A 144,179-nucleotide genomic window follows, 5' to 3' on the forward strand; every position below is an offset into this window, starting at 1 on the left:
ACGTCATACATGATACAACCCACATTAAAAACTTTGATCCCTTATGGTTTGAATGTAGATTTTCGTTTGAGTTGTTTCTTATAAATGAGAATCTAATTATCTAATTTATATCTTAATAAAAAATTTCTTAAAATAGCTTAATGATCTGGACTAAAATGTATGTGCACTTAGTGTGGGTTCCCTTTCAAGAGTGGTAACTCTACATTGCGTAGCTAATGCTGCGGGAACTCCTCCACTTTTGTTGAAATCTTATAGGCTAACGCCAGTTTGGAACAGCTGGCCAATTGACGCGAAGTATGCAAATACTGACAGGCTCGTGGGCAGTATAGAATGCTTGAGCGCGACAATTGCGTCAGAATCTTTCTTCACGCTGCCATCGTGGAAGCTGCACCAGGAGGACTAGCAACCTTTTTCTCAGAGCATCCGATGGCTTCAACTTGCCAGATTTGTGCGGGCCCCATCGACCCGCCTGACGAACATGAGTTCGCCCACACCGAGGCGGCCTTCACATGTGCCCACTGCGCCGACCTGCCAGTGCGCGCCCTAAGAACCAGGAGGGATATGGTTCACGCTATAACGGGGACGAGACCAACTGCTGCCAGCAAGCCACTTTTCTTTCTTCGAGTGTTCCGGTCCATGTTGTTTACAAAATCTGGGGAGCAGAGCAGATTGTCAGATGTGAGTTGCTAACCGATCAAGTGGACATCGACTTTGCATTTGTAGTGGCTTAGTCCACTCCTCCTGGCTATCACCTCAGGTCACTAGACTATTGTGGGTCCTTTGCTGATGATCCTTCTCTTTCAGAAAGTACCTGACAGAAATGGTCAGGTTCAAATGGTTTGGCAGCGAAAGAAAGACAGATTGCCTACAAACACAAAGCTTGGCCACCCAAGACAACAACTCCTTGTCTGTAGCAACAAAGGCTACAATGCCATTTTTAAAGAGGTGCATTTCAGTCTATGAGCCACATGCATCATATTATGAATAGTACAGCAGATATTTCATAGAGGATCCATATGATTACACGGTATGTCTTATGGGCTAAATATGGTTAATATCTAAATGTAACTTTATATAAATTCACAACAACATATATCACTCAGTCTCCTGTATATAAAAACCTACGGTGAATAACTATTCTACACTAATTAATTACTTTCATTACTTTGTCCATTTGATCCAACTATGTGTATTATCAATTTTTCAATTCACAAAAACAAATAGTCTTCTGTAGGCTGAGTGCAGAGAGTGAAGCCCAACTGAATATCTACAGATATTTTAAACCGTAGTGCAGATAATTCTGTCTATCGTTACACTGTAACGTTTATATTTAAATGAATAAAAACCACTAAATTAGTCAAAGTCTATGGACGGAACGGTTATTAATGTACAACTTTCGAGTGTCGATTTAATTATGTTATTTCGCCATATATCCTTACCCCCCTACTGGACCCATCAGGAACAACTGGGGAGTAAAATGATAGATTTGCCAATATATTTGTCAGTGAATTCATGAACCGTGACAGTACCCCCCCTCCTAGGAACGCCTCCTGGCGTCCCCAGACTCCCTTACCTGTCGATTGTAATCATCAATAAGGGAGTGATCCAGGATGTCTCTAGCAGGCACCCAACTTCTCTCCTCCGGACCGTAACCTTCCCAGTCCACCAAGTACTGGACTCCGCGTCCCCTCCGCCTTGAGTCCAGAATACGATCAACCGAATAAGTATGTTCCCCTTCTACGAGTCGCGGCGGTGGGGGAACCGGAGCTGGCGGATTAATGTGGGAATAAAACACGGGTTTGATTTTGGATGCATGAAAAACGGGATGAATTCTCCTGTACACTGGAGGAAGATTGAGGCAGACTGCCACCGGACTAATGATCTTGGTGACAGTGAACGGCCCAATGAATTTGGGAGCAAGCTTATTAGAAACGGAGCGGAGAGGAATGTTCTTGGTAGAAAGCCACACTTTGGAACCGACGACGTATACGGGAGGTCTAGACCGGTGGTGATCGGCCTTGGCCTTGGTGCGCTCCCACTTGGAGTAGAGTCTCGCGGGCTCTAGTCCAAGTGCGATGACACCTCTGGACGAAAGCGTGAGCGGAGGAGACCGCGACTTCGGATTCCAGACTAGGAAAAATTGGTGGCTGGTAACCTAGACTACACTCAAACGGAGATAGGCCCGTAGATGACACTAGTAACGAATTGTGGGCGTACTCCACCATTGACAGTTGTTGGCTCCATGAGGAAGGATTCTTGGAGACCAGACATCGCAACATTCTCTCCAAATCCTGGTTGGCTCTCTCAGTTTGACCATTGCTCTGGGGATGAAACCCTGAGGACAGACTAACAGTCGCACCAAGTAATCTACAAAACTCTTGCCAAAATTTGGACACGAATTGGGGTCCTCTGTCGGAAACCACGTCCGTCGGGAGGCCATGTAACCGAAAGACGTGGTTAACGACTGTTAACGCTGTCTCCTTGGCTGAGGGTAATTTGGGCAAGGGAATGAAGTGGACCGCCTCCAAGAACCGGTCCACCACGGTCAAAACTACCGTGTTACCCCGAGAGGGTGGGAGGGCGGTGACAAAATCTAGTGCGATATGGGACCAGGGTCTCGAAGGGATCAGCAGCGGTTGAAGGAGCCCATCTGGGGGTCGATTGGAAGTCTTACCAGTGTCACAAACTGAGCAAGCCAAAACAAAACAGTGAACGTCGCGAGCCATACGTGGCCACCAAAATCGTTGCTTGACTAAAGATGTAGTGCGACTGACTCCTGGATGACAAGCCACATTGGAACAATGCCCCCACTGAATAACGTCGGACCGTAATCCCTCTGGCACAAATAAACGGTTCGGTGGACAACCGACCGGAGGCGTTACCCCTTGTAAGGCCGTCTTGACCTTCGATTCGACCTCCCATGTGAGTGTGGAGATAATTAGGGTCTCCGGAAAAATGCACTCGGGAGTAGACGGGCGATCGGAACAGTCAAAAATGCGCGATAAAGAATCGGGCTTGATGTTTTTGGAACCCGGGCGGTACGAGAGAGTAAAGTCAAAACGTCCGAAAAAAAGTGCCCACCGAGCCTGCCTGGAGTTCAATCTTTTAGCAGTTCTAATGTATTCCAGATTCTTATGATCGGTCCAGACGATAAAAGGTACCCCCGACCCTTCTAACCAGTGACGCCATTCCTCCAATGCTAACTTGACTGCCAACAACTCTCTGTTACCAATATCATAACTGCGTTCGGCAGGGGACAAACGGTGAGACAAAAACGCGCACGGATGCATTCTGTCGTCTGTAGGAGAACGTTGGGATAACACTGCACCTACCCCTACCTCTGACGCATCGACCTCCACCACGAACTGACGTGATGGATCAGGGGTAACTAAGATGGGGGCTGAAACAAAGCGGCCTTTCAGTTTGGCAAATGCAGCCTCAGCTGCGTCTGACCACCTGAACGTAGTTCTGGGGGAGGTCAAGGCGGTCAAAGGTGAGGCTAGTTGGCTGAAATTGCGAATGAACCGCCGGTAGAAATTGGCGAACCCCAGAAACCTCTGTAGGGCCTTACGGGAATCTGGACTTGGCCAATCCACCACAGCCTTAACCTTCTAAGGATCCATACGCATTCCTTCAGACGACACAATGTACCCTAAGAAAGGAACAGACTGTGGATGAAAAGCGCATTTCTCCGCCTTGACAAAAAGCCCATTCTCTAGCAGCCTCTGAAGCACTCGTCGAACGTGCTGCACGTGCTCCTGGAGAGAAGAAGAAAAAATCAATATGTCATCCAGGTAGACATATATGAACTGATCGACCATATCTCGCAGCACGTCGTTGACGAGTGCCTGGAAGACTGCTGGGGAGTTGGACAAGCCGAAGGGCATGACCAAGTATTCAAAGTGCCCCCTGGGGATGTTAAAAGCAGTCTTCCATTCATCCCCCTTCCTGATGCGGACCAAATGATAAGCATTACGTAAGTCCAATTTAGTGAAGATCGACGCTCCCTGCAACCTCTCGAAGGCTGAAGACATCAGCGGCAAAGGATAAGTATTCTTTACCGTGATGCTGTTCATCCCCTGGTAGTCAATACAAGGTCACAGGGATCCGTCCTTCTTCCCCACAAAAAAGAACCCCGCCCCCGCTGGAGAAGAGGAGGGACGGATGAACCCTGCTGCTAGAGAATCAGAAATATATTTCTCCATAGCCTATGGATATATATAACTTGCCCTTAGGCGGAGACGTACCTGGCAGTAACTCTATAGCACAGTCATAGGGACGATGCGGAGGGAGAGAAGCAGCACGAGACTTACTGAACACCTCCTTCAGGTCTTGATACTCCGTGGGCACGTTTGACAAATCCACTGATTCTTCCTGAAACGCAGAAACAGAAACAAACGAACAAGCAGACACAAGACAGGACTCAAGACATTTACTGCTCCACTCCGACACTGATCTCTGCTGCCAGTCTATCTTGGGATTGTGTTCAATGAGCCAGGGGTGTCCTAAAACAATGGGTGCGAGGGGGGAGTCCAGAATATAGAAGGAAATGGTTTCAGTGTGGTTGCCAGATACGATGAGTGTGATGGGTGAATGAATGGTGAATGAAATGGTGGGAAGAGCTTGGCCGTTGAGAGCGTGAACTGCGATGGTACGGGAGAGGAGTAGAAGGGGAGCCTGAATCTTGAGTGCAAATGTGTAGTCCATGAAGTTACCTTCTGCCCCGGAGTCCAGTAGTGCTTGACAGTCGTGAGTGTGGGCTGACCATCTTAGTCTTACCGGGAGGAGCGTAGATGTTGATGAGTGGATGTTCTCAGCGGAGATCCCACCCGACAGTAGCCTCAGATTTACTGCCGGGCTTGCCCTTTTACCGGGCAGTTATAAGCAAAATGTCCCGCTGCGCCACAGTAAAGGCAAAGGCCCTGGGATCTCCGCCTTTCCTTCTCCTCCCGGGAAAGCCGAGCTCGCCTGACCTGCATGGGCTCGTGATCGTAGACGGGGCTGACCGCGTCCTCGCCGCTGGCTCGCAAAGTCTCAGCCGCTCTAGAAACACGAGCGGGTAACATCCGACGTTCGACTCGGGAGAGTCGGGAATCCACACGAAGCGCTAGTTCGATCAACTCATTGAGAGTAGTGGGTAAGTCCAGAGCATAAATCTCTCTCTGGACGTGGTCAGCCAGCCCATGCAGGAACATATCCCACTGCACCTCCTCGTTCCACTGACACTCTGCCGCCAAAGTCCGGAACTCGATAGAGTAATCAGATACAGATCTTTCGCCTTGCTTGAGGTCCGCGAGAATCCGTGCTGCTTCTCTTTCCGCGACCGCACGGTCAAGCACTCTCTTCATTTCGGCGGAGAGTGTCTGGAACGAGGCACAGCATGGATCTTGGTTCTCCCACACCGCTGTCCCCATAGCGCTGCCCTCCCAGTCAGTAGCGTGAGCACAAACGCAACCTTGCTCCGTTCACTAGCAAAGGTCCTGGGCTGCAGAGAAAAGTGCATCGAACAGCGTGTTAGGAATGCTCTGCAATGGTTTGGCTCACCGTTGTATGACTCGGGAACAGGTGGGCGGGGCTCTGACTGGGAGACGCTCTCTGGTGGTATGGGGGGAGCGGGCGGTGTGGGTGGCGCAGTGGGAACTCGCAGATGTTGTAATTGCTGGGTGAGCTCGGACACCTGCGCCACAAGAGCTTGAATAGCCCGACCCGACTCATTCATGTTCCTCTCCTGGGTATCCATCCGTGAAATGCTGGACTTGATGAATTCTTCCAGAGGAGAAGAGGGTTCGCTTGCTGCGTCCATCGCTTGGTCAGATCGTTCTGTCATAATACATAAAGCGGAAGCAAGGATGCAAGTAAACTCTTTATTTAGTTGGTCAAAAGACACAAACACAGTTCAGAATCTCAGGTGGGCTGGTGAAGAGTGGTGATGGTGAATCCAGTGCAGGTGAACATCCAGAAGAGATGAAAACCACAAAGACACCGAACAGGAACTCGAACCAGGAACAGGACTGTAGACGGCACATGATGAACACACACTGAGGACACCAAACAACGATCTGACAAAGAGAGGAGAGTGCGATGAGTCTTTATAGGTGAGTGAATTGGCAGCAGCTGGTGCGGGGAATGAGATCAGCTGGCGCGCTGATCAGCTGGAACGAGCGGTAACGCCCACTCACACACACCCACACACACAGAACAACAAATACACGAGACACGAAGAAAACAGTGAATTCATGAACCGTGACATATTCATCCGGAGCAAATGAAACAGGTGAGTAAAGGGTTTGTGTGTAACTCGCTGTTGGAGAGATTAGAGAGCAAGAACACGCAGCTGGTATTGTGTATCCTGTGAAAGAGTTTTTTTAGTATCGATATGTATAAAAAAATCTATATTTTTGACAACACTAGATTGCACTTAGTTTATTATTTCAGATGCCATTTTAAAGGACTCCAATTGAAAAATGTATATTATATAAAATTCAGTCCGCCAAAGTGGCTGGTAGGAGTGACTGCATTACACGCAGTCACCCCTACCAGCAGTAGGTTTATCCCCACTGCTGAAATTCCCATGCATTTGCCGTTTTTACTCTCCCTCAAGTTATTCCAAACCTGTATAAATTCCTTTGTTCTGCTGAACACAAAGGAAGATATTTTGAAGAATGTTAATAAGAGTTAATAAAATTACAAACTGCAGAGGGTTTAGAGCAGAAAATTCACTGCCAAACCTCAAGTGCAATCTTTGTCTCTTCATTTTGAAATTAAAAAGAGAAGCATTGTATTGCTGCATTGTCTTTTCCTATTTTGCACTGCTGTTGAGTTTCTCTAAGGTGCTTTTTGTCTGCCACTCTTCCTGACTTTCACAGGAGCAATATCATCAATTACACTCTGAACTTTTGAGTTAAAGAACCGCTATAAAGCCAAAACAATCTCTGTTACCTTAAATTATACGCTTGTCTCTGTAAAGCTGCTTTGAAACAATCTACATTGTTAAAAGCGCTATATAAATGAAGATGACTTGACTTGACTTAAGAGTATTTTGTGATCTATAGTGTCGAACGCAGCGCTAAGATCGAGTAAAACTAGTATTGAGATACAGCCTTGGTCAGAAGCTAGAAGTAGATCATTTGTCATTTTAACGAGCGCAGTTTCTGTGCTATGATGCGGTCTGAATCCTGACTGAAATTTTTCATAGATATCATTTTCTTGCAAGAAAGAGCCCAGTTGAGCAGACACAACTTTTTCTAGTATTTTAGACATAAGTGGAAGATTTGAAATCGGTCTGAAATTTGCTAGATTATTATGATCTAATTGTGGTTTCTTAATAAGAGGTTTTATAACTGCCAACTTGAATATTCTTGGAACATGACCTAAAGATAAAGACGAGTTAATAATATTGAGGAGAGGCTCTTCCACTACAGGTAACACTTCTTTCAGTAGTTTAGTGGGTATTGGATCTAATAAACATTTTGTTGGTTTAGATGAAGTGATACGTTTATTCAGCTCTTTCTGTCCTATAGTTGTAAAGCGCTGTAGTTGTTCTTGAGGGATAGTTGAGGCTGAATCATAAGACACCATTAAAGATTGTACATTTACAATTGTGTTTCTGATGCTTTCTATTTTCTCAGTGAAGAAATTCATAAAATCATTACTACTAAACCGTAACGGAATATTTTGCTCAGGTAACGTCTGTTTATTTGTTAGTCTAGCCACGGTGTTAAATAAAAACCTTGGATTATTTTGGTTATTTTCTATTAGTTTGCGGAGATGCTCAGCCCTGGCTGCTTTTAGGGCCTTTTTATAACGTGACATACTGTCTTTCCACACAATTCTAAAGACCTCTAAATTAGTTTGTTTCCATTTACGCTCTAAATTACGAGTTTCTCTCTTGATAACATGCGTAGCACTGTTGTACCATGGTGCTTTAGTTTTCTCTCTAACCATTTTTAATCTAAGTGGTGCAACGATGTCTAATGTACTAGAGAAAATGGTGCTCATAGTGCTAGTCATTTCCTCTAGTTCATCTGTTTGTTTGGGTTCACTGAGCAACTGAGATAGATCAGGTAAGCTATTTGAGAATCTATCTATAGTTGTTGTAAGGATTGTTCTGCCTGGTCGATAACGCGGCGCAACATGACAAATTTCAGCAGTACGTAGTATGTAAGTGACCATGTAATGGTCAGTGACTTCATCACTTTGTGGTATAATATCTATATCGGTTGGATTGGTTCCATGTGATATAATTAAATCTAGCGTATGATTAAGACGATGAGTGGGACCAGTGACGTTTTGCTTGACCCCAAAGGAGTTTAATAAATCTGTAAACGCAGCCCCTAACGCATCATTTGTGTTATCTACGTGTATGTTAAAATCTCCAACAATTAATGCTTTATCGACATTGACCAATAGATCTGAGAGAAAGTCTGCAAACTCTTTTAGGAAATCAGCGTAAGGCCCTGGCGGTCTATATTCAGTAGCCAAGGCTAGAGATAATAGGGATTTCTTTCTTACATCTAAGAGAGTAACATTTAGTACAAGTATTTCAAACGAATTAAACCTGTTACCTGTATTCTGGGTAACATTAAGAATATCTCTGTAGATTGTTGCAACACCACCGCCACGACCAATCAGACGGGGCTCATGCTTATAACAGTATCCAGGAGGAGTAGACTCATTAAGACCGAAATAATCATTTGGTTTATGCCAGGTTTCAGTAAGGCAAAGTACATCGAAACTATTATCTGTGACCATTTCATTTACAATAACCGCCTTAGGTGTGAGTGATCTAATGTTTAGAAGACCTAGCTTTATGAATTGTTTTTGTTCACTAATATTGAGATTTTCTGGTTTAATCACAATTAGATTTTTCCTAGATCCTACAGTTGATTTAATGTTTGACCTCACTAAACGAGGAATAGACACAGTTTCAATATAATGTTCTACATTGGTACTTATATAAATTAAGTTTGGACAGCAAAGAGTGTGATTTGGACTTTGACTTACTAGTCATATGGTGTGTAGCGTCTTGGAGATGTTGTCCGACAGAAGAGCCGCTCCGATTCTGCTGGGGTGAAGGCCATCAGCACGGAAGAGCCTAGGTCGCTCCCAGAACAGATTCCAATTATTTACAAAGAGCAGTCTCTGTTCGTTACACCATGTCATTAACCATTCATTTAGAGAAAATAATCTACTGAACCTTTCATGTCCTAGTCGGTACATGGGAAGCGGTCCAGACACGATGATCGTTGTTTCAGGCGAAGTGCTGCGTACCGTCTCGATCAGGCTCCTGTAGTCCTTCTTCAGAACCTCCAACTGCCGCAGCCTGATGTCGTTCGTTCCCGCGTGCAGCACGACAGCTCTGACGCGCTCGTCACCGTTCAGGATCTCAGGGACCTGCGCAGCGACATCAAGAACACGAGCACCAGGAAAGCAGTGAGTGCGCACCTTACCTTTACCTATGGTAGCGTGGACATGCCGGACGATAGTACTGCCGATGATCACAGCGTCGCGTTAGAGGGGAGAAGCGGTTCCAGGTGGAGATCTCGAAGGCCGGGAGGGGCGGAGAGGTCCTTGCTCTGGTCCGGGCTCGCGTCTTCCGCTGTGGAATCACCCAGGGTCCATGGTGTTGTGTCGGTGCCGGAGTGAATGAAACCAGGGATGATCGCGTCCTGGGCAGAGAAACACACGGAGTAGACGAGGTCGGAGTCAAAAGGTTACTAACCACTGACTTGTGAGCATCGGCGCGTGATGTTTCAAGCGCGGATCGCCGATCTCGCAGCTCGGCCTGTCTCTCTAGTAGGTCGTGGATCTGCTTCTCCACCGATTCCAGCTCTAACTGCACAGAATGCAGCTCGAAGGTGTCCTCACCTGCACTCAAAGGTAACGTTAGACACACATCCGATATATTCGCCATTATAGCAGATGTGCTATAATGGCAAATTATAGCTTTCAGTGATACGGGTGTAAATAAGACTTTCCTGTAGCTCAGTGGTAAGAGCATTGCGTTAACAACGCAAGGTTGTGGGTTCGATCCCAGGGGATTGCACATACCTATGTATAAATGAATAGGATAATACAATGTAAGTCGCTTTGGATAAAAGCGTCTGCCAAATGCATAAATGTAAATGTAAATAAGACGATTGATAGGCGCGACCATGCAATGCTAGCGGGCTAAGGCTAGTAGCGGAAGTTTGGAAGGTTGGATATAAGTAGCGATATCAAAGCGATCCGATTGTTTTTTAAAGAGAATAGTATTCCAGATATGTTCACACGCTATAAAATGGAAAAGTTTGTTTGTAAAAGAGTGTAAAGAAGAAAATCAAGGTTTCTGAATTAATTCGACGGAGCTCCAAACACAACAACGCACTCAGTCTTTGAGTTTTATTTTTTTTTATCTACAGTGGCTGATTACTGATTAAAGCAAAAACCACCAAACCTGTTTTCAGTTCAGTTCCACCTGTGCTTTGCTTTCATATGGAAATACTAAACAATACCAAAACAGCGAAGAAATTAAGCAAAAAAACAAAACAAAAATGTATTAAGTTTTGAAAAATGTAAGAGAATTCTAATCTGGACTGAGGAAATTAATTGCATTTCAAAGGTAATGTTCAACAACAAAAAAAGAATATATATATATATATATATATATATATATATATATATATATATATATATATATATATATAATAATTATTAATTAATAAAAATAAAAAAAAGTTTGAATGTTACATCATCAGTGGGCAGTAGATGGGTGGGCCGTCTGATCCAGACACTGTATAAATTATATGACTAGAGCAGAACAAACTCCTAACTTGAGGAGACTCACTCATGGCTAATGAGACAGAGGATCATGAGACTCTTTACTGCTTTCCTGCCATCAACTCATCATGTATCAAGGACTTTGAATTCTCTAGACATGAATACATTATTATGCATGTGATTTTTCCATTGCTGTCAGCATGGACTGTGTTTCTGAACCTGCTGGTGATTATCTCTATCTCTCACTTCAAGAAGCTTCACACTCCAACAAACCTGATTATTCTCTCTCTGGCTGTGGCCGACATGCTTATTGGACTTATTGTGATGCCCGTAGATGCCATGACAGTGATTGAGGCTAATTGTTGGTACTTTGGAGAAACTTTGTGTAGTCTGTATATTATGGCCACTGTATTGCTCACCACAGCAGCTCTCGGTAGTTTAGTTTTAATTGCTGTTGATCGTTATGTGGCTGTGTGTTACCCTTTACACTACCCACAGAAAATAACCACAACTAAAACTTTAATAAGCATCTGTCTGAGCTGGGCTTTTTCATTATCTTATGCTCTTTCAATTGTAATTGTGTTAAAATATTTTAACATTAATTCATCAACAGTCGACGTGTGTTATGGAGATTGTACTATTAGTTTAGGACTTCCCTTGTTTATCGCTGATGCGTTAATTGCTTTTATTTTTCCATGTACCATATCCCTAACTTTATATATGAGGATTTTCTATGTAGTACTGCAGCATGTGAAAGTTATAAACTCTCTAATGAATGGTGGTAAATGTGTAACAGAAGGTTCATTGAAGAGGAAATCTGAGAGTAAAGCTACTCTGACATTAGGAATCATTGTGGTAGTTTATATGATTGGCTATGTTCCATACTATACCTGTTTTATATTTGTAAACTCTGTCACAGCCAGAATTATTGTAGGATGGATATGGAACATAACCACAGGTCTGGATCCTCTGATCTATGCTATATTTTATCCCTGGTTTAAAAAGACAGTTAAACACATCTTAACTCTGAAAATATTTCAGCCAGCATCCTCTCTGATCAATATTTTTACAGAATAGAATAGAATAGAATAGAATGAGGCATTTATATAGCGCTTTCATATGTACTACTGTACACCCAAAGCACTTTACAATCATATCAGGGGATCTTTCCTCAACCACTTGGATGATGTGACAGCAGCCACAGTGCAACAGCGCCAGTGCGCTCACCACACACCAGCTATAGTGGAGAGGAGAGAGAGTGATAGAGCCAATTCAATTACAGAGGATCAATTGTAATAAAACTGGTAAAGCAGTCACTCATAAAGGACATGATTATCTTTGTAGGATTTATATTTGTAATTTACACTACATGTATCTTTGTTTTATTTCAGAGAGTATGTTTTCTGCTTTTGATGTTCAATTTGAACAATTAATTAAACTGAAATTAGTTCATAAATTGTATTAAATTAGCTCATTAAATAAACTAAATGGTAAATGTAGATATTATGTGCTTTATGCTTAATCACTTTCATCAGTCATGTTGCATCTGTGTTATCAAAAACATAATGACAAAAAAGGGTACAGTCATACAGAACTAAACTCAGTAAAAAAAAGTGATGTCTAACTTTCAACTGCTTTTATTTCCAGAAAATGTCTTAATGTATAAATATTGTTATGAACATAAAAAGATTCAACAACATAAACATAAAATAAACAAGTTCCGCAGACATTTGATGAAAAGAAATGGAACAATGAGTCCCTGAACAATATCAAAATAAGCAGTCATATCTGGTGTAGCCAGGAGCTGCTGTAAGTCCCACAGATCATCCTCATGGACTGTAGCAGACTGGCCTTTTCTTGCTGTGAGATGTTAGGGACTGTTCGTTTTTTATTTAAGGGGCCACCGGAGGAGTTTTGAGATCTGTTGTCAAAAAAGACATGACCCTCCCCTCGCCAGCAATACATTTTTCTATGACCCTCCAAAATGTTTGTGAAAAAAGGCATGACCCTCCCCGATAATTTATTGATTAGCCTACTTCTGTACTGCGCTTGGCAAAGATGTTCAGATAGCCATTGTTTTTTTGTTTTTGTTTTTTTAAACCATAAACTCTTGCTTTCTCATCTTACTAGGGCTGTAACGATAGACCAAACCTACGATTCGGTTCGTATCACGATTTTTGATTTTAGATTTGAAAAAAATCATGTTTTCGGTGCTGATGTTTGTGACTCGTTAAACATGTGGGTGGGACTGCCAATAAAGCATCTAAAAGCTGTCACAAAGAACCAGCAAAAGTAATGATTATTAATATGTCAAATATAGCAAGGAAACATTTTAATTGTTTATTAATAAACAAGTGTTTTCTGTGTCGACTGCAAAGATGAAGTTGACGATGCGTCGCGATCTTCTCAGAACGCGCCAGAGAGAAATGCACATTTCATAAGCAGAAAGCAGTCTGTTTTCCTTCGTTTTGAATTGTTCTGTTTAAAAGTAGACATTTCAAGCTTTCTATATATTTCTCAGGTCTGTGAGGCAAGTAGCATACCTTACGCTGAGTTTCGGTTCATTTATGAGACAAGAGTCCAGTTCACTCGCCCGCGTCTCTGTGACTATCTATTTTCTACTATATTTACTTCTTATTTATTAAATCCAGATGAAACATTGATTAAAATTAAGATACAATTAATAAAAAAAACGAAATTCACTTTAAAGAAAGGCTTTGTGCTTTCTGTTTGAGGTCTCTGTGAAATTTTTAAAGTCGCTTTCAGAGCAGTCATGTCCGTAATGGAGAACTGTCACGCCCGTAACATTGTTTTTTTTTTTTTTTTACATAAATGCAAACACGAAAAATAAAATAAAAATAATATTTTATGTTCTGTGGAGGCCGATCTTTATTCATCCGGTGGATATATATATATTGGTTTGCACAGTGTAATTTATATAAGAATTACTAAAACATATTTTGCCACCTAAAAGTTAAAGATTTTTTTGTGTCACGTCACGTCACATGTGTATTTCCCTCATATTAAATATAAAATGTAATGTGTAGACTGATATTTTTCTAATGTCTTGACTCCTTTATTTTTCTAATGTCTTGACTCCAAAATATTGGTATTAAATGCATTTTCTGAGAATTTATATTTCAAGTTTTGACTGCAAATGTTACGTCTATAACACTAGAATCGCCCAATTTTAACGAATTTATCCTCAACTAGTTTTTGTGGTGTAGGTCTACGTATTTTATTATGTCAACTTAAATAATACTAATAGAATTTAAAGATGTGGTAGCCCTACATCTTACACATCGTGGAAACAAAATAAGAATGGAACTAAAATATGGTAGTATCGTGCTACAGCGCACATTCTATCAGCAGCAGTTCTGGCGCCTCAGTCGCAATACTGTAAAACTCGACGTTCACATCACATGTTAATGCAGTGGTAGAGTTACACTCACAGGACACTGTGCACTTATTCACAATCACAAAAGTTCATTATTTGCTCGTGCTTTAAAGCTTTGCCGGGTAAACATTTCATTGGCATTCTGTTCTGACATGATGCATTTTTTCTAAGTGCGAACTGAAGTGCGCGCGCACTGTCAAACAGCGGCAAACTGGATTTTTGTTGGGTCAGACCCATCTGATATCGAAGGGGGGCTGATAACGCGAGATCAACATGGAGCTAAATGGAAAAAAATAGCACCAAACAAGCCACTTTGAAATGTTGCTGTTTTCATGTATATAAAAGTTGGGTGACCCTCCCCCTAGACTAAAAAAAGTTGAATGACCCTCCCCTCAACAAAGAATAAAAAGACATGACCCTCCCCTATTTTCCTCCGGTGGCCCCTTCCATAAATACCGAACGGTCCCTTACCCCACTCTTCCACCAAGGCTCTCAAAGTTCTCAAACATGGTTCCTGGATTAGAAATCACAGTTTGTGTGTGTCAAGTCAAGTCAAGTTTATTTGTATAGCGCTTTTCACAATACAGATTGTATCAAAGCAGCTTCACAGTATTAAATTAAAATAATACAACAAAGTTTGTTTCAAGAGGAATTTATTGATTGATAAAATTAAATTAAATATCCCCAAAATATCCCCAACTGAGCAAGCCAAAGGCAACAGTGGCAAGGAACCGAAAAACTCCATCAAGTGACCTAATGGTGTCCTAAAACTCCATCAGGTGACCTAATGGAGAAAAAAAACCTTGGGGAGAACCCAGGCTCAGTCGGGGGCCAGTTCTCCTCTGGCATTTATGAGCTAGAGGCCGGATTGTAGTTTGAACTGTAGGATTATATGAATGCCTGGCTGAAGAGATGCGACTTTAATCTAGTTTTAAACTGGGAGAGCGAGTCTGAGCAACGAACAGTATCAGGAAGACTATTCCAGAGTTTTGGAGCCAAATGTGAAAATGCTCTCCCTCCTTTGGTGGTTCTGGATATCCTAGGTATGACCAAAAGCCTTGAATTTAGTGATCTTAAAGAGCGCGATGGATTATAGGGCGATAGAAGATCCGTTAAATAGACTGGAGCTAAGCCGTTTAGGGCTTTATAAGTCAGTAGCAATACCTTATAATTAATACGGAGCTTTATAGGTAACCAATGCAGTGATGATAAAATCGGTGTTATATGATCATATTTTCTTGATCTCGTAAGAACTCTAGCGGCGGCATTTTGGACTAACTGTAGCTTGTTTATTGAGGATGCAGGACAACCAGCTAATAAAGTATTACAGTAATCCAGTCTCGAGGTCATGAATGCATGAACTAACTTTTCTGCATCAGAAACTGATAGCATATTACGTAGCTTAGCAATGTTTCTAAGGTGGAAAAAGGCTGTTTTTGTAACATATGAAATATGATTTTCAAAAGACAGGTTGCAATCGAGTATAACACCCAGGTCTTTTACTGTAGAGGATAAAGTAACAGGACATCCTATGATGTTAAAGTTGTATTGTGCGAGGTTTTGTGGGCGGTTTTTTGAACCGATAAGTATTACCTCTGTCTTGTCTGGATTTAATAAAAGAAAATTACGCGTCATCCAATCTTTTATATCTTTAACACACTCTGTCAATTTGGAAAATTTAGCGTTTTCATCCGGCCGTGATGAAATATATATTTGAGTGTCATCAGCATAACAATGGAAACTAATTACAAGTTTCCTTATAATATTTCCAAGTGGCATCATATATATTGAAAATAACAGAGGGCCTAACACAGATCCCTGCGGCACTCCATAGTTTACTGGAGTTATGATCGATTTTTCTCCATTTAAATAGACAAAATGGTAGCGGTCAGATAGGTATGATTTGAACCAGCTTAGTGCTTGTCCTTGAACACCAGTATAATTTTGTAGTCGATCTAAGAGTAATGTGTGATCTATAGTATCGAACGCAGCACTAAGATCAAGTAAAACTAGTATTGAGATACAGCCTTGGTAAGAAGCTAAAAGTAAATCATTTGTGATTTTAACGAGCGCAGTTTCAGTGCTATGATGCGGTCTGAATCCAGACTGAAACTTTTCATAGATATCATTTTGTTGCAAGAAAGAGCCCAGTTGAGGGGACACCACTTTTTCTAATATTTTAGACATAAATGGAAGATTTGAAATGGGTCTATAATTTGCTAGATTATTATGATCTAATTGTGGTTTCTTAATGAGAGGTTTTATAACTGCCAGTTTAAATGTTCTTGGAACATGACCTAAAGATAAAGACGAGTTAATAATATTGAGGAGAGGCTCTTCCACTACAGGTAACACTTCTTTCAGTAGTTTAGTTGGTATAGGATCTAATAAACATGTTGTTGTTTTAGATGAAGTGATAAGTTTATTTAACTCTTTTTGTTCTATAGTTGTAAAGCACTGTAATTGTTCTTGCGGGGTGATAATTGAAGCTGAATTATAAGGCGCGATTGAAGATTGAACGTTTACAATTGTGGTTCTGATGCTTTCTAATTTCTCAGTGAAGAAGTTCATGAAATCATTACTACTGAACTGTAACGGGATATTTTGCTCGGGTGACGTCTGTTTATTTGTTAGTCTAGCCACGGTGTTAAATAAAAACCTTGGATTGTTTTGGTTGTTTTCTATTAGTTTGCGGAGGTGATCAGCCCTGGCCGCTTTTAGGGCCTTTTTATAACGTGACATACTGTCTTTCCACGCGATTCTAAAGACCTCTAAATTAGTTTGTTTCCATTTACGCTCTACATTTACATTTAGTCATTTAGCAGACGCTTTTATCCAAAGCGATTTACAAATTAGGACTAAATTAAGCGAGTCATCATGAAGAGGCAAAAACAACAACAACGCAAGAAGTGCTCAAAATACGAAGTTCAGGTATTATTCAGAGTAGCATAAGCCTGATAAGTGATGTTTCAAGGGAAAGGAAGTGTGTTTTTTTTTATTAATTTTTTTATAAGGTCAAGTGCTCACGGAAGAGATGGGTTTTCAGCTGTCTTTTGAATGTTGTCGGGGATTCTGCATTCCGGATGAGGGTGGGGAGAGCGTTCCACCAGCATGGAACTGTGAATGAGAATGTTCTGGAAAGTGATTTTGTGGCTTTCTGTGATGGAACCACGAGACGTCGCTCGTTGACCGATCGTAGGTGTCTGGTAGGGATGTAGACTCGTAGGAGTGAGTGAATGTAGGAGGGAGCTGAGCCTGTGATAGATCTGTAAGCAAGCGTCAATGCCTTGAACTTGATGCGAGCAGCGAGAGGTAGCCAGTGTCGAGAGATGAACAGAGGAGTGACGTGGGCCCTCTTGGGCTCGTTGAAGACAAGACGAGCTGCAGCATTCTGGATCATCTGTAGGGGTTTGGTTGCACATGCTGGAAGTCCAGCCAGAAGAGCATTGCAGTAGTCAAGCCTAGAGATGACCAGGGCCTGGACGAGAAGTTGTGTTGCATTCTCAGTTAGGAAGGGCCAGATCTTCCTGATATTGTGCAGTGCAAACCTGCATGATCGAGCTGTCTTTGAAATGTGATCTGTGAAGGTCAGCTGGTCATCAAACGTTACTCCAAGATTTCTGACCGACCTTGATGGGGTGATTAATGATGACTGTAGCTGGATGGTGAAGTCGTGCTGTAGAGACGGATTGGCAGGGAGGACGAGAAGCTCAGTCTTTGCCAGGTTGAGCTGCAGGTGATGTTCCTTCATCCATGTGGAGATGTCCGCCAGACAGCTTGAGACCCCGTGCAGCTACTGTGGGATCATCTGGTTGAAATGAGAGGAAGAGCTGCGTGTCATCAGCATAGCAGTGGTAGGAAAAACCGTGTGCCTGTTTGATGTGTCCCAGTGATGTGGTGTAGATGGAGAAGAGGAGGGGACCAAGAACTGAACCCTGGGGAACCCCTGTGGTCAGCTGATGTGCTCTGGATACCTCGCCTCTCCATGTGACCTTGAAGGACCTACCTGTGAGATAGGACTCAAACCAGTGGAGTGAAGTTCCTGTGATGCCCAGCGATGAGAGGGTGGACCGAAGGATCTGATGATTCACAGTGTCGAAGGCAGCAGACAGATCCAGGAGAATGAGGACTGAAGATTTGGAAGCAGCTTTTGCGATCCGTAGGGCTTCTGTGACTGACAGTAGTGCAGTCTCAGTTGAATGCCCTTTCTTGAAGCCAGATTGGTTGACATCCAGCTGGTTGTTTTGAGACAAGAAGGATGTTACTTGGTTGAAAACAGTTCTTTCAAGTGTCTTCGCAATGAATTCTAAAATACGTGTTTCTCTCTTTAAAACATGCGTAGTATTATTGTACCATGGTGCTTTATTTTTCTCTCTGACCTTTTTTACTTTAATAGGTGCAACCACATCCAATGTTCTAGAGAGAATGGTGCTCATAGTGCTAGTTAGTTCTTCTAGTTCATCTGTTTGTTTGGGTTCAGGCAGCAGCTGAGACAGATTAGATAAGCAATTTGAGAAATTATCTATGGTGGATGGGACGATTGTTCTGCCTGGTTGATAACGCGACGCCGCATGACATATTACAGCAGTACGTAATATGCAAGTTACCATGTAGTGATCAGTGACTTCATCACTTTGTGGAATGATATCTATATCGGTTGGATCGGTTCCATGTGATATAATTAAATCGAGTGTATGATTAAGATGATGTGTTGGTCCGGTGACGTTTTGCTTGACCCCAAATGAATTTAATAAATCTGTAAACGCAGCTCCTAACGCATCATTTGGATTATCTACGTGTATGTTAAAATCTCCAACAATTAATGCTTTATCGACATTGACTAATAGGTCTGAGAGAAAATCTGAAAACTCTTTTAGGAAATCAGCGTAAGGCCCTGGCGGTCTATATACGGTAGCCAAGGCTAGAGATAATAGGGATGTTTTTCTAACATCTAAGAGCGTAACATTTAGTACAAGTACTTCAAATGAAATAAACTTATAACCCGTTTTCTGAGTAACATTAAGAATATCTCTATAAATGGTTGCAACACCGCCGCCACGACCAATCAGACGGGGCTCATGCTTATAACAGTATCCAGGAGGAGTAGACTCATTAATACCGAAATAATCATTTGGTTTAAGCCAGGTTTCAGTAAGGCAAAGTACATCAAAGCTATTATCTGTGACTATTTCATTTACAATAACTGCCTTAGGTGTGAGTGATCTAATGTTTAGAAGACCTAGCTTTAGAAATAGTTTTTGTTTACTAATAGCAACATTTTCTGTTTTAATAACAATTAGATTTTTCCTAGATCCTGCAGTAGATTTATTATTTGATCTCACTAAACGAGGAATAGACACGGTTTCTATGCAATGTTCTACACTAGTATTTATATCAGTTAAATTGGTGCAGCAGAGACTATGATTTGGACTTTTGGTTACTAGTCAAAGGGTATTTAACATTTTGGAGATGTTATCCGACAGAAGATTCGCTCCGAATCTGCTTGGGTGTAAGCCATCAGCACGGAAAAGCCTAGGACGCTCCCAAAACAGATTCCAATTATTTACAAAGAGCAGTTTCTGCTCATTGCACCATGACATTAACCATTCATTTAGCGCAAATAATCTGCTGAACTTTTCATGCCCTAATCGGTACGTGGGAAGCGGTCCTGACACAATGATCGTTGTTTCAGGCGATGTGCTGCGTACCGTATCGATTCGATTCCTGAAGTCTTTCTTCAGAATCTCCGTCTGGCGCAGCCTGATGTCGTTCACTCCCGCGTGCAGGACCACAGTTCCGACGCGCTCGTCATCGTTCAGGATCTCGGGAACGCGAGCAGCGATTTCAGAAACACAAGCACCAGGAAAGCAGTGACTGTGCACCTTACTTTTACCTAACGTAGCGTGTACATGCCAAACGACGGAATCGCCGATGATCACAGCATCGCGTTCTGTTTCACGTAGAGGGGAGAAGCGGTTTTGTGTGGATAACTCGAAAACCGGGAGGGTCGGAGAAAGTCTTGGTCTAAACCTGACTCGCGTCTTCCGCTGCGGAACCACCCAGGCTTCGTGGTGGCGTGTTGGAGCCGGAGTGAACGAGACCATGGCTGATCGCGACCGATGCTGAGGAACGCACGGAGTAGACGCGGTCGGAGTCAGCGGGTTAGTAACGTTAAACACTGATTTGTGTGCATCGGCGCGTGATGTTTCAAGAGCCAAACACCGGTCTCTCAGCTCGGCCTGTCTCAATAAAAGGTCGTGGATCTGTTTCTCAACAGCTTCCACCTCAGACTGCAGTGCGTGCAGCTCAAATGTGTCCTCACCTGCACCAAAAGGTAGACTACTTACATCTGATATATTCGCCATTTTAACAGATGGACAGTGAGTTAGCAACGAAGCTACCAGTGATGCTATCAATATTAATACAATATTAATACTTTTTTTTTTGTGGTAGGGGTGTAGAGTAGACGCACGATAGGCGAAAAATTTTTTTTTGTTTGTAAATGAGTGTGGAGAAGACGCGTTCAGCCATGATCCATGGATGTAACCTTTAAGAGTATGCAGCGTTGGATTACTAATAGGCTTGAGACGCGTCTGCTCAACAGTCCGCGTTGTAACTATGAGGTTTGAGCAGTAACGTTAGTGCTTCTCAGTGAGGAAAAGTAGAAAATGTTCGTTGTAAAAGTGAGTTTAAAGAGAAAAATCAAGAATTATAAATCAAATCGAGAGCTCCAAAAACAACTACGCGCTCAGACGGGACGCATGATAATAACAGGACAAGACATTACTCACCGTGTTTGTTGAGTGTTTCTTACTCAAAGGCAAATGAACTCAAAGGCGCGAGCGAAAAATATATAAATAAAAATAGCTGAGCGCACGGGTGGCGCGTTAACAGGCTAGCGAATTACTAGCGTGTTGTGCTAGTAGTAACGGAAGCTAGCGATGTCAGGTTAATCTGAGATGTTGGGTAAGCTGTATTTAGTAGTAGTATAAACAACTAGAAATTGTAGTAAATGATGGTTCAAAACAAGGAAATACGAGGCTAAGACGGAGCTTACAGCACCGAAGCAAACACACTCACAGCAGGCAGCGAGGCAGACAGGTCTTGTCTCGGTCTCGTGTGTGTGTGTGTGTGTGTGTTTGTCCTGGTAAACCTAAACAATAATTTATTTTAAAATAATTTATTTTAATAATTATTTTAACAATAATTTACTGTTATTACTATGGTAAATAAATTTTTCGGATATATAACAAGGACACTGTAAAATAAAGTGTTACCAAATTTTGCAATGTTAATATGTTGAATATGGTGCATATTTCTATAGTAAGCATTCATAGAAAAATCTAAAGATAAAACTATAGAAGATTGGCAACTACCAATGTAGGAGTGAAACATAACATCAGATCTGTCATTTCAATCATTATTACAACAGAGGAAATAAATCTTCTCTCAGTCTATGACTGAAGCTACAATGTGTTTGTGCTTTACCAACCTTAATATAAATTGAACACACAAAGCGAGTGACAAAATGACAACCAGTCAAGATTTTGACCAGAATGGTTGCTTTGCTGAAATATCATATAGTGGGAAATCGGTGTGCGGCCACTAACACGACGCCATTTTAACAGAAGCAGAATCACTGAAGGAAAGAAGAGAACAGAAAAAGAGACAAACGGGACAAACAGGAGTGAGCCGCCAAAGGGCCATCATTCCACGCTGTATGAGGGCCAGATCATCATTCCACATGCCAGATGTGGGCTGGATCTGGGACGTCAAAATGTTGCTATGTGGGTGGTTACCAATGCAATAAAACTTTCAAACTGAGTAAAGTTGTAGAGCTGGATGAAAAAAATACAGCTAGATTCAAATTCAGGTAGTTACAGATGGAAGATGGGTCAGGCAATCAAAGACAAAATCTTGACTGTAATTGTTGGTGTGTTTGATATTTACATTTAGTCATTTAGCAGACGCTTTTGGCCAAAGGAAACAACGCAAGAAGCGCTCAAAATACGAAGTTCAGGCATTGTTCAGAGTAGCATAAGCCAGATAAGCAAGGATTTAAAGGAAGGAACCCCTTTTTTTTTTAGGTTAAGTGCTCACGGAAGAGATGAGATTTCAGCTGTCTTTTGAATGTTGCCAGGGATTCTGCATTCCGGATGAGGGTGGGGAGAGCGTTCCACCAGCAGGGAACTGTGAATGAGAATGTTCTGGAAATTGATTTTGTGGCTCTCTGTGATGGAACCACGAGACGTCGCTCGTTGGCCGATCGTAGGCTTCTGGTAGGGATGTAGATTCGTAGGAGCGAGTGAAAGTAGGAGGGAGCTGAGCCTGTGATAGATCTGTAAGTAAGCGTCATGCCTTGAACTTGATGCGAGCAGCGAGAGGTAGCCAGTGCAGAGAGATGAACAGAGGAGTGACGTGGGCTCTTTTGGGCTTGTTGAAGACTAAATCATTTGTAGAGGTTTAGTTGCACATGATGGAAGTCCAGCCAGAAGAGCATTGCAGTAGTCAAGCCTAGAAATGACCTGGGCCTGGACTAGGCATACAGCGCTGCTATTTAATGTCTTTGAATGAACTACTGACTTGTTGAAACAATTTACTTTGGTAGACAGCAGGAAAAGCAATGTGTGGGAAATCAAAGCAGGCCAACAAGTTGGATGAATAAGGTGTAGAAATTGCTGTGTGCAGGCATTGATGGCTCCTCAAAGGTTGGCATTGGTCTTGATAAATTGCAGTTAAAAATATTTGTAGATGATGATGATCTGAAGCATTCAGTGTGCAATGTGCTCTCTACTTATTTGTTTTTTCCAAAAGGTCTGAATATGTATAGAAGACAAATCTTTGCCTATACAATGTTTCTCCAAAAAGAGTTCCAGAGTGCTATACCTGGAGAAGGTGTCAGAGGCCCTGACTCATCTTCAACCTCTTCAGAAAATGAGACATTGCTTGTACCTGATGGATGCCAAAGCCCACAATACAAAATGTGAGGTGATGCTTTTAACCCTCTGAGGTCGGCAAACGCGCCGGTGCATTTTTCTGGATTTTCTTCACATTGTAGCACAATAGACTTAAATTTCTCTGTCATTTATGGTCATATAGAAAAAAGAAATATGAAAAAAGAATCTGTGAGATGTCTACTATTGCAGTGGTTCCCAACAGGGGGGTCGCGGCCCACAAGGGGGCCTCAGCGAGCTCTGTGGGGGGTCGCGTCATATTTTGAAAAGTTTTGAGCAATTTGCATTAAATAAAAGTCCTTAACTTTTTTCTGCTAAAAATTTAGATAATGAGCGAGTTCATCATGAATCCATTTTCCAAACCGTGTTTTTGTCTTATCCTGAATCACTATGGTACACCTATAACAAGTGATTACATTGGGACTATTTTACCCTGGTTCGGATCGCTGCCGCTGCGGAGTAGCCCAGTACCTGCGTGACTCGTCATAGACGCACACAGAGAGAGAAGTAGTTCCGGCTACAATGTTCTTCCGAAAGACGCATTATTCTGTTAATAAACGCAAGTTTATTATCGCTCGCTATAGCGCCAAAAGCCTAAAAAATAAAGCCTCACATTGATAAAGCCTCACAAATAACATGCAAGTATTGAGGTCCCAGACAGAAGTCATGTAGTAATAGCCTATATTCATTCTTTTTTTACCTACACACAAGTGTGAATACTGATATTTTTGTTATTGCATTTAAAATAGGGCAAATTCATAGGCTACTCCAAGTATAGGCTTACAAAGGGCCTACTAATGTTTTTGTTATTGTATTTTCAATAGTATAGGCTATTATTTGTGCATAAACATATCTGTTTATAGTAAACATACCGTTTGTTTGAAAACAACATATTTTGTCATCCTTGCTGCAAGCTTACAAGAGCGAAAATATCATTAAATGTGAAGGGGGGCCCTAAAATATTTTCTTGGGAAAAAGGGGGTCTCAGACAAAAAAAGGTTGGGAACCACTGTACTATTGTATGTGTCCACTTACAATCAAATCAAAACATTGTGCTTTTGTAAAATAAAGAGAATAAACAGGGTGTGCGTTCTGCCTCTCCGTCACGGTGAACTTTTTTTTCTTGAGCACGTCTATAAACTGAAACAAAACTCAGCGAATACTTGTCACACATTTATGAGCCATATATCTTTATACACATTTAAGTGTGTACTTTTAAATGATCGGATTCAAACTGAAAACAAATATTCTCTGTTTAAGTAATTTGTATAAAACCAACAAGATGTCCAGTTTCTCAAACCCTTGCTCATTATTTTAAATTTAACCACGCCCACACGCACAAAAGAGATTGACATGCAAATCGTCCACACCTCACACGAATGCACTCGTTACCTCAAAAACAAAGCATCAAACTTCACCAAAGTCTCTGCTTTTCGTCGAGTTTGAAAGACACGCCGTGAGCTTACATTGGATTTACCTCAGAATAGGGCTGTACTGTCCCAGTCGATTAGTCGATTAATTGGTCGATACGTTCTGGTTCGACCAAAATTCTGATTGGTCGATTTTTTGCCGCGTTCATTTCATCAGTTTTGTCGCGTTTGTTTCATCAGTTTTGCCGCGCTGAGGCGCGCTCATTTCATCAGGTGGAAAGCACTAACTGCTAATGGGGGTGTTTTCAGAGTACCCTTGTTTCACTGTAACAGTCTGTCTTCAGAACACCCCCCTTGTTTTCACCTTTTTTGGATTAGCCCAACCCAAGAGAGAGCGATAACTATAGAAGGTTTAATGCTGAATATTATTTATTTAATTGTGAGAGCGTTTAATAGTCAGTCCTCTTCTAACATGTCAACAACAAAGAAATCGACAGTGTGGCAGCATTTTGTTAAAATTGATAACGGGAAAAAGGTCGAATGCAAAGTTTGCAAGCAACAGTTTTCCACAGCTCGACGACAAACATGACATATCATCTAAAAGTGGTAAGCTCACTTGTCTGCGTTAGCTTGCCCTGTCTGTTTTGAGTAGGCTATATGAATATATCAGAATTCGCATATTTCAATGTTTTAGTGTGATAACCTAACTTTTTTATTTTTTATTTGGAGCCTAATGCGCAATTGCGCTGTGCTGTTGGTTGTGTTAGTTTTGAGCCTAGGATGCTTTATTTTTCAGTTATGCACTTTATTTCGTTTCTGCTCTTGATCTGGTTTATTTAATAAATATTCTTTTTTTATTAAAGTGGACGTGCCTTTTGTGTTTATTAAGAGTAAAAGCTTTAAGTTAATAGTCTATTCGTGTCTCAGCTGCGAAGCTGAGCTCATGTTCAGCCTCGCTCGGTGCGAGGACATGCACGGTGAAATGATAGTGTCTGACAGTTATAACTTATTATTATAACATATGACAAAAATAATTGTCTAAATTATGTTGCATATTCCTCAACAGTTCTTGTGATGATATCACTAGTTGACAACATAGTACTATTTTCGGAAATCATAAGCTATGATATTGCGCAGGTGCACGTGATGCAACTCTGTCAGAGCCGACAGACTCGAGTGTCAGACTCATTTCAGTGCAAAATAATTAGGTCAAAAACGATTTAATATACTGCAAATAGCCTACTAGTTTTTTATGTTTATAATTCATTTAGGCGGACAACAAGGCTACCAAGTACTGCGCACAGTGCGCATCTAATTAATTTAACGTTTTTTTGTTGTTTTTTTTTACCGTCATTTTTAGTCGATTTTTTGTCGAAAATTTCAGGACTTCAGTCGACCAAGATTTTCTTTGGTTGAGTACAGCCCTACCTCAGAAGAAGAAGAACGCGATTTGAAGACAAGAAAGATAAGTAAGGTAAGAAATGTATTCTGAATTATATTAGTTAATGTTATTGTTGCATAAATTTCACATTGCAGTTGAACTGTTACTAGATATATGCTGAATATTATAATGTTTAGACCCGTGTTTACTGTTACTGTGTTTGTGGATATCTGCTCAAACGTAGATATGTATAATATGGTCACCATGTTTCATATTCAAAAGGCTTTGTGCGTTTGAAAAGCAAAACGCACCAAACAATAGGCTTCATGTTTTTACTCCCATCTCATTTCATAACATCATAACGAATGGAAACATTTAAAGTAAAATCTATTTATTTTTCTCTAGCGTAGTTGTTACTGAAGTGCTCCTTTTTAACGATTTATAGGCTGCTATTGTAACGGTGTGTTTTGTCATGTTTCTGGTTTGTGTTTTCTCTGTCTTTGTTTTTTTACATTCAGTTTCTTGTTCCTGTTCATTGTATTCAGTTAGTCCTAGTCTGCTAGTCATGTTAATTATTAGTTCCCTTGTTTCAGGTGTGTTGTCTTGTTAGTTTGTATGGTCCTGATTATTGTGCTCATTTGCCCCAGCTGTGTCTCGTTCCCTCATCCCGCTGTGTATTTAAACCCTGTGTGCTCTCTTGTTCGGGGTCAGTTATTGAATGTATGAATGTATGTATCTTCCGTGAGTTTTCCCTGTTCTAGTTCTGAGTTTTACCAAGTCTTTGTTAATTAAATTCTATCGCTGCATTTAGATCCGACTACCGTCTCTGCTTCCATGCAGTTCATGACAGCTATAGGTTATTGTTATTATTATTATTATTTTATGCAGCACTGCACGTATGCCTACAAGGCACAACAGACCTGGTGTTCATTATATATTGTTGGAAACATTTGTGTGTGTGAGTATTCTGTGAATTTTAAAAAACAATTTTAACCAGAAAAATATAAAATCTATTCCCAAAACCTTGCAGCCCTCTAGTTTCTCTTGATATCAGCATGTTCACTGGTGTTTATTTTTATTTATTTTTTCAGGGGCCAAGATGCCCCACTGATAAGTCCTGCTGACTTCAACATTCACATGAGTCTCTGTACATGAACATGGTAAAGTGGAAATCAAACACCTTGGAAATGAAAGGTATGTACAATGTTTTTAGGAATGGCACAAAGATCTCTGTCTTTGGATCAGTGTGTTCAATAATGTACTTTTTTTTGTCATTTGTTGTGTATCTTTGGATTATGTTGTGTTGTAAATAAATCCAAACAATCAAAAAGCCATTCTTTTTTAAATCTCCTGATTCTTTGTGCAAGATTGCTCAGAATGATAGGGCCTGATCACTCCTAATAGGGCCATTATGGGGAGGGTCTTTGTCTTTCTCAAGCCTTCAATATTCAGGTTGTGTTTACGCCTCTTCGCATAAAGCTTTCTTACACAAAACACGTCTAAATTTTAAATCAATGTATTGTCTTATCTGAATGAGTTGTCAGGATGATTTTCACATAGTTTTGGAGCAAATATTCTAGGTTACGTGATACAATTTCCAAAAGTCTTGTGAGGAAATAATCAGTATGGGTTTCATGGTAAATGGTAAATGGACTGCATTTATATAGCGCTTTCACAGACCCAATGGCCACCAAAGCGCTTTACAATATTGCCTCACATTCACCCATTCACTCACTCATTCATACACCGACGGCGGTGTCAGCCATGCAAGGCGATCCAGCTCGTCGGGAGCAGCTGGGGTTAGGTGTCTTGCTCAAGGACACCTCGACACTTGGTCAGGTGGAACCGGGGATTGAACCACCAACCTTCCGGTTTGTAGACAATCTACATGAACCACTGAGCCACTGCCGCCCCATGACCTTATTTCAGTGACAATTTTTTTTTGTATTTTCACAAGCCACGCATAAATGTCATTTGTGCTAAACAGTGTAATCAGACTTTAGCCATGAAAATGTCACAAGTAACAGAAATAAGCACAAATGTCAGAGCATGTCAGAACACCTCCAGGGCCCAGAAAACACTTCAGACCCCAGAGGGTTAACTACTTGATTTTTACATTTCTCAGTGTGTGATGTAAGCCAACAATTAACAGAGTGCCACAATGAATGACATTGTGACCCACACAACAACAACAACCCACGAGTGTGTTTTGAGTTGTACATGAGCCCTTACGTGCTGTCCTCTACAGCTGGTGACCTCGGGATATGTATCAATCTTGATCACCCTTCTGTCCACACTGTTTAACAAGTCCACTGCTTCCTGTAGATTCTGTGGAATGCAAGGAACCAGGAAGGTGCTGGAACCACTCTGGGTGAAGAAGTCAACAGTCTTCTCTCCAGATGTGCCCTGACCACAAAGTATTTGGCCAAGTCAGGTTTGTAATCATCTTTGCCCCTTGCCTAGCTTGCCAATGTACACATTAACATTTTACAATTTATTGTGATTTTCTATTGTTCTTTACAGTAAGAACTGATATGCTTACTGTCCAGGCTATTGGGTGGAATCAGCGGAAGGAGAATGGCACGTTGCCTTGTCTTCCAGATTCAAAAAGGTTCATACATTGAAAAAGGATGACCTATTGTAAAAAGTTAAATTTGAACTTAAAGTCCACCCAAAATTCATCACACTGTTACCCCTCATGTAGACATTGTAGGGGTGCAGGACCTCAGCTATGTATTTGTAGTTTGTTAGAGAATTTACAGACCAAGATTCAGAATTATAATAAATTAAAGATTTTTTTACTTAACCTGTTAACCTGCAACCCCACTTTTGAAAAATCCCCAGAAATGACATACCCAAACTGAAACAGATACAGTTCATGATCCCTTTGCACTAAAAGCACAAGTATGATCTCATTTGAAAGCTGACACCTGGCAGTTTATTGTAAATGTAGATTATTGTAATTATTGTCATAATGAAGAAAATTGTTATAAAAAGTTTAGTAAAGTTATTAGAAATTTATTTTTATGAAACATCCTCATGAAAATAAAATTGAAGTTGGCACTGTAGCAATCTAGAAATGCACTGCAGCTAAAGCCACATGTCTAAACATTTTATATTTAACCCTCTGAGGTCTGAGGGGTTTTTGGTGTCCTTGAGATGTTCTGACATGCCCTGACATTTGTGCTTTTTTCAGTTGCTTATAAACATATTAATGGCAAAGGTATAATTACACTCTATTTAGCACAAACAGGGCTACCATAATATGTGAGCAACAAGAATGTACATGTCTGCATTTTTGAGAGAATAATGTTTATGCGTGGTTATTGAAAAAACTAAAAACTAAAGTTTCTGAAATAAGGCCATAAAACACATACTAAATATGTGCCAATAAGACTTTTGTCTAATAGATGTCATTGCCTAGTGTTTTTTCTTCAAAATGATGTGAAAATCATCCTGCCCTTATCATTCACATAACACAATACATTGATTTGAATTTTGCAAAGCACTTTCTGTTTGGAAAGGCAATATGCGGAGTGGGCGTCAACGATCATGCATATTTAGTGGTTCACACCTTAGGAGACAATGGGGCCTGCATACTTAATTAGCCATTCATTCAGGTGAGTCACTGAGCCACAAGAATGCAAGAGCAACAGTTGGAAGCATCTCAATTCTTTTTTATTTTTCCACATATTGTGCTTGCAATTTGGCCTATAATATCCAAGGAAAACATGTCTAGTAATTGTGCAGTTAATTCTCATACTGTATTTTCAGTTTTGGAATATTTATCCTCTCCCCAAATTTGTCACTAATAAAACACAATAAAAATTATTTAAAGAAAAGGCTTATATTTACCTTTTAATAGTTTGTTTACATCTACCTTGTAAATATATTTTTTTTATTAAAAAGGTTACAATTACAACAACAATTCAAGTGTAATCTTTCTTTGTAAAAACTAAAGTATACATTTTATCATACATATTTCAAAGTTAAGGATTTGATTGATTATTTGATTACTTTATTTTTGACAAAACATACTATATTTAACATGAGCAAATATTGGCAAACAAAAGCTTATTTGAGTTGGCAGATATTTTACAGTAAAAATGTATAATCTATCCAAAACTAATCAACGAAATGTTGTCTTTCATATGTCTGTAACATAGGTCTTTCATTTTTATTATAAGAAACATAAATGTTAATTTGCAGTTTAATACGTTGCTTATACAAATAAGTCGATTTTTACTCAGTATAGCAATACAGTTTGCTAAAACCGAAACATTCATTCACAAACAGAAACGCCTGACTGTAACGTTGTTTTTATGAAATATTAGGGCATATAAATGTTAATTTTCAGTTTAATACGTTGCTTATACAAATAGCCTACATTTTATTTCAACATATTTCTGTCGATTTTTACTCCGCTCAGTATAGCAATACAGTTTGCTAAAACATCATCATTCATTCACACAGAGACGCAATTTAAATTTAAACTGTCTTTTTACGAGCTGTGATAAACAGCGGGCATCTCTGCGGCTGCCGTTCATTCATTCACAGAAACGCGATTAACTTGAGAAGGAAAAAAAACTTACTACATATTCGGATCCTCTCTCCTGCAATACCCGCACTCTGAGGTAGATTTTCCGTTATTATTATTCCTCACAGCGCTGCCAGATGGTGTAAACACGTAGGCTACAATGATATGATTAAACTTGTGTTTCCTCGAGCTGATATGGGGGGCGTTCACAGGTTTGCCTCAGTAATTTGCGTTTGAATAGCGCGCGCTCTCCGTGGGCGGAGTCACATTACCTTTGAATGAGCTCTAATGAGCTCGACTGGAATCGCTCTCTTTTAACACAGATTTCACAAGATGAGAATATTTTTTTTTTATATAAATTACCTCATTTTAAAGAAGAGAATTCAAGCTTCATGCCTGTGTGACTGTATGCCTGTTTGACTCAGTATTCGCTGAGTTATTGTTCATTTTCGGACGCGTTTCAGAATGGTCTTCACTGACAGAGAGAAGGCAGAACTCGCATCACGTTTATTTTTCTTTATTTGGCAAAAAGCACAACAGTTTGTTTTTATTGTGAGTATACACAAAAATAATACACATTTAACAGAATCGATTGATGTATGAAACTTGCTTGTAATATCAAAGTCAACAGAGCAAAATTAATTTCTTTTGAACTGAACTGAAAAAAATCCAGCAAAACGCGCGGGCGCGTTTGTCGACCTCAGAGGGTTAAAATCTGAAGAATATAAGTCTAAAACTCTGTATTTAGTTAAATGCTTTTCAAGGTCATGTCATATGACGTTTATTTTGATTAGACTCTAAAATGCTACTGATGTTTAGTCATCATCTATTCAGTCTTTTGTCTCTATTGTTTTGTGGTGCAAACGAGCCCCATTCAGTCTCAGTCTCCCCATGTACACATTCACACCTCTCCAGCCTGGTTATGGCTCTAAATATGCATTTCTTTTGTCTGCATTATAGTTACTAACGACTGGCTATTCACAGGCTATTCATAGGGTTTCAATCCTTAATTTCTTTTATCAAAGTTCTCAAATTGTTTCTCAAATGCCCTTCTTGAATAAAGAAACATTTCAGTAAGCATTCCTATTTAGAAAAAAATCATAAAAGAATAACAGTTAGGTGGCAGGTGCACCCAGGGCTAGCTAGCATGTTAGGGTTAGCACACCATCAATACACGACAATTTATGAGATGAACATTTACATTTAGTCATTTAGCAGACACTTATCCAAAGCGACTTACAAATTAGGACTAAATTAAGCGAGTCATCATGAAGAGGCAAAAACAATGCAAGAAGTGCTCAAAATACGAAGTTCAGGCATTATTCAGAGTAGCATAAGCCTGATAAGTGAGGTTTTAAAGGGAAGGGGAAGTTTTTTTGTTTGTTTTTGTTTTATGCAGTTAAGTGCTCACGGAAGAGATGGGTTTTCAGCTGTCTTTTGAATGTTGTCAGGGATTCTGCATTCCGGATGAGGGTGGGGAGAGCGTTCCACCAGCATGGAACTGTGAATGAGAATGTTCTGGAAAGTGATTTTGTGGCTTTCTGTGATGGAACCACAAGACGTCGCTCTTTGACCGATCGTAGGCTTCTGGTAGGGATGTAGACTCGTAGGAGTGAGTGAAAGTAGGAGGGAGCTGAGCCTGTGATAGATCTGTAAGCAAGCGTCAATGCCTTGAACTTGGTGCGAGCAGCGAGATGAACAGAGGAGTGACGTGGGCCCTCTTGGGCTCGTTGAAGACAAGACGAGCTGCAGCGTTCTGGATCATCTGTAGAGGTTTGGTTGCACATGATGGAAGTCCAGCCAGAAGAGCATTGCAGTAGTCAAGCCTAGAGATGACCACGGCCTGGACGAGAAGTTGTGTTGCATGCTCAGTAAGGAAAGGCCTGATCTTCCTGATGTTGTGCAGTGCAAACCTGCATGATCGAGCTGTCTTTGAAATGTGATCTGTGAAGGTCAGCTGGTCATCAAACGTTACTCCAAGATTTCTGTATCATTTCTGTATTTTCTTTGATATATTGATCTCTCCTGCCATTGAAGCTAGATCTGTGTCTGTCAAGAAGAGATGCTTAACCCTCTGGGGACCAAGCTGTTTTTGGGGCCCTTGAGATGTTCTGACATGCTCTGACATTTGTGCTTTTTTCAGTTATTTATAAACATGTTAATGGCAAAGGTGTAAATTCACTCTATATAGCACAAACAGGGCTACCATAATATGCGAGCAACATGTATGTAGATGTTTGTATTTTTAAGAGAATAATGTTTATGCGTGGTTATTTAAAAAAATAAAAATGAAAGTTGCTGAAATAAGACTACAAAACTCATACAAAATATGTGCCCACAAGACTTTTGACTAATGGATGTTGTCCCTTTCAGTTCTAGCTTCAAAATTATGTGAAAATAGTCTTGCTTTATCGTTCACAAAAAAAAATACATTGATTTAAATGGTGTAAAACAGGTTTTGCTTGGAAAGCCAATATGCGAGGGGGAGGAGTAGTTTACACCTTAGTCCCACCCACTCTGCATAATGACTCTGCATAATTAGCCATTCATTCAGGTGTGACACTGACTGAGCCACAATACAAGGACAAAATATATATTTTGAAGAAGACTTATATTGACCATTTAAGATTTTGCTTACATCTATCTTGTAAATATGTTTTGCTATTTTATTAAAAAGGTTACAATTACAACAATAATTACAATTTCAGCAATATTTCTGCAAAAAAGTACTCTTTCTTTGTAAAAAAAAAAAAAAAAGATTATAGGCCTACATTTTATCATATGTATTCATTAGTTTGAATATAGCCAACATTGGAACATCTTAGTCTATGACTTTATTTTTGACAAAATAGTATTTTATATTTATGAGCAGAAAAGCTTATTTGATGTGACAGTATATTCTACAGTAAAAACTGTACCCAAATCTAGTCAACAAAATGTTGTCTTTCATACTTCGCCTGACTGTAACGCAGTAACTGTAACTGTAAAAGCAGTTTATTCTTTCACACACAGACGCGCGATTCATATTTAGGCTAAACACTCTTTACAAATATGTACCCTTCATTCATCTCACAGAAAACGCGATTCATATTATAGAAACGCGATTCATCTTTTTGTTTACATAAGCCTACAACGTTATTCCATAACGTTATTCCACATTAACACTTGAGAAAGGATAACTTAGCCTACCTCACTCCTCAGCGGGATCTGCTCCTCATATCAGCACGGAAAATTTTCTCCATAAGGTAGGCTATATTATGCCTCTTTGTTTACAGCTGATGTGGGGGCGTTTCACAGACTGAAATGGTTCTCAGAATTTGCGTTTGAATAGCACGCGCTCTCCGAGGCGTGGTCAAATTACTTTTGAATGGCTCGTAATGAGCTCGACTGGAGTCGCTCTCTTTTTATACAGATTACAGAAGCTGATAATATTTGTTTTTTATATAAATTACTTCTTTTAAAAGCTGCGATCTCAAGCTTTATGCCCGTGGGTCTGTTTGCCTGTTTGACTGAATTTTCGCGGAGTTATAGATAATTTTCGAACGCGTTTCAAATGGGAGTTTACTGACAGAGAGAAGGCAGAAATAGCATCATGTTAGTTTTTCTTTATTTGTCAAAAAGCAAAACACTTTATTTGTATTGTGAGTATACAGAAAAAAAATAGAAACTGAACAGGATCGATTGATGTATTACACGAAAATGAAAGATCAAAATTAACAGAGCATTTTGTGTTTATTTTTCATTGCTAAAAAAAAAAACGAGCAAAACGCGTGGGCGCGTTTTTGGTCCCCAGAGGGTTAAATGAGAACACTAGTGTACTATTTATGAAGGCTATATCCTTAACACCAAGCATATCTGCCGACTCTGTTGATTTTCTCCTTGATTCTTTTAACTCAAAAGTTAAAAGTGCAATTGATGATATTGCTCCTGTGAAAGTCAGGAGGAAGAGTGGCAGACAAAAAGCACCTTGGAGAAACTCAACAGCAGTGCAAAATATGAAAAGACAATGCAGAAAAGCAGAGCGCATGTGGCGGAAGACAAAACTTGTAGTCTATTATAACATCTACAAAGACAGCCTTCATGCTTTCAATATGGAACTAGGCAAAGCTAGACAGACTTTCTTCTCAAATATTATAAACAGCAATTTAAACAACACACGCACTCTTTTTGCTACTGTAGAGAGACTAACAAACCCCCCAAGCCAGATTCCCAGTGAAATGCTCTCAAACAGTAAGTGCAGTGAGTTTGCTTCTTTCTTCTCTGACAAAATCAATAATATCAGAAAGGTGATCAGCACATCCTTGAGTTGTGCTGGGGTCAGACAGATCAGACCACCTGAGAAAGTAGTAACTTTATCTGATTTCAAAAAAATTGATGGCAAAATTTTGGTAGAAACCGTACAGCACCTTAAAACATCAACATGCGCCCTTGACACACTTCCCACATCTTTTTTCAAAAGTGTGTTAAACAGTTTAGAAGCAGATCTTCTAGAAGTGGTAAATGCCTCACTTCTCTCTGGGAGTTTTCCAAACTCCCTGAAAACTGCAGTTGTCAAGCCCCTCCTGAAAAAGAGCAATCTGGATAAGACCATATTAAGCAACTATAGACCGATCTCGAATCTTCCTTTCATAGGCAAGATCATTGAAAAAGTTGTCTTCAATCAGCTGAACAAATTCTTATGCTCGAATGGATACTTTGACAATTTTCAATCTGGTTTCCGACCGCACCACAGCACAGAGACAGCGCTCATAAAGATAATAAACGATATTCGCTTAAATACTGATTCAGGCAAATTATCAGTGCTGGTACTACTTGACCTCAGTGCTGCATTTGACACTGTCGATCATAACATACTTCTTGACAGGCTGGAAAACTGGGTGGGGCTTTCTGGGATAGTCCTAAAATGGTTCAGGTCATACTTAGATGGGAGAGGTTATTATGTGAGTATAGGAGACCATAAGTCTGAGTGGACATCCATGACATGCGGAGTCCCTCAAGGCTCAATTCTTGCGCCACTCCTATTCAACCTGTATATGCTCCCAATGAGCCAAATAATGAGAAAGAACCAAATTGCTTACCACAGCTATGCTGACGACACACAGCTGTACTTAGCCCAATCGCCCAATGATTACAGCCCCATTGACTCCTTGTGCCGATGCATTGACGAAGTCAACAGTTGGATGTGTCAAAACTTTCTTCAATTAAACAAAGACAAAACTGAAGTCATTGCATTTGGAAATAAAGATGAAGTTCTCAAGATGAACACATACCTTCACTCTAGGGGTCAAACAACTAAAAATCAAATCAGGAATCTTGGTGTGACACTAGAGTCAGACCTTAGTTTCAGTAGTCATGTCAAAGCAATAACTAAATCAGCATACTATCATCTAAAAAATATTGCAAGAATTAGATGCTTTGTTTCCAGACAAGACTTAGAGAAACTTGTGCATGCTTTCATCACCAGCAGGGTGGATTATTGTAATGGACTCCTCACTGGCCTTCCCAAAAAGACCATAAGACAGTTGCAGCTCATACAGAACGCTGCCGCTAGGATTCTGAGCAGAACCAGAAAATATGAACATATCACACCAGTCCTCAGGTCTTTACACTGGCTCCCAGTTAGATTTAGGATTGATTTCAAAGTTTTATTACTGGTATATAAATCATTCAATGGCCTAGGACCTCAATACATTACAGATATGCTCACTGAATATAAACCCAACAGATCACTCAGATCATTAGGATCATATCAGCTAGAAATACCAAGGGTTCACTCTAAGCATGGTGAGTCTGCTTTTAGCTATTATGCCAGCCGCAGCTGGAACCAGCTTCCAGAAGAGATCAGATGTGCTCCTACAGTGGTCACATTCAAATCCAGACTCAAAACACATCTGTTTAGCTATGCATTTACTGAATGAGCATTGTGCCGCTGTTCGTCCGACTGTACTGTACTGTACTGTATTTCATTATATTTTTCTAAACTGTTTTAATTATTCTTATTTCTTTTTATTATTTAAATTTCTTCTTTCTTTTTATTATTTTAATTTCTTCTATGTAAAGCACTTTGAATTGCCATTGTGTATGAAATGTGCTATATAAATAAACTTGCCTTGCCTTGCCTTGCCTTGCCAATATCCTGACCTTCCGGGATATTTCCCAATGTCTCCTCGAAATTATCCCTAATCTCCTTATTAAGTCTCACTGCCTCCGGAGTATACGGAAAAATGGCCGGAACTAGAACTTTGCCCGCTCCCGAGGGCCTGGGCTCTGGGTTCGCCTGCAACCGACAATGTTCTTTATAAATCCCTCTAAGCCGCGATCTAGAGTAACCTCTTGCCCGAAGCGCACCAAACAACGTGCGGCTAGCTTCCTGAAAGTCATCCTCTCTTGAACAAATCCTCCTAAATCTAAGGAGCTGGGATAACACTATACCTCTAAATGTATGTCTCGGATGAAAACTCTGATGATGCAACAGGGCATGGGTATCTGTTTCTTTAAAGAACATCTTAAAATCCAACTGACCCGTAGAAGGAAAGTCTGGTCCCTTATATACCGTTGTATCCAGGAACTCAATAGCCTGTTCGTTAACCACCGCTTGTACCTTAATCGAGGCATGATGCGCATTTAATACTCCTAAAAAAGTTTCAAAGTCTTGTTGACTATGACTCCACACCCCCCAGACATCATCCAAAAACCGTAAGTATGATAAGGGAGTCTTTTCACACTTGGGAAAGACAGTCTCTTCCCATTGGGCCATGTAAATATTTGCATATGCTGGTGCAAACCTCTTCCCCATAGCTGTCCCCTTAATCTGTCGGTAAAATTCCCCCTCGAACTCAAAATCATTACAGGTCAAACTCAATTCCAGGAGTTCTAGGATCGCTTCATCTGGTCTAGAGGCATCAGGATACCGTGAAAAACAGTCCCGTACTGCCTTCAGCCCAAAAGGGGTCTCAATGTTAGTGTAAAGACTCTCTACATCCAATGAAAACAAAATTGCCCCTGGTGGCACTCTGACTCTTCACTTTATCCAAAAAGTCATAAGTGTCCCTGATATAACTAGAATGTCTAGTACATAAGGGATTCAAGTAAAAATCAATAAATTCCGCAATCCTGTGACTCTCACTTCCACAATCCGACACTATCGGACGACCCGGAGGCATAAAGGGATTGAGCCATTTCTCCTTAGGCTTGTGAACCTTCGGCAATAAATAAAACCGCCTGGGCCTAGGTGCCACTTCTCCCCGTAGGTAATTTGCCTGTCGTTTGCAAATAAAACCTGTCCTCTCTAAGGCCTCCACTACTCCTTCAATGCGAGGCACTGATTCCAAAAAAATGGGAGCCTTTAACTTACGATAAAATGAACTGTCCGTCAACTGTCTCTGTCCTTCCTGCACATAACGTCCTCTATCCATAATGACCACTGCACTCCCCTTGTCTGCCGGTTTAATAACAATATCACGCCTGGAGATCAACTCCTCTAGAGCTCTGACCTCTTCCGGGGGCAGATTCTGTCTCGGAGCTTGTGCTCCCGATAAGACTATCTGGACCCCCTCTACATTCTTGTCAAAAAAGTCCCATATTTCCCCTGGTAACTGCTGGGGCCGGGGCACCCAGCCCGATTTCTCACAAAAAGGCAGAATTTGGACCCCTGTCTCCTCCCTAGGGCCAAAAAACACCGCTCTCTGTACTTTGGCATGAAATTGACCCAAGTCCGCCAGAAGAGACCCCCTATCCACCTTCTTCATTAAATGGGAAGGGATAAAAGACAAACCCCTGTCCAATAGTCTAAACTGTGCCGATGTCAATTGAAAACACTGAGAAAAGTTAATTACCGAATGCCCTCTTTTATTTAGTGAATATTTCAAAATCTTTGAATTTTCCGGGACTTTCAACTTAAACTTTGGGCCCTGGCGGAACGGCCCCCTTACATGTTTAAATTTCGCAGCCAATGACGAAGAACTGCTCTCGCCGTCGATGGCGTCCAATGCAGCCTGTCCTGCCCCACCTTAAACTCCTCTTCTGGGAGCAAAGGAATACTGTATCCCAGCTGGAATATCTTCTTATTGAGAGCCCCCAGATTCGCCTTCTGGTTTGCTGGCAAACACTGATCAAAATTAATCAGAGGGACATACATTTTTGCCCCTGGAAAGGTGACTTTGGCTGCTTCCACCATTTTCTCCAACGTCTTCCCCAGGACTACTAGGTTGCTGTTCCCCCGATCATTTAGGCCAAATGCCAGGACTACATGCTCAGTGCCCCCGACCGTCTTGGTCCTGTGCTTGACAATATTGTAACCGTCCACTAATGTGGCCCCCGGGAAGCTATGGACCTCTACCTCCCATGCCTCCGTCCTTGGCAGGCGACTTAAATTTGAGGCCCCCACGAACAAGATTGGGTTTACTGGGGCCAATGACCAATCCCTGGCCTTTTCCCTGCCCTCGTGATTCACATGAATGCTCCACCGCGGAGCCTCTACTCTCGGGGGTCCAGAGGGCTTCTCTTTATCCCCCACCTCTGCCTCTTCCTGAGGAGCTGCTGGCCCTGCCTGATCCTCCGATCCCTCTCCCGAGAGGAGCCAGTCCAGGGCCCCTTCTTCCACTTCAATCACCTGAGGGCTCCCTTCTTTCTCTGACTCTTGCTCCCGAGGCTTTTGCCACGGCGTCAGGGCCGGCAGGGTCGCCACTGCCTTCCTTGAACTGGGGACCCAGCCCTTCTTGGCTTTCGGGTGCTTCTCCCCCAAAGGGATCTCTGCCTCTACTGTGGGTGCTGCTGGGGATGCCGCCCTCCGAGGTTGGTCCACCTCCATGGGGACCGTTTCAACCCCTTCCTCCTGCTGTCCCTGTTCCCTTTCCTGCGGGGGCTCGGGCCTGGCTTCGGCGCCGGCGTCCGCACTTGTCCCCTCTACTGCCTCTCCCTCAGGCCTCCTTCGGGACATGAGGACTTTCACCACCCTCCAGGCCCGCTGGACTGTCTGCTCCTTCATCCTCCTATACCTCCTTTGTGTCCACTTTACTGCCACCTGCCAAGCCTCTTTCCAGTCTACTCCAGGACTCCCCATTACCCCCCTGCTTGCCCTCCGCAGGGCCCCTTGGTAATGCTCTTCTAGAATAGCCAGGCCGTTCTGCAACCACTTATTGGCGTTATCTTGAAGCCTGCATTCTGTCCTTGCTGACTGGAAGGCCGGCTGGACCTTCTTGGCCTGGTCTGCCAATCTCGCCAGTCTACCGGGTGGGGTGGGCCCTCGCGGCCGTCCCGGCCGTCCTCCACCTCCACAGTGTAGTGGAATAATTTCAAAAAATGAATGGAGGGCTCGGACCAGGCCTCTAAATTCTGGATCCCCCGACGCCCTTCTCTCTTTATCCCCAACTTGTCTTCTTCCTTCATTTCTTCCTCCCCTACCTCTCGCCTCGTTACCAACATTCCTTCTTCTCCTCCACCTCCTTTCCCCCTCTGGTTCATTCCTTCTCCGAGTACTTGTCCATCCTCTCGCCTCACTTCTTCCACTCCTCTCCCTCCTTTCGTCCACCTGCCTCCTTCCCACTTCTCCTCTTCCACTCCTTCTCTCATCCCGATACCTCCTTCTCATCTCTTCTCTTCCGCTCCTCTCATCCCGAAACCTCCTTCCGACCTCCTCTCTTCCACTCCTCTCACCCAAATCTCTTCCTCTGCTCCTTCTGTCATTCCACCTCCTTCCTCTTCCTCTTCCTCTCTCCATGCTTTTTGATTTCCTCTATCCTAAGGAAATAAAATGTGTGTAATTACACATCTGGTTCTTCACTCTACATACATATGTAGCGACAAGCATACTAGAGGCACAGCAAGAACGCGCAAGTGTTTTTGCCAGAATACTCGGTTCACCAGCGACAAGCATACTAGGACCAGCGACAAGCATACTAGAGGCACAGCAAGAACGCGCAAGTGTTTTTGCCAGAATACTCGGTTCACCCTGTTATTTCATTGTTGTATTTTAGTCAAGGTAAGCCTATCTTCGATCCTCTTGTTATTTTGTATTTTTAACTTCACATAATTCTGTATTTTAGAGACGCGTTGGCACAATTAACAACAGCCGCGAGTGAAAATTAAAATTATTGTTACATTTGCACTTAAGCCTTTGCTCCTAGCAGTTTGTAATTGCCACATTTTCGCGTTATTTACACTTAATTGCCCGACCGAAACAGCTGTACTCACTCAAGCGGTGAAAGCATTATCCGTATATCTGTGTAATTTGCGCGCTGTCGCGGAAGCGTCAGCGGAAGCGTTCAGCTCTCGTGTTCAGCCTCCTCGTGTGAAGACCGACTCGGGAAAAGACCAGCGACTCTACCTGCGCGACTCCACCGAGCAAGGACACCAGAAAGGCACTTAAGTATCTCCTCTTCCCTTTCTCTTCCCTCTACTTACCTTATTGTTCACCTTAATCAACATGTGCTTTCAATACATTCCTGTTATCTCTCGGCACCGCCCTTTCATCACGCGCAATAGGCAGCGCAATACTGCCAATCTGCGTCCCATCCTCACATCCTCACATACTCCTCTCTCTCTTTCCGTGGGTCTATGGAATTGTCAGTCAGCAGTCAATAAAGCTGACTTCATTCCAGCCTTTTCATCTCATTCTACTCTTAGTATCTTGGGGCTGACTGAGACCTGGATTCGTCCAGAAGACTCAGCAACCCCTGCTGCTCTCTCTAGCAATTTCTCCTTCTCCCACTCCCCTCGCCAGTCTGGGAGAGGTGGGGGTACAGGGCTTCTCGTTTCTAACAATTGCAAATACTCCACGCTCTCTTCTCTATGCAACAACAACTCATTTGAATATCATGCTATTACACTTACAACTCCCATTAAAATCCATATTGTAGTCATTTATCGCCCCCCAGGTCAGCTGGGTAACTTTGTAGATGAGCTGGATGTGCTGCTGTCCACTTTCCCTGAGGACGGCACCCCACTTCTAGTCTTCGGTGACTTCAACATTCATCTCGAAAAGCCACATGCAACAGACTTCACCTCTCTCCTAGCCTCTTTCGATCTCAAACGACTCATCACCACAGCTACTCACAAATCAGGCAACCAACTGGACCTGGTTTACACACGCAACTGCACCACAGAAAACATCCTGGTGACACCTCTCCACGTTTCAGATCATTTCCTCATTACTTTCAGTCTACAACTCTCTACCCCTGCACCACCACCCCCACCACCAGTCACTTTCAGACGAAACCTGCGCTCACTTTCCCCCTCCCATCTCTCCTCTGCCGTGTCATCCTCTCTTCCCCCACCCTCACAATTCTCATCTCTGGATGTGAATACCGCAACGGACACCTTATGCTCCACTCTAATCTCTTCTCTAGACATTATCTGCCCTCTCTCCTCCAGGCCAGCACGCGCTACTCCCTCTAACCCCTGGTTATCTGAGGTTCTTCGGGAACACCGGACCGAACTCAGGGCAGCGGAGAGGAAATGGCACAAATCAAAAGACGCATCTGACCTGAGTATGTATCAATCTCTCCTCTCCTCCTTTTCTGTTGATGTTCATGCTGCAAAATCTTCATACTTCCACAACAAGATCAACAGCTCCTCCAACACACGATTACTCTTCAAGACATTCAACTCTCTCCTCTGTCCACCTGCACCACCTCCCGCCTCCTCCTTAACTGCTAACGATTTTGCGACCTTCTTCACCAACAAAACAACAGCTATCAGCAGTCAGTTCTCAGCTCCACACACAGGAACCCAGACCGACCCCTTCCACAGCCAATACCCCTCTGTCCTCCTTTTCTTCGCTAACCGAGGAAGTATCTACACTTCTCCTCTCCAGTCACCCTACCACCTGCCCGCTTGACCCCATCCCCTCACACCTTTTACAAGCCATCTCTCCCACACTTCTACCATCACTCACACACATCATCAACTCATCCCTCCACACTGGCACCTTCCCTACAGCATTCAAGCAGGCTCGGGTTACTCCATTGCTCAAAAAACCAACGCTAAACACATCATTTGTAGAGAATTACAGACCTATCTCTCTCCTACCATTCATTGCGAAGACACTTGAAAGAGCTGTCTTCAACCAACTAACATCCTTCTTGTCTCTAAACAACCAGCTGGATGTCAACCAATCTGGCTTCAAGAAAGGACATTCAACTGAGACTGCATTACTGTCAGTCACAGAAGCCCAACGGATCGCAAAAGCTGCTTCCAAATCTTCAGTCCTCATTCTCCTGGATCTGTCTGCTGCCTTCGACACGGTGAATCATCAGATCCTTCTGTCCACCCTCTCATCACTGGGCATCACAGGAACTTCACTCCACTGGTTTGAGTCCTATCTCACAGGTAGGTCCTTCAAGGTCGCATGGAGAGGTGAGGTATCCAGAGCACATCAGCTGACCACAGGGGTTCCCCAGGGTTCAGTTCTTGGTCCCCTCCTCTTCTCCATCTACACCACATCACTGGGACACATCATACAGGCACACGGTTTTTCCTACCACTGCTATGCTGATGACACACAGCTCTTCCTCTCCTTTCAACCAGATGATCCCACAGTAGCTGCACGGGTCTCAAGCTGTCTGGCGGACATCTCCACATGGATGAAGGAACATCACCTGCAGCTCAACCTGGCAAAGACTGAGCTTCTCGTCCTCCCTGCCAATCCATCTCTACAGCACGACTTCACCATCCAGCTAGAGTCATCATTAATCACCCCATCAAGATCGGTCAGAAATCTTGGAGTAACGTTTGATGACCAGCTGACCTTCACAGATCACATTTCAAAGACAGCTCGATCATGCAGGTTTGCACTGCACAACATCAGGAAGATCAGGCCTTTCCTAACTGAGCATGCAACACAACTTATCGTCCAGGCCCTGGTCATCTCTAGGCTTGACTACTGCAATGCCCTTCTGGCTGGACTCCCAGCATGTGTGACCAAACCCCTACAGATGATCCAGAATGCTGCAGCTCGTCTTGTCTTCAACGAGCCCAAGAGGGCCCACGTCACTCCTCTGTTCATCTCTCTGCACTGGCTACCTCTAGCTGCTCGCATCAAGTTCAAGGCACTGACGCTTGCTTACAGAACTATCACAGGCTCAGCTCCCTCCTACTTTCACTCACTCCTACGAGTCTACATCCCTACCAGACACCTACGATCGGTCAACGAGCGACGTCTCGTGGTTCCATCACAGAAAGCCACAAAATCACTTTCCAGAACATTCTCATTCACAGTTCCATGCTGGTGGAACGCTCTCCCCACCCTCATCCGGAATGCAGAATCCCTGACAACATTCAAAAAACAGCTGAAAACCAATCTCTTCCGTGAGCACTTAACCTTATAGAAAAAAAAAAATTAAAAAAAAAATTAAAAAAATAATTCCTTTCCCTTCGAAACACCACTTATCAGGCTTATGCTACTCTGAATAATACCTGAACTTCGTATTTTGAGCACTTCCTGCGTTGTTGTTGCTCTTGCCTCTTTATGATGACTCGCTGAATTTAGTCCTAATTTCTAAGTCGCCTTGGATAAAGGCGTCTGCTAAATGACTAAATGTAAATGTACATATACACTACTGGGTCAAAAACCCGTGTCCCCAATATCCACCAACTGGATACGCCCCGGTATGTCATGTCCGATGGCTCTGGCTAGGTTAGGTTTTTTGAGGATATTACAACAGCCCATCCCCCCCCTGGTTTTTCAAAGGGGTTCCGGGACTGAGGAAAAGCACTGGCCGACGCTTGTCTGACTACCTGTCGGGCTCAACTTCGGGACTATCATGAGAGATCCCTGCCTCCCCTGTGGGTATCCAATCACCATGCTTTTTGTGATTCTACCATTGGACCAAGTATGGACCCCATTACACTTGGACAAGGGTCCCACTCGGTCCCATAGTTTCTATCCGACTCAAATTGGGAAGCCTACTCTGGGTCTTACTATGAGTCACTATGGGTAATAGAGCAAAAATTGATGGACGCTACCTCAGAATAAAAAATAAAAAAAACTCTGTATACTAACCACGGAACTCCTTTGGTTAGGGCACAACCATAGTCATAGGTATAGGCCTCAATCTAGACAAGGCAAAACTGAACTCTATCCACATGAATCCACTTATGGTCAAGTTTAAAGCCTCCCTTGGTACAAATCTCCTAATCCCTCAAATTCGTGTGAGAGACAACGTGCACTTGGCCTCCTGAAAACTCTCTTCCCGTGAACAAATTCTCCTGAACCTCAAAAGCTGAGATAATACTATACCTCTAAACGTGTGTCTTGGGTGGTAGATCCGATAGTGTAAAAGAGCGTGAGTATCTGTCTCTTTGAAGAACATTTTGAAATCCAACTGTCCCGTAGAAAGAAACTCAGGCCCCTTGTATACTATTGTATCAAGGAACTCTATGGCCTGCTCATTTATGACGGCTTTCACCTTAATCGAGGCGTGATGTGTCGACTGCGGTCCCACACTCCCCAGACATCGTCTAGAAACCGAAAATAGGACAAAGGGACCTCCTCGCATTTGGGAAAGACAGTCTCCTCCCACTGGGCCATGTATATATTCGCGTAAGCTGGCGCAAACCTTTTTCCCATAGCCGTCCCTTTAATCTGTAAGTAGAAATCACCTTCGAACTCAAAATCATTACGAGTCAGACTTAACTCCAATAGTTCCAAAATTGCCTCATCCGGTCGAGAGGCATCGGGAAACCTGGCAAAACAATCTCGTACTGCCCTCAATCCCAAAGGAGTCTCAATGTTGGAATACAGACTTTCTACGTCTAGTGAAAACAAAAGCGCGTCCGGCGGCACTCTCAGACTCTTGACCTTCTCCAAAAAGTCATACGTGTCCCTAATATAACTAAAATGCTTCGTGGATAAGGGATTAAGATAGAAGTCAATGAACTCTGCCACCCTATGACTCTCACTCCCACTATCCGAGACAATCGGGCGACCTGGAGGCATGAAGGGGTTAGACCATTTATCCCGAGGCTTGTGGACCTTAGGAAGCAAATAAAACCGCCTGGGCCTAGGCCTCACTTCCCCCAACAAATAATTGGCCTGTTGCTTGCAAATAAAACCTGTCCTCAGTAAAGTGTTCACTATTCTCTCAATGCGGGGGACCGACTCCATAAAAATGGGAGCCTCTATCTTGGAATAAAAGGACTCGTCCGTTAATTGTCTGAGCCCTTCCTGCACATAGCGTGCCCTATCCATAATCACCACCGCACTTCCCTTATCTGCAAGTTTAACCCTCTGAGGTCTGAGGTGTTTTTGGGGCCCTGGAGGTGTTCTGACATGCTCTGACATTTGTTTTTTTTTTCAGTTATTTATAAACATGTTAATGGCAAAAGTGTAAATTCACTCTATATAACACAAACAGGGCTAGCATAATATCTGATCAACATGCTTGTAAATCTTTGTATTTTTAAGAGAATAATGTTTATGCGTGGTTATTTAAAAAAAATTTCAGCAACTTTCTTTTTTTAAGAACACAAAACACATTCTAAATATGTGCCCACAAGACTCTTGACTAATATATGTTGTCGTTTCTAGTTCTGGCTTCAAAATGATGTGAAATTCATCCTGCCTGATCGTTCTCTTAAAACAATACATTGATTTAAACATTGTAAAACAGTTTTTTTTGTCAGAAGAGGTTTATGCGTGGGAGGGGTAATCGCTCATCAATATTAATGAGATTCAGACCAGGGGTGTGACATAGACACTCCCCCAATGACTAATGGGCCATCAAGAGAGGCAGCCTGAACAAAGAGGAGATTCAAAGGTTTTGTTTTTCACTGTTTTATTGTAATTCCTCTATGAGGAGGAACTAAATGTTTTAAACTCAGCTGTGGTCCAGGTTCCCGTGCAGGCAGGAATCTCAGAGTCTGTGGAACCATATCAATGTCAGTCTCTGTTTTCCATGACAGAGTAGACTGCTTGTTGCTTGTCTGAATGTTTGTCTTGGCCCTCTTTGCAACAGGTGTCTGATGATCACCATCACCTTTATAGCTGTAAAACAAACAAACAACTGTGAGCATGTTTATTACACAAAATATAACAACTGCATTTCAATCATTATAAGTAACATTGGCCAGATGCAAAGCCATACAGACACATAATGTTTGTATGGACTATGTAAAACCAGAATATGTAAACAGAATTATACTAATATCTGAAAGAAAGGGAATAAGTGTACTTACTTTTCAGTTGTTCTCAAAACTGAACGACACCTGTCGCGTGCCCTCCCAGTGCGAGTTGCAGGTGAGGGTGAGAGTGATGCTACCACATTCCTATAAAAATAATAATATTAATATTAATAAAGGTTGAACAAAGTACTATGCCAGCACATGCATAACTGATGGACAGTCAGCATTTTGGTAAAACAACAAAAATAAGCTCTTTTATACTAACATTACCAATCACTAATTGTAATATTGTGCATACATAACACCACAATTTTTGCAATTGTGTCTGGTAATTGTGTTTTGCAATTGTGTCTGGCAATCCACACAGGCAGGCACATGTACATGTGTAGCATCACTAAGTATATAAACAAAATTGGTCTAACATCTGTAAAATAGTGGGTAAATGTGTACTTACTCCTTCTGATTTCTGTCTGTGTTGCTGCGTGCCCTCTTAGTGCGAGTTGCAGTGAGAGGTGAGAGTGAGCAACCTACATCATTCCTTTCAAAAAAAGTTGAAAACTATTATTATCATATAGAGTACTATTCCAGCACATGCACAACTGATGGGCATTAGCATGCTGATAAGATAGCACAAAGAAAAAATATGTAACATTATCAACCAACCTCCAAAAATAAATAAACTCATACAGGCTCATATTGTAATAAGTATATAAACAAAATTGCACAAACATTGGTAAATATGTACTTACTCTTTCTGACGTTCGACTGTGTTGCTGCGTGCCCTCCGAGTTGCAGATGAAGGAGATGCAGCATTCCTGTTTTAAAAAAAGTTGAAAACTATAACATAAATATTTCAAAGTATATTACCATTAGTCTATATGAATAACTGATGCAAATAATTGTAGACACGTGCTGTAGGCATATATTGTGTGTCAATAGGCCATTACGGAGATAGCACAACGCAAACATTAACACATTTGCAATTCATCAGCTGGGCATATTTACACATTTCAGCACATACACACATTTGCAATAGATATTTGCAAGCACTATATAAATTACTCTGAATGGAAAGTATGGAAATGGTCCAACCAGTAAAATCTGTAGCCTACGTTTATTTAAAATAGCTTGTCAACTAATTTCTCTGTACTGTAGGCTAATTGGCCTACGTGTTGTAGCCTAGTCATTAAAATTAAATAAAACAATTTAGTTCATATTTAGGTTTAAATAAAATCATTATTTTTTTTTTATTTCATTTATGTTGATTATATGAAAAGTGAAAAGCATGAGTCAGATCATGCGCAATCGCGAGACAAATGGAGTGGGCAGAGAAGATTTTGACCATTTCATTAAGTTTATTTTTTGTATAAAGCCTTTCTTTAAAGTGAATTTCGTTTTGTATTAATTGTATCTTAATTTTAATAGTTGTTTCATCAACCAAATGCCTGTATTTAAAACATAAGAATTAAAAATAGCAGGAACTGGAGGCCTCATAAATGAACCCAAACTCATAAGCTTTGCCTAAAATACCAGAGAAATATATAGAAAGCTCGAAATGTGTTATTTTAAACAAAACTATTAAAAAACGAAAGAAAACAGACGGCATGAAGCCTCTCTCCTACTTTATAAAGCATAGCCTAGACAATTTAAATATAATTACTCTGAATGACAAGTATGGAAATGGTCCAACCAGTAAAATATGTAGCCTACGTTTATACAAAATAGCTTGTCAACTAATGCAAGTAAATTTAAAAAGACTTACTCATCCGAAATATCCACGGCTGGATCAAGTCGCTCTTCAAAAATACAAACGTTCGTTGTCAGAGTCCTGTTCTTCTTCTGAGGAAAAAGTGAACTCTTCATTGCTATCCAGGTCGAGCTGAAGGGCTGTGTGTCATCTTCCAACGGCGCAGGAAAGTGAGTGAATTAAACTTGCTGGTTTTAAAGCATTTCAGGGGGCTTTTTACCTTATTTTGCACAGATCACCTCAGCACATTATCTTATGAATAGCGCGCTCTGCTAGTGGGTGTGAACTCATTTCAGGGGGCGTTTACCTTATTTTGCATATCACCTCAGCACATTATCTCATGAATAGCGCGCTCTGCGAGAGGGGGCGTGAACTAATTACAGATAATTAGATGAGACGGGAGAAACTGTACTTCTCTTTAGTTTCATACAGATTACATTGCAGGAGAATATTTGTTTTGAATGTGAACTGTTTTATTTTAAAGTATAAATTTAAAGCTTTCTTTAGACGCATGTTTCATGGTTGTGTGATAAGTATTCGCTGAGTTTTCCAGACTTGTTTCAGAAAGATTTTTGCGGAGACAGAGTGAGCTGAAAGCGCACCCTGTTTATTTTATTTATTTAAAAATAAAAACAAGGTTTTGATGTTAATGTGAGTGTACACAAAAAAAGAAGACCCTCTATAGTTTATAATCATGTATTTATTTTATTTATATGACCATAAATGATGGATTTTTTTAAGTTTATGTTGCTGCTATGTGAAAAAAATCCAGCAAAACGCGTGGGCGCGTTTCTCGACCTCAGAGGGTTAATCACAATGTCAGTTCTGCGAGTCAAATCTTCCAACGCCTTAATCTCCTCCGGGGGCAGGTTAGGTACCGGAGCCTGTGCTCCTGATAAAGCCACCTGGAACCCTTCCAAGTTCCTATCGAAAAAAACCCATACCTCCCCGGGAAGTCTCTGGGGTGGTGGCACCCACCCCGAACTCTCACAAAACGGAAGACCCTGGGCTTCACTATCGGCGTTAGGACCAAAATAAACCGCCCTTTTTACTTTGTCATGAAACTGACCCAAATCTGCCAGCAACGGACCTCTGTCAACTTTCTTTACCAAATGAGAAGGGATAAATGATAAACCCCTATCCAGCAGACTAACCTGCGGTGTGAAATGAAAACACTGAGACAAGTTAATTACAGAGCCCGTTTTTTTATTGTTTTCCTCAACAACCTTTCCGGGACCCTGATGGAAAGGCCCCTTTAGTAATATAAATGCTCGAGCCAATGTTGTAACATAGCCCGAGCCGTATCTGCCGTCCAGTGGATGTGATCTCGCCCCACTTGAAACCGGCCACCCGGTAGAAGGGGAATACAGCACTCGGATCTGAAAATTACATCATTGAGGGCCCGTAAGTTCCGCACCTGCTGTTCCGGCAGGGTGGGATCGTAATTAATCAGCGGAATATGGAGCACCGCACTCGGGAATGTTGCAGTCGCCGCCTCCTTCAGCCTTTCAATACACTTCCTCAAAGCCTGCATGTTGCCCTGGCCACGGTCGTTTAGGCCAAACGATAACACCACATGCCTGACCCCGTCTGCCACCGGGGTCTTGTACTTTATGAGGCTAAAGGCCTGTGCCAAAGTGGCCCCGGGATAGCTGTGTATCTCCACAGCTCCGTGGTTAATTTCCGGAATCCGACTCAGATTCGAATCCCCAACAATGAGGACCTCTCTTCCAGGGGTCAGACTCCATGATTTATACTTGTCCCCCGCTACCACCTCATGCCTGACGTGGTAACTCTTCCATGATGTATTCACAGGGGCTTTCTTGGCTACTGGATCTACCGGCAACTGCTTCCCAGTCCCTGGGGCCTTCCCAACAACCACCACCGCCGTCTCCTTCTCAGGAACCACCGGCCCCTTCCTGGTGGCTTCTTCAGAGGCCACTGGCCTCAACTCCCGGGGAACCTCCACTTCTGTCTGGCTCACCTCCAGGATCCAGTCCACATCTGAATCAAGACTGTCCCCCACCTCCATTGGCTCCTCCTGGCCCTGAATTGGAGTCAGAGATGGCAAGACTGGCACAGCTGGCACCATCGGCAGAACTCCCACCGCCCTGCTTCTGCTGCTGGGGCCCAGGCCCTTCTTGGCCTTCGTTGACCTCGGGGGCTCCACCAACCTCCAAACGGTATCTAGGGGAGTCTCCCAAGTCCGAAGATTCCTGTGCCGGAACCTCTCCCCTAGGCACAGAACCTGGGGGACCTTGGACCGGCTGGCCTCCCACGACTGGTTCTGGTTCAGGAACCGGGGCTCCCTGGGCCGGTTCGCTCTGCACGACCATTATTGGCGTGGAAATAGAAGTCGCCTGAGTCGATGGCTTCTCCACCACTGCTCGGGGTCCTCTTTCCTGGGCCGGCCGACTCCCCACGGCCACCCTCGGCTTGGGGACGGAAGACCCCTGGGCTGATGGCTCCTTCACCACTGGCTGGGGCCACTTAATCGCCGGCTTACGGGCCGTCTTCTTGCGGATCCTCGCCGCCTCCACCACAACCTGGCTCCCTCGTGCCTCTTCCTCCCCGGCCCTGACCTGTCCCCTCACCGGAGAGGAAGACGGCCCAGCTCTTTCACCTGCTCCCCTGGGGACATATCCCGATGTCTCCCCCCCGTCGTTGCCCTCCTCCCGGGTCAAAAGACAGACAGCTTCGGTAAAGACCCGACGCACCGTGGACTCTTTCAAGGTCTTGAGCCCCCGGCGGGCCCACTTAACTGCAATTTCCCATGCCTCCCTACAACGCACCCTGGAGGCATGGGAGACTGCCTGGCCGGCCTCCCAAAGGGCTTGCTCATGATGGTCCCTTAGGATGTCCAATCCGGTGTCCAACCAATTCTTGGCGTTCCTAAAAATCAACCATTCAGTGTTGACCTTTGGGAACGCCGGCTAAATCCCTGTCGACATCTGGTATGCCATCCGTTGTAACTTGGCCGGTGGCCCCTCTTCCTCCCTGGCCCCCATCATCATCCCAAAGTGATGGTAATACGCCTTGACGAATCTAAACAAGACCCTAATAAGGGCCTTGAAATCTCGCTCCTCCCTTTGCGTCCTCTCCTCCATACTCACGAATAACTCACTTTCAACCTGCCTACGAAAAGAAAAGAAAGGAAAAAAGCCGATTACCCCCTGGGGCCGACCTCCTCATAATTCTTCCAACCCCCCATCCCATCTAAATGAAACAAAGACGAACCGGGAGTCATCCAACCTGTCTGGGCCGAACAACTCCCTAAGGACCTGTATAGGCCCAGGTTCGTACTCCCATCCCGCCCCTCCCCCGACCTCACCGTCCGAGGAAGGAGCCGGAAGGAGCTCTCCTAAACCCTGGAAAAAGCAAACCTACTCTTAGAACATTATCCTGCACCCCAAAGAATTCATGAACCATCAGCTCTAACACCACATAGGGCAATCCTCCTCTAACAACGCCACCTTTGCGCCTTGAATAAACCACACAAGAAACAAGTCCCAGAATTGACTGCAAGAATGAGATCACTTGGAACCAGAAGTGAAAAAAGATCTAGCCCCCAGTATCCAAAACTTGGATCATCCCTGGTATGTCAAGTCCGATGGCTCTGGCTGGGTTAGGTTTTTTGTAAATATTACAACAGCTCCCCCCTCTCTCCGGCACTAGTCCAGAGGAGAAAGGAGACTGAGGAAGGCACGGGCCGACGCATGTTAGACTATACCATGGCTCCCCCTTGGAGCGCGCTCCCCCTCGGAGCTAACCCCTACTAATCTTCCAACTAGGTTTATGACCATAAGGGCTCTCATGGGTAGGGTTAGAGCAGAAATAGGTACAGACCTAGTTGTATAAATCACAGGGCTACTATGGGTTAGGCTTTGAGGAAGTTACAACGACTCCCCCCTTACTCAAACATTTGCTTAAGAAGGTTTGGAATAGGGAGACCGAGGAAGTGCACGGGCCTACGCATGTCTGGTTCTACCCCTTCTCTGTGGTTGACACTTTTCAAGTTTCAAGTTTGTATTTATTTATATAGCACATTTAAAAACAGCAAACAGGGCTGACCAAAGTGCTGAACAATACATAAGATACAAAACAAGGACATAACCACATATTCATGACAAAAGCTCACAATGTATTAAAAGCTAAAGAAAAAAAGTAGGTTTTAAGAGAGGATTTAAAAACAGTTAGAGATTGAGCCGCTCTGATGTAAACCGGAAGGCTGTTCCACAGCCTAGGGCCAGCAATCGCAAAAGCTCTGTCTCCTCTATTCTTTAATCGTGATCTGGGGACTGACAAAAGTTTCTGATCACCAGACCTCAGGTTTCGTGTGGGATTATGTGGACAGAGACGCTCGGACAAATAGCTCGGTGCCAGATTATTTACGGATTTAAAAACAAAGAGAAGAATTTTAAATTCAATGTAAGTAAAATGTATTTATATAGCACCTTTCACAGACAAAAAGTCACAAAGTGCTTTACAAACTGTTAATTAAAAGAAAAGATCAGACATGCAAACAATAGATCTAACAAAACAACACACAAAACACAAAAACACAAGTAACCAATGCTGTCAAATAAAAGCAAGCCCAAAAAGATGCGTCTTCAGATGTTTTTTAAAAGAACTGACAGAATCCTTAGTTCTCAGTGCTAATGGAAGTGAGTTCCAAAGCCTCGGTGCCACAGTACAAAAGGCACAGTCCCCTTTAGTCTTTAGACGAGTTCTAGGGACAATTAGAAGGTCCATAGCAGAAGACCGTAAGAGCCGACCCGGTGAATGTTTGAGTAAAAGATCTTGAATATAGAGAGGTGCCTGGCCGTGCAGGGCTCTATAAGTGATAACAAAAATTTTAAACTGCACTCTGAATTCAACTGGAAGCCAATGAAGGTCCTTGAGAACAGGTCTTATATGAGACCACTTACTGGTACCAGTCAAAAGCCTTGCTGCAGCATTTTGTACAACTTGTAGTCGCTGCATAGAAGACTTATTCAAACAAGTGTACAGAACATTACAGTAGTCCAATCTTGACGAGATGAAGGCATGAACAAGCATCTCCATCTCTTTTCTTGAGACTACCGATCTAATCTGAGCAATGTTCCTAAGATGGTAAAAACATGAGCGAACTACAGACTTTATATGACTGTTAAAACATATGGCTCTATCCAGGCAGACACCCAGATTTCTCATTTCACTACAATCTGAGGTGGCTGAAACCCCCAAAACCTGCTTATTCTTAGGTATAATATTGTCAGGAGCAAAGATCATCAATTCAGTTTTATCCTTATTAAGTTGCAAAAAATTGTTTGCCATCCATTTGTTAATGGAGACTAAACAGTCCTGTAGAACTGACAGTTTATCTAGACTATCAGGTTTGAACGAAAAAAGTAACTGAATGTCATCTGCATATAAATGATAAGATATTGTTTTAAAACTATTAATGATCTGTCCAAGAGGAAGCATATACAAATTAAACAACAAAGGGCCCAGCACAGAACCTTGTGGCACCCCACAGGACAAAAATGCAGAATCAGACATAAAGGATCCAACAGATACCGAAAAAGTCCTGTCGGACAAATAAGATGAAAACCAGTCCAGAGCCGAACCCGAAATACCTACTAAACAGCGTAATCTATTAATCAGAGTGCAGTGATCCACAGTGTCGAACGCTGCGCTGAGATCTAACATAACCAACACGGAACATTCCCCCGCATCTGTGGCCATCAAAATATCATTTGATACCCTAAGTAAGGCAGTTTCAGTAGAATGATTTTTACGAAAACCTGATTGAAATTTGTATTGATTGAAATAATTGAGACCAATGCAGCGATTTTAAAATAGGTGAAACATGATCAAATTTGCGTTTTCTTTTGAGGAACTTTGCAGCAGCATTCTGTACTAATTGGAGACGAGCAATAGAGTGTTTGGGTATGCCATAGTAGAGGGAGTTGCAATAATCCAACCGCGATGTAATGAGTGCATGGACAGCAATCTCTAAGGTTTTCTCAGAAAGAGAGGATCTGATCTTGGAGAGAAGACGTAGCTGGAAAAAACAAGAACTAATCACCGCATTAATTTGTTTTTCAAATTTGAAGTTCTGATCCCAGAAAACACCTAAGTTTTTAATGCAAGATGAAGTTGGAGAGAGGTGATCCAGATCCATGTTACTGCTATTAAAGTTGTCATGGGGGCCAAAGACTATAACCTCGGTTTTGGATTCATTCAGAAATAAGACATTTTGAGAAAACCACATTTTTACTTCTTCTAGGCATGCAAAAAGAGATTTCAGAGCAGTATCTTTGTTGCGTTTCAGAGGCAAATAAATTTGTGTATCATCTGCATAGCAGTGAAATGATACACCATGCTTTCTGAAAATGGAGCCCAGAGGAAGTAAATACAGGGAAAAAAGAATGGGTGCGAGAATAGACCCCTGCGGCACTCCACAGGAGAGTTGAGCAGGCGAGGAAGAGAAATTACCAAGTTTAACAGAGAAACTTCTATTTGTTAGATATGATTTAAACCAACTGAGGACAGTTCCCTGGATGCCCACAAAATATTCTAGTCGGGATAGAAGAGTTTTATGATCAACTGTATCAAACGCCGAGGTTAAGTCTAACAGTATTAGGATCATCGAGTCACCAGCGTCAGTCGCTAATAGTATATCATTAGAGACCCTTAATAAAGCAGACTCGGTGCTGTGCAGAGGCTTAAAACCAGACTGGAAAGTTTCAAGAATTTGATTTGAGCTAAGAAAAGGCTGGAGTTGATTAAAAAACGTTTTCTCCAAAGCTTTTGTAATAAAAGGTAGTGTCGAAATAGGTCGAAAATTATTAAAATCCCTATCATCAAGTGAAGGTTTCTTGAGAAGAGGTGTAACAGTAGCTTGTTTTAGGCTATCAGGGATAGTCCCTGTGCTCAAGCATTTATTCAGAAAAGACACCAAACTTATTCCAACTGAATCAAAAAATTTGTTTCAAAATACGGGGAGAAAGAACATCAAGAGAGCAGAAGGAAGGTTTCAAGTGATCAACAATTTCTCTGAGAGACAGAAGAGAAACTGGGTCAAAGACGCTCCATATGGCTGAAGAACAACCCAGTTCAGGTGAGACAATAGCAGAAGGTTGTAACTGAGATCTTAGAGAGGTGATCTTCTCACAGAAAAACCTTGAGAAACCTTCACATAACGATACTGAGGGATTTGAAATCACATTTACAGGAGGATTTAGAGCAGAATTTAACACAGAAAATAAGGCTTTTGAACTATGATGTTTTTTTTAAATTAAATTAGAAAAATACTTAGACTTAGCAGATATCATGGCTTTCTGAAAAACACTGAGGGAGTTTTTCAGCATTTCATAAGAAACTTGTAGCTTATCACTTTTCCATTTACGTTCTGCTCTTCTACATGCTCGCCTCAGAGAGCGGATGGTATCATTGAGCCATGGTTCAGTCTTAGGTTTTGGCTTCTTCGTTTTTAAAGGAGCAGTGGTATTTAAAATCTCGGAGCATACAGTATTAAACAGACTAAGATGTTCTTCAGCATCCAAGTCGGAACGAAAAGGAACGAGTCCTTTGTGCAATCGGAATAATGTGCGATCTTGAAGGAGGAAAGGACATAGAAAACAGTACAGGCATATGATCAGAGATCAGAGTGTCAAAAACCTGAACATCAGTAATGGAAACACCATGTGAGAGTACCAGGTCCAAAGTATGACCATGAGTATGAGTGGGATCTTTCACCCACTGAACCATGTTAAATGAATTGATGAGATTTAAAAACTCCATTGACAGCACACATGAATATTAAAGTCCCCTAGCAGAAGAATATTGCTGTAATTAGTTACACATTCACCTGTAAAAGCAGTAAATTCACTTATAAAATCTTTCACTAGGTGAGGGGGGCGATACAACAGCGCTAACAAAACAGGATCGTCAAATTCCAGTCGCAACAGCTGTACTTCAAAGCTACTGTAGACTGAGGACGGAACAGAGCGACAGTAACTACTAAAACTGTTTTTTAAAATCACCGCTAGACCACCCCCGCGGCCAGAAGAGCGCGGAGAGTTAAAGAATGTGCAGTCTGCCGGAATCAGCTCAGCAAAAGGACTTAAATCACCAACCTTCGTCCAAGTTTCTGTGATGCACATAAAATCCAACGCGTGGGTAGTAAAAAAGTCATTTAAAATGAACGTCTTATTGACTAGCGACCGAGCATTAATCAGAGCCATCCTGGAAGGTACCGACTCAGAGATCGCGGGAGAGAAGACTCTATTCAAAGATCGAAGATTCTGTAGATTAGCTCCACAGCGGCGAACACGGATCGGAGGGTAGCAGGGGATCGTCGAATGAGAGTCCTGGAAAATGGTCCGAAGCCAGCGAGCAGGTGGATCGAGCAAGCGCCAACCAGCACATCGGCCAACACCTAGATTCCACGTCGTCATGGAGACGAAGCTGGACGCGCGGGCGGCGCGGCCGGTGTGTAGCGCCATTTTCAGTTTGACAGCAACCCCTCCGCGCTTGCCGCGTCTCCTGCGGCGCTTTCTGCGGGGAACACCATGAGGCCAATTGCTCAGATACTCTGGAATATCCCAGGTAGAGTTTGGAGAGCGGGATTGTGAACCAGCCACAGAGCTTTTTAACCTGTTAACCCTCACCAGTGCGTCGGCGCACTGAAGCGTTTTTTTATTTATTTAGTTCAAAGTTACTATCAGATTAAATGTTATACTTTGACAAACTATACATCATTAAAAAGATATAAGACTCAAGTTTCAGTATTTGACCACTATTGTATTCTGAGAAACTTATAGTGACAGTTATGTCTTAATTTGTGTCAGGAGTTATGAAATGAAAAAATGCATCGATCCCTTTAATATGAATTATGAGCGTCAGCTGGTCCATTCAGAAAAAAAACTCCGTGCTGTTGTCATGACAGTGCTTCACAAAACAACGTCCCTCAGGGCTTTTAGCTCAAAAATGTGCAGACTTGGAGAAATATTGATATATTCTCATAGATTCACATCATATTTCTATAGACAGGAATAATATTTATTGAATTTATACCCAAATGCGTCGATGTAATCATTATGAGCGCTTCTTACTGAGATGTGCTGTGTTTTCAATTCATACCAATAGCCTGAGGGCGCTATATGCACAATAATACTCCATATATGGAACATGAAGAAGAGCCATAATCATGTGACCTTCAAGGACGTCACTGATAGCAGCAGCTACACACAAAGCTAACACAGAGATCGCTGTAATATGCAGATACAGACGTTTTGAAAACAATAAACATAATTGCAATGATATGTGATTTGCCTGTGTTCTTCAAGCAATGCCAGGTATTTTTATAATATATTATATTTATAATGTATTGCTAATCGATATAGACTTTATCATTGTACATAATTCTATAAATATATTTTCTGTCTGATTTTTTTTTTTATCTGAAGCCAAATTAGATCACAGAAGATTATTTAAAACACTCCACTTGCGTTATAAAGTACGTTTGTAGCACAAACATGGTTTTAATCTCATAAATGGTCGTGTATTGATGGTGTGCTAAGCTAACATGCTAGCTAGGCCCAAAATAAAGTAATTTGACATGATCTTGAAAAACATTTAACTAAATACAGAGTTTTAGACTTATCATTTTCAGATTTTAAATATAACATGGTCACACATATGGCTTTAGCTGATGTGCATTTCTAGATTGCTCCAGGGCCCACTTCAATTTTATTTTCATGAATATGTTTAATAAAAACAAATTTCTAATAACTTTACAAAACTTTGAAGCTATTTAAAAAATGTTTTTTCATTATGACAATAATTAATTCTACATTTACAATAAACTACCAGGTGTCAGCTTTCAAATGAGATCATACTTGTGCTTTTAGTGCAAAGGGTTCATGAACTGTATCTGTTTCAGTTTGGGTATGTCATTTCTGGGGATTTTTCAAAAGTGGCGTTGCAGCTTAACAGGTTAACTCTGGGTTATATTTGGCCACAAAAGAGTCTCGAATATCCAGAAGTAACTGGCGATCATAAACCAGAAGCGAGTAGCAGTTTGATGTAGATAGAAGCACAAAAATAGCACAAAGTAGCAGAGACATCAGACGGCATGCCACGTACACCGGCGCCATCTCTCGGATGTGTTCTACCGTTCAGACCGTTCTACCGTTCAAAGTTTTCCTATCGTCCGTCTTGGTGTGAGGCCTTTTTGGATTGGTTCTAGCACTGTTACGTTTATTATGGGATTGGGTAGGTTCGGGTTCGCCTTAGTCGCTTAACTTGCGAAGGGATGTTAAGTTTTCTTAAAAGACTGGGTGTATTTATAAGATTAGGTGTATTTAAAACCCCAGTTGGTTTTAGTTATAACATAAAACAGATTATTGAAATTATGCCATCGGTCCTTGGGTATTGAGGGTCTGTGAATTTAAGTAGGGTGTGATCATACCGTGGGATCTTTGGGCTATTTAGATACCGTCTAGTTTTGTTCCTAGTCTCCCAAAACTGGTGGTGTGAGAGAAATATTTGAGACACTTCGTCAGTGGTGGACCTCAGGATCCTCAAGTGTTTCGGCGCCTTAAAGGACTCAATGAGAGAATCAACAGTCCGCAGATATAGCCTTCATAAATAGCACACAAGTGTTCTCATTTAAGTATCTCTTCTTGACAGACACAGATCTAGCTTCAATAGTAGGAGAGATCAATATAGCAAAGAAAATACAGAAATGACCAGACAGTGCTACATCCTTTATAATTGGATGGTTTGATTTGAGTACCAGCAATAATGATTTCAAATTTGAAAATCATTTAGCCATTCTTTTGTTTCATCCACACAAGTGAAGATTTTCTCAATTTGTGTAGATAGAACAAGCTTGCACATAGTATATATTTGGAAGTCATCAGCGTAGATATGATAATTAAAACCATGTCGATGTAAGATCTGGTAATATGTAAATGATTAATTGTATTGGACCAACAACGGAATCCTAGGGGACACCTTGCTTCAGGGCGACAGATAGAGAGATAGGAGGAACACGAAGAAAGAGCAACACCAGAAATAACCACATCTGAGAGGCTTGAAATAAGTAAAATCAAGGCAGACCAAGCTCCAAGCCGGAGCTAAGGTCGAGTAGTAGAAGTATTGAGTGTCAATTATAAAAAATTTTTTTATTATTACTTATAATTTCATTATATAAGAATGTACAACTTAAATATATTGAATATACTTTAGTTCCATTATATTTAGTTGCAAAACCTTCTGTTAAATTAAGTTATTTGTTGCAATTTTGTTATAATTACTTCATCACATTAGGTTACTTGCAATTATGTTTCAATTTACTGTACAAGAATCACAAATAAAAAGATAAGACTTTTCACACATGAAACCTACTGAACCTGCATTGATGTTTGGCATGTATATAAACTACTTGTTTATTGTGAAATGTATTAAATACACTAGATATCCAATCCTAATATTTATTCATTATTTCAGTTGCAGTAGTGTTGGAAACTACCAAAAAATGTACAGCGTTGGTACAGTTGTTTCGTTGTTCATACAGGTTTCTTTGTGTTTCAGGTGTGGTGGCATTTACTTTCACCAACTGGTTATTTGTGTTGTACAATGTTTGACGGGCATGACTAAATATGATGAAAAAGAAACAAGTATAGTAGTTTTCTTCTTCAGAGATTCTTATGTTATTGTCCTGCATGATTTTATAAAATAATACACAGGAGTACTCTGTCTATAAACGGAGGGACTGGTCACTGACTGTTGTTTATCTTCTTTGAACACTGTGTATTGTTCACTTGCTGTGTGGTAACCAAGGAGAAATGGAAATGATCAAATGTAAACGTAAACTAATAATGATGGTAACTATGGAGACAAGTGGCTGGAGTCAAAACAAGGAAACACGTGACAAATGAAAACAGAATGGTGACACACCTACTCCTAACAAATCTTTCAACTGTGCTGCCATTCTGGATTAAAGAACAATAGGATACAGGAGAAGGAAGTTCAACACTCTTATTTCTAAATCTAATCTAAAGTAATTTTTGCTTATTAGTATGGTTGAATTAGATCATTGAAGATCAGCAGCAAAGACATTGTTTAATAAAGTGAGATTAAATGCATAAAGAATATTTGTGTCATTTCATATAGGTAATTATAAAAAATGTGCATGAATTCTGAATTGTATTTTACTGTTTATTCATTTTGAGGAATACTGAATGTTTTCGTGCTAGTGAGATGAGTAAATGCATGTTCACATTTAGTCTAGAACTAAAATAACCATCATGTTTACACAGCACACACAACACCTTGCTTTTGTCACGATTAGCCACGCACTCCCTGGGTGATTATGGACTCCATTTCCCATCATGCATCTCCCTGGACTGATTACACCATACACCTGCACTGCACTGATTACACACACACCTGCACCTCATGTTCAAACACTCATTTAAGCCACACTCACACAACACTCTGAGTGAAGTCTTGTTTTGCTGCTGCGAACATTTCCAAGTGTTTTCCATGTGTTTACCTGCCTGTTGTGACCTTGTCTGCTCCTGATCTTCTGCCTGGTTCCTGTATCATGTTTGTTTGCTGCCTGCCCTGATATTCTGCCTGTTTGTTGACCATGATTTTGCCTGATCTTCTCTGCTGTGTTTGCTGGTGTATGACCCTTGCCTGGTGACTACTTAATAAAGACAAGCTGCACTTGAATCTGAATGACTCCTATGCTTCGTAACAGCTTTATTTCTCTCAACATGGGGACAGGGGGGCTGTAATAAATGTGAAAAAGTAACTAGCGTTACTTATTTGAAAAAGTAACTTAGATATTTTGTTGTAAATTGAAAAAGTAATCTGATTACCCCCAACACTACTTGTTAGGCACTTTATTTCCACTTTTCAAAGAATTTCTTAATTTCTATTGTGATTATACTTTCCGATGTGATGGGAAAAGGGAGAATTTGACAAAAGACGGTTTCGAACCAAGGTCAATCGCGTCAAAAGCCAGGTCTGCGAGCCTTACTCACTACTGTCTATGCCATTGATAGCGTTGAATCACGTGTCTTTTTTTTAATTCGAGTGGCTCAACCATACATTGGTGGGTGGAGCTGTTTGCAAGAGTCAGACACTCCCTGTTTTTTTTTGGCCATATATTCCGACAGGTCTGGAAATGGGATTGGAAAGAGTTGGGATTTGAGCTCGGGTTGCCAGAAGCACACCTGCGGCAGATGACGGTGCGCTGCCCACAAGGCTATCCCCTGATTTCCACCAACTGCGGAACGGCTGCGGATCCGCTCCGGAACGGCGGCGGAGTCAATAGGTTTCCATTAAAGTCAAAGTATGTATTTTCACTGACTGCGGAACGGCTGCGTTCCGACTCCGGCGATCCGCAGCCCTCCGGAGCAGATACGCAGAGCTTCTATTTTTGCCGGATGCCGGAGAGCTCCGCAGCAATTCAGCGCGATCATATGTGAATTCGCAAGATCTCGTGGGTCCTCGTGACTTCAGCTGTTATTCATGGCCGCAGCCGTTCCGCAACAAATCCGGACCTGGTGGGTATTGAAGGACAGCGGAGCACGGATCCACAGCCGTTCCGCAGTTGGTGGAAATCCGGGGTATCGGTGCCGACAGCCTGCTGCAGTTTTAGCAGTGGTAGTAGTGAGGACTAGAAATATGTTGCCATGCATCCCCAGTGTTTTTTTCTCAGCTAGATCTTCTGAAAGATCAGAATCTTCAGATTCGGTGCGTATACAGCAGTGCAGCGATCGTTTCCGCACCGAGTCTATTTCTGCTGTGCTGCACGCACTGAATTAAAGTGACAGCGCATGTTTCGTGTCAAAATGAACACAGATTGACATGAAAATGTAGTAATCTCACCATAAATGCATTTAATTAAATACTACTATTTTTCACAGTCATCTTTTTACTTTAAGACCGGGGTAAAGCAAGGAAAACTACAATTTACCTCAACAAGGCGACATAATGAACAACACTTGTCTCATTCGTGGAGATGGAAAAACAAGTTCTTTGTGACATGCAATATTTATTGTATAAAGATTTAAATGCAAAAGAAAAGACATGAGAGTCGGCTGTTATTTGTCAATTTTAAGTTTTAATTTAAAATGTTAGCAATTTTAATATAAGTACATGGTTAAATATTTTACCACTTGCTTGAGCAACTTAATATATAAATCTATATAGGATAGAAGTAATGCATTGAATAATAGCCACGTTGTTTAAATTGTGTTTAAACGTGAATACGTCTATTATAGTGTATATGTGTACAAAGAGAATTGCAATGCTGACAACTTTGTTTTAATAAAAGTTGCTGATAACTTCTGGATTTGAAATAAAAATAATGAGTAAATGTGTTTGTGGTACAGCCGCGGATCATTTACGCACTGCAATGTGAAAGCACAATAGCGAAAGCACCGCATACGCACGCACACGGAGTATGTGTGAAACAGGCGTTACATTTACAGTTGTAGTTGCTGTGTCCCTGGTCAGAAGCATTAGAGGTGTGGTATTTTCTGTGCCTCTAGGTACTTAGCACAATTGGTTTGTGTTTTGTATTGCCCAAGGTAGCCCCTTCAGATTTAACTATGTACATAATGGTGTTATGTAAATAGCTAGAAACAGGGTGGTGGGCAAGGAGTGGGCCAGTGGCTAGAGCCACTTCAAATAAATAAAAGTCAGGTTTTACTTTTTTAAAGAACATTTATTTGTTTAATTTATTGTTTAATTTTAGATAACTGGTATCAATCTCAGACAGGTTTGTTACATAGTTTGCCTGGTCTTGGGTAAATGGAAACCTGTTTAATTATTAAAGGGTTCACCCAAAAATGAAAATTCTGTCAGTATTTACTCACCCTCATGTTGTTCCAACACTGTAAGACTTTAATTCATCTTCTGAACACAAATGAAGATATATTTGATGAAATCTGAGATCTGGCTCACTGCTTCATAGGCTACTAGGTAATTAAAACTTGCCAGCCCAGAAAGTTAGTTAAGACAATGTTTAAAATAGTCCAAGTGACTACAGTGGCAAGTTTACAAGTGACTACAAGTATATCAAGCGACGAGAATACTTTTGTGCGCAAAATCCCCCCAAAAAGAATGACTTTATTCAACTATTCATTTTCTTCAGTGTGGGCCTCTGACGTGAGTTCACGCTACACTGTCTGTTTACAAGCAGAGGAAGACGGGCGCTATTTAATTGAAGGATAACAAGGATTTAGTAAAAAGATGCATTGTAAAAAGCTAGGCTGCATGTGGAATAACTCTACAATAGAAACAACCTACTTACTCTACAGATAGTGTTTCACCCGGTCCTTCTGGCCTCGGACGTCGCTTCCAGTTCACTTTAGGCAAATAAAAAATAATTTCTAAAACACTGCGACTTAGCAGGGGCGGAAAACCGGGATCCTCTGTTATACAGCGACATACACTTGTCGTCCCATTGTCTGAGTCATCCAAACTTTCAAGCTGTGGCATAACAATGTCCCAATCGATGCAGCACATGCTCTCCTGTTCAGTAGGCATCGCTTGGCACTGATGCCATTTATACCACCAGCTCTCCATTGCTCTCTGTCTTTCAGAAGCTTGGGACTGCGGTTGTGTTGCAGCCTCTTCAATCTCTTGATGTTTCATAAACAAAGTTCGGGAAGAGCACGTTCAAATAATCAATCCAATCAACTTGTCATCAAACAATTACCATGTCTACCCTTATCAGCATGAGATATTCACTCTGTCAACTCACCTAACATTCCATGACAGTTTTCAGCATCCCTCCGCCACCCTGACTCCTCACTCTTGGCTTGTTCTTCCACAGCCAGGAATACGGGGGGAGTACTCTGGGTTCGGGCCGAATACCGAGCCCGGAGCTCTCTCCTCGGACAGCACGCCAAATACACATTTATTCGATCTGATTTATTTGTAAGTGTGAACTCGTTAATTGTAGTTCAATGAATGTGTATTCTGGTTTGAATAGGTAAGGTTGGTTAAAAAAAATCTTCATCTACGTTGAAATCTGTGGACATATTTACGAATACAGTTTTATGTACAGCGTCTTCCTCTGCTTGTAAACAGACGGTGTAGCGCTTACGGCTATGTCAGGACATCATCTTCTCAGGTCTCGCGCATGCGTCGTGGCGCTCTCGTGAACTCACGTCAGAGGCCCACACTGAAGAAAATGAATAGTTGAATAAAGTCGTTATTTTTGGGTTGATTTGCGCACAAAAAGTATTCTCGTCGCCTGAAACTTATGGTTGAGCCGTAGACACTTGGACTATTTTAAACATTGTCTTTACTGACTTTCTGGGCCGGCAAGTTTCAATTACCTAGCAGCCTATGAAAGAGTGAGACAGCTCTCAGATTTCATCAAAAATATCTTAATTTGTTACCCCGTAAGAGAAGTCTTACGGGGTTGGAACAATATGAGGGTGACAGAATTTTAAGAATTTTGTAATTATTGACAGAATTTTCATTTTTGGGTGAACTAAGCCTTTAAGCAGGTCACAGTTCTCATGCAATATGAGGAGTAAGATCTTTCTGATTATGAAAAGCATGTATCTTGCAAAAGGCATGAAAACATGTAATATTTTGTAAAAACTGAATAGAGTTTCTTGAATTTTCAAAAAAAAATGTGAGTGACTTAGAGCACAGAAGAACTCAATCAGATTTATAAAGGCTTATTAAGGAAAGTTTGTCAAATATAGGAATAGTTCACATAAAGCTGCATTTCAGCCACCCCTTCTCCAAAGGTCACAAAGCCCACTGAGCATCAGCCAAATCAGCCAATAACAGTGGAGTTATATACTAGAGTGTGGTAAGAAAAATAGATAGACATCAAATAATTTGAATGGAAGAGTAATTACAACAACATAAGTTGATTTGGACAACAACAGAAATTGAATTAGCACTAAGCCTAACAATTGTATACAATATGATTGAAGTTGTTATTCATTCTCTTATAATATGATACTGCCTCACAGTGAAGGTTTTTCAGGCTTTTTGTTATTTTTTCAAATAAAATAGCACAGAATAACTGTTTATCTATACACTTGTGCTCACTTTCAGGTAATGCTGCACCTATAAAGATTTACAAACTATAAAGTTTTTTTTTTAGTATATAATGCCCACAGGTACAAATGTGAAGTATGTTTGCTGACTTTGTGTTAAGTCATTTAGTCTATTTATAAAAACATTTTAATTGAACATTATGTATGTTCATGGCTGTCTTTAGTTGTTTTTCCAAATGAAGTTTTCTGCTAGGACATTTCTTTCACTTTCAGTTGTGTTGGAAAATAGCACAATTGCAGATGTTTAAGTTTGTGCTTACATGTTTCAAGGCAAGTAAAGCTAAAACTATTGCAATTTTTTTTTAAATACTGGGAAATATATCTTGTTCCATGTAGTTACAGGTAACTACTTGGAACAAGAGGGTAACAAGGACCACTTTAATTTACGGCCCGCAATGTCACACTTACCCTGTAACTACATGAAACAAGAGGGTAACAAGCACCACTACATGAAACAAGAGTATCTTTACCCAATATTCAAGTAAAAGTTGCAATAGTTTTAGTTTTCGGTGCACTTTTGTTATGTACCCTGTAATTTTTAAAAAGCCATTATTACAAAAAGGTACGCAGTGAATGTTCTTGCTAAATTGCTCCCAAATGTAAGATTGTTGTATCATAATAGTAGAGTACACCTTAGTTCTATAATACTTACAGTATAAATATATATTTTTTTATTCTCCTGGTTGTTACCCCTTTATTCCCCAAACTTTACATATTGTTTCCTTATACTTACATGTAAGTACTTTCTAGGTACACTATAATTACCGAAAGTTACACTGTAAAATCGCTTTAATTACGCAGTACTTTCCAGGGCTGTAATCTAAAGTGTGTTACCAAACTTTTATTTAACCAGTGTTAAATTCTTGGAAACCATGCAACAATTTTGTTACTGGTTTTATGCAGTGCAATGCTGTTTCATCATATAGGTCATCTCCATCCATCCATCCATCTTCTTCCGCTTATCCGGGGCCGGGTCGCGGGGGCAGCAGTCTAAGCAGGGATGCCCAGACTTCCCTCTCCCTAGACACTTCCTCCAGCTCTTCCGGGGGGACACCGAGGCGTTCCCAGGCCAGCCGGGAGACATAGTCCCTCCAGCGTGTCCTAGGTCTTCCCCGGGGTCTCCTCCCGGTGGGACATGCCCGGAACACCTTCCCGGGAAGGCGTCCAGGAGGCATCCGGAAAAGATGCCCGAGCCACCTCAGCTGGCCCCTCTCGATGTGGAGGAGCAGCGGCTCTACTCTGAGCTCCTCCCGAGTGACTGAGCTTCTCACCCTAATATAGGTCATCTAAGGTTTATTTGTTTAATTTGACACCCAAATATCAGAATTTGCCATGTACGTATCAAACATGCCCTAAATTGTTCTTACGTGTTGTATTATATATGATATTCAGCATTCAGAAATGGGAAAATCAAGAACAAATGATGAGCAGAAAATAATCTTGATCATCTTAAATGGTTCACACAATAATTAAAATTCTGTTATCCTGTAATCTTCTGTGCACCAAAAAATCATGCAAGTTTGAAATTACATGAGGGAGAGTAAAATATATTTTCATTTGTGGTGGAACAGCCCTTTAATAATATTTCCTCTTTTTCACATATAGATTAAATACATTAACTTACATGTACTTAAAGCATGCATGTTGCAGATGATCAGCCATAAAGGTTATATACATAAATACACAGCAACATTTCTTTCAAAAACATGGTACAGTATGATCTTTATAAATATGTAGGCCTACTGTATATTTTGGCAACCATCTTTCATCATTTGTAATTCTAATTTTCAGAAGGACATTTCAATTATTAAACAAGTGTCAGCATGAAGAATTAATGAACATGTTAAGTCATTAGAATAGCGGTTATTGGCACATAATTAAATTAAAATCAAAGTGCATCACATCCGTAATGTGTATAAATGTAATGTAAATTTGACCCCAAAGAGCAGTCAGTAGTTGAGAGAAGTGACACATTTCAAAACCGTTTTAACACCTTTGACAAAAGGCCGCTGAGAGAAAACATAGTGTCCAAAGAGAAAACGGTGTCAAGACCCAGTGACTTGATGTGCATTAATTCCATTAGCAGCTCTCTCAGAACTAATGGAGAACTGAAAATAAAGTCTTCTACAAGCAAGATTGTAAGTTTTTCTGTCAAGCTCACATTTCCTCCTCTTCTTTCAGCACTCTTCAACTTCATTACAGCATTTTGAATGTTCATCTTCAGTAGGTCTACTGTCATACACTTTATTTGAAACTGTTTTCTGAGCAAAGAATCACTTTCTGTTATCAGCTCTTGCCTTGATAGTTTCACATATGTAAAAATCCTTGTCAGATGTAACTTGTATGAATCTATTGCATTGTCAGCCTTTTCTAGATCAGCCAGTGCTTGTGTAATATAGCCAGTGTCTTTCTTCATAATAGTGGCCAGTGCTCGATTATAGAGAGGAACAATCTCCCCGCATGCACCGTCCTCCAAAGCTTTGGTGTACATCTCAATGCTTTCTGCAAGGCGTCCCTTCTCACGGAGATTGTTTCCAGACCTGATGTAATAGTAGACCATGGTGGATGGGGACCGTTTACTCAAAATTTCCATCTTTGCCATCATCAAGTCCTCCTTCAGCTGTTCCTTCAGTGTCTCAATGGATGTGTCCTTACTGGAGTGAATCAGGAGCCACAAACCCCAACACTCATGAAGACAGGGCACAATTACATCACGCTGGTCAGAGAAAACATCATCTTCATAAATGTTGTCCAACACATCAAGGTAAACAGAAAAAAGCTCTTCCTCTTTTGTGATTTTTGGAATGTCTTTTTCAAGAAACCCAGAGAGTCTGATGTTCACCAGAATGTTCCTGGCTTCTTTTGCCTTTTTCAAATTACTGTCTTGTGGTGGAAATGATTTCATGGTTAAAAGGTCTTTCAAAGCAGAGACCATTGCCTCATAATTACGAAAGCTGTGATTTGTCAGGTAGTGATTAACAGTTTCCTCAAATGCACTCTCTGTAAAATCACATGACATCAGTATAGATGTAAGATGTTTCAGATGGCTGAGTAAGCTGGTGACAGATGCGTTTAGGCTCATCACTAGTTTAACAGAGTCAGAGAAATGACTGGCGCACATGATGAGTTGAGCGGATCCTGGACTCCCTTGGCGAGCCGTTCGTCCGAAGGCTTGCTGTTCAACACGGATGTTCAGAGGTAAGAAGGTTTGGACCACAAACAGACCTCCTGCCTCATTTACACTTTTACAGACCTTTAGATCTGTACCTCGACCCGCTAGATTAGTTGCAATGATGACATCTCCGGCTTGGACTGTTGAGTCTATTATTGTAGAGTTGTTCATGTTGTTATTCACATAGAGTTTTAGTTTGTGTTTTGAGATGATGTCTGTAAGGGTCTTGTGTAACGTTTCTGCATGTTTGATTGTTTCACAGATGATGAGAGCTGCTCGTGGACCTCGATAGACTGTGGAAGTCACTTGATTCCAAACAACATCACGGACGGTATTGATCCACTTGTCCTCTTCACGTATCACCATGCCTTCCAGCTCATAAAGTTTCCTTTGTCGAAATGAGGGAATCTTACAGGTGTCAATGCCATCGTAGAGCTTCTTCAGCATGTCAAGCTCTGTTTGGTCCCCCAAAGTTCCTGTGATCCCATAAATCTGGTTTGTGTATTTTTTGAACAATCCTACATTCGACATGAAGTTTGTGATTAGACTCATGTTGGACAGTTTAGTTTGGTGTTTCATCTCCAGAAACTGCTGAAGTCCTTCTCCCCATCTCATGTTGTTCTGCACAACACCAGTGAATTTATAATCTACTGGAACGACTCCATCTCCATGAAGGATGTATTCGTGGCCCAAAGTCATTTTGGTGGCTTGCAGAGCATTTTCAATCCATGTTTGTACCTTGGCATTGATGAGCTCTTCAAGACCCGGAATATGACATTCATTTTGTTCCTTTGTTGATTCAGACACTTTAATTTTACATAATGACTGAACTAGTGAGTCCTCGTCATAGTACACTAAACGACATTTTCCATTTCCTAGGAGAAGAATGGATATTTCTTGTCTTTTATTTGTACCTGTGGGACTAATTTCATTCAGTTTCTGTAGATTCCCATCAGGCTCTTCCTGGTAAAGTATGAAGAAATACTCTGGGAAGTTTCCCATAAACGTGGTTAAAAATGCTTCTGTTTGGTTAACACTTGCGTTATCTAGTTGTTTTGCAGCATCTAAAGTATTCTGAACAATACTGAGTTGATCAGTGTTTTTATTTTCATTCATGATTTCAGACAGAACCTGAGAGATGAGCTGAAGGGGCCCTAAAATCTCACCAGTCTCTAAACGTTTCAGCTGGTTGATAATCAACCAAATTTCGGCTAGTATTGCATTCAACGGTTCCATGAGAGGAATATTACTATTCAAGTAGACCACTTCAAGACTTTTGTCCAACATTAGTGAGTCCACCTCATCCACTATAACACAATGAAACTCTCTATTTGGTCTCACATCTTTTCTATGGAAGCGATGTCTCAGAAAATCACCTGCAAAACTGTCAGCTGTTCCATAGACCACCTGGCATTCATAGCACTTCTCCAGCTCTTTGTCTTTTGATTTATTAGTGTTGACATCAACAGTGATACCTAGTTCCTTATAAAACGCAGACCATTCTTCAGCATCTCTTTCAGCAAGTACAGGAGAACTGGAGATGATATCAGGGTTTTTTTTTCTCTTCACGACCTGATATGCAGCAAACATTGCTACGATGCACGACTTTCCTTCTCCTGTTAAAACCTGAACGAGCCGACTTGATTCAGAAAGAACGAGAATGCACCAGCTCACCATCTGAGTGCATCGAGGTGTTATATTCTTCTTGCTCTTCTTCTGCACTGCTTTGCAGAGCTTGAACAAATCTTGCTTTATTCCTTGTAGATGTGGTGCTGTAGAAACTGATAGACAATCTGACACAGAGGACACAATATCGGTCACTTGTGCCATAATTTCTTCATCAATACTTCCTTGTTTACGTATTTCCTCCACAACATCTTTCAGTGTTTTCTCACCAGTACTTTTGACTATGTCATTAATTTTGGTCTCAACATGATCTACAATCTTATCATTTAGTGTCAAATCTAACACACTTATTTTGTGAATCTGTACTTGATGAAGGATTTTCATTATCCATGTGTTAAAATCTTCATTCCTGGCTTTAAATTGCTCCACAAGGGCTTTAAACAATTTAACAACATCATATTTTCCCCATTGTCCGTCCTTCAGCAGGGAAATCAGTTGTGCTGATAACAGTTTTCCTGATGCCTCCATTTTCAAAACTCTGTAAATTCAGTCTTGATATTTTTCACGGTGCAGCATTACTGTCTATTTAAAAAATGCACAAAGAAGTAAAATAAACTTTTGCTAAACTAAATGACATAAGCAAAACTATATATACATTTATATACACACACACTGTATATTAAGGGTGTGATGGGATTTCATGCCACGAGATTTAAATGTGATTTGATTTCTCATCGAGGTGAAAAGCTGTCTCATGATATTGCCATGACGGAGTGTGAGGGTGAAGTTGGGATAGAATATCCCACCGCTACATTTACGTCACGCTTCCACTGTGGTTTGGCTTTTTATAGAAATAAAACCATTTAATTCAGTTGGATAACGGTCACTACAATTCCATCTAGCTTAACCAACACATGCTGCTGAGTCGTACCTAGTGCGGCAAGAATCAGAAATCACTGATCACGTGATGAGATGACTGACAAGACCATGGCAGAGGATTCATTGCACAACAGCCGAAAGTAAAGCGCACACGTATTCAAACGCTATTTCAATATCCTGCATTTTAAAAGCGGCTCCATGTTGCATGCAAAGCAACTAGTTGTAACCATCTGTGAGCTGTTGTATCATGCTTGAAGAAAAAGTGGTCTCTAGTTGCAATTGAGGATTTCTTTAAAAATACTGTGTAAAAATCTTGTCTCGTTTTCGTGAACTCGATCTCGTGTCTCGTCAAGAGCTATCTCGTCACACCCATACTGTGTGTGTGTGTGTGTGTGTGTGTGTATATGTATATAAATATATATGTATGCACAAAGACTATTCTACATGAAGTGTAATGTTGTTTAGAAGTGTATTCTCAAAGTATTTTATTCAGAATGTCTCCTTTAAGAGAGCATGTATTTATAATACTTACATTCATTGAGATCATTTTGTTGAGATGTTGTCACAGCAGACCTCTTCTCGAGTCATTTGTGAAAAGTCAAGGGAGGTGCATTATACCTGGATAAGAAGGCGGCGTCTTTTATGCTCTGGAATTGCCAAGATTATTATTTGGTTTTGGTGTGTCACATGATTGGAAGGAACATGAGCTTTTGGTAAGAACCGAAACTACAATTGTTTCCTTGTTCACACAGGTGCTCCTTTACCGACTTGTTATTTTTGGTTTGGAATGTTTGACTGGCATGACTATGCTGGTTTCTTTTGTTTTTCAGACATTCTTCTCTTATCATCCTGCATGCTTTTGTAAAACAATAAGGTTGGTCTATACCAAGAGAAACAGGTCACTGACAGTGTGTTATGTACACTTGTTGTGTGGTAAGTTATGATACATTAAAGGGGTCATATAATGCCATTTTTGTACAAGCTAATATGATTCTTTAGGGTCTAAATTAAAAGTTTGTAATATACTTTAAATTAAAAATTCTCATTAGTATTGTAAGAAAACACTCATTTGACCTGGTCAAAAACAGCTCTGTTTTCAGCACGCCGTTTAAGTGCATGTGTCTTTAAATGATAATGAGCTTTGCTCACCCCGCCCCTCTGTTCTGTGCGTACACCGTTTGTACACAATAACCATAACGCGTTGTTCATTATAAACGTGGGATTATGAATTATATTGAGAACGTCGTACATAGAAAACATGTCGTAATGTACCCTGAGTGTAAACCTTAGCTGCATTCATCGTGAAGTGTGCTAGCAATTTGCAAAGATTAATATAAATATTAATATAAAGGTTAATAAAATGTTACACTCACTTCAGTTCTTCTGGAGGTGCAGCAGGAACACGAATAGTTGGTACCGATCCTTTTTTCAGGAGCAGCTTCTTAGCAAAACCAGCTTTATACTGACCCTCTTGTAAAGCAGTCTGGTGTGTGAAATGATTTGCGCAAACATGAAAGCATTGACGTTGATCGTGGGGAATATTCCTATCAAAAAACAAAACTCTGCCACTGCGTCTTCAGCGGTTCGGATTTGGGAACATCAAAATGATGCTGTGTTCCTTATTGCACCCAAGAACAGAACACCACAATCGCTTAGACGCCATTCTGCTCATAGACAGTGCTCCAGCGTATCAACAATGACCGCGCCGGTCCGCGCGGACTATGATTGACAGCTCGCTCACGAGCGAGGGCGGGTCTGTGTTGAAACGCTGCTGTCAATCAACAATAGTGGGAGGGGCGTCCGACCGTGTGACGTCACACGGTAAACGGCTTGATTTGAGATGGGGGAAACCATATAAGAAGATTTTTTTTTAAAAACACTGGATGGATTTTTATCATTTTATGATGGTTGTGTACAGGCACTGCCAACACATATTTCAATACAATCAACTTGTAAAAGTGTACCATGTGCAAATTCATAAGTCAACACCATTGCTGAGTATTTTCTCCTTAAAACTGCAGTGAAAAAAAGACCAGTGGTTTGAAATCGCTGGTGTTTCTGATGTCACAAACTACCTTGAGACCAATCAGGGCATCGTGCTGGCGAGCTTTAGCATATCATTAACAGTGAACTAGCAGGGGAGTCTCGAGAGGACCCTTATGCAAAGAAAATATTTGTCCCTATATTACTTACAATTACTTAACAATGATCTTATTGAGAATTAATAGTACAGGATAATGCATTCGCTGCTTATGTTAATAAAGCATCTTCTGTACGTTTTGTATGTTTGTGTTTATCAATTTATCACATCAGTTTGCACTTTGTGCTCACGTATCGGTTTAGTTTTCCAATTCAAATTAAATGAGTAAACAAGTCAATTTAAGGACAACATTGTTCAGTTGCTCATTTTATTGCCACAAGAACACAACATGGTATACAACAACATAAATATAATAGACATGCTGTATGTAAAAGTATAATATTGCCTAAAATACAGCACAAATGACAGTACTGTAGCATATATAGAAGTTAAAATAGTTTAAACCGATCACTTACTGTTAAGTCTTTTGTGTTTTTTATAAACATTTCAAAATTGAAATCTATATTTATATTTTTATATATTTCATATTTTAATGCAGAGGAGCCATGAATGCATTTACATTACATTTTGCATTACAATTGCATAAATAATATTACGAGAATTTTTTTTTTAAATATAACATTTTGAATATAGAAATGTGAAAAGATGGAAACAATGAAATTATACTTTTAAATATGAAACTAAAACAGCCAGTAGGTGGTAGCAAGTCACTGTATTAAGTAATGAGTTTAAGCTGGAAGCCAGTGTGATTTTAAAGACTCCTGAAGGACTTTGTCTGGATAAATCCTTGTTCTTGTTAGATATGTTTAACTGTTTTAATGAGGAGTTTTCTGTACAAACTTTTATTTTGGGGTTTAAATATGTTTAAAAAAATGAAAATACAAGTGTCAATTGTTAGTTTATTTTAGGTAAAGCCAAAACGTCCATTTACATTAGTAGAAAAGATCAAATTGAGCAAAACAGAGAACAATGTTGAAAAGGTATTTGTAGCTTTGATTAAATCAAGACTTTCAATTGACTTTCTTTTTTACAAAGTTATGGACTCTCTAACAGTTTTTGAAAGAATATGGTGTCATAAAGAAGCTTTGTGTTCCGTTATTGAAAATTAACTTCACTTTAGACTATTTATAAAATGGATTAAGAATATATATATTTTAAATCTTTTGGTATTGATTTTATTCAAGTATTTTTTGATAAAGATTTTTGAAATCTCTCCCTCTCTCTCTCTCTCTCATATATATATATATATATATATATATATATATATATATATATATATATATATATATATATATATATATATATATATATATAAAAAATATACAGGGCTTGACATTCACTTTTTTGCTCAACAGCCTCTTTGGCTAAAGGTTTTCCAAAGTTACTAGCATTTTAACTGGGCACAATTTTGACATTTATACCATAGGGGGAAACTGCCATATAGATATTTTTTATATTATCTCATAATTTGGCAGCCAGTATATTAGGCTGCTGTCCCTTTAAGACCTGACGTGGCAGATATACTGCCGCCCAGGCAGTTTTACGCCCCATTCTTCCTGATGTTGTACAGTGGTATATGAGCCATCAGAACAGACTTTATAGCAAGTCTAGACTTGAGGTATGTTAAATAATCTGCTAAAGTTATTGTTGTTTAGCAATGGTACAACATTTATTATTTATAAACGATTAGCTAAGGGTCGATATCAGTTAATTTCTATGTCAATAGATAGGTCTATCATTTATTTCGAGAGACAATAAAAGTACTTAACGGTCAGGTTGATGTTCTGTCTGGCTCAATCTTAGCTAACCAGGTGTAGGTATAGAGGTATAGTCCCACTCACTTTCAAATTTAATAAAATTTTCTTGTCTGTTTTTAGCTTGCATGAGATGGCCTCTTCTGGTAAGACCCTGTTTACTGCTTGCATTAAAACATACTCCACATGGTTTTTGGAGCATACATATATATATATATATATATATATATATATATATATATATATATATGTCTGTCTGTGTGTGTGTGTGTATATATATATATATATGTATGTAAATCTCTCTCTATATAAAGAGTTGAACTGCACACTGCAAACTATTATTTCCGACGTCATACATGATAAAACCCACATTAAAAACTTTGGTCCCATATGGTTTGAATGTAGATTTTGGTTTGAGTTGTTTCTTATAAATGAGATAATCGAATTATTTAATTTATATCTTAATATAAAATTTTCTTAAAATAGCTTAATGATCTGAACTAATATGTATGTGCACTTATTGTGGGTTCCCTTTCGAGAGAGGTAACTTTTGTTAAAATCTTATAGGCTAACGCCAGCTTGGAACAGCTGGCCAATTGTTGCGAAGTATGCAAATACTGACAGGCTCGCGGGCAGTATAAAATGCATGGGCACGACAATTGCATCAGAATCTCTTTCTTCGCGCTGCCATCGTGGAAGCTGCACCAGGAGGACTAGCAACCTTTTTCTCCCAGCATCCGATGGCTTCAACTTGCCAGATTTGTGTGGGCCCCATCGACCCGCCCGAAGAATGAATGAGTTCGCCCACACCGATGCGGCCTTCACGGACTCCACATGCGCCCACTGCGCCGACCTGCCAGTGCGCGCCCTAAGAACCAGGAGGGATATGGTTCACGCTATAATGGGGACGAGGCCAACTGCTGCCAGCGAGCGGCCGGTGGACCCTCCCCCGCCTGGAAGCAAAGATGATAACGGGGCCAGGAGCCGTCACCGCGCTAACCTGTCCTTTTAATGGGCCCAAGCTGCCAGTAGGTCCTCCATGAAATGACAGCTACGGAACAGCTTAGTTGTTAAGACAAAATGCCCTCATTGCCATATTACCCTTCAAAAAATATTTTAAGAAAACATCTGGAGAGGAAACACACAAAATTTAGGGACGACATTACAGCAAGCCATCATCTTTATTCTGACTGCATAGACTGCATGCATAGCTAATGGTGTCTATGCAGTCCAGATGCATTTTCTTTCTTCAAGTGTTCCGATCCATGTTGTTTACAAAATCTGGGGAGCAGAGCAGATTGTCAGATGTGAGTTGCTAACCGATCAAGTGGACATCGACTTAGCCAGGAGGAGTGGACTAAGCCACTACAAATGCTATCACCTCAGGTCACTAGACTATTGTGGATCCTTTGCTGATGATCCTTCTCGTTCAGAAAGTACCCTAACAGAAATGGTCAGGTTAAAATGGTTTGGCAGCGAAAGAAAGACAGATTGCCTACAAACACAAAGCTTGGCCACCCCAAGACAACAACTCCTTGTCTGTAGCAACAAAGGCTACAATGCCATTTTTAAAGAGGTGCATTTCAGTCTATGAACAACATGCATCATATTATGAATAGTACAGCAGATATTTCATAGAGGATCCATATAATTACAGGGTATATCTGGTAGGCTAAATATGGTTAATATCTAAATGTAACTTTAAATAAATTCACAACAACATATATCATTCAGTCTCCTGTATATAAAAACCTACGGTGAATAACTATTCTACACTAGGTCATTTATCATTAATTTGTCCATCTGATCAAACTTGTGTATTATTAATTTTTCAATTCACAAAAACAAATAGTCTCCTGTAGGCTGAGTGAAGAGTGAAGCCCAACTGAATATCTACATATATTTTAATTTGTAGTGCAGATAATTCTGTCTATCGTTACACTGTAACTTTTATATTTAAATGAACAAAAAACACTAAATTAGTCAAAGTCTATGGACGGGACAGTTATTTATGTGTAAATTTCAAGCATCGATTTAATGATGTTATTTCGCCTTATATCCTTCTCCCCTTACTGGACCCATCAGGAACAACTGGGGAGTAAAACTATATATTTGACAATATATTTGTTTTTATGTGCGCGCACTTTGGGTGTGAGCACAAAATCTGCGGGAATGAGTGAAATTATGCTTAAAACGCGCAATATGAAATTCAAGCCTTGTAACACCAACAATATTAATCCGGAGCAAATTAAATGGGTGAGTAAAGGGTTTGTGTGTCACTCGCTGTTGGAGAGATTAGAGAGCGAGAACGGCAGATTGGTACAGCAAATCAGTACTTGTTTTCTTCTGGCACATCACATTCCATCCTTTTTTCCATCACCAGATTGAGTGCATTTGTCATTTAATGTGTTAGTAGCACTGATACCTTTCTTACAGTTTTTCCTTACAATAGCTGCACAGCTTCTGTTCATATTCTGGCAGCCCCGCTTCTTCATTGGTGTTTGAGTGATCTCATTCCTGAAAATTCCTCCATTTCATCATTGACACCTCTCCATCTCTCTCTTCTGTTGAAGAGGACTATCTTAGTCAATGGTGTTCTTGCAAGGAATAATTCTGCACTGTTGCCACCTCCTTCAGTGAGATGGCTGCTCTTTCTGCAATTTCATCAAGATGCTTGTGATAACCTTGTATCAAGTATGACTGATTACCCCTAACTAATTGCTATTTTGATCATTCTAGTTCTTAAGACACAGTCTTAACTTATTAGCTATGTTTATGCAACTGTCAATGGAGTTAACAGAGTTGAAATGAGAACCTATTAGACAAGGTTAACGGAGGGTGGGCATGTTCAACTCGTGGCCCTAGAGGTCTGTGAGACGTTTGAAAGAAATTGGTCACTAGATGGCAAAACAAGATGCTAACAATCTGTCTATACTTACGTATTGTGTTATTTATTTCAGTTTATAATAATTACCTTCCAATTTCCTACAATTTATGTCATTTTGTGCCATATTATTTTATCCTTTTTGAAACTGAGCCAGACAATGTTTACTACTTTGTTAATGGAATAACGAATCTCGTCGAAAATAGTAGGTCATCCGGGTATTTATGAGTGCTGTGAAATTGAACACTTCCTTTGTCACATATTGTTTTTTCACAACTATATAAATGAAAGTATGCAATTTTGGATGCAGCAATAGTAATGTTTTATTGTAATCTTTCAGCAATCATTTTAGGAATTATGCATAATGAAATACACAAATTCTACAACCCTAAAACCAAATAAAATAGTTCAAAATAGTTTTGTTTGTTTGTTCTATTAAAAAAAAAAATCACATTTCAAACTTACAGTTGTGGGGGAAAAAAGTAAAAAATCTGATACTCATTTTCAATTACAATTAATTGCATGTACATGCTAAACATACTTTTTTAATAACAGAATTCGGCAACGTCAACTCTCGATCACCAAATTCCCCGGCTAATTTGACTGAAGCATTGACAGTCGGCTGATATGCCTGCATATACTCAGAGGTGGGTAGAGTATCCAAAAACTGTACTCAAGTAAAAGTACAAGTACTTATAGAAATATTTACTCAAAGTAAAAGTAAAAGTAATAATCTTAATAGTTACTTGAGTAAGAGTAAAAAAGTATCCAATGAAAAAACTACTCAAGTAGCGAGTAACTAGTTACTTCGGATCATATAGATCATATATATATATGAAGACTTAATGATGCAAAAGCCTCTGAGTGCCATCTGAAATTTTCTTCTAAAACAATCATTTGTATCAAGCTCGTATATTTAAATTCAGTAATTTCACTTTAATGACAGGTAGGCTACTTTTCATTGCCATTTAAAGGGATAGTTCACTTTGAAATTAAATTTTGGTATGTTTTAGCTTACCTCAAGTGCATCCAAGATGTAGGTGTCTTTTTTTCCGCAGTAGTTTCAATTTTGATATTTTTAGGTCAAACCGTTCTTGTCTGTCAGTCATATAATGCAGGTCTATGGTCACTGTCTCAAAGAGCATGCACAGAGTCCAAATTAAAACAATTCCCCGTCGTCCAAATTAAACAATTCCCCATCGTAAGTACACGTTGATGGCCTAAGACACGAAACGAGCGGTTTGTGTGAGAAAACGAACAGTATTTATATCGTTTTTACCACTTATACACAGCCATGTCCGAGTGATCTGATCTGACGTGTACGCAGACTGGTGCATAGATATATACACACTAGATGTCAGTTCATTGGAACGAATGTCTTTAAGGCGACATCTAGTGTATATATCTATGCACCAGTCTGCGTACACATCAGATCAGATCACTTGGACATGGCTGCGTATAAGTGGTAAAAACGATATAAATACTGTTCGTTTTCTCACACAAACCGCTCGTTTCGTGTCTTAGGCCATCAATGTGTACTTACGATGGGGAATTGTTTAATTTGGACGACGGGGAATTGCTCTGTGCATGCTCTTTGAGACAGTGACCATAGACCTGCATTATATGACTGACAGACAAGAACGGTTTGACCTAAAAATATCAAAATTGAAACTACTGCGGAAAAAAAGACACCTACATCTTGGATGCCCTTGAGGTAAGCTAAAACATACCAAAAATTAATTTCAAAGTGAACTATCCCTTTAAGTGTGAACATAAACATACAAGCTTGATAAAAATGCTCTTCTAGAAGAAAATTTCATATGGTACTTAGAGGCTTTTGCCTCTGAAGTCGTCATAGGCTATATATAAAATTATATTATTTAGATTTTGTTTATTTAAATGACTATTATTATCAGATATCTTTGCAACAAAAACAGAAGAGAGAGGTAAGCATTATTTCTGCCATCTGTATAGCTCGAAAATCATTGCCTGTCCGGTTTGTATAATAGTAACTTATACAACTACATTTGGGTTATTAGACAATGTCGAAATAAAGTGAATCTGCAGACTGAGTGTTGCATTCAAAGGCATGTATTGACAGAGAAGAGTTAAAAACTCTTCACATGTGCTCGCGCTCATGAGTCATGACTGCTACTGAACACCTGAACACACACACACACACACACACACACACACAAAAAAAAAAGTACATCGACGGATCTTCTTAAACTGGTTAACTGTGTCTACGGCAGGCAAAGGCATTCGTTTTCAAGTCGAGTTCGGACGCCACTGCGCAACAATACACACAATACCGCGGGATGGCGGGTGTTCAACTGTGAACAATGGTAGCTTTATTTAATGTAAATTAATGTATATGTCCAAAAAAACGGGTATTGTCATACTTTACAATATCGTGGCGTAATAATCTGTTTGGTTGTAAAATGTATTACCTGAGTGAAATTAAATCGAATATATCGTCCTGACTCCTGTGGAATCATTCATTCACAGACAGCTTACGAAGATGTTCAAGTTCAACTAATAAAGATCTTCATCGCTGGCAAAAATATGATGCATTTGAAGATTTGCTCTCACTTGACTGTACTGTAGGTCCACTGCCACTTCATCTAACGCTCTTGATGTGCTTAAATCTTCCTGTTACGACTCCGAGTCCAGTGTGAATTGAAATCGCTTCAGATGATTCAGTGCGTGCAGGGAACTGAACAGAATCAGGAACTGAATCATTCAAACTGATTCGCGAACCGACTTCGACAGATCTGCCAACTTGTTTGATGAAGTGTTTGAACAGAATCGACTCAAAAGAGTGATTCATTTGTGAATTGAGCATCGCTCAAGTCCAGAAAAAGAAGATACAGCGCGCTTGGAATAAACTACGCATTTAACAACACATATTGCATTAAAATAAAGTAACGAGAGGAACGTCGCCCAATGTAACGAAGTAAAAGTACAGTTTTTTCATTAGAAATGTACTCGAGTTAAAGTAAAAAGTACCCACATTCAAATCTACTCTTAAAAGTACAATTTTTCTAAAAAAGTACTCAAGTAAATGTAACGAAGTAAATGTACTTCGTTACTACCCACCTCTGCATATACTGGAGTCTTTTGCATCGAGAGCAACAATTGAGCTGAGCCCGTCCTTGAAAGTCCTCTTGCCAAGCCTGGAATCTTGTACCGATGTAATGCTGCCTTAAAATACAGTACATTCACTTCACCTTCATCAACTCTAAACTCGATGTTTTGACTCAAGTCAGGCAGAGTGGCCACTTCTTGAATTTCAGTACTCCAACTTGTCCAGCAAAAACTCTGGTACTCAGGTTTGAACATATATATTAATTATCTAATGCAAATGTTAACTATTAAAACACACACAAACCCAACCAAAGGTGTTGCCCAAGTCATTCTGCCAACTGTAATTAGTTAACCAGAGCGATGAGAGTTTAACAAAGTACAAGTATTTGGCCCTGTCAACAAAACTGGACATTGAATGTATATGTTATCTTTGAGAGGTTGGGCTTTTATATGTATTAGTATAAATAAAGTGAATGAATGAATGCCAAACACAGCCAAGAACAAGTAACAGGACTGTGTCTCCATTGATGCACCTTGAAATTCCAGTCTCTGTTATTCGGCTGACATGTACTACACGTCTGAGAACAGCATGAATCTATTTAAAAAAAGGAAAGAAAAAGAAGTAACAATAGCCATAATAAATAAAGAAGCTCTCTCTGAGTGAGTCTATAGACATAATATAATTAATATAATATAATTTTTTTTTTTTTTTTTACATTTAATGGTTTATGTTCTCCTTGTTTTAACATGACAAGGGACTCAGCAAACTGTTTAAGTCAAAAATCATTGCGACATTTAGTCTAGTTTTAGTCAATGAAAATTTTATTTTAGTCTCTTTTTAGTAATGCAATTCTATTTAACCCATTCACTGAAGGGCAGTTTATGAAGGATTGCATGTTGAAAGTCATTGATATTCTCTGATATTGATATTTTCTCTGTCGGCAAATACAGTGGCAGAGCGGAGAGTTATCGAGTGTTCATTTATGATCAGTTATGAGGCAAAGCTAGAGATTTCACTGCATACTGTGTGGCGCTTGACGAAGACACAGACAAAACCGACAGTCCTCAGCTTGCCATTTTCATCAGGGGTATTAATGACCAATTTGAAGTGACAGAAGAGTTGCTGAGTTTGTGTCCACGGCCATACCACAGGTACAACCGGTTGGTCAACACCAGCGCTACGATTTGCACGTTTTTGGCGGGACCACACACAATCTGCGGGTGGGATACCAGAGGAGACCTACACTTACAAGGTGTTAAGAAAAAGATGCCAAGTTTAGCAAGAAAGTTGAGTGAGCTGGTCGAGGGAAAGAAACATCTGAAAATGGCTGCAAAAGAAAAAAAATACTTAAAAAGGATGATTAACTGTAATTCCTGTGGTCATAACCATACACAACCAATTGACAACCATTTTGAATAAGTAATGTGGGGGTGGTGGTTTTTTGAGATCTGTAATTTAAGTAAAAATGCCCTTGTACTACATATAAAGCATGCTAATGCATACATAGTTTAATTTTTTTAACTATGCAACTTGATTTTCATAGCTAGTAGTATTGATGTCTGATAAATGTATGTAATGTAGTGAAAGTATTTTTCACATTTTTAATGTTTTCTCATTCATAGTGGAGTAAATAAAAGTAGCATAAATTAGCTCAGATAAAAGTATCTCCAAATACTCCAATACTTGTACCAATGTGCTTCCAACACTGTAGGCTGTATCTGAATTTGTTTTTATTTATTTTTTTAAGATTTGTTTTGGTGATTTTTGCCTTTATTGTGATAGGATAGTATAAAGTGGACAGGAAGGTGGGAGAGAGACGGTGGGAGAGAGACGGGGGACGGGATAGGGAAAGAGACGGGATAGGGAAAGAGATGGGAGACGGGATAGGGAAAGAGACGGGAGACGGGATAGGGAAAGGTCCACGAGCCGGGATTCTAACTCGAGTCACCCGAAGCGCAACGGCTGTCAATGTCAATGTCGGCGCTGCCCATGAGGCTATCGGTGCCGACCTGAATTTGTATGTTAAAAACGTATATGTTAATGCCTTCTATTCCTATGTCTTCTGACTTATCTCCCAGGAGGTGCCAGTGAAGCAACCACAGATCCAGAGGAATAAAGAAGTCAGTTTGGCTCAAGTCAAATCTAGTCCTTCCAATGTCTCCAACTTCACATGGATGAAATTTCTGTTCAGGGGTGCGTTTCCCGAAAGCATCGTTAGCCAACTATGTTCGCAAGTTCCGTCGTTATCAGCATAGTTCAACGAGTCTGTGTTTACCGAAACCATCAGCTCTCGACCTGTGGTTAGAAGCATAGATTCTAGTTTGCATGACATGTGGACTTAATAAATCCTTATCTTGAGCAAAATAAGCAAGCTGACATTCAGTACAACCTTTGTCTTTTATTTAGAATACATACAAATGTCATTTATGTCTTTGAGTTTGTCAAGAGCTTTAAAGATCCTGTAACGAGGTTAAATGTTGTGGGAAGAAGGAGGCGGGAACCGGAGAACATTCAAACACATTTTAATGATACAAATACAAAAGGAAAGTAAAAGACAGCAGCCCCTCACGGACGACTGCTGTCACAATAAAACAAAACACAACTCAAGTTCAGGCCTGTCCTCTCTCTATCTCCACTGCCGTCGCTTCCGCTCCTCCGTAAGAGATACGAGACTGGTGCGTCGCGCTGATGTCGCTCATCAGTAATCACGCCACCGGCAGCTCTCTCTCACGGCTAGGGTTTGGGTACTGAAACACGGTGCCAATAGGGAACCGGTTCAGACGTAAACGGTAGTAACCAGACCGAATACGAACGAAAATTTCGGTGCCTGCCTTTTTTTTTACCGCCACCTGGTGTTCCGGCGTCAACTTGCATGACGTCAGTGCCGCTACTCAGCACACTTGTTGCGACTCGCGAGTAAGCACACTGATAGCGAGTAAGCGTCGCGAGAGGATTAATAAAGATGCCGAAGTCTAAACGCTCCAAGGTTTGGCTGCATTTCACATGTAGTGGAGACTCTGCGACATGCAACAAATGCTTTAAAGTAGTAGCATGCAAGGGAGGTAACACTTCGAATTTGATGAAACATCTGACGAGACATGGAGTGTACTTAAAAGCCGAACAATGCACCGTGTTTGACAACCTACGAGATGCAGAGCCAAGCGCGTCAACAGCAACAGCTAGTGTTGACCTCGCCGTCGAACAAATTGAAGAGAATCCAAGCCCTGCAACTGCCAATAAGTTTGTGGACACAGAAGAAGACGATAACAGCAGCCGTTCCTCTTCAGGTAAGTCTAGTAATTTAATGCCAACTGCAAATCTTGCATATTAAGTAGGCTAGCAAACACCGTTGTCGCGTGTGTGACTAAATTAACTGTACATGTGCAAAATGTTTTAACAAAGTTCCTCTTCCAACACGAGGCTATACTGTGTGTGTGTTATATATTTCTGAGTGCTCAGTGTCAGATATTTCTCTGCTTAAAGTAAAAGTCATAAAATGTTGATCTTAACGTGTTTGAGTGTTTTACATCAGTATTAAACGGCGCAATTTGTATGAGCTTTTCAGCAGAATAGGCTATAGTTGTAACCTGAAGAGGTATTATGTGTATTATATAAACATTTTTGATAGTAATTTTTTTTTTTTTTTTTTTTTTAAGTTACAATGACTCCTTTCATCATGGCTAAGAAGGCTGCACTAACCAAAGAGAAGATACAGGAAATCCACAGGGCAGTTACCAAATTTGTGGTGATGGGGCTTCATCCATTTTCCACGGTGGAATCGCCATCTTTCAGGTGAAAATGTGGGCTATATCAAAATAGAATTTCCTTTATGCATGTGAATGCCACCTCTGTACCATGAAGACATTCTGTGTACAAGACTAGTAATAGATATTATATTTATTTATTTTATAAAGGGAGATGACCACTGCCCTCAATCATAGATACCAACCACCATCCAGGGATGACATGTCCAACACGTACATACCCGCGTGGTATTCTGTTATAAAACATAATGTCATCCAGGAGCTGGCGCAGGTCAGCAAAGTTGCAATTACTTGTGATGGATGGACCAGCGTGGCACAGGACCACTATCTAACAGTGACTGTCCATTACATTTACAAAGGCAGCATCCAGCAGAAAGTGCTGAGCACTGAAGCAGTTTATAAGTCCCAGACAGGGCCAGTTGTGGCACAGGAAATCCACAACATTCTTAAGGAGTTCAAGTTGACTGGAAAAGTCGTAGCTGCCACAGTAGACAACGCATACAACATGGATGTTGCACTGAGAAACTTGACATTTTTAAAGGTTGGGTGCTTTGCCCACACACTCAACCTGGCAGCACAGAAGGTGTATGGCATCCAAGCTGTGACTAGGTGGTGTGCAAAGATTCGCGCAGTGGTGGTGTGGCTGAAGCGCTCCACCATGAGCAAAACTGTCCTAAGAGAGAAGCAGCGACTCCTCAGTAAATACCATATATATAATTATAAATACATCTTGAAAACTGAAAAGTAATACTTTTAAATATAAGCAATTGTTTATTGTAATTCAAATGTCTGTGCTTTAGATTTGCCAGAGCACAGTGTTATCCTGGATGTGAGGACTCGCTGGAATTCTCTGTACCTCATGGTGGAGCGGTTTGTGGAGCAGTTCCCTGCAATCCAGGCAGCTTGCCTCGATCAAAGGCTAAGGAAGCCAATGGAGAGGGACAGGTGAGGTAATGGACAAAAGGGTCACACTCACATGCAACAATATAAATGTACCTTTTTTTCTTAACATTATTGTTCATTTTCCACAGACTAGAAAGGCTTACAGAGAGTGATTTCGAGAAGGCAGAGGAATTCATGAAATGCATGAAAGTCTTGTACACCTCAACCCTCTGCGTGTCAAGTGTAGGGGTCGACCGATTAATCGGTCGGACGATTAATCGGCCGATTTTTTGCATTTTTTAACATAATCGGCATCGGCCAATATCCAGTATATCAAGCCGATTATTAGGCGGGCGCATCTGTGGGCAGCCTTGTGTTGTTGTGGACGCACGCTGCGCCTAGAGTCATTCTCCAGCAGAGTGAGCAGACCTCATCCAGTGCCTAAGGAAGGAGCTAAGTTCCTTGGAGAAAACTCCTTTATATTTAATTAAAACCTTTTGATATGTTACTGCCAACTTCGAGAAAAAATATGAATAGGCGACATGACGTTCGGTGGATATTGATAGCGTAACGTTAGTTGAGGTTGCATTAGCACAGCAGAAGGGTTGCTATCATGTCACAACAATAAGTAAGCAAGAATTTTGCAATTACAGACAGAGAATCTGATACTTTTATTTGTTCTGTTTTGTGTGTCTTATATTTGAGAGGGTTGTCACTCAATGCAGAGAAATAAGTAATAAAAAAGTGACCATAGGTTAGAAGGACTGGCTTTGCTTTGCTAGCGTCGTCGCTAGGGTTGGGTAGCTACAGACAGACCCGGTGCTAATACGGCACTGGTGCCTTAACGACCGTTATTTACCAGACCGAATATCAATGCGTATTTCTGTGCTACTGTTATGCCTGTGCTTCTCTTGGATGCTCTGAAAACGGACGTTAGAAACGTGACGCTAGTCAGCAGTTAACTTTAGCATACTGTTAGCTAGTAGCTGGATTAAACACGGTTAAAATGCTGGCCAAACAGTGTAATGTGTGACTGTATTTCACTGTAGACTAGGGGTGGAACATGTATTCGTATTGAACCGAAACGGTACGGGCGTCATGGTTCGGTGTATACATTTACACGGAGAATACATGGTATAAAAATAAATAAAACTCGCGTGCAAATTAATTCATGTAATGCGGAACTACTGTTAGATACGCGGGTTCTTTGGGGACACCTAATCTGTAGCCCCGCCTTAGCTCTGAAGCAGGCTGCGATGTAAAGATTGCAATGCTGGAGTATGGTGTGTGTGTGTGGAAGAGAGAGAGGGGCGCGGGCGCGATCGAAAAGTCGCGTGTGTTTAAAGTCGCAAAGTGTTTACTTATATTGTGTGTGTGTGTGTGTGTGTGTGTGTGTGTGTGTGTGTGTGTGTGTGTGTGTGTGTGTGTGTGTGTGTGTGTGTGTGTGTGTGTGTGTGTGTGTGTGTGTGAGTGTGTGTGTGAGAGGCGCGGATGCGATCGAACAGTGGAAACATAAAAACATACTCCGTCATTTTGTTTACAAGACATCATTCAAACTGCAAAGTGTTTAAGTTACTGTTAATTACAATTTTAAGGAAAACAAATATATTAATCTGAAATGTAGCAAATTAATTTAATTCATTCAGGTACAATTACCAAACATATCTCAAGGTCACAACAAGTGCAGATTGGTCAAGTGTTCAATAAATGTTTTTGTTGAGAAATCTTGTCTATCTTAAGTAATTATTTGTGTTATATTTTATCTTTCAAATGGAGGTTAAAAACAAGCACATAATCGGCCAAAATAAATCGGCAGCATTAATCGGCCATCGGCCGACCCGGATTTCAAAAGATCGGCATCGGCATCGGCCTGAAAAAACCCATATCGGTCGACCTCTAGTCAAGTGACAAGTCCCCCACAAGCAGCCAAATCATCCCGATCCTCACAAAGCTGAAGGCACACTATTCAACCTCCGATGATGACAATGTCTTTGTGGCTGCTATAAAAGAGAAGGTCTGGGGAGATCTTGAAAAAAGATACCAGGTACTATCCATTTGCAGCCAATTTCCATGTTCACAAAGAAAGAAGGCAAACTACAGCATTTTCACTATTAGACACTAAACCATGTTTTCATTACAGGATCAAGACGTTCAGAACTTCCTTCAGGAGGCCACTCTGATGGACCCTCGCTTTAAAGGCAGGCTGGAAGTTGGTGTTGCAGAAGCTTGTTGGGATAGGCTTGAGAAAGCAATTGTGATTGACAATGCCACGGCAGCTCAGGTATTTTACTCCATGTTAGTCAGAGACAGTGTACTGATTGCACAACTTTTTTCATATGCACTGTGTCCATGTTACAGTTTCTGCAATTAATGTTTGTGTCTACAGCGTCCAATAGAGGAGGAACTTCCTCATCAGACTGAGGCAGGTGAGGTGGAGGAGGAGGACCAAGCAGGCAAATGTGTAAGTTCAACCATATACTATCTATCTAGTAGTGTACAATGAATAGTTGTTTCTTGTGCTATACTGAACTTGTTTGTATGTACAAGACCAAGATGTCAGCCTTGGAGCAGTTGTTTGAGGATAAAGACCGAGAACTTCATACAACTCAGTCCACAAGCAGTGCCCTCTCCATCACAGAGCAGGTCCAGAAAGAGATAGAGATATACAAAGGCCTGCCAGCCATCCCATCTGGACAAGACCCTGTGGCCTGGTGGGGGGGTAAGAGGGATACCCTCCCTAATTTGTCTGTCCTGTCAGAGGTGTATTTGTGTGTGCAGGCCTCATCAACCCCCTCTGAGAGGGTTTTCTCCTGTGCTGGGCATGCTATAAGTCAAGAAAGATGCCGTATATTGCCAGAAAAAGCCAATATGGTGATATTCCTGCAGAAGAATTGTTAAAAACTGATGTAAAGTGTCCTTACCACCAGTCACAAAAGCTTCTTTAAATGTGCAATACTGTGTTGTTTAATATCTTGTTCTATATATTTGTTTTCTATTTTAATATTTAAGGTGTTGCACTGTTCAGTTCAGCTCATTACTATTAGGAAGAGAAAATGGAGATTAGATTACCCTGGTTGTAATCTCTGTTAATCTCCAGTATTATTATTATATTGTTTGATACAATATTGTTTTATTTGATATTATGTAAATGAAATTTTTTATTTATTGTTTTATTTATTACCATATATGTTACTTGTATTTATATTGTTTAAAGATTTAAGTTAATATTGTTTCCAGTTTGGCCCTGTAAATAAAAGGGTATTCTTTTTTGACAAAGTGTGTGCGGTTTCGTTTTCTTAAGTACCGGTTTAAGAACCGTTTAAGCACCGGAACCGTTTAAAAAATACAGAGTAGGTACTGGTATCGGATAAAACCCAACCGATACCCAACCCTACTCACGGCCCTCGGCCTCATCCTGCTCGCCACAGCACCGTTTTTGAAGACTGCGCATGTGCGAACATGCTCTACTAAGTAAGAACAAGCCTATGATTGAATCTGGAAATAAAGTGAAATAACTGAGAAAATGAGAAATAGTTCTCAGATGCCATGTCTGTAATTTATATCAAAACATCTAGCATTAATTAGATTTCAAACCGTATCATTAAAAGAAGTTATTACTCCACCACGTGCGTGACATCATAAACCAATGTGGTTGAACGACCACTTTGCGACAATATGGATTCGGGAAACAGTCGTGACTAGCTAGTTGATTTCTTCAACGAGGCATCGTACTATGGTAGTGAAGCATCGAGTTAAGTCGTTGTACGGGAAACGCACCCCGGGTTAGTTTAAACCTCTTTAACCCCTGCCTGTGCGTCTGCAACCTAGTTATACGCATGCATGTATGGATATCTATATCTGCAATAGACTGAAGCAGATGATTTTATAGAATTTAGTTTATCATTAATGCTAAATAATTCTACATGCTAAAAAATATTGGATAAAGTAATCTTGTAAATGTTATTGATCATCAGAGAACCCAACAGATAAATTGCTCTTAGCTTCTAATGAAAGCAGTGAACTCATTATAAACAAGTTCATTGAAAAGAAATCATAAACCATCATCCAATCAGACATAAAAAAATATATATTTTAAATAAATAAGTTTAATGAATGAAAATAAATAGTTGAATGAACAGCAATATATTTATTCAAACCATATTTTAAGTAATCAACATAAACTAGGTTTCACCTGAAAGCTTAAATTTACCAAATTTATCCTGTTTTGCAATCAGACGTTGCCTTACCATGGAAACTTTTGCACTAATTTATATATTAATTTGTGACAATAAGCGTAAAAATGACTATGGAGTGTGGGTGTCACCTGGTATCGTCAAAACAAAATTTCACAGGATCCTCATTTTTTGTGATATTAACCTCTTATTTGGAAAACGACTTTGTTAGACTTTTGGTTTTCTTGCAAGAAAAGCACAGATACACACGAGTCATCATGACTCACAAACACACACTGATCTTACTGTCTATGAGGATTCATTAAACACATTTATTCTGACGTGTTATTTCACTGACAGAAGTTCAGCTGTAGTCAAGTCAAGTCAAGTCAAGTTTATTTGTATAGCGCTTTTCACAATACAGATTGCATCAAAGCAGCTTCACAGTATTAAATTAAAATAATACAACAAAGTTTGTTTCAAGAGGAATTTATTGATTGATAAAATTAAATTAGATATCCCCAAAATATCCCCAACTGAGCAAGCCAAAGGCAACAGTGGCAAGGAACCGAAAAACTCCATCAAGTGACCTAATGGTGTCCTAAAACTCCATCAGGTGCCTTAATGGAGAAAAAAAACCTTGGGAGAACCCAGGCTCAGTCGGGGGCCAGTTCTCCTCTGGCATTGGATAGAGGCCGGATTGTAGTTTGAACTGTAGGATTATATGAATGCCTGGCTGAAGAGATGCGACTTTAATCTAGTTTTAAACTGGGAGAGCGAGTCTGAGCAACGAACAGTATCAGGAAGACTATTCCAGAGTTTTGGAGCCAAATGTGAAAATGCTCTCCCTCCTTTGGTGGTTCTGGATATCCTAGGTATGACCAAAAGCCTTGAATTTAGTGATCTCAAAGAGCGCGATGGATTATAGGGCGATAGAAGATCCGTTAAATAGACTGGAGCTAAGCCGTTTAGGGCTTTATAAGTCAGTAGCAATACCTTGTAATTAATACGGAACTTTATAGGTAACCAATGCAGTGATGATAAAATCGGTGTTATATGATCATATTTTCTTGATCTCGTAAGAACTCTAGCGGCGGCATTTTGGACTAACTGTAGCTTGTTTATTGAGGATGCAGGACAACCAGCTAATAAAGCATTACAGTAATCCAGTCTCGAGGTCATGAATGCATGAACTAACTTTTCTGCATCAGAAACTGATAGCATATTACGTAGCTTAGCAATGTTTCTAAGGTGGAAAAAGGCTGTTTTTGTAACATAAGAAATATGATTTTCAAAAGACAGGTTGCAATCGAGTATAACACCCAGGTCTTTTACTGTAGAGGATAAAGTAACAGGACATCCTATGATGTTAAAGTTGTATTGTGCGAGGTTTTGTGGGCGGTTTTTTGAACCGATAAGTATTACCTCTGTCTTGTCTGGATTTAATAAAAGAAAATTACGCGTCATCCAATCTTTTATATCTTTAACACACTCTTTCAATTTGGAAAATGTAGCGTTTTCATCCGGCCGTGATGAAATATATATTTGAGTGTCATCAGCATAACAATGGAAACTAATTCCATGTTTCCTTATAATATTTCCAAGTGGCATCATATATATTGAAAATAACAGAGGGCCTAATACAGATCCCTGCGGCACTCCATAGTTTACTGGAGTTATGATCGATTTTTCTCCATTTAAATAGACAAAATGGTAGCGGTCAGATAGGTATGATTTGAACCAGCTTAGTGCTTGTCCTTGAACACCAGTATAATTTTGTAGTCGATCTAAGAGTATTGTGTGATCTATAGTATCGAACGCAGCACTAAGATCAAGTAAAACTAGTATTGAGATACAGCCTTGGTCAGAAGCTAAAAGTAAATCATTTGTGATTTTAACGAGCGCAGTTTCAGTGCTATGATGCGGTCTGAATCCAGACTGAAACTTTTCATAGATATCATTTTGTTGCAAGAAAGAGCCCAGTTGAGCGGACACCACTTTTTCTAATATTTTAGACATAAATGGAAGATTTGAAATGGGTCTATAATTTGCTAGATTATTATGATCTAATTGTGGTTTCTTAATGAGAGGTTTTATAACTGCCAGTTTAAATGTTCTTGGAACATGACCTAAAGATAAAGACGAGTTAATAATATTGAGGAGAGGCTCTTCCACTACAGATAACACTTCTTTCAGTAGTTTAGTTGGTATAGGATCTAATAAACATGTTGTTGTTTTAGATGAAGTGATAAGTTTATTTAACTCTTTTTGTTCTATAGTTGTAAAGCACTGTAATTGTTCTTTCGGGGTGATAATTGAAGCTGAATTGTAAGGCGCGATTGAAGATTGAACGTTTATAATTGTGGTTCTGATGCTTTCTATTTTCTCAGCGAAGAAGTTCATGAAATCATTACTACTGAACTGTAACGGGATATTTTGTTCGGGTGACGTCTGTTTATTTGTTAGTCTAGCCACGGTGTTAAATAGAAACCTTGGATTGTTTTGGTTGTTTTCTATTAGTTTGCGGAGGTGCTCAGCCCTGGCAGCTTTTAGGGCCTTTTTATAACGTGACATACTGTCTTTCCACGCGATTCTAAAGACCTCTAAATTAGTTTGTTTCCATTTACGCTCTAAAATACGGGTTTCTCTCTTTAAAACATGCGTAGTATTGTTATACCATGGTGCTTTATTTTTCTCTCTGACCTTTTTTAATTTAATAGGTGCAACCACATCCAATGTTCTAGAGAGAATGGTGCTCATAGTGCTAGTTAGTTCTTCTAGTTCATCTGTTTGTTTGGGTTCAGGCAGCAGCTGAGACAGATTAGATAAGCAATTTGAGAAATTATCTATGGTGGATGGGAGGATTGTTCTGCCTGGTTGATAACGCGACGCCGCATGACATATTACAGCAGTACGTAATATGCAAGTTACCATGTAGTGATCGGTGACTTCATCACTTTGTGGAATGATATCTATATCGGTTGGATCGGTTCCGTGTGATATAATTAAATCGAGTGTATGATTAAGACGATGAGTTGGTCCGGTGACGTTTTGCTTGACCCCAAATGAATTTAATAAATCTGTAAACGCAGCTCCTAACGCATCATTTGGATTATCTACGTGTATGTTAAAATCTCCAACAATTAATGCTTTATCGACATTGACTAATAGGTCTGAGAGAAAATCTGCAAACTCTTTTAGGAAATCAGCGTAAGGCCCTGGCGGTCTATATACGGTAGCCAAGGCTAGAGATAATAGGGATGTTTTTCTAACATCTAAGAGCGTAACATTTAGTACAAGTACTTCAAATGAAATAAACTTATAACCCGTTTTCTGAGTAACATTTAGAATATCTTTATAAATGGTTGCAACACCTCCGCCACGGCCAATCAGACGGGGCTCATGCTTATAACAGTATCCAGGAGGAGTAGACTCATTAATACCGAAATAATCATTTGGTTTAAGCCAGGTTTCAGTAAGGCAAAGTACATCGAAGCTATTATCTGTGACTATTTCATTTACAATAACTGCCTTAGGTGTGAGTGATCTAATGTTTAGAAGACCTAGCTTTAGAAATAGTTTTTGTTTACTAATAGCAACATTTTCTGTTTTAATAACAATTAGATTTTTCCTAGATCCTGCATTAGATTTATTATTTGATCTCACTAAACGAGGAATAGACACGGTTTCTATGCAATGTTCTACACTAGTATTTATATCAGTTGAATTGGTGCAGCAGAGACTATGATTTGGACTTTTGGTTACTAGTCAAAGGGTATTTAACATTTTGGAGATGTTATCTGACAGAAGATCCGCTCCGAATCTGCTTGGGTGTAAGCCATCAGCACGGAAAAGCCTAGGACGCTCCCAAAACAGATTCCAATTATTTACAAAGAGCAGTTTCTGCTCATTGCACCATGACATTAACCATTCATTTAGCGCAAAAAATCTGCTGAACTTTTCATGCCCTAGTCGGTACGTGGGAAGCGGTCCTGACACAATGATCGTTGTTTCAGGCGATGTGCTGCGTACCGTATCGATTAGATTCCTGAAGTCTTTCTTCAGAATCTCCGTCTGGCGCAGCCTGATGTCGTTCACTCCCGCGTGCAGGACCACAGTTCCGACGCGCTCGTCACCGTTCAGGATCTCGGGAACGCGAGCAGCGATTTCAGAAACACGAGCACCAGGGAAGCAGTGACTTTGCACCTTACTTGTACCTAACGTAGCGTGTACGTGCCGAACGATGGAATCGCCGATGATCACAGCATCGCGTTCTGTTTCGCGTAGAGGGGAGAAGCGGTTTTGTGTCGATAACTCGAAAACCGGGAGGGTCGGAGAAAGTCTTGGTCTAAACCTGACTCGCGTCTTCCGCTGCGGAACCACCCAGGCTTCGTGGTGGCGTGTTGGAGCCGGAGTGAACGAGACCATGGCTGATTGCGACCGATGCTGAGGAACGCACGGAGTAGACGCGGTCGGAGTCAGCGGGTTAGTAACGTTAAACACTGATTTGTGTGCGTCGGCGCGTGATGTTTCAAGAGCCAAACACCGGTCTCTCAGCTCGGCCTGTCTCAATAAAAGGTTGTGGATCTGTTTCTCAACAGCTTCCAGCTCAGACTGCAGTGCGTGAAGCTCAAATGTGTCCTCACCTGCACCAAGCGGTAGACTACTTACATCTGATATATTCGCCATTTTAACAGATGGACAGTGAGTTAGCAACGAAGCTACCAGTGATGCTATCAATATTAATACTAATTTATATTATAAGTTTGTTTGTAAATGAGTGTGGAGAAGACGTATTAGTATTAATGTAATTGTTATACAATACAGAGACACGAAGAGTGAAGATCCAAGCGCAGCTTTATTTGACAGTAGTCCAGAATCAGTCAATACAGCAGGCAAAGGGTCAAAACACATATAAACCATCCGAAATACAAACACAAAGCAGGTACCGCAGGAAAACAGGGAAATGCAGGAAACTGAGGGTCCAGAAATGCAGTGGTAACATTTACCAAAAAAAAAAAAAAAAAAACTAGCAATGAATGACAGAGTGAACCAGGCTTTATAGACAGAACAAACAAGGCTAATAAGCAACAGCTGTAGACGGGTGATGATGAAACAGGGCAGAGGAGTTAGGAATTATAAATACTATTAAAGTGTGAGAATTAAACTGCACAAGTCAATGAAAGTGCACAGCCCTGATAAACCACTAAAAAAAACATTTGCGTGACCACTGCGCATCACACTCAACTCGTCAAGTTACTGACTGACAGCTTGTTCCGTTGTACATAATTAATGCTATAAATCTCAGAGATAATCAACCAATTATATAGAGTCATTATTAAACATCCCACACACATCAAAATGACTGATGCATGTGGAAACTGTTTGTAGCGGGACCTCAAGAGGAGAAAACGTAATCGGTTACTAACGTAACCTCGGTTCTCTCTAGAAAAGGGAACGAGTATTGCGTAAGTTAGCTTACGCTATGGGAAAGTCATCTTTTCTCGAGATCTGAAGCCAAAAAATTATTTTTATAATTTTGTCAACGCAGTGCAGCAGCACGCAGACCTAGGGCAGGCTTACTAGCGTGCCCATTGGCTGCCCTGCGGCAACTGCAGCAGCCTATCGCTGAGCCTTAGACGTGACATCACGTCCAATGAGCGCGCTTGGCGCGCCTCATGCGTCACAGCCCGTGAAAGAGGGTGTGTGGCTTAGCGTATACAAGCGAGGCTCAGAGGCTGCTTCACTGGTTTCTGTCGCTGAAGCGAATGAGCTCGTGGCGCGAGCACGGCGGGTTACGCAATACTCGTTCCCTCTTCTAGAGAGAACCGAGGTTACGTTAGTAACCGATTACGTTCTCTTACGAGAGGTTCTCTCGTATTGCGTAAGTTAGCTTACGCTACGGGAACTCCTTTGTCAACGCCGTGCGCGCCCAGCATCCACTAAATGAGTCCCAGGGGAAGTCTGGGGAACACGATGAGTACGGCCAATAGAATGGCTAGCGCAGTACATAAGCACACACTAGGGCGCTCAGAGCGGCACAGCCGGTCTGAGCTGATAAACCCTTGTATAATGCAGCTCAACCAGGAGAGCTAAATCAACCGCAGTAGCCCACACACAGACAGTGGGCCGGCCTACGCGTGACTTAAGGCCATTGCACACTGAGTCCGAAATTCGCATCCGAAATTTTCGCACGTTAAAAAAAAAAATTCGACCTCACGTTATGTCAATCACGCTTGCACACTGTCTACGAAACTTTCGTCCGTAATAAAAAAATTCGGATCGGGTTCGATTTTCTGCGTTTTTCGCATCCACAGCCAGTATTTTGAGAGGTTTTTTGGACAATTCAGAGCCACCGTACAAGCGAACGACAAAATCCACAATGGATTGAGCAGCCAATTCGATTACTAATCATGTATTATTTGGGTATAAAATATAACCTGTTCTGTCTGCCCAGCGCTTCCGCCGGCCGTGTGTGTGTGTGTGTGTGTGTGTGCGCGCGCCCATACCTTAGACATAGCCTATACTGCCAGTCTCTGTTCAGGATCGATTGGTTCACGGAAATTGGTGGTCTTCTTTTTGGCTCCAGTATCGCTAGCAAAGCATCAAACTGTTCCACTGACATTCTGAGGTAAATATTGAATCGTTTGGGATAATTTCGCAACTCCTTGATAAGGAGGTGAAACTCCTTCCTCTCGGCGCAATCTCAGGATTGGATGGACCCAATATTTCCTCTTTCTTTTTCTCTTTTTAAGAAGAAAGAGGGCAACAAAAACAAAATCATCCTCACTGCTTGACGAATCCATTTTGTATTTTTTGCGTTTTTTCCAGCAAAGGTTTAATAAATACGCATCGGACTCAGTGTGCAAGGTTTCTGTGCGTGACGAATTTTAAGGCTGACGAACACGAAAAAAAAAGCGTGTGACGTAATTTCTCAGCGCTCTGACCGGGCAGAGGAGATTACCATCGACCTCGCTGCCGGAAGGCGGCAGGGCTGAGAGAGAAATTACCTGTGCTCTGAAGGGAGTGCCCAATATTTTGGGGACGTAACCATGCCTCGGTCGAGGCACACGGCATTAACGGATAACGCGTGAAGGTCTCCCACACGTTTGACTGAAGACAGAGCTATCAGAAAAACGGTTTTGAGCGTGAGGTATTTCATATCCACAGTTTCTATGGGTTCAAAGGGATGCGCTTTCAGGGCCTCTAGGACCAGCGAAAGATCCCACATAGGAACCGAGGGGGGTCGCGGGGGGTTCATCCTCCTGGCTCCCCTAAGGAAGCGGGTGACAAACTCGTTCCTTCCTAATGCGCGGCCCAGCGCCGAACCGTCAAAAGCTGAGATGGCCGCAACATAGACTTTGAGCGTGGAAGGGGACCTGCCCGTGTCCACCAGCTCTTGAAGGAAAACCAATACCTGCGATACCCCACATGCTTGTGGATCCAGCCCCTTGGCAGTGCACCACTTTTAAACACAGACCATTTAGACGTGTAGAGCCGCCTCGTAGAGGGGGCTCTAGACTCGGTGATCGTGTTTACAACCCCTCCTGGCAGGTCAACGGGTATCCGTTGTATCCTAATGTGAATGACACCGTGAGAACGAGGACCTCTAGTGAACCCCAGGGAAACACAACCAGACACTGTGACAGAACCTCCCCTCTACGGAGCGGCTACCAGACGCTCCATGACAGAAAACAAGACAACACAAGAGTCCAAGAGGAAGGTGGAACGTGCAAAATCCGAGAGAAGGATGGGAGGGCCAGGACCATGCAGGGGAACAGGAACAGGGGGTGATGGCTTAGCCGGCGGCCAGGACGAAGCAGACAGTTCATCCGGCAGCCAGGGCAAAGTAGACAATCCATCGGGCGGCCAGGGCAAAGCAGACAGTCCATCGGGCGGCCAGGGCAAAGCAGACAGTCCATCGGGCGGACAGGGCAAAGCAGACAGTCCATCGGGCGGACAGGGCAAAGCAGACAGTCCATCGGACGGCCAGGGCAAAGCAGACAGTCCATCGGGCGGCCAGGGCAAAGCAGACAGTCCATCGGGCGGACAGGGCAAAGCAGACAGTCCATCGGGCGGACAGGGCAAAGCAGACAGTCCATCGGACGGCCAGGGCAAAGCAGACAGTCCATCGGGCGGCCACGGCGGTGAAGACCCCTTGGGCGGCCACGGCGGTGAAGACCAGGGCGGTGAAGACCCCTCGGTCGGCCACGGCGGTGAAGACCCCTCGGTCGGCCACGGCGGTGAAGACCCCTCGGGCGGCCACGGCGGTGACGACCACTCGGGCGGCCACGGCGGAGACGACCAGGGCGGAACGGGAACAGACCCCGACTCCAGAACCGGAACAGGCACCGACACCGATCCTGCTGGCTCAGGAACAGGAACAGACACCGGCTCAGGCACAGGAACAGGAACAGACACCGGCTCAGGCTCCGGCTCAGGCACAGACACCACCGGCTCAGACACCACCGGCTCAGGAACAGACACCACCGGTTCAGGAACAGATACCACCGGCCCAGGAACAGACACCACCGGCTCAGGAACAGATACCACCGGTTCAGACACCACCGGTTCAGGAACAGATACCACCGGCCCAGGAACAGACACCACCGGCTCAAACACCACCGGCTCAGGAACAGATACCACCGGCTCAGGAACTGGAACTGGCACCACCGACTCAGGAACAGGAACTGGGCACCACCGACTCAGGAACAGGAACTGGCACCACCGACTCAGGCACTGGAACTGGCACCACCGACTCAGGCACTGGAACTGGCACCACCGACTCAGGCACTGGAACTGGCACCACCGACTCAGGCACTGGAACTGGCACCACCGACTCAGGCACTGGAACTGGCACCACCGGCTCAGGAACAGACACTGGAACAGACCCAGTCTCTGGATTGGCCGAAGCTACGTGAACAGTCTCTGGACCGGCAGACCTCCTAAACCTCCTTCAAGCATGTAACACCGTCAGTGAGTAGAAAAGGAAGACTACCTTCTTGACCGTGGCAGGAGAGATGACGGGTAGTTCTGGGATGGTCTCTGGGATAACAGCGGACTGCACTGGGACGGCTTATGAAACAACCGCATGCTGTACAGGGACGGCCTCCAAAACGACCGCACGCTGCACAGGGACGGCCTCTGAAATGACCGCACGCTGCACAGGGACGGCCTCTGAAATGACCGCATGCTGCACAGGGACGGCCTCCAAAATGACCGCACGCTGCACAGGGACGGCCTCTGAAATGACCGCATGCTGCACAGGGACGGCCTCCAAAATGACCGCACGCTGCACAGGGACGGTCTCTGAAATGACCGCATGCTGCACAGGGACGACCACCGGGGCGTTGGGGAGATAAGAGGCCCTTCTCCTCCTCCTCCATCCTTGATGGCGAGGTGCAGCCTCAGTACTAGACGAGACCAGCGGCGAGGACTTTGAACTGGACAGGACCAGCGGTGAGGACCTTGGGCTGGGCGGAACCAGCGGTGAGGATCTGGTGCTGGACGGAACCAGCGGCGAGGATCTTGTACTAGACCAGTCCGGCGGCTCCGGATCAGAAGAATGGCCAGGCGGAGGACGGTGTCGTGGAATTTGTCGACCACCTCCTCCCCTGCAACCTCCCCGAGTTCCGGAGAACTTCGCCAGACGAGTCCCCAGAAACGACTCACCATTTCTGATGGACGAGTTCGCTGAAAGCCTTAGCCGCTGCTGCTTCCTCAGTCTGCTGGGCCCATAAGGCAAAACATTGAAAAATGTTTAGTCGAGGCGCTTCCTCCCCGACCTGCGAACCTCCTCTCTGTGGTCCCCTTCCTTCCCCATACACAGGAGAAGGGTTACGGAATCCCGAACTGCTGGATCTATTCATTGTGACGGAGTCCTTCTGTCACGACACACATGAGGGAGACAGTAGATCCAAGTGCAGTGAGATATTTATTGGGTAATCCGTGAAATGTAATCCAGTCCAGGCAAGTGTCAAATACCATACAAGCAATCTAAAAAAGAACAATGAACACAAGGAACAAGCAGGAACAAACCAAGAAGTGTGAGACATTAACAAGGACTCCGTAACAAACACTAACACAGACAGGGCATATATACACACAGAACTAACAAGGTGATGGGAACCAGCTGAGTGCAATAATCAGATAAGTGACAGAACAGAATGCTGGGAATTGTAGTCTAATGTGAATGACACCGTGAGAACGAGGACCTCTAGTGAACCCCAGGGAAACACAACCAGACACTGTGACACCCGTGTCACCAAGCTTGGCCCCCCTAAATTTGGAATCGTAAAATCACAGCAAACAACTGCGCATTTTATCAGTTGCGGCGCCTTCATCTATAGGCTACACTGCAGCACGACGTATATTCACATCAAATGTTAACGCAGAGGAACGGGACACTGCAGTTCACAAAAGTTCATTATTTGCATGTGCTTTAAAGCCTTGCCGGTTAAACATGTAATTCGCTGCTGATGCGCTGTTCAAATATGCGCTTTACTGGGCGTGTACACTCGACGCGCACATGCACTAAAAGCCTGTTTCTGGACTAAGTTATCTTTTGAGTCTTATATTGCGCAAATACTGTCAAATACAGACAATGTTTACATAAACAAAGTTGGTTATGTCTAAAGTGAAAGCAAACAGAGAAAATTAATTAAAAGCTTGTCATATGCGTGTATATTAGACGCGTCGCGTGCAGTTCTTAAAGAGACAGTAGCCATAATAATAAACATGCTGCCGCTTGTCCTTAAAGAGATAGTTCACCCAAAACCAAACAGTTGCTGGTCCCCATTGACTTCCATACATAGTAGGAAAAAAATATACTATGGAAGTCACAGGGGTACATCAACTGTTTGATTACTCACATTCTTTCAAATAACGTTTATTTTCAACAGAAGAAAGAAACTTATTCAGGTTTAAAACAACTTAAGAGAGTAAATTATGACTTTTTGGGGGGAGAGCTATCCCTTTAATGTTAATAAAACAACAAAACACACAGAGGAAATCATTCACTGCTCTTGACTGAGAACTTTAAGTCTGTTGTGTTTTATTTTCATATTTGTTCATTTAATTACTTTCTTCAATTCTACTGTTAAAGGTCCCATGACATGAAATTTTCACTTTCTGAGGTTTTTTAACATTAATATGAGTTCCCCTAGCCTGTATATGGTCCCCAAGTTTCTAAAAATTTCAATCGGTGTAAATCGAGCTTTTGCTATCTTTCTCTGCCTTTGAGAAAATGGAGGCTCATACGCGCTGATCTTGAATCTCCTCCTTATGACGTCATAAGGAGGAAATGTTAACTCCCCTGTCTCTGCTTTGCCCGCCCAGAGAATATTTTCCGCCCATGAGAAAATGCGCTAGGAAGTAGGAACGCGCGCGCGCGCGATTTTAGTTTGTCCACGAGAGATATCATGGCTTTTGAGCGAGCGAAGCATAACAATTGCTCAATAATTGGATGTACAAATGAACACCGAAGGGTCAATACAGAGCTGGGCTTGCTGAACGTCTGAAACTAAAGTCTGGATCACTCTCTTTGGCTCAGCTACACACCTCGGACAAGTAAGTCAACTAATGATATATAAGTGTGTTGCTTTACTGTTTATGGTTACCTAGATTTTACACGTAGAATGTGGCTGTAACATTAGCTATGCAGTTTATGTGTGTGAATACACACACTGTAACGCAAGTGTTGTACACGTCTTTGTTATTTGGATAACCGTTTTCCTGTTGGTTATATGGCACGCGCGATATCCGCATTTCAAGATCGCAGAGCTTGATGTAATTGTAATAAGATAAATACAGACGTTACAGATCTCTCATGAAAAGGCAACAGTAGGTTCGCGTTAGCTACATGATAATAACTGTAAACCATCCGAATAAAGTACCGTATCCAGACATAATATTTTAAACTAACCATTCGGAAACGTCCTGCTGGAGCCGCTGAGTTGCAACTTCTTCATCCGTTGCTTTTCCATCTGGATCAGATTCTGGGTCAAACTGAAATGCTTGAAAGACTGCGTGTCTTCGTGCCATTGCTATATCCAACGTAAACATGCACGCCACGTTACCGTTGCGCAAGATGGTCAAGGCCACACCCACCCTCCACCTTGCGCCGCCTTTCTCCTCCTCATTAATATTTAAAGCTACAGACACCGAAACGGCCTGTCTGAAGGAAGCTCATTCTGGGACTGGCTTGTAGTGGCTATAATTCTGCACTGAGGCAGAATTTTTGGAAAGAGATTTCAGATACAGTACTAGGGACCACTAAGGCCTATATTAAAGCCTACAAAAAGTAGCATGTCATGGGACCTTTAAATACACCTATAGCTGAAAAAATAAAGCACTGTTTATTTCATTTGTATATTAAGTTGTGTATGTGTAATATGTATCTCTGTTCTTAATTTTTTATAACAAAGAAAATAGTGACAAAGATTTTTTTTTTCGCCACTTTGGCCTAAATGTCTGCCATTCTTTTTTATTTTATATTTTGTTACCTATAAGGCTTTGCTTTTAAAATAGGGACATTAGTTTGGCTGTAATGCTCAGTCACATGCAAAATAGTAAAACCAACATGAAAAAAGAATCGTGATAAAATCGTGATTTTCCTGAAAAAATAAATAAAATTGTGATTTGATATTATTGCCATATCGCCCACCCCAGGTGTAAAAAAGTGCCTAGATGTGCTTAGATGCTAAAAATGTGTTATTATTGATCATTATATCACACTACAATTAAACATAATGAAACATTCATTTGAATTGAAATTGTTTTATTAGCTTAGCTAATATAATTTATTAGCTTTTTCTAGAGATTGCAGTCATGCATGACATGGTGAAAAATGACTTGAAATAATACTGAAAATAGGTTAAGATGAATGTTAAAGGTGTGCCCCCTAAAAGCACAAGTGGCCCCTGCCTGGCCCCCCCAGTTACTGTGGTCCACCACCGCACGCGAGGGCCTACTAGCGGCCTGCCTTGAAGCCTCGGCTCCTGTAACGGAAACAAATTTACCACACTGGTCTCAACATACAACAAGGACACTTAATTACAAAAAGACAAATAAAAATACAATTAAGCAAAACAACATCCATAAAGGAATGCACTGAAAGAAATAAGTAAAATAAATATACCTAAAGCAAATTACAAACAAATTGAAAGACTAGTTAAAGAAAAGAAAGAAAAAACAGCAATCACAAGGACAAATGCTGGAGAGCAGGCGTCACACCAAACACACAGGTCGAACGCGCACGTGTTGATGAGAAAGCTTGTCACAGGAGAGAATCCGGATACAAAACAGCAGCGTCAAACAGAGTTTCCCCGCCGAACAGTCTATTCCTCCTTCGTTGCATAACCAGTCGCACATCCACGTCACGCACACACAGAAGGATACCACCATGTCACAAAGCTCGGGAATGCAGGAGGGGCATATGAATAGCCACCGCCAACAACGAACCATTGGCCATAATGCTCAAAGCGGACGGGATGAAACAAACCGGAATGGGCGGTCCCCGGCAATGACGCACAGGCGGTGACCACACACACACGGTGCATTCGAATCCTTTTTATACACTCCCTCGCGGAATAATTGGACACTACATTACCCACACGCATTAAACTCCATACGTCCCACCACATGTTCATGGATACGAAAGAGGGCATTTTTCCACATTCTAGATGAAACTGGACAAAATGCATCTGGTTGTTGAATATACATGCACAAATGTAAATTTTACTCTTCCTAAAATGGTAAAACATAAAAAAATAAATAAACATGCGAGAGTGTGTTATAACAGCTCCTGATACACAGATATAACAGCGCTATTACAGTAGTTTCTGCGCTACGCATCGCGGAGAGAAGTTGAGCATCTCGTCAGCGACGTGAAAACTGAAAAGCAAATGAAACTGAAAGTTCAGCGTCACATGCTGAAGCTCAACACACAGTCGTCTTCATTAAAAGTAGTGACACTAAATTATCTTTCCAGTGCTGATGCCGCTTCTATGATCTTGAAATTGTTTGATGATAAATAAAATGAAGCTCATATCTTGCTTTCTTTAATGTGAACTCAGTGATGTGAAGTTCAGTGTAAATTGAAGTTTTAACGGATAGCGATCCAATCAGAGTGATTAACTCAGAAACTTAAAAATGGCCACTTCATGACAACAAAGTTGCCAACCCCTTCTCTATAACATCTCACTGTTACTGATTTATCATACAGCTCAAAGCATTATGGGTAGAATCTCTCTACAGTCTGTTCTGATTCGTCAACACAGTTTCACTGATCCATGATAAACATAAAACCGAGGATAGAGCGGTTGAGTGAATGTGGTCTGGACTGTGTGGATGAGGCTCATTGTGTCAGAGACGCTGTAGAAGGACAGAGTTCCTGCACTGTAATCCACATACACTCCTATTCTCCTGTTGATGGGCTTAACAGGGAGTTTAGTCTCTATCTTATTGTGATAGAATGAGTATCTGGAGGAACAGCAGGACAAACTCCAGGACTGATCATTATATCCAAACCCACACTCATAACCCCGTCCCTTCCTCCTGATGCTCTTATATGACACTGATATATCCACATCACCACTCCACTCAATCTCCCAGTAACAGCGTCCACACACACTCTCTCTACACAACACCTGAAACACATCAAATCTGTCTGGATGATCAGGATACGGCTGATCTGTGTCAGTGTAAGTAATCACTCTGTTCTTCTCAGACAGACGGAGGCGTTTATTCACTGTGTTCAGATCCAGAGTGAACTGATGGGAATCTGATGGAGAGAAAAACACATCAGAATCAGGAATTATGAATCTGTCTAATCTTTTATTATAGCTGAACTCTTCATGTTCAATATATCAGCAGTGTCTCAGTAGTCAAGTCACCTTTATTTATTTAGCGCTTTGATCAATACAGATTGTTTCAAAGCAGTTTTACAGTGATAACAGGAAAATAATGCAACAAAGTTTGTTTCGTCTGTACAGCAGATCTAGAAGAAAATATTGTCATTGTCTCAAGTTCAGTATTGATTCATTTCTGATGTAATAAAGTTATTAATTTAGTTCATTTATCTATACAGCCGCTCTGGAGAAAGCAGTGATGTCATCATCCAGCTCAGTTCAGTTCTCATATAATGGTGTCAATGCAGGAAGAGCAATAATATGGTTTACTAGTTTACCAGATATCCTGTGCAAATCATCATTTACATCAGTGTATCATTTACTGTATATTAATGGTTATTATTCTGTGTTTATTATAATTATGCCTAATATATACGCCATTCAAATATTTGGGGTCAGTATGATTTTTTTGTAATAATTTGATCTACAATGTTTTTAATAATTCTAGGCCTATTGTTGGTGATTTTCAGTGCTGTAGCCTTTGGCAATCTTGAGCTTTCTTTAAATTTCTATCCGTTTCCTCAAACGTTAAAGAGATTTGTTACAAAATCCTGTTTAGGATAAATCCATAGAGGAATATTTACAGAAGAGATTTCTGTTTCTCTTACTTTCCTGAAGCTTTTTTACTACTGTGATTTTACCTCTAAATCTTGGATGAATGTTTTTAATTGGCTTTCAGTGAAAAATAATTATAGTTATTCATTAGTTTTAGAGGACATCCTGTTTTTGAAGAATATGTTGAATCCCCTGATTTACATCTTTGTTAAAGTCACGAGTCAATTTGCTTTTGCTTCCAGCGCCCCTCGATGTTGAGAAAAACTAATTTACATGATCAACTCTAAAACTCTTCTGTCATGTTTTCTTTCACCTTCTACAGGAAGAACATGAAGACACTCAGTGAGTTTCTCTACTTGTTTTCTTAGTGACTTACATTTTAGGAAGTCGTTCCTCGTTCTGGGAACAATGTTGGTGAAAGTGACTGTGGAAATCAACAGACATGAAGAGAGTGATTATCATGTCGAGAGAAAATGATCCCTGCATCCGTTCCTTAGACATTTCTAATATGATCTTCTACATGATATGAGATGATGGAGGATGATTTCTGAGAGCTGATGAATCTCCAGGACTTTACCTCTGTCAGAGATCTTCTTCAGCTCCTCTTGGCAGAAATCCTCCAGTTTGTCTCTCAGCTGACGGACAGATTCTCTCACGTCATCAAAAGAGGAGAGAGAACTGAAGGGATTGTCATTTACGTCTGTAGATTCAGGAGGAGCTGAGAGAGACTGGAAACTCTACAGAAAACAGAAATCAAAGCTCATCACCTCCACACTTCATAAATAACCTGCACTACTGTCAGATTTATGTGATTCTTGTTGTGATTCTTGTTATGTGAACAAGTTTTCTAAGAGATTTCAGAGCTGAACTGCATTTGTAAGTGCGTCTCTTTCAATAGAAGAAGATCAGATGAGAGTCTGACTGATGATGATATAATAACCGAACACACAGATCAACACTTCAGTCAACGGCTCATTCTGCTCTCATGAAATGTTTCTCTGTGAGTCTCTTGCTCAAGTCCACTATGACCCTGTTCTTCTAGATCTCTGTTACCTGCAGGAAATGGATGTGATCCTGTGTGTGTGAAAGCTGCTCCAGCTCAGCGTCTCTCCTCCTCAGATCATTGATCTCCTGCTCCAGTCGCTCCAGTCGTCCTTCAGCTCGACTCACTGCAGTCTTTTCCTCATCTCTGATCCGCTGTGTCGCCTCAGAGCGGCTTCTCTCAATGGAGCGGATGAGCTCAGTGAAGATCCTCTCACTGTCCTCCACTGCTGTCTGTGCAGAGCGCTGTTAGGACACACATCACAATCACACAGTGGCTTCAGTGAGTCCTGACTGAGACGTCTCAAACTTCTCTTCTTCTCCAGACTCACCTTATGAGACGCCACAGCCTCTCTCAGCTGCTGAAGATCTTTCTCTCTCTGCTGGATCCTCTGCTGGAACGACCTCTGCGTCTCCTTCAGCTGGTGCTAAAGGACAAACCAATGACAGGAGAAACATCACATTAATCATCAACTAAACAGATATGAATCCAGTATCAGAGAAGTGGTGCGATTGAGGGGTTAAAGGTCAAGATTATAGGTTCATTCATAAGTGCCAGCATTATTTCATCAATGCCTAGTTTTATAGGGATAGTTCACCTAGAAATATAAATTATTTCATTGTTTACTCATCCTCATGTCTTTCCAAACTTTCTGAAGACTGTCTCTGTTTATAAAGCCCAAATCAAATATAGAGATGCATCAATAACCTCAAATCTCACTGGCTCATGCATATGACATCATGACTAATCATGCCATCATATTTGATTTTTCTTATCACTTCAGAAGACTCAGACTCCAAATATTTATGCCCTTCACTCACTAACTTCCCTCTGTCTTGTTCACTCAGTCATTGCTTACGTTGCACTACTGGCACTTGAGTCTTAGCATGCAGTATATAACAGAATGATTTCTTTATTCTGTAGGTTAGGTACATCTGTTCTTCATTATGTGGAACTCTAGGCTAGGATGGAGAATGGTCTCCTATTCTCTCTATTCTAAAGCAGTATAAGGGCAAATATGAATCCAAACGTATATGTGGTGATCTAGCCAGAAACTGACCATATATGGACTTGTTATTCAATGTATCGTATTCCTATATGATGTAAGATATACACAATCTTATTGGTTAACTCTGTGATACTCCCCTCATATTCTTGAATGAGAATTGATCTTGAAAACAATGAATGTTCATTTTGTTGGGTGAACTACTGGTTTGAAGGGTCCTATTATGCTTTTTTCCATGTACATCTTTCTTTAGTGTGTAATGTTGCTGTTTAAGCACGAAAATGTCCCTCCAGAGGGAGTTATTCTCTATATCAGTGTCACTGTTTCTGAAATTCCTGAAACATTATAGTCTTGAATTTTCTTCCGGGAACAAACTGTCACAATATTTCTCAATAAATTAATTAATGCTCAAGGCTTACGCTAAATAAAGGAGCGATGCCTGGTTGAGTCGTGTTAGTAGTGTGTTGTCAGCATGTTCAAGAGACACTGTTTTTACTAGCGAATCTAAACCCCTTTTTTTTTAACACTATTCCTCAGCAGTATACAACCTCAATCTTTTGTTGTGTTCTCACCACTTTTATAATGACTGTTATAACGACTGTGACAGGTCAGATGTTATAAATGAAGTTACAAACGTAGGTTCAGGAGGAGCCTAATCATTTAGTCCTTGCGCCTCTCAGAGACAATTCTTCCAGCATCCCACTATCGTTTATGGTAAAGCATGTTACATTTCCAACACACACTCTAAGCAGTAAACCAATCAAAACAGACTGGGGCCGGCTGACCAATCAGAGCTGACTGCGGTTTTCAGAAGGCTGCTTTTAAAAAAACTGAAACTAAAAGAGTGTTCAGACAGAAGGTGAAAACAGACATTAAATGATGTAAATGTAGTCTAGTAGACCCCATAAACATAATGAGCCTGTAAATGATCATAATGGGATCTCTGTAAGTTCATACCTGATTCTCTGTCCTCTGTGCTGCCGCTGATACAGTGTCATGTTTTTTATGTTCATCCATACACAGCACACGTTACGTGTTCAGACTATAGAGTTTCATCGCCATCAAATGGCCTGGCAACAGAAAACACCGTTTTTAGTCGTTTTCGCGGATCGGTGTGAATGCGGATTGTTTTGACAGTGGTGTTGTCTGTACGTGGAAAAATCAAAGGAAAAACTTCTCTGTTTTCAGCATATCGTTGTTGTGTAAATGTACTTTAAAACGAATTTAGGGTAAAACCATTAAAGGGGTGGTAAAACACCTTTTTTTTTGAAGGCTTGATTGTGTTTGTGGGGTGCACTGTAACGTGTTCATGCTTCGTTTTTAAAAATTCACATTATTTTTCACATATTTAACCATTATTCTACACTGCTCTGTCCCTCCTTGTAAAAACGGTCGGATGATTTCCGGGTTCTCTGAATGTTCTAGTGATGTCACTAACCCTGGAGGAATGTCTTGTAGTCCCTCCCTTTGTATTGAACTTTGAGCATTGTAACTTTGCAGATGTTGTTTATGCTCAAACAGCAACATTACTCACTAACTAAAGTTAAAAAAGTTAAATCACATTCAACCCCCCCTTTAAATGATGTAAATGTAGTCTAGTAGATCCCATAGACAATACTATGAGCCTGTAAATGAGCATAATAGGATCTCTGTAAGTTCATACCTGTTTCTCTGTCCTCTGTGCTGCCGCTGATACAGTGTCGTGGTTTTTATGTTCATCCATCACACACAGCACACATATACACTTCTGATCAGTGCGGCAGAAAACCTCGAGGATCTTGTCGTGTTTCTGGCAGATCATCTCCTGCAGTCGTCCAGTGGCATCAGTCAGATTGTGTCTCTTTCCTTTAAACAAACTCTCATGTTGTTCAAGGTGATTCTGACAGTAAGAGTTCAGACACACCAGACAGGACTTGACGGCTTTGTGTTTTCTTCCAGTACAGACGTCACACTGCACATCTCCAGCTCCAGCGTAACAGTCAGCAGCAAGTTTAGTCTTCTTCAGTTTCTCCACCATTTCAGCCAGAATGGTGTTTTTAGCTAAAGCAGGTCTTGGCCTGAAGGTCTGTCTGCACTGAGGACAGCTGTAGACTCTCTTCTCATCCTCCTGATCCCAGCAGTCTGTAATACAGATCTTACAGTAACTGTGTCCACAGTGGATAGTCACTGGATCCTTCAGGAGATCCAGACACACTGAACACATGAACTCATCCTGAGATATTCTGGCTTCTGCCATTTTACTGCATGAATACAGAGACACAAACACACAACAGCTCAACTACACTTCAGTTTCAGTTTCTCTGAACTCATGTGTTTCCTGTTTCCTGGTTCTGTGTTTGAGTGACGTGTGTAATACAAGCATGTCTGTAAATCAGTGTGACGAGGCGTGATGGTAATAACAGTCACTGGTGTCAAAAAGTGCAATGGTGTTTATTGACAGTCTTTTGTGATCCAGTATTCCCAAAATTGTGCACAAAATATTTACAAGGTGAGAAAAAAATAACACTTAGCACTCTCTCTCACTGTGCGCATGTGCAGAGTGAGTGTGGAAGGAGCCGGTTGTCGGGAGTGAAAGTACTCTCTCTGTTGGAGTGAGATTACTTTTTCTTTGATTTTCATACTTTTTTTTGTTAGTTATAGATTATAGGTTTAGTTAAGGTTTTTAGTTAAGGTGAGTGGGGATAATGCTGTAGGAAGCGGGTGATTTGTCACGGTTAACACTCAAACATGGTTATGAATGCCTGTCTGAGGCTGCGGTGTCCGTGGAGAATTGTCTGATAGCCGTGAGTGCGGCAATCGGCGGTGCCACTATAAGATTTGCCTCCTGTATGAATAAAGCCATTGTGTTCTTTCTCAGTGAAAGCCAAATGGTGGACGACTTGATTGAAACTGGGTTGGTAATCAAATAAATTTTTGTGCCTGTATTGCCTTTGTCAAGCCCGGCCAAGAAAGTTTATCAAACATACCGTTGTTTGTTAAAAATGAAAAACTAGAACAAATAATCCAGAGGTATGGTAAAATAGTGTGTCCTATTAAAATGATTCCTCTTGGATGTAAAAATCCCAAGATTAAACACGCAATGTCTTTTCGGCATCAGGCTTTTTTTTATTCTAAACACTCAGAGTGATCCATTAAATCTCTCCGAGAAATTAAGCATCAGTGGCAAAGAGTTCACTGTTTTTATCAGTTCAGAATCTATGAGATGATTTGTGTTAGGACCACAGCCATAACACAATTGAGGACATCATGACACAGCTCGTCTATTACAAAAAGAATATAAACATAATTGTAGAAGGAAAATGAATCGGGGTAAACACAAACAACAAGAGAGCACACAGAACCACCCGCCGAACAGATTTGGCAGCTTAGACTTCTTATCCCAAACTACACGATCCACAGGTGCCGGCAATCAGTTCCAAATAAGGCAGACACAAACAAGAACATTGTCGCCCCCTAGAGGACAGACAAATCATTACACAGAACAAATAAATCACAAATACATGCACATGTAACACTTTGTTTGTGGTGATTTTGGACACGTTAGGCAAACTTGCCCAAGGCGAGACAGGCCGGCGGACCTTCATGCGGCTCCGGCTGCAGGTGCGGAGAATAGAGAGAGGGCGGCCGGCCAGAAGCTTCTTGGTAATGTTAGAAGTTCTTTGAATTTACAAAGTAAAAAATGAGTATAGCTTGGTTACCTAATAACTTGTTTGGATTAGTTTTATTGTGTTTATCTTATACTTATTTTCATGGCACCTTTGACAGTTAGTTCATCGAATATTACTGGGTGTTGTGATGCTATAAAAAGGGCTAGTCTTTTTGATTATGTCATTATTACAAATGCTGGTGTGGTATTTCTACAGGAAACGCACACGGATGAGAATAATCAGATACAGTGGCTGAGTGAATGGAAGGGTCAGGCTAAAATGAGTCATGGCTCTAATGTCAGTGCAGGGGTGGCTATATTGCTGACACCTGAATATAAAGAGCAACCTGTCCGTGTTTTTGAAGTGATTTCTGGTCAATAGCTGAGAGTTGATGTAACTGTTCAGGCTAATTTCTCTTTTGTCAATGTCTATGCACCCAATTTTGGGTTATTCTTTTTAATAAATATATATTTTTTAAAACTTAAAATTGCTCTAAGTGATGTTTCTCATAATAGGACCATTGTTCTGGCCGGGGATTTTAACTGTACTTTAAAGGTCCCATGACATGCTACTTTTTGTAGGCTTTAATATAGGCCTTAGTGGTCCCTAGTACTGTATCTGAAATCTCTTTCCAAAAATTCAGCCTCGGTGCAGAATTATAGCCACTACAAGCCAGTCCCAGAATGAGCTTCCTTCAGACAGGCCGTTTCGGTGTCTGTAGCTTTAAATACTAATGAGGAGGAGAAAGGCGGCGCAAGGTGGAGGGTGGGTGTGGCCTTGACCATCTTGCGCAACGGTAACGTGGCGTGCATGTTTACGTTGGATATAGACGAAGACACGCAGTCTTTCAAGCATTTCAGTTTGACCCAGAATCTGATCCAAATGGAGAAGCAACGGATGAAGAAGTTGCAACTCAGCGGCTCCAGCAGGACGTTTCCGAATGGTTAGTTTAAAATATTATGTCTGGATACGGTACTTTATTCGGATGGTTTACAGTTATCATCATGTAGCTAACGCGAACCTACTGTTGCCTTTTCATGAGAGATCTGTAACGTCTGTATTTATCTAATTACAATTACATCAAGCTCTGCGATCTTGAAATGCGGATATCGCGCGCGCCATATAACCAACAGGAAAACGTTTATCCAAATAACAAAGACGTGTACAACACTCGCGTTACAGTGTGTGTATTCACACACATAAACTGCATAGCTGCATAGCTAATGTTACAGCCACATTCTACGTGTAAAATCTAGGTAACCATAAACAGTAAAGCAACACACTTATATATCATTAGTTGACTTACTTGTCCGAGGTGTGTAGCTGAGCCAAAGAGAGTGATCCAGACTTTAGTTTCAGACGTTCAGCAAGCCCAGCTCTGTATTGACCCTTCGGTGTTCATTTGTACATCCAATTATTGAGCAATTGTTATGCTTCGCTCGCTCAAAAGCCATGATATCTCTCGTGGACAAACTAAAATCGCGCGCGCGCGTTCTACTTCCTAGCGCATTTTCTCATGGGCGGAAAATATTCTCTGGGTGGGCAAAGCAGAGACAGGGGAGGTAACATTTCCTCCTTATGACGTCATAAGGAGGAGATTCAAGATCAGCGCGTATGAGCCTCCATTTTCTCAAAGGCAGAGAAAGATAGCAAAAGCTCGATTTACACCGATTGAAATTTTTAGAAACTTGGGGACCATATACAGGCTAGGGGAACTCATATTAATGTTAAAAAACCTCAGAAAGTGAAAATTTCATGTCATGGGACCTTTAAGTCATACTTTGGACAGAAATCATGAAGAGTCCCATAGTCAATCTGCAAACGTGATTTGGTCTTTAAGGTTCTCCTCTTTAGGTGCACTAAGTGTAAATTAATTGGCAACCTTTACAACATCTCACTGACATAAATAACACTTACAAAACATTAAGGCCTCATAAATAACATGTAAATAATTACAGTAAGCTCTCTAATAAAGAAAAATTTTACATCATACAAATTAAACTCGACATGTTTTTCTCCGGTGAACTCAGGAGAGTGACACTACTCTTCCAAACCTGGCAAGTGCTCAACTTTTAAGGTTCTACTCTTTAGGTGCACTACGTGTAAATTAATTGGCAGCCTTTCCAACATCTCATCGACAGATACTTCGTAAACATCAGGAGACACCATGAACTCTTTGAAGTCTTCTGTCAGAAGGCAGAGACCATCTTCATTTTCAGATACGCCAATCACTTGGATATCTTCCTCCGTAGGCTTTTGCTCAACAACCTAGATTAAATGACAATAATATATACAATTTAGAGTGAAAATGTATTCAGAAAATGTAATCAGAAATGCTAAACAATAGATGATTGTGCTACAATGCAATAATTAGGTGCACCAGTGCAAGTGGCCCAATCAAAGGTCATAATTAGTTGAATAATCCACTACGAATTAAAAATATGAATTCCAAACTGTTTGGTTACCCACATTCTTCAAAAGAACCTATTTTCAACAGAAGAAACGTATTTGGGTTTAAAACAACTTGAGTAAATGATGACAATTTGAATCTTTGGGGGAACTATCCCTTTAAGACAAGCAGCAGCATTTTTACTATTACTGTGCGTTCACACCGGACGCGAATAGCGCGTCAAATTCGCGTCTACCGCGTCTAGTTTGACGCTTGACCACTTTGTGTTAATTCGCGTGTCTAGCCTCGGTATAAGGCCTCGGCCTCAAATGGTCGCTGCCTGTCGAGCCCGCGCTCTACAGCCCGGCGCGAGGTTCACCCTCGCCCGCACCCACCTAATCTGTCATTTATTTTTGTTTTGATAATAAATGGAGCCAGCCTCCAAAAGTGAAACCTGTCCTGTGATTTTTGTTTTTATACACTATATTGTGTTTGTTGTCTTTACATTAGAATAATAATGTTTCTTATAATCTAGAATAGATATGGAATAAATAGCATTCAATACAAAATGAGTATCTCTCATATATTGAAATCGAGTTTTTATGTGAAAGATTTGCTTTGTTGTGCATTTTAGTCATATTACAAAATAATTTATTGAGGCCAAACATAAAATAACATTATAAACTGTCACTTCACCACGTGACAGCAGCAAGCAGGCTCCTGATTGGTTAACGCGGCGCGAATTGACGCAGAAGTTCAGATTTTTCAACTCGGGCGGCAGACGCGAATTCGCGTCAAACGCGTGTATGCACAAATAGCACTAATAAAATAATTCGCGCTTAACGTGCCAGACGCTCAATTCGCGCTATTCGCGCGAATGAGGCGTATTCGCGTCTACCGCGCCGCGCTCTACGCCTCATTCGCGCCGCAGGAATTTTTTACGCGCATAACGCGTCTTTGCATTGACTTAACATTGAAATCACTCGCGCCTGACGCGCTATTCGCGTTTGGTGTGAACGCACCATAAGGCTACTGTCAGTTTAAAGGGCCGTGCACACAGGAAGATTATCACGCGATGTTTGACAGGCTTTTAGTGCCTTCAGTTGTATGCGCTCCGACAAGTGCATGTTAGAACAGTGCATCAGCACGCAAAAGAAATGTTTAACTGGGAAGGCTTTAAACTCGCATGCAAATGATGAAGTTTTATTAATTGCAGTATCATAAAGATGTTGTATACAGCTTACTCAAAGACATTCACATTATTAATATTCTATGCGGTGGTAAGTTTGTAAATACGAATATTAAAAGCTAAGATCAGATTATGTTTACCAGATGTTTGTTATGAAATGCACTTAACAACATCACTAAACAAGGCACTAAACTTACATTTATTTTTAGGACTTTTTTGGACTAGCCAAATAATTTAGGAGCACCTTCTGATATCTCCTCCTCAAATTGATTTCAAGGAGCATTATTTTTATTTTTTATTTTATTTTTTTACCTTTGCGAGGGATTTCTTTCTAACCAACTGATACATACTATCTATATCTAGGTTTTAATGTTTAGAGTTGTTAAGAGCATTTCGTAACAAAAATACCTTTACCTTTTAATATTCATATGTAATTGGGCTTATCTTCTAAAATGTATACTTTTTTTTTAAATTATAGAAAAACTGTGACTGATTACGGCTTAATTGTTGCAGAGGGTTTCTTGTACCTTGATTAACGTGTAAGCTGAGCTGTTCAGCTTGTTAAGCCCATTTGATGTGCTGGGCCTCAGGTGTGTTAAAATGACCTCATCCTCCAAACACATCGGAACCAGGGCCTCATCTCTCCATAGTGTGATGCTTAGAACAGTGCTTCCGCATTTGAGGTCGAGGTCCAAGACAGGTATTTCGCCTATATCCGAGTCATTCTTATGACCTTCACCTGTAAAAAGTAAAATGGTAACTATGCAGGACATATTAACCCCCTGAGGTCTACGGTATCGCCGGCGATACCAGCTCGCTTTTTTTTTATCAATGTAAAAGAAACTCATAAATACTCTGTTGACTTTGATTTTCCATAGGAGTTTCATACATCAATCGATTCTGTTAAATGTGTATTATTTTTGTGTATACTCACAATAAAAACAAAGTGTTGTGCTTTTTGCCAAATAAAGAAAAATAAACACGAAGCGAGTTCTGCCTTCTCTCTGCCAGTGAAGTCCATTCTGAAACGCGTCCGAAAATGAACAATAACTGAGCGAATACTCAGTCAAACAGGCATACAAAGACACAGGCATGAAGCTTGAATTCTCGTCTTTTAAATGAAGTAATTTATATAAAAAACAAATATCCTCATCTTGTGAAATCTGTATTAAAAGAGAGCGATTCCAGTCGAGGTCATCTCATCTCATTACGTTATAATCGGCCCCGCCCACGGAGAGCGCGCGCTATTCAAACGCAAATGACTGAGACGATCCCATACAAACTGTGAACGCCCACATATCAGCTCGAGAAAACACATCAAGTTTATTCAGATAAGTGTAGTCGTCTACACTGTCTCGCAGCGCTGTGAGGAATAATAATAATGGAAAACTTACCTCAGAAGTGCTGGTATTTCGAGGAGCAACGGATGGAATAATGTAGTAAGTTTTTTTTTTCATTCTCAAGTAAATCGCGTTTCTGTGTGAATGAATGAACGCAGAGATGCGCTGTTTACCACAACTCGCAAAAAGACGGTTTAAATTTGAATTGCGTTTCTGTGTGTGAATAAATGATCTGCTTTTAGCAAACTATTTGCTATACTGAGTAAAATCGATTGAAATATGTTGAAATAAAATGTATTTGTATAAGCAACGTATTAAACTGCAAATTAACATTTATATTCCTTATAATAAAAACGAAAGACCTATGTTACAGACATATGAAAGACAACATTTCGTTGATTAGTTTTGGATAGATTACACATTTTTACTGTAAAATATCTGCCACCTCAAATAAGCTTTTGTTTGCCAATTTTTGCTAATATGTTAAATATAGTATGTTTTGTCAATGTAGGCTATATTCGAAGTTTGAAATATGTATGATAAAATGTATACTTTAGTTTTTACAAAGAAAGATTACACTTCAATTGTTGTTGTAATTGTAACCTTTTTAATAAAAAAATATATATTTACAAGGTAGATGTAAACAAATTTTAAAAGGTAAATATAAGCATTTTCTTTAAATAATTTTTATTGTGTTTTATTATTGACAAATTTGGGGAGAGGATACATATTCCAAAACTGAAAATACAGTATGAGAATTAACTGCACAATTAATAGACATGTTTTCCTTGGATATTATACAATTTGCAAGCAAAATTTGTAAAAAAAAAAAAAATTGACATGCTTCAAACTGTGAACCAATTTGGTAGAATATATATATATATATATATATATATATATATATATATATATATATATATATACTGTATATATATTGCTCTTGCATTCTTTCTTGTGGCTATAGGTGACACACCTGAATGAATGGCTCATTAAGTATGCGGGCCCCATTGTCTCCTGAGGTGTGAACCACTACATATGCATGATGCTGTTGAATGGTTGACGCCCCTTGCGCATATTGCCTTTACAAACAAAAAGTGTTTTACAAGATTTAAATCAATGTATTGTGTTATGTTAATGATAAGGGCAGGATGATTTTCACATCATTTTGAAGAAAAAACTCTAGGCAAAGACATCAATTAGTCAAAAGTCTTATTGACACGTATTTAGTATGTGTTTTGTGGCCTTATTTCAGAAACTTTAGTTTTTAGTTTTTTCAATAACCATGCATAAACATTATTCTCTCAAAAAAACAAACATGTACATGCATGTTGCTCACATATTATGGTAGCCCTGTTTGTGCTAAATAGAGTGTAATTATACCTTTGCCATTAATATGTTTATAAGCAACTGAAAAAAGCACAAATGTCAGGGCATGTCAGAACATCTCAAGGACCCCAAAAACCCCTCAGACCTCAGAGGGTTAAAACTGACATATTAACTAGAGTTGGGTATCGATTCAGATGTCCTGATTTGATTCTGATTCGCAAGCTCTCATTTAATTTTGATTCCTGTTTTGAGAATTGATTTGATTCAACCACATTTCAGAAAAGATTAATAGATGTTCTACTTTTCCCCCGAGCCCTAATATTAACCCTTTCTAAAATTACATCAAGACCATCACATACACCTCATCATAAATCATTAATAAAATGCTTAAAAAGAGAAGGCACTTTAAAACGAAGAGTACAAATAATTAACAGGCAAACTTTGGCAATTATTAAATCAACACATCTTTATACATTAAAAAGCTAATCGTATTTCAAATAGGGATTAAGCTGAATTTAAAAAAGCAAAACAAAACAACAACAACAAAAAAAACCACTTTCAAACGCTCAGTCATTGTTCAATCGAGTGGAAATATCTATGCAAAATATTTACTTAGGCCATCCTTAAAAATATTCTTGTTTGCCATAACCCCATTATTATTATTTTTCCCCCCTTTTAGTCCGACCGACGTTCCGGTTGTTTTTTTTACTCTTCAAACAACTAATACAAATGCAATAAAATAATATTAGTTATTAAGTATTGTGAATATAAATTGCCTAGACCTACATACAAACATAAGCTACGTTCTTTCTTTTAAATAACCCGTGGCGTGTCATCTATGATTATGTTTACACCATTGGTTTACGCATGTCACACTACGGCCTGTAGGCTACGTTTGCTTCGTTTCATTCATTCACTGTCAATGGTTCGCGCTTGGTAATGATGGCTGCGGCTTTATAAAATTACTCTAAATATTATTTCATTTTTATATGTTGTTGAATATGGTTTACTAAAAAATAAACATGTGAGAGCGTGTTATAGGCTTTATGTCATGTTATAGTCAGATATGACAACACTACTGCAACGCGCATCAACTCAGATGAGAAGCTGAGCATCTATTCATCAAGCCAACGTGCAAACTATCGCAAATCAAAGTGAAAGTAAGTCGCTGATGCTTAACACACAATCATCTTCATTAAATGTAAAGAAACGAAATGATCTTACCAGGGCTGTTGCCGCTTTCTCTTATTGCGGGCTTTGATTCAGAAATTTTAGCTGATTATCAATAAAATAATGCATCTCATATCTGTTGCTTTCGGTGACGTGCACTCCATTAAATCTGCATATAGCGGGAATTGAAGATCGGATTTATATACGCAAAAACACATTTATGTAACTAGGTGTAAATGGAATCGTTTTGATATATCAGATAGCAATCCGATCTGAGAAAACGCATGAAGTGGCCTGGTGTAAACAGCCCCTAGACATCGGTGAAAAACTAAATAGAGATGCATTGTTAATGTAACACATTAACATGTTTTTTCATATGTATTACATTGCATGTTAATGCAATTAACTGTCATTTTGTGAATTCTAAAGTCAATTTAATTTATTTGTTTCCCTCTGAAAATCCACTTTAGTTGATATCTAGTGGCTTCTTTCTTGATTCTGCCTAATTTTTCCCCCCAAATGAATGCAGCTGGAATTAATGCAATAAACATGTTTTTTGACAAAGATTTCAAATTGGTTTTTTCATTGAATCTAAAAAAAATATATATATTAGACCTACCTACCGACCCTTTTTTTCTTTTTTGCTGTTACTGCAAACCAAAATATTTGTAAGGATGGCCTTAGCCTCAAACACACACACTGCCAATGGTTAATTATAACATTATTATGTTGCCCATAGGGAAGATTTAGTCTCATATGTTAATGATTTACTCGCATTGTAGACGTCATCTTTAGGACTAGGACTGTGAACACTAAATTATTTCAAAAGTACTCACATTATTGACTTGCCCTCTAAGGGTAACGTATCCTCCACTCACAAATAAGTTGTGCTCTTCGCCAGTCCTCTCTATAGATGACGGGTGGAGGACCTCCATGGCTGAAGATCTCTCATTTTCACTCATTGCTAGTGGGGCACTTTTGAAAATGGTGGATTTGTGGTCCACAGTTAGGCACTCTTTGCCATATTTTTTTATTTATCGAGTAGTTTCTTACAAAGTAAGTCACATTCTCCTCAAACAAGGAGTTTTCGGAATTTTGTGGCGAGATGTAAACTTTTGCCCCATCCCAAAGAGCAGCTAATGTCGTGACTTTTGTCTTGTCAGGTTTGATGTCACCGTCCACTTTTTTAAACGTAATGCTTTTGGAGCTGGTGCGCAACCCCACACAGCGCATCCGGACAGGCTCTCCTCGGAGATATGGTTTGTTTCCTCTTGAGGCCATTCTGGAGGTTAAAAAAAATAAATAAAAATGTGGTCATGAAAACATACATCAAGACTAAACATACACACACCACATCAGACAGCAGCAAGATTCTGGATAAATTGAGAATGATGCGTTTTAAACCTAAACATTACACTTGAAATAGCCTATACAAAATATTAAATAAAATGACGTGTAATTTACTAGTGGTTTAGACTAGATATTATTTAACTAGACTTAATTAGGAATTAAGACTGCATTTATTTGACACAAAGTACAGTAAAAACAGTAATATTGTGAAATATTACAAATCAAAATATGTGAATATATAGTAAAATGCAATTTATTACTGATTGAAATCTAAATCGTCAGCTTCATTACTATGGTATTTGTCTGGTTTCAGTAGGATCATGTGACATTGAAGACTTGAGAAAACACAGAAATTACCTCAACACACATGCAATCAAAGTCCTGGGCAGGAACGATTATCGGAAGGATAACTAATCTATCTATCTTTCTTTCTTTCTAACTAATCTATCTTTCTATCTAATCTATCTTTCTTTCTAACTAATCTATCTTTCTTTCTTTTTAACTAATCCATCTTTCTTTCTTTCTAACTAATCCATCTTTCTTTCTTTCTAACTAACCAATCCATCTTTCTTTCTTTCTAACTAATCCATCTTTCTTTCTTTCTAACTAATCCATCTTTCTTTCTTTCTAACTAACCAATCCATCTTTCTTTCTTTCTTTCTTTCTAACTAATCCATCTTTCTTTCTTTCTAACTAATATATCTATTTCTTTCATTCTAACTAATCTATCTTTCTTTCTTTCTAACTAATCTATCTTTCTATCTAATCCATCTTTCTTTCTTTCTAACTAATATATTTCTTTCTTTCTAACTAATCTATCTTTCTTTCTTTTGTAGCAACAATGACTATGGCATACGGCCAGATGTTCTGAATTAGCGAATCCTGATTTGCAAAACACAGCTCGTTTCTTCTTGAGTAAACAAAGAGCATTCTGTTTACGACCCCCTTGGGGCACGTTGACCAGCGGGGGCGCCGCTTGGGCTAGGGCCTCCCTGGCACATGACACATTTATAACAAGCCGAGCGTTGAGCAAAAGGGTCGACCTAGTCCCTTGATTCAAATCTCGCCAACTCACGGGACTCACATCCTGAAAACCCCCGAAAGGGTGGGGGAAAGGACAAGAGTTCACCAAAGCAGCCTGAATTCTGAATGACACACACACACGTACATACACACACACACACACACACACACACAAACATCCTTTGTGTTTAACTTAACATCCTTTAATGTATGTAACTCAGACTTGTATCTGAACTTCCTGTATGTATGTGTGATTAATGTTGTTTTGATCATATAGTTATGATCTTCGAGTGTTTGGCTCTGAAATGTATTTTTGAAGAATGTTCTCCCAGTAGAATCGCATCCCGTAACCCGATCTCATTGGCAGGTCATAAAATTTGACCACCAAGCTCATCCAGCCCTATGCAAAGGAGACCACGGGGGCGCAACATTCCAACGCACCCACACAAACACACTCTGGACTTTGAAACGGAAACCCCCTACATAAAAGGACTTTTACCCTTAAAGTCACTCTCAAATGTACTAAATATATCCCTTTTTGTGTTAAGAGGTGTGTGTAAACCATAGGAAAGCATATGTCCTATTGTAACATTAATAGAACTGCAAATGCCTATACTAATGCATAATAATGTATCTTTGCATTGCTACAACGTCTATATTCTATTTTTGATATCTCTGTAATCCTCTCCAGCTAACAGAGTTAAATTTTGATAACCAATTGCAGTAATTTGTATTGTTTGACATCTTTCATATGTCTGGAGCAAATCTTCTCAAATTCGATCTCTCACATGACAGTCAAAGTAGGCGTTTCTTCACAAACAAAGAAACCTCTTCCCGCTTCAGATCAGAAGATCCGATTCGCTGTTGCCACGAAAAAGGGGACGTGGGACACCGCTCACGGGACACTGATAAAAGTCCAAACTTTCAGGTTGCTCGCTCTCTCAACGCTCTCAACCCTCATCTTCCTCTTCTCCACGCGCAGCGCTTCTCCTCCCAACGCAACCAGCTGGACAGGCCTTGGCTTCTCCTCTGGGACGCATGCCCGCGTCATGTAGAAGCTGCCGTTCTTTTGCAACTAAGTTCCTACTCGCCTTTCCCCTCCACAAGGGAAATGATCTGAACTTTCTCGGTAACGTTAAATTCAAGTGAGCCTTTACATCGTCTTGCGAAACGACCCAGAAGACGAAGCTAGACGCAAACCAGCCGGACACGCGCACACGCGCACCCTCTTCAGCACCACACTGAAAGAGCACAGAATCTTGCAAGTAACGTTATCTCTCTCTAAAAGCTGATTTCAGGTGTCCAGCTCTTAGGTCTGTGAATTAAGTTACCCTCTATCTCTTCTCTCTATTTCTTTCTTTCTTTCTTTCATTTCATTTTATTCTCTCTAGCACGTTATGTCTTATGTTTTTGTTTGGTTAAATGTTTGTTTGTTTGTTTGTTTTACTGTTTGCATTTTTATGTACGTTTATATTGTAGCTCATATAATCTCTCTAGTTTACATTTATTAAAAATCCATTTATACTTTAACTGTTCCACCTTGTAAGTCAATGAAATCAAAGATCTCAGCTACAAGCTCGATATTGACTACCTTGAGTAGTTTTAATTCATAAACTCAGAAAGTTTTATGTTTGTGGCCAGAAGATAAACTTTCTTGGAGTTTGTAAACAGGGATACTCCTTCTTAACTGATAATCTTACATTTATTCGCTGGACGAATGACTGATGACGAGACCAGTTACAGAACGAGGTATTTCCGAAAATGTATAAAGTAATGTATATGCGATTTATGAATTATGACCATGAGTTATGATTAGTAATATTTCCCAAATTCCCTATATTCTTGAGCTAATTCGCATTGACCCAGAGTCGTTTACGTTACACTTTCTAACTAACTAATCTATCTTTCTATCTAATCTATCTTTCTTTCTAACTAATCTATCTTTCTTTCTTTCTTTCTAACTAATCCATCTTTCTTTCTTTCTTTCTAACTAATCCATCTTTCTTTCTTTCTTTCTAACTAATCCATCTTTCTTTCTTTCTAACTAATCCATCTTTCTTTCTTTCTTTCTTTCTAACTAATCTATCTTTCTATCTAATCTTTCTTTCTTTCTAACTAATCTATATTTCTATCTAATCTATCTTTCTTTCTTTCTAACTAATCCATCTTTCTTTCTAACTAATCTCTTTCTTTCTTTCATTCTAACTAATCTATCTTTCTTTCTTACTAATCTCTTTCTTTCTAACTAACTAATCCATCTTTCTTTCTTACTAATCCACCGTTCATTCTTTCTTTCATTCTAGCTAATCTATCTTTCTTTCTAACTAATCCATCTTTCTTTCTCTCTCTTTCTTTCTTTCTCTCTTACTAATCTATCTTTCTTTTTTCTTTCATTCTTTCTTTCTACATAATCTTTCTTTCTTTCTTTCTAACTAATCTTTCTTTCTTTTTTCTTTCTTTCTAACTAATCTTTCTTTCTTTCTTTCTTGCTTTCTTTCTAACTAATCTGTCTTTCTTTCTTTCATTCTTTCTTTTTACATAATCTTTCTTTTTCTTTCTAACTAATCTTTCTTTCTAACTAATCTGTCTTTTTTCTTTCTTTCATTCTTTCTACCTAATCTTTCTTTTTAACTTATCTTTCTTTCTAACTAATCTATCTTTCTTTCTAACTAATCTTTTTTCTTTCTTTCTTATCTATCTATCTAATGTTTCTTTCTAGCTAATCCTTCTTTCTTTCTAACTTATCTATCTATCTTTTTCATTCTTACTAACTAATCTTTCTTTCTTTCTAACTAATATATATTTCTAACTAATCTTTCTTTCATTCTTTCTAACTAACTAATCTATCTTTCTTTCTAACTAATCTTTCTTTCATTCTCTAACTAATCTTTCTTTCTTTCTAACTAATCTTTCTTTCTTTCTGACTAATCTTTTTTCTTTCTTTCTAGCTAATCTTTCTTTCTAGCTAATCTTTCTTTCTAGCTAATCTTTCTTTCTTTCTAACCAATCTTTCTTTCTTTCTTTCTTTCTTTCTTTCTTTCTTTCTTTTTCACTAATCTATCTTTTTTCTTTCTTTCTAACTAATCCATATTTCTTTCTTTCTTTCTATCTATAATCTTTCTTTCTAACTAATCTTGATCTATCCATCCAACCATCCATGGTCATGTTAAAACATGGTAAATCATGCTAGCAATGTGGTAAACCATACTAGAAACATGGTAAATCATGGAAAATCATGGTAAATCATGCTAGAACAGTTTAAAACTTTTTCAAACTTTCTGGCTAGGCTTTTTCAAGCCAACTTAAAGTTTGTCTACGAACTTTACCATCTAGTTTAAACTGACATTGCAGGATAGGTAATTTTTGATGTTCTAGTTGCTGGCAAGTCAATTATAAGAAGGCTATTCACCTTATTTTTAATGGATATACGGACACAGCCAGTTGACGGTGTTTTGTGCGAGACTTCTGGTCAGAGACTTCCGGTCAGGCACTTCCAGTCACTGGCGATCTAACTCACTTTTCACCGTAGCGGTTAATCAAACAAGTCTTTGTAACAACTAACTAGTCGTTATGGCTTCGAGGAAGACCGGGATTGTGTATGCAGTTAGAGGTTGTCATAATAACAGGTACAAAAGAAAGATTTACTTGGAGCAGGAGTGTTTTAATCTGAATGTGCTGAATCCCCCCGCCGCCGCCACCGAAGAATGAGGAATCCCTTCACCTGTGGTTAAAAGCTTTAAATTTGAAGAAACCACCGAAGCGACCGTATGTTTGTTCTTTTCATTTCGTGAACACAAGACCTACAGAAGACCACCCGATACCAGAAAAGTGGCTGGGCTACGAAGTCCCAATAAAAACTCCAAGGAGACGTGGCAAGAGGTTAGCAGACACAGGTTAGTTAACGGATGTTTAATTGCTATGCAAGGTAATGTTAACTCTTGTTAGTTCTCAGTTTGTGTCTCTCTTGACAGTTAATATATGCTCTCACATAAAGCCAACTGTCTTTTAAGTTTGGGTAATGCTTTGATTACAGCCCGGAAAGTACTGCGTAATTAAAGCAATTTTACAGTGTAACTTTCGGTAATTATAGTGTACCTATGAAGTACTTCCATGTAAGTATAAGGGAACAACATGTAAAGTTTGGGGAATAAAGGGGTAACAGTTCCCTTAGTTCTATAATACTTACAGTATTTTTTTATTTTTTATTTTTTATTTAATTATGTGGTTTATGTGGTCTTGTGTTTGGCAGATGACAGCCACTTTGATGAGGCGGTTGACCAGACCGTTCCACAGTCAGAGTCACCAATGCATAAAGATGCTGACACTCAGTGGGAGGTTCAAGCACTGATGGATCACACCTACATATAGGAGAAAAGATGATGTATGCGACAGAGAAACACAGTGTGATGGAGAAGAACCCCTTGCCCATGCCATCCTGAAGAATGACACTAGCTGTGTGTTGTACACAGGCCTTTCTCTCAGTGGCTTTTTTGATCATGTTAAATATCTGGAACAGTTCTATAAAGCAAACTTTAAGATGCACGTAATGGATCAAATATTGATGACCATGATGAAACTTAAGTTGAATCTACTCCAGGGTGATCTTGCAGAACGCTTTTCTGTGTCCAAGGGGTTAGTGAGCAAGATCTTCTCCTACTGGATAGACACAATGGAGGAGCACATGAGAATCTACATTCCTTGGCTGCCACGGGAGACAATCTGGAGCACAATGCCTCAGTGCTTCAGGGAGAAGTTCTCCAACACCACCTGCATCATTGACTGCACTGAGACCACCCTGCAGAAACCACACAACCTTGACTCCAGATGCGAGTCATACAGCCATTATTATTCCAGCAATACTATAAAGTATTTAGATGCTATTGCCCCGCGTGTGCTTGTTATGTTCATTTCTCCTGCTTATGGAGGCAGGTGTAGTGACAAGTTAATCACTCAGGGGTCTGGCTTCCTGGAGTATCTTCGTCCTGGCGATGAAGTGATGGCAGACAGAGGCTTTACCATCAGAGAGCTGCTGTTTGAAAGAAAGGTTAACCTTGTTCTACCAGCGTTCACTCATAAAGGAGGGCAGTTGTCTGATGAGGATGGAACTGCCTCAAGGAGGATTGCAAATGTGCGCATACATGTGGAAAGAGTCATCAGGAGGCTCAAAGTGTTCAGAATAATGTCCCAGACTGTATCCATCAACTTGGCACACAAAAATGGACAAAATCCTCAGAATCTGTGCAGCCCTTGTAAACATGCAGGGGGAAATCATCCACGAGGATGCTGATTGAGCATGGAAGTTTACATGTCAAAAAGATCCTGATTTCCACTGTAGCTTAATTTTTGTAAATAATTATTTGACAGCCTGCAGTGCCTTGATTGTACTATCATTTGCACATATGATTTGTCTTTCACATTTTATTTTTCAGGTATCTCTATTCTGCACTGCTGATTAGTTCTTTTACAGTAAACTGTAAACCAATGGAATTATAATGCACAAGAATGTGTTTTGGATCTCAGGTTTTATACTAAATAGTTCTTGTGTTTGGCACCTTGATGTTTTTAATTTTGTAATGACTTTTCAATTTTGTAATAACTTTTCAAGTATTGTATAATATCAACTTATGTTTAGACTATTTAAATGTTTACAGATACAAAAACATGATATTTAACTTGTGTCCAACTAAAATGTGTATTATTAAAATTTTCAATCTGTTTTCATTTTAATTTGTTGTATTTAGTCATATTTTGATCGAGTGGATGTTGTCCTAACCACATGTAAATAACTAAAAAAGTGTATTTTATGTACACAAACTGGCAAGAAGATACAGTATTTCACTAATGGAATTTTTTAACACGTCATTTGTTTACATTGAATGTAATTAAATTTTTTCACTTTTAAAATGGTAAAACATCACAAAATTTAAACATTTCACTTATGGCATTATTTGTTGGCCATTTAATTTATTATACATATTAATTATAATCACAATTACTATTAAAATGGTAAAACATCACCTTCATTTGTAAAACTGAGCACTAGCTATAAAAAGAAAAACACCAAGGAACTAGCCTAACAAAGGGTAAGCGGAACAATTATTAACAGTTAGGTATCATCAACACAGACACAGGAAAGCTGGTGTCTGGCATGCCCATACAGCAGGTTAAAGACAAGAACCTGAGCTTATTTACACATATGTACATATTTATGGCACAGTATGAGTCTGTCTGACAGAAACTCATCTACAATCCTTGGCAGCATGTGACTAAAATAGAAGGACTTGAGTTTAGGTAGAACTTGTGAACAATACTCCAAATCAAATGGCACATCAATGACAACTTTCTCAGATGGAGCCCAGACAAGCAGCTTGCATCTCTTTAGTCCTGTACAAAACATACCTAGTTGGACTTGAAGGTAGTAACCACGGGATCCATTTGGTTGCAGCCGTGGAACCCCGTCCACCATCTTCACATCTGTGAGCTTGCTGGAAAACACTTCAGCCAGAGATGCACAGTTCTTGGTCAGAACAGGACATTTAATCTCCAGCAGCTCTGTGGAGTTAACCACGCCATCTGGGCTTGCAGAAAGCCATGGTTCTGTGACACTAACTACAGTGCCTCTCTTCTCAACTATAAACCCACAGCTCTCCATCCATGCGTAGGCCACCTCCTCATTCTCCTGGCCATACCTGGTTGCAGTGTTCCCATGGGACATAGGAAACAGTTGCTCTCTAAGAAAATTATCTGGCTTAGTAGATGCACGCACGGGGACCTTTTTTGCAGAGCTAGCAGTTACTCTTAATTTACGTGCATCAAACCAAGTGGGAGGCACTCTGCATTTTAGTGAACTCCTCCAAACTGGCACATTTATCCCCATCTAATTTAATGTACATATACAGTGCCAGAAATGCATGTCATTTTATGATGTCCGTTGCATGTTCACTATGAGGCTGCTGGAGCTGTGTGGGAGCTGCTGGAATTTGATCTGGTTCAGCAGAGATGCATTTGTGCAGAAGGCTGCCCACTGGAACATTGGCGACTTCTAAGCTCATCTTCAGTGCTTCTTGTGAGCTGTAGGCAGGGGTTGGCGGTAGAGATGGAGAGATGGGCAGGATGTTCTCAGAGACATCAGAACTTTCTTTGTGGTGCCTGAAACATATATTGCTCAACCTTTTGGGGACTAAATTGCACTGTGTCCCTGAGTTCCAGTGGCGCTGCTTATCTGTGCAGGACAATCCAGTCAGACCTTTGGACACTGCAAACTGCACCTTTATTAAAGTTTACATATTTTTAATGTATTATGGACAGTTTATGGTGACAACTATAAACTGTCCATATTTTTCAACTTACCTTGATGATACATTTTATTTCACAAATGCCTTAGAAGGCAATGTTTTCATCCGCTCTTTAGCACTGATACCCAAATAGTACAAATAAAATAGAAATAAACTTGAAGCTTCAATGTAAATCTAGCTTAAATTTTAATGTGACAAACTTGCATCAAGAGCTCTGAATACACATCAGATTGGTACAATGTGTCAAACTTCAAGCCTAAACATTATGAGATAGGCAACAGTTCAGTTAACGTTTTGATATCAAATTGTAATGTTAGTTCAATCCCAAACATTTAGCACTGCTATCTATGTAAAATAAGCAGACTAGCAATCCATCTGTTGCTAAAAAGGAGAAGAACGAGACGCATTTGGGTTCACTCAGTCAACCAGCGCAGGAGACATTTTGGTCCTTATTACCATCTTGTCTCAGAACTACGACTTTACAGTGACAGGCACCTAAAGTACTTTCCGAAGAGTGCCGAACAGATGGATAATGTTCTTTCTTTGGTTGGAGCAGACATCACAAGGCAAACCACAACTTATCGTCCGTCCATCGAACCCAAGCAGGGGCTTGTTATTACACTGAGGTAAGGACAGATTAAGTACACATTAATTACATGTATAAATTAATAAATAGAATGCTATATGATTGTAAAAAAAAAAAAAAAAAAGGTCATAATTTGAAATGCAACAAAAGTTACATTTTCAACAAGTGTACTTATAAAAAAGTATATATATATATACAGTACTGTGCAAAAGTTTTAGGCAGGTGTGAAAAAATGCTGTAAATAAAGAAAAAATGCTGTAAATAAAGAATGCTTTCAAAAATAGACATGTTAATAGTTTATATTTATCAATAAACAAAATGCAAAGTGAGTGAACAGAAGAAAAATCTACATCAAATCAATATTTGGTGTGACCACTGTAGTGGATTTTTCCCTAAACCTGACTATCTAGTGTCTGCAAATCGACACTTAATAAATATAAATCTGTCGCGTCTACTGATCGACACCAAGCGTCTACAAATCAACACTTAATAACTTTCATACTCTAGCTCTTTGCGTCTTCCGTTGACAACTGGCCGAGTTTCTAACTAACTTGCTTCCCTAAACTGACCTGCTACGCAGCAGAAATTAACAGACAGACATCAGCAAATGTCCTCTAAATGCTTTAATAACGGCCGGGAGAGTCTTCGAGCAGTTTTCAGAGAAACTCTCCCAAGAAGAATCAAGGCTGGAGGATCTCAGACAAATTCCATTGAGACAATCCCACTGTAAAACACAGATACAACAGTTTTTATAGAATCGAGAAAACAAATAAGACTAACATGTCACCTTCAATATGATTGGTTCAATTGGTTCAAAAGCCCCAACCTTTTTCCTCTGTCACTGGCACAAGCAAACTGTTTTGATGATGACTTAATTTGTTAATCACAAGATTCTAACAGACTGTCTAGTTTCATTTCCCAAACTATGTTATTTTTACATATACATACGCACACAGTCAAAGTCACAAGTTTTCCATTGATTTCGTACAATACATCCTGTTCAAATAAGGTTAGATGTTAGGAACATGGTTAGTTTAATATACAGTTTTAAATTTCCACGACAGTGGTCACACCAAATATGAATTTGATTTAGATTTTTCTTCTGTTCACTCACTTTGCATTAATTAATTGATAAATATAATCTATTAACATGTCTATTTTTGAAAGCATTCTTAGCATAAACAGGAGAGGAGTCCTGTTCTGATCCATGCTGATGGTAGGATGTAGTTGGGGAAGGTGTTATACGGTGGAGGTGATGGGTCTGGTGATGGCAGGAGGTGGTGGGGTGGATTGGCTGAAATCCTGTTGTTTGTGCGGCTTGATGTCGTTGATTTTAGTCCTCTAACTCAATATTTGCAAGGTAATTGAGGATATGGATTTGTGCCCTATTTTGGCCTCCTGTCTTGGTACATGAGGTGGAGCTGTAGTTGTTGACTGAGTTATAATATCCAGAAGCTGTTGTTCTGTTGGACTTGGTGATGCAACTCTTCTCCTTTTTTGTCTCTGTCGACCTTCATTCATTATTGACTGCACTCTGGGATGGGCAGGGGTGTCAGCTATTTGTGCTGATAATGGAGGAGTAGAGGTGGCTGGGAGTGGTGTCGACAGTTCAGGGGACCCACTGCCCCCTCCCAATATTTTCTTGAGGGTAGCTATGTGGTTATGCTCAGGAACAGACACCGGCTCAGGAACAGGAACAGACAGCGGCGGCCATCTTATCCGGAGACACTGGCTCGGCAGACGTGATGTGAACAGTCTCTGGATCGGCAGATGTGACGTGAACAGTCTGTGGATCGGCAGATGTGACGTGAACAGTCTCTGGCTCGGCAGGCCTGACATGAGGTGACTCAGGCTCGGCAGGCATGACGTGAACAGTCTCTGGCTCGGCAGGCCTGACATGAGGTGACTCAGGCTCGGCAAGCATGACGTGAACAGTCTCTGGCTCGGCAGGCATGACGTGAAGACATTCAGGCTTGATTGGAGTGACGTGAAGAAGCTCAGGCTTGACAGGCATGCCGTGAAGAAGCTCTAGTAGGGTGGTCTCGACATGACGAGACTCCGGAAGGGTGGTCTCTGGCTTGTGGGCTGAAGCAGGCTCTGGAAGGCCTCCGGGCCAGCAGCGGGCTCATAAGTGGCGGCGGCCATTTTGATCGAGGGCTCAGGCGTGGCAGCCATCCTGGCTGAAACCCCCAGACTTGACCTCACCGCAGAGACGCCAGCTGCTCGCACTGAACAAAGCGGCGTGTCTTCCAGACTCGACCCCAGTCTCAAATACCTATGGACCGCCCTAATGTCTTCATCGGCAACGATCATGACTATTGAGAACTCTGACTTGGCGGCCATGACAGGACAAGATTCTGGGGTGAGGGCTACTGTGGGAGTGCCGCATTCCTCCTCTGCAACTCCCACAGTAAGTGCAGAGCCGCTCAACTGCAGTGCAAGATAGATGTTATACTCAAGTGTCCAGTTAAGTTCCCAAAATGGCATGAGTGAGCTGAGCGGTTCGCCAACTCAATAAAATCCAGAGCATAATCCTCAATACAACGATCTCCTTGATGGAGACGCGTAATTCTCCCTGCTGGATCCATTATGGGTCGGTTGTTCTGTCACGGGATGGAGGAATCAAAAAAGGCAGGTAGAGATGAGGGATCCAAATGCAGGGAGATTTTAATGAAAATAAACAATCATAACATAAGTCAGGAACAAAATAACACTGATAAAAACAAAGAAAACACGGGGAACTGGAGATACCTGCATGACATCAAACAACGACCGACAGAGAACCAGAGAAAACAAGGCCTATTTAAAAAGTAATACAAAATTCTTTAAACAATTCTTGTTTTCCCTAATTAATTGGTGAGTTATTTTGTCAACATTACAAACATGCTAACCTTCTGGCCTGCATATGTGGCAACATGAAAGACATCACCCGTTCATATTTCCACTCCTTGACAGTGCCACCAGCAAAACTACTAGGCATTTTCTTTTGCTTTTTATTCCTTACAAAGGCATTTCTCAGTAGACTCCATCTACGCTTGCATTCATTTACTGAATAAAAGTGCATATATATTTTAGTACATTGTTGTTTCTTTTGTTCACAGATACCTTGGCACAGGGGAGAGTTTCAGCAGCCTAGCATTCCAATATATTGGCATGGGTTAAGTACCGTGGCTGAATCTGTCCACATGACATGCAGAGCTATTGAGAGGCAAATGATGGCGTCCCAGTTCCCAAAACCAACTGAGAAAATGTGAAGAAATATTGCCACCCAATTTTGGGAGAAATGGAATTTTCCAAATTGCATAGGTGCAATTGATGGAAAACATGTCACCTTAGTGTCACCAGCACATTCTGGGAGCTTGTATTTTAATTACAAAGGGACATTCTCTATTGTTCTCCTAGTGCTGGCAGATGCTGAATACCGATTCACTTTTCTACAAGTGGGTGACTTTGGTAGAACAAGTGATGGAGGAGTATATAATGGTTCAACACTTGGAAGAGCAATGGAGGCCAAAAAGTTGGCTGTGCCTGCAGACTGCCCTTTGCCAGGGTCTGGGGCACAAGGTCCGATGCCATTCACCATGGTGGGAGATGCTGCATTTCCCCTGAAGACATATCTGATGAGGCCATTTCCTGGGAAACAAATTCCACAATGGTGCAGAGTGTTCATTACAGATTGTCTCGGGCACGGATGGTTATTGAGTGTGTCTTTGGCATTCTTTCATCCAGATGGAGAGTACTCCACACAAAGATGAACGTGAATCCGTCAAATGCTGATTCTGTGGTCACTGCAGCCTGCAGCCTGCATCCTACACAACTACCTCCTGAATCCTTCAGAGAACCAAAGGTGGCTGGAGGAGTCAGAAGAAAGAGGTGAAGTCCTACCACGTGTGAGAAATATAGGTGGCAACAGGGGATGCAGGAAGAGGCTTTGCACATTTTTCAACTCCACAGAAGGCAGAGTGTCCTGGCAAGAACAGATGATCTAAGATCTGTATTAACCTTCTCCAAAGACCTGAAAATACAACTGTGTTGTGTACAGAACATTTTGAATTGTAAATAGTTTTACTTTGTGAGTGAAAAAAAAAACTGTCATATATTTTAGAAAAAACAAAACAAATAAATAGATTTAACCACTTCTTGTCTCAGTTGTTTTGTAATGTAAGAACACCCATGTTTAATATATAATAAATTTTTTTAATAAAGTTATCATTTGTGTTATATAATTGCAAATTTGAAAATATATTTATATTATCAGGCATGTCAATAAACAGCTGTTCTTGCAGTTTGTCTTTGTAATTAAAACATTAATCTAACACATTATGTATACATGTATCAATGCAGGTATTGTAATATATGAATTATTTTTAGTACATGATGATGTCACATCTACAACAAAACGATGATTTTTCCTCTACTGTGTAAAAGGCTGGCGGTAGGTTATACATACATATAAGGTTATACATTTTGATTTACAATTAGATCGTTTTTACTATTTGTAAAATACAAATTTTAACATAATAGAATTTATTACTAAATGTATTGTAATTTTATATTGTTATGAAAATATGTAATTTTACTCCCTTTTAGGGTGACTTTTTACCATCTGTCTAGGGACTGCAGATGAAAAATAGCCTTTGGGCTAATTCTGGCATATTGACAGAAATGTTTATTAATATGCACTGTCCCTGTAATAAAAAAAAAAAGAATAAAAAAAAGAATAAAATAGTCAAAATTATAACAATATAATTATAACAAACTTGTAATTACACTCTGTTTAACTTCTGTATATTCAAAACTATATATTTCGATTTACTTATGACTTCAGACTGTAACGTTGCTGGCTGAATGATAGGAGGAAGCAGGATCCACATGCAGCAAACTTTATTTAATAGACCTAAAACTAGACAAACTCAGACTCGGGAAACAGGACACAGGAACCAAACAGCCAACATACAAAAACAAGAACTCACAAAGACTGAGACTAGACACAGGGCTTAAATACATGGGCAAACAATCTAAACAAGATAACAAGGGGGCGTGGTTAATCAGAAACACCTGGGGAGGCTAATCAACATAACAGGGAACTGCTAAACATGGGACAAGACAGAGGAACACAGACATGAATCATTACACAGACATAGGCTACAACTACATATTCAGATGTTAATTTATATATTCAAACTTTCTATAAATATTTCCTTTTCGGCTCTTCATATAAATTTAATAATTTAATAAATTCGCATGACATGAAGGTGACGACCAACAAAATAGATAAAAAAGGGCAAAACAGTAAAGTATTCAAGTCTAAATAGAATAACATACAGCAATAATATCTTTGCATTCTAGTTTAAAAACAATAATCATATAAATAACTTTCCTATATTCATTAAGTTTATATAGATTGATAGTCAAGCAATGGAAAAATATAGGCCTATGTAAACGGCACTTGAAACAAACATTTTAAAACTTACCATCGACACCAATAGCCGAGGAAATTGCTTCCCATGCCTTTTCCTTGGCATTCAAATCTTTGTACAACATATTCTGCGGGTCATAAATAATTTTGTGTTTTTCCACCTTCAAGATGAGACGAGTGTCATCCATGTCACCTTGTTTTTGAGTACTTTTCTGTCCACCAGCCCATCACGTGATTGCCTGATGTGATGCGAGTGTTCCCCCCAAACCCCTCCCCAAAATATATATTATGCATTTCTTGAGGGAAAAAATTATAATATCTGATCGCATTTTGCCTCTCTTGGGACTATACTGATTTTACAATTATTACAGTTTCTTGTCAATCTAAGTTTATTTTAATGTGAACAATGCGCTGCCACTTTAATTCACTGCGGTGCAGCACAGCAAAAATAGACTCGGTGCGGAAACGATTGCTGCACTGCTATATACGCACCGCGCGTGCAGTGTGAAAGCTCTAACCTGTTAACATGGGTACAGAAAAAAATACTGCAAACGCACTGCAGACGGAGTATGTGTGAAACGGGCGTTAACCTCTGCTTTCTCATCTTACACATCACACTCCACTGTTAAGGTGGCCATTTCAGTAGATTTACTCACTAACATTGTTGTGAAAACACAATAAGATTGGAAACTAAAATATGGTAGTATCGTGCTACAGCGCACATTTTATCAGCTGCAGTTCTGACGCCTCAGTCCCAATACTGTAAAACTTGACGTACATTCACATCACATGTTAATGCAGCGGTAGAGATACACTCACAAGATACTGCACTTATTAGCAATCACAAAAGTTCATTATTTGCTCGTGCTTTAAAGCTTTGGCGGGTAAACATTTCATTGGCGTTCTGTTCTGACATGATGCACTTTTTCTGAGCGCGTATGTCCGAAGCATGTGTGCACTGTCAAACAGCGCCAAACTGGATTTTTGTTGGGTCAGACCCATCTGATATCGATGGGGGGCCGAGACTGAGAGAGCTACATGGAAAAATATGCACCAAACAAGCTACTTTGAAATGTTGCTGTTTTCATGAATACAAAAGTTGGGTGACCCTCCCCCTAGACTAAGAAAAGTTGGATGATCCCCCCTCAACAAATAATAAAAAGACATGACCCTCCCCTATTTTCCTCCGGTGGTCCATCCCATAAATACTGAACGGTCCCTAAAGTTAAATCTATTTAAGAAAAAAAACCTTTTGTTTTATACTTCCACACAAAGCAGGGAAGAGACCATCGATCTCTTTTCTGATATCTTCATGTTTTCTACTTGTTGTAAATGGTCTGTCCTACAGTGTTTTTCTACTTTAAAACAGTAAAGAATATGAATATAATAGGCCTAATTAAAAGCAAACCAAGGAAGAAATGTTTATAATCCCCTTTGGATTTGGGAAGAATTTGGGAAAAGAAACAAGAAATGCCATGCAGGGATGAGTCACGATTTTTGAATATTCGATTAGTTTATTTAATTATAGAATATCGAATAGGTTGTACGATTATTCTCTAAAATAAAATCTCCATGTTTACGGTGCTGGCGCGTTCATGTAACCAGAGGGTGACGCTTCCAATAACGCACAAATAACAGCTGTCACAAAGAACCGGCAAAAGTAATAGTCGGTTTCTTTTGGTTTTTAATTGTTTTGTTTAAAAGTAGTCAATTCAAGCTTTCTATGTGGAATAACTAATGGAATATTGTTAAATTCGCTAATAATCGGGTGACCAGATCGCAAACCAGAATTCAAAGCCGACAAAGCTTAAATGTATGGGCTCACGCACAACTCTCTCATTCGTCGTGAATCCCAATTCTCCCCCAATGTTTCCATGGCTGCGATGTAACATTTAATTGCTAACCTATTATTTCGTTAGTAAACAAAGCTTTGTGCTTCACTCGTGTCATAATATTAATGTAAAACAGCATTCATATACAAAAATTTTTTTGAGCTGACCATCGCCGCTGCTACCCAGCCACCGCGCTGGTGCTTTACAATCGCGATGGTGCGGTTGTCAAGTTTACCGGCACAGCCCTAATTATATTATTATTACCTTATAGACTCAGGAATACATCCATCGTCTAAATAATGCCGCAAGTGGGGCTTGAGGAAGTGACGTCACCTGCGTCTGCGCAGTGTGACTTGATGCAGCCCCTGAAGTGAAACACAGGAAACAGAAATACTGCAAAATAATATTAATAACGTGACTAAACGAGACGAAATAACGTTATAACATTTCGTCTCGTCTCGTTTTGGTCAACGAAAATGAAGAGACATTTTAGTATAGTTTTTATTTGTGAACCACATTTAGTCTCATTTTATTGGGCAACAATATTGCATTATACATTTAATTATAGTCATCGTCACATGACCAGCATTTATTTACATTGCGTCTCGTCTTGTTTTCGTCACGTGATAAAGGTTCATTGACGACGATATTTAGTCATAATTTCGTTGACGAAAGCAACACTAGATGTCACCTATATACAAATCCATAGTTAACAAATAGTGATTCTTCATCAACCAGACATTTTGAATGTTGTTTATTGGTTTTATTGTCTTCTGTATCAGTTTCTGAGCCTGGAACATATTCTTGATCAGGTTCATCATCTGATTCTTCCTCCTCTTCACTTGTTTAAGGTTCTTTCTGATTAAATACATTAAAAAGATTGCAAAACATAAGGCATACATAATACTAAAACATAAGGCATACATAATACTAAGGACTACTTGACAACTGACATAAATTGAACTTGATTTTCTGCACACACCTCATCAAATCAAAATATCAATTTCAATAAAGTGACAAACTATGTTTCCATTCAAACCTGCAAATTTAACTTGTGTGGAAAGTTAGAACAGCAAATAAATAGTTTGTAAATAAAAGCACTGTTTCCATCCTATGTGTCACAAAAGAACAAAATTGTCAATTCTTGGGAAACTGCCGCAAAGTACTCATATAAAAAAATAAAGTTGCTGCAACTGAGGAAGCATGTGGCTCTTTTTTCCTAAGTAATAAATTACTTTCACCTCAGAGTGTGAAAACAAAACGTGATAAAACACGCCGTCATGGTAATTTTCATTTGGTGGTGGATGATGTTTGGGAACCTGATTGTGTAAGATGGTTCTATTAGGTAATTTAACCAAATCAACCAATCACAAAGTGATTAAACTTTGTTTAAACAACTAAAAATAAAATTAAAATAAATAAATAAAAAACTGGTGGAGAAAGAGTTAATTAGCTACTATTAAAAAAACATGGACAACATATATAGTATAAAGTATACAGTATAAAGATGACGTTTCAGAAAACTGCTTACCTAAATTGACTAAAATAATACAAAAAGTTAAATTATGTAACTTTCAATTTAAACAACACTGTTGCAAATAACATCTAACTAATAAATACCACTGAACATGGAAATCATATTTGTTTTTTTTTGTTTTTTTACACATCACTTACTTAGACCTACAGGTGAAGCTTTCTTTATCATTGATAATAATTTTTGAACATCCCCTATAATGTGTTCTCAACGCTTTTGTGCGGACTCTGCTAACTTACCTGAAGTAAAGCTGATGGTCTTAAATTGCACTCTGTCTGTAAAGTACAGCTATTGGTAGAAGCTGGGCCACAGTCATAGACTGTAAAAAAATATGGACGTAGTGTCCGTGACGTCACCCGTTGGTTCCTGAAGACCGTTTTTGAAGCCTAAAGTGGGCGTCCCAGCCGGCATTTCAACGTTGATTCACCGGTAAATCAACGTCAGGGACCAAGGTTGAATCAACTTTATGGATTATGATTCTTTGTGACATTGTTTCACCGTCTTGCAGCGACGTCGAGGTTGAATTAAGGTTGAATTAAGTATTGATTTTGCAAAACGAAACAACGTTGAAAATGCAACCTTATATCAACATCTTATTTTTCAACATTGAATAAACTATAGATTGAGTTTCCTTTTCACTGTACTCTCTGAAGACATGACATTTGTACAGAAAATCAAAGCAACTGTAATTATGTAACTTGCTATGCATAATTTGCAATACTATCCTAGATACAGTGGCATCTAATGGGAAAACATTTGATTCAAAGTCAGAAGTTCAAACTGTGTACAGATCTGTAGTGCAGGGGTGAGATGTTACACATTGTATAGGAGAAAAAAATTGGCACTATGCCGGAATTAAAAATAAAAACACAGTTTTGTTAGAATACATATATTTATATATGCTTTTTTATTTAATTAAGTCTTGTTCAACAACAGCAAAACACAAAACTATAATGAAACAAATTGATTTATAGATTTCATTCTAGAAGCATCATTAAACCTTAAAAATATGTGGTCTTTAAAAAGGCTCTTACAGAACTACAAGCCAGAACACTAATAAACTATTATTTTATCATGTAACATCAACAGGTCTTTAAAAAAGGTCTTACAGTACAAGCAAGAATAATAATAAACTATTATTTCATCGAGTAACATTGTTCAACAGCAAAACTATAATGAAACTATTTAATTATAGATTTCATTTTAGAAGCATCATTAAAAATGTGCCATGTGTAATGTCCACCAAAAAATAAATTCATACTCCACATTCCATACCAGATGGGGGCAGTATACCTCCAGAAAGTGAGTTGGTCTACTCTAGAGTAACAACCGAGAAACGGCATAGTCTCTATGCTCCGCCCCTACCTTCACAACGACCCTAGAGCCATAGCCGAAGCCGAGCCAACTCCTAATAGAGGACGTTTTGACTCCAGAGGAACGTTGGTTGATGTCAAGTGATTTTGAAATATGACATCTTCAAACTACTCCCCTTCACCTTTACCAGTGAATATGTTCATATTCGTTTTGTTCATATTACATTTTTATTGTTAGTTTGAATTACATTAATTTGACAGACAGCATTCGCTGATGTTGACCAAGCTAGCGCCAACGTAACCAGAGCTGCCAACTCGCACACATTCACCGTGAGACATACGCAATTGACACTTTTCACACGCTCTCACGCCACACATCAATTTTCTCACGCACAGAAAAATTGAAGCAAAGAGGACACGGAGACCGATAGACTAGACAGAGCAGGTTAGTTATGATATAAAAAAATCTCAGCTCTCAGATTCTGTCAATTTTATTACGCAATTCAAACAATAAATACAGTTTTGGCGCTTGTAAATGTTACACGACAGATCCCTAGCGCACGTGAACCGATCATCTCTACTAGCTAATAGTAAAAAAACACGAACACTGTTGAAAGATACAGTAGGCTACAACTTACCAAAATGTATTCCTCATACATAATATCGACCAATCAGTGTTTTTTATCAGCGTGAAGAGGTCAATAACATAGCTGGAGAACAATTATGTCAGATTTACCTCAGGAAAGCCATTTGATAAACATAATATAGGTCACGTAGTTGGCAAGAAAAAAAGAGCTTTAGAGAGTATTTTGCTATATATGTGTACTATATTACAATACTACATATTTATTATATTTTTACTTATCATTAAATAAAGTTGTTATTATAATAAAAAAATGCATTATATTTAATTTTAGTTATTTTTAACCTTAAATAATACTGCCAGCTGATAGGGCTCTCTGTATGTTTACAGCATTAGGTGAGTTGTTTTTTTCTTGAGATAAAAAAAGTTTTCCCCCTCCAATAAATCTCACTCCAAGCTAAACTCAAAAGTTGGCAGCTATGGTAACGTTAGCCAATGTCAAGCGCTAATGTTGAGCCAACATTAGCGCTAATGTTGAGCCAACATTTGCGTGAATAAATCCAGCTAATCTTGGCTCAGAGCGGTTTTAAACTGTAAAAATATAGTGTGAAATGGTGCATGTCTTCCTCATGTTTACGTCGAGATTCCGACTGTGTAACCAGCAGGCCGTTTTTATCTGTTATGGCAGAGTGATGATGATGATTACACCACAGTGTCCAGCCAGACACAGCCTAGTCAGAGCAGTCTGACCAGAAAGAAAAGTGGAGATTCTGTACAAAGAGGCAGAGGCAGAGGCACGGGCACACGCACACGCACACGAGCAAATAGGGCAGTAGCAGCCAGGGCTGAAGAGGACAGAAGAGTGGAGGAGCGTCGCCGTGAGAGAATGTCCGCAACTCAGGTTAGGCTACTTGGACGTGGTGTCTCTGAAACTTAACGTTATTTATGTCCACCCAGTTTGTAGTATTTCAAGTGGATTTCACTGGCCACACATGACATCCTGAACAGTTAGCTTATTTGAGGAGATAACCATTGAATGTTATGAGTAGTAAATGTTCCACATTATGCGGTGATGATTTGCACATAATTAACCTACACCTTATGGCCTCGCAGAACCTCCTGCAAGATTTGAGCTTTGAGGATCTGAGGTCCTTCACAAATGATATTCTACAGTGGCAACCAGGCTTGGTGTTTGACGTCCTGGCATTACGCCAGAATAATGCCCCCCCTCCATCAGCTGGTCTGCCAGGGGTGCCATGGTGCACCTGTCAGAACTGCAGGGACATGCCCACCGACAGGGAGAGAAAATGCTGCCGCCAGACACCAAACAACTGCATTAGCAACCTACCACTCTTTAGGGATTACTGCCTGGATGGAGGCTTCCTGCGTATTCACCGTCAGTATAGGGAAGACGTTACAGCGCTCGGCCGCGCCAGAGAACCAGGGTCAGAGAGACGAGAGTTTCGTTATGCCGCCTATTACATTTACTGGCAGCATGGGTCCCTGGGAGCTGGGAACAGACTGGTAATCCCGAGTTGTTGTGTCTGTAAAATCAGGGACACATTTCCGGATCCTCAGGGCCAATACACAGGTTTATTTCCTGGCTTTTAGTTTACCTTTTTGTTCTTAACTTTTAGTTTACATAACTATTTAACTATTTTTAAATAGGGAGGGGGGGGGGGGGGGGGGGGCTGATGAATTCGGTTCGAGAGTAGAGATAAAATCCCGAGGCACACACGCACACTTGCACACACACGCAAGGTCTTGCGCTCACTCTCTCTGCCGTGCGCGCGCTACACTTGCGCGCTACGCTTGCGCGCTCTTGCTTCCGGGAGATTTTAACTGATTTGCGGGCATCAGGGAGCCGCTATCAATATGCGGGAGACTCCCAGAACTTCCGGGAGACTTGGGATGTCTGTTTGTCTACTGTGACTACACTGATGATCTCCAATGTGTCGTTTTCCATTGTAGTGTAACTACAGTACTGCGCACAGTGACCCGGAGTGTCGTTTCTGCCATCAGCTAGATGTGTAGGACAAGAGAGTTTGTGTTAGATACAAATACTGCAACATAATTTTTAGAAAGATAAACTGTATGTGTATCACTAACCAAGGACAACAACATCAACAACATCTTTGTCCTGAAGTCTTGCAATCACATCTGCCCTTTTTTCCATCCAGTACTTTTTGACGGAGTCAACACAGTACGTGTCTTGGATGGAGAAAAAAGTGTTTGGGCCAAAAATGCCCATGTTCATAATTCTAAAGAGCAGTGCAATTTTAGCGTAGTTGTTTCCTGATAGCAGGATGTTGGTGCTCAGCATAAAGTCTCCAGCCTGGAGTCCGTACTTCATCAAGGGCTGTGAAACCCATCGCCACACAATGTGTCCATCAGCACAGCTCTAATGATAAGAACAGATAGACTTATATAACAGCTATGGCAGTTTTTGTACCAGTTAACTTTTTCTTAAAAACATTTAGAGGTAAGGGTACATGTTTGTGTCCATTTGAAGTGTACATTCACATAGTTATTGTCATAACATTCACAAGTTCACACTTACGAATGATCAGAGAGTAAATGGTTATGCGTATTTGGCGTGCTGTCCGGGTGAGGGCTCCGAGCTCGGAAATTGGGCCCGAACCCAGAGTACTCCCCCCATCTCTGGTTAGGAAGATAACCAGGCAAGTGTGAGGAGATGGGGTGGTCGAGGAATATGGGTGAGTCGACTGCGTATATTTATAGGTTTAACTCATGCTGATTGAGTGGACCTGTTGATTACTGATTGATGACAGCTGGTTAGAATGACTTGATTGCTTGATCATTAGAACGTGTTCCTCCCGAACCTTGTTAATAAAACATCATAAAGTGTCACATACCCATTCTAACATGCTTACAGTGCCTTTCCCTTTGATGTTCACCAGGAATGGTGGATGGCGTTGGCATGTTGCACCGGTCACATTTATTGCTGTGCACCGTTTCACCGGTGGTGTAACAAAGGCCGCAAGGTACTTCAAGCAATCATCATACACAATCGATGCCTTGGCACCAACAATGTCCTCTGCCTTCTGTACAGTTGGCACATTTGAATCAGCTGGTGAGGCAGTGGAGCTGTCAGGATCTGTAGATGGTTCAGACTCAAAATCTGCAGTGAGGTCGTGTACAGTCTCTTCCAAACCAATGACTGGCAGCGCATCAAAGTTCGGAACATTTGGTAAAGCTCCACCCAACCCGTTTCAGTCAAACAGTACAAACATAGATATGTTACCAAAAACATGTGAACAAACATTTTCATTGCAAGGCAGTGTCTGAAGGAGCTACTCTGTCTCACAAAGTTGTGGAGAGAAGAACTGGCATGTGAGTCCTTGTGTTAACATCATAGCTGACGCATGAAAAATTTCACCTATTCACCGTATTCCGCATGCAAACATGGTGGCTGACATGACACTTTGTCTCGGAACATCCAATTGGGCAATGCACTGGAATGAATTAGTGATGGTAATCGTTTCAACTGTCTGATTTAAGTTGTCTTTTTATAAAGTTGTGCCTCCATAATCAAACAGGTTTGTAGGTTAGGTCACCAGAACAACCAGGCTGTTTTCAGCAGTAAAACCTGTGTTTCAATGGTTAGTGTGAGGAGTTTTGCCATCACATGAAGGTATGAAGGCAAGTGTCAGAACGGAAGTTTATACACATACACGGAAGGGAAAAAAAATTAAATGCTTGTGTCAGAACAAGGTGAACAGAATACCAGAGTGTAGCTGAGATGGTGAGCCAAGAATTGTGGAGCTATACATTTGTGACTTGATGGTAGTATTAAGTTGCAGTACAAGAGACATTAGGAAACTTACCGAAGAGAAAGTGGAGGGATGTACTCTTCATCAGAGCTGTCCTGCTCCTCATCATCAGTATCTGATGCCTTTACAGGTGGAGGGTTAACTGCCCAGTCAATACTGATGAGACAAAACAGTCAATAACATAATATACACTGAGATAACATTCTTCAGTGACAACATCAACTCCGCTGATCAAAATACTCACGCGCTATTCCTCAAGTCATTGATGGCTTGTTCATCCAGATGTTCCTCCGCACCAATGCTCATTTCACCAAGGCTTAGAAACAGCATTATATAAGATAGAATATTAATTTAACTCAAAATCAGAAAGAAGTAACACTGAAAAGCTCTTAGGAGAACCTGCAATCACAGTGCACATTATGACCTACCTGCACTCAAGCCTGGCCAATTCTTCCACACCTGCCGAGCCCTTGCTGGCCTTTTCTGAGGTATGCTTGTCTCTGTAACAGGTTGAACACAAAAAAAATGAGTGGACCTAAGAATAAAAAGGTAATGTGACATTACAGTCTGTGGCAGAAATGTGAATTTTTCAATTAGTCATGATAATGACATCTAGTTCACAGTAAAACATGCCTGTGAGGAAACATGGGCAAAGTAGGACCTGAAACAAGTCAGGCACACTCACTTATCAGAATCACTTGACCCGATGCTCGTTAGAGTGAGATCTGTAAGTACTGGCCGTTTTTTCATGGGAGTGGATGACAGTGGTCCTTCATACCTAAAAAAAAAATTACACAGTTCAACACTGCAGGTACAAATGTTATGCCTAATGCCGGAACTAGTCTCAGATCCCAAAATCAGCTGGCCAGTCGATCGCCACTGCATAACTTCACCATCACTTTACCTAACATCGTCAAAACTGTTGTAGTTGTAGTTTAGTTAAAAATGATGAAGTATTCTTAGCTGCACATATACAAGTGAAACTAGGGACAACATCTATTTAGAGTGTTACGTATGCTGTCCGCCTGATGCTAATTTACCAGCATATATCAAGTTTGATTTTCATTAGCAATACCTCTTCTAGCTAAGTTATCATTAGTCACCAAAAAACATTCGGTCTCATTACACCTTGCAATGTTTTCCGTTACGTTTCGTGCGTCCATTTGGGGTTCATTATCATCGAAGACATTTCA

General features: G+C 40.5%; 6 protein-coding genes and 3 long non-coding RNA genes across 11 annotated transcripts; 4 read left to right on the forward strand and 5 right to left on the reverse strand.

The window, feature by feature from the left end:
• Positions 1–10,797: 10,797 nt before the first annotated feature.
• On the forward strand, positions 10,798–11,835 carry LOC309497455 (trace amine-associated receptor 13c-like; the record flags this gene model as incomplete). The annotated part of the gene is made up of 1 exon (XM_082167756.1): positions 10,798–11,835. The coding sequence occupies exon 1, from the start codon at positions 10,828–10,830 to the stop codon at positions 11,833–11,835; it is 1,008 nt and encodes a 335-aa protein (XP_082023882.1). The 5' UTR covers positions 10,798–10,827.
• Positions 11,836–30,215: 18,380 nt separating this feature from the next.
• LOC309497419 (uncharacterized protein) lies at positions 30,216–94,401 on the reverse strand. Its single transcript, XM_082167702.1, has 2 exons — positions 92,714–94,401; positions 30,216–31,112 (listed from the first exon to the last, which is right to left on the reverse strand). Exon 1 carries the CDS (start codon positions 94,371–94,373, stop codon positions 93,453–93,455), a length of 921 nt encoding a protein of 306 aa, XP_082023828.1. The 5' UTR covers positions 94,374–94,401; the 3' UTR covers positions 30,216–31,112; positions 92,714–93,452.
• LOC309497388 (uncharacterized protein) lies at positions 40,539–43,763 on the forward strand. The gene is made up of 2 exons (XM_082167653.1): positions 40,539–41,883; positions 42,496–43,763. Exons 1-2 carry the CDS (start codon positions 40,821–40,823, stop codon positions 42,537–42,539), a joined length of 1,107 nt encoding a protein of 368 aa, XP_082023779.1. The 5' UTR covers positions 40,539–40,820; the 3' UTR covers positions 42,540–43,763.
• LOC309497331 (protein translocase subunit SecA-like) lies at positions 65,588–71,653 on the reverse strand. Its single transcript, XM_082167542.1, has 2 exons — positions 71,572–71,653; positions 65,588–70,742 (listed from the first exon to the last, which is right to left on the reverse strand). Exon 2 carries the CDS (start codon positions 70,686–70,688, stop codon positions 67,338–67,340), a length of 3,351 nt encoding a protein of 1,116 aa, XP_082023668.1. The 5' UTR covers positions 70,689–70,742; positions 71,572–71,653; the 3' UTR covers positions 65,588–67,337.
• On the forward strand, positions 83,783–88,750 carry LOC309497443 (uncharacterized protein). The gene is made up of 6 exons (XM_082167732.1): positions 83,783–84,658; positions 85,431–85,575; positions 85,662–85,761; positions 87,425–87,556; positions 87,653–87,793; positions 87,899–88,750. The coding sequence occupies exons 2-6, from the start codon at positions 85,490–85,492 to the stop codon at positions 88,013–88,015; spliced, it is 576 nt and encodes a 191-aa protein (XP_082023858.1). The 5' UTR covers positions 83,783–84,658; positions 85,431–85,489; the 3' UTR covers positions 88,016–88,750.
• On the forward strand, positions 88,913–94,689 carry LOC309497526. Its single transcript, XR_014205602.1, has 2 exons — positions 88,913–90,046; positions 94,473–94,689. It is a non-coding gene; the product is annotated as an uncharacterized lncRNA (long non-coding RNA).
• LOC309497361 (tripartite motif-containing protein 16-like) lies at positions 94,524–109,520 on the reverse strand. 3 transcript variants are annotated; one of them, XR_014205512.1, is made up of 7 exons: positions 108,860–109,519; positions 106,522–106,617; positions 106,202–106,435; positions 105,726–105,885; positions 105,525–105,572; positions 103,326–104,466; positions 94,524–95,065 (listed from the first exon to the last, which is right to left on the reverse strand). XR_014205512.1 is itself a non-coding variant. In XM_082167596.1 (6 exons), exons 1-6 carry the CDS (start codon positions 109,430–109,432, stop codon positions 103,955–103,957), a joined length of 1,617 nt encoding a protein of 538 aa, XP_082023722.1. In that variant the 5' UTR covers positions 109,433–109,520; the 3' UTR covers positions 101,596–103,954. The 3 variants fall into 3 exon arrangements, 2 of the variants coding, with proteins under 2 accessions (XP_082023722.1, XP_082023721.1); XM_082167596.1 differs by lacking the exon at positions 94,524–95,065 and having other exon boundaries at positions 101,596–104,466; positions 106,522–106,611; positions 108,860–109,520; XM_082167595.1 differs by lacking the exon at positions 94,524–95,065 and having other exon boundaries at positions 101,596–104,466.
• Positions 109,521–114,798: 5,278 nt separating this feature from the next.
• Positions 114,799–120,014, reverse strand: LOC309497520. Its single transcript, XR_014205596.1, has 3 exons — positions 119,965–120,014; positions 119,094–119,539; positions 114,799–115,160 (listed from the first exon to the last, which is right to left on the reverse strand). It is a non-coding gene; the product is annotated as an uncharacterized lncRNA (long non-coding RNA).
• A 3-nt stretch (positions 120,015–120,017) lies between these two features.
• Positions 120,018–122,857, reverse strand: LOC309497499. The gene is made up of 2 exons (XR_014205575.1): positions 122,593–122,857; positions 120,018–120,422 (listed from the first exon to the last, which is right to left on the reverse strand). It is a non-coding gene; the product is annotated as an uncharacterized lncRNA (long non-coding RNA).
• Between the last annotated feature and the right edge of the window lie 21,322 nt (positions 122,858–144,179).

This window comes from Leuciscus leuciscus (genome assembly GCF_965113295.1).
Source record: "Leuciscus leuciscus genome assembly, chromosome: 4".
NCBI lineage: Eukaryota > Metazoa > Chordata > Actinopteri > Cypriniformes > Leuciscidae > Leuciscus > Leuciscus leuciscus.

Bases quoted from the DNA above. Each gene is read 5' to 3' on its own strand.
- LOC309497443 (XM_082167732.1), top strand. From the start codon at position 85,490: ATGGTGGAGCGGTTTGTGGAGCAGTTCCCTGCAATCCAGGCAGCTTGC. The intron at 85,576-85,661 runs GTGAGGTAATGG...CATTTTCCACAG, and splicing joins AAGCCAATGGAGAGGGACAG to ACTAGAAAGGCTTACAGAGA. The intron at 85,762-87,424 runs GTCGACCGATTA...TCAAGTGACAAG, and splicing joins TCTGCGTGTCAAGTGTAGGG to TCCCCCACAAGCAGCCAAAT.
- LOC309497331 (XM_082167542.1), bottom strand. From the start codon at position 70,688: ATGGAGGCATCAGGAAAACTGTTATCAGCACAACTGATTTCCCTGCTG.
- LOC309497361 (XM_082167595.1), bottom strand. From the start codon at position 109,432: ATGGCAGAAGCCAGAATATCTCAGGATGAGTTCATGTGTTCAGTGTGT. The intron at 106,618-108,859 runs GTATGAACTTAC...TTTGTCCTTTAG, and splicing joins CACAGAGGACAGAGAAACAG to CACCAGCTGAAGGAGACGCA. The intron at 105,886-106,201 runs GTAACAGAGATC...TGTTTTCTGTAG, and splicing joins ATCACATCCATTTCCTGCAG to AGTTTCCAGTCTCTCTCAGC.
- LOC309497419 (XM_082167702.1), bottom strand. From the start codon at position 94,373: ATGGCGAATATATCAGATGTAAGTAGTCTACCGCTTGGTGCAGGTGAG.
- LOC309497388 (XM_082167653.1), top strand. From the start codon at position 40,821: ATGTGCTTTCAATACATTCCTGTTATCTCTCGGCACCGCCCTTTCATC. The intron at 41,884-42,495 runs GTATGTATCAAT...CTAAACAACCAG, and splicing joins AAAAGACGCATCTGACCTGA to CTGGATGTCAACCAATCTGG.